Source organism: Leopardus geoffroyi, chromosome X (assembly GCF_018350155.1).
Source record: "Leopardus geoffroyi isolate Oge1 chromosome X, O.geoffroyi_Oge1_pat1.0, whole genome shotgun sequence".
NCBI classification, from domain to species: Eukaryota; Metazoa; Chordata; class Mammalia; order Carnivora; family Felidae; genus Leopardus; species Leopardus geoffroyi.
In genome coordinates, this window is record NC_059343.1 from 20,005,724 (window position 1) to 20,148,548 (window position 142,825).

The 142,825-nt window shown below is 41.3% G+C and overlaps 2 protein-coding genes across 3 annotated transcripts; one reads left to right on the forward strand and one right to left on the reverse strand.

The window, feature by feature from the left end:
• Positions 1-21,916: 21,916 nt before the first annotated feature.
• On the reverse strand, positions 21,917-78,651 carry APOO (apolipoprotein O). 2 transcript variants are annotated; one of them, XM_045471048.1, is made up of 10 exons: positions 78,384-78,623; positions 56,351-56,458; positions 54,824-54,943; positions 51,758-51,812; positions 48,708-48,803; positions 41,848-41,939; positions 37,678-37,758; positions 36,174-37,077; positions 26,866-26,932; positions 21,917-22,171 (listed from the first exon to the last, which is right to left on the reverse strand). In XM_045471048.1, the coding sequence occupies exons 1-8, from the start codon at positions 78,390-78,392 to the stop codon at positions 37,066-37,068; spliced, it is 573 nt and encodes a 190-aa protein (XP_045327004.1). In that variant the 5' UTR covers positions 78,393-78,623; the 3' UTR covers positions 21,917-22,171; positions 26,866-26,932; positions 36,174-37,065. The 2 variants fall into 2 exon arrangements, with proteins under 2 accessions (XP_045327004.1, XP_045327003.1); XM_045471047.1 differs by lacking the exon at positions 36,174-37,077 and having other exon boundaries at positions 78,384-78,651.
• CXHXorf58 (chromosome X CXorf58 homolog) lies at positions 78,391-104,892 on the forward strand. Its single transcript, XM_045472624.1, has 10 exons — positions 78,391-78,454; positions 78,530-78,910; positions 81,801-81,942; positions 83,228-83,327; positions 85,385-85,479; positions 85,840-85,951; positions 92,122-92,253; positions 100,680-100,909; positions 103,084-103,246; positions 103,799-104,892. Exons 1-10 carry the CDS (start codon positions 78,391-78,393, stop codon positions 103,970-103,972), a joined length of 1,593 nt encoding a protein of 530 aa, XP_045328580.1. The 3' UTR covers positions 103,973-104,892.
• The last annotated feature ends 37,933 nt before the right edge of the window (positions 104,893-142,825 follow it).

A 142,825-nucleotide genomic window follows, 5' to 3' on the forward strand; every position in this document is an offset into this window, starting at 1 on the left:
TACGTGGCACTTCAACTTTGAAATAAATTTGTGTGCTGTTCGTTAACAAAAATGGCAAATTTACAAATCATGCTGCTGGGGAGAAAGCAGTAGCAATCTGTTCTTTCTCTTTGGCACAAAGGTTCTCAGCCTTGAGGAGCTTTCAAAACATACTGTTGCTTGGGTCCCATCCCCCACTCCACACCCGCCCCCAGCCCAGGATCTAAAATCATTGGTGTGAATACCCAAAAATTTTAAATTGCCCCAGGTGATTCAGATGTGTGGTTAAGGGCAAGAAGAACCACTGTCTCAGGGCTTCTTAGGAAGCAAGGCAGCTGCCCAGAGAAGGAAGGAAATTTCTGGAGGTAGGCAGAATCCACAGTCTTGATTCCATACCCTTTAGCTTAGCACCCTCCACTCCAGGAAGTGTCCTCAGAGTGTTTCTACTACAAGAAATCTGGGCTTCAAACAGCACCTCTTAACCTTCCTATTATTTCAGATGTTTGGGGGGAAAAACAGGTATAAAGGAAGACTTGCATGCTTACCAGCTGTCGCACTGGGTTTGCTCAACTCCACCACTCAGGCTGAGTTTGGACCAACAAAAATGTTCAAACTGAGACTTTTTGATATGATATGAGACCCTCTTAGAGTACGTTTTAGTTGAAGTACAGTTGACATACACTATTATATTAGTTGCAGGTGTACAACATAGTGATTCCACAATCCTATACATTATGAAATGCGCACCATAAGTGTAATTGCCATCCGTCACCAAAGTTATTACAATATTATTGACTATATTCCTTTGCTGTACTTTTCATCCTCATGACTTTTTTGTAACTAGAAGTTTATCCTCTTTATCTCCTTCGCCTGTGTGTGTCCGTGTTTCAACAACAATCAGAGTAAATTGGTGGCCGTGTGTAGCACAGCAGCGCTGAACACCAAATTTATGGCTAGGACCTCTGACCAAATGTGCACATAACCTTAGCCATAAAAATATTTATGTAGTGGTGCACATGCAAGGGCTTGGCTTTCTGTCCAGTTTTATTTTACCTAACACTGCAAGAGAACTAGGGGAAAAAAGTGATCGCTAACTCTGCTGAGAATTCATCCGAGTAATGGAGAATGAGGTTTAATGAGACAAGGCCGAAAAAAGTATAAAGAAGTGAAAATCAGCTTGAAAATGAAGGCACTCCAGAGTCTGATTTCAAAATGAAAGGCTCACTGCTGTGACTTTGCTGTAACTTCATTTTGATAATTTCGATTTGATATAAATTTGGCTCCACTCTTTTTTTCTCAAGTGGCTGACAATAACATTGCTGTTTCCCTGATGTACATTTCTGAACCTGCGAAGAGATTAACATATCCATACCTCCCGGTTAAAACCGAAAGAGGAAAACAGTATGGAGGTTTCTCGGAAAAAAAAAAAAAAAAGTAGAACTACCACATGATCCAGCAATCCCACTTCTGGGTATTTATCCAAAAGAACTCAAAGCAGGATCTTGAAGAGATGTGTGCACGCCTATGTTCACTGAAGCGTTATTCATAGTAACCAACACAGGGAAGCAACCCAAGTGTCGAGTGATGGATGAATGCACAACAAAATGTAGTAGATATATACAATGGAATATTATTCAGCCTTAACAAATGAAGGACATCCTGTCTGAGTTGGTACAGCATGCAACTCTTGATCCCAGGGTTGTGAGTTCAAGCCCCACGTAGGGGGTGGAGCCTACTTAAAAAAAAAAAAGACATCCTGTCATATACCAAAACATGGATAAACCGCATTATGCTAAGTGAAACAAGCCAGTTGCAAAAAGAAAAAAATACCGTATGATTTCATTTATGTGACGTATCTAAAATAGATCCATAGAAACAGAAAGTAGAAGGGTGGTTAGCAGGGGCTGGGGAGAAGAGAGAATGGGGAGTTGTCATTTACTGGGTTTCAGTTTCGGTTTTACAAGACGAAAAAGTTCTGGAGATCTTTTTCACAACGTGAATATATTTAATCCTACTGAAATGTACACTTAAAAATGGTAAAGATGGTAAATTTACATTTCGTGGGGTTTTTTTTTACCACACATTTAAAAAAAAATCTTGGTTTCAAGTATCAAAAATAGAATCCTGGCAACTTAAAGGAAGAACATTTTGGAAGACTGATCGCTCGTGGAACCTCTGGGAAGCCTGAAGATCCATAGTTAGCCCGTAAGAATGAGAAAGGCTGGGAATCCAGAAATTCAATGTTCCCTTTAAGTTGGAGAGTTTTCTGCGTTCCCTTGACCAGGAAGCATCGATAATAAATCTCAGGTTTGTAAATATCATGAAAAAAACATAAAAACAAAAAACTACAAAAGGAAGGCTGAGCTTAAGGAAGTTCAGGGTTTAAGCAGCAGGTGCGCTCTGTTCTAAATTAGGACAGGAACACTCACTCAGCTGCAGCCTCCGAAACAATGAAAGGCAGAAGACTCAACGGTACTGCTAAAAGACATTCCATTGTGATGTAAGTATTTTGATCTAAGTCTGAGTCTATTCTCCCTGCCTTAAAAAAAAAAAAAAAAAGTCTCTCTTTGGTGGGAACTAACAACACAATCTGATTCATATTGAAGTTTTTCCCAAAAGTCACACAAAGGGAAGTAATAGCACTGACTGTGAGAACTGAGGTGGAAATCAGATCTCAGCCCAACCAGAACGACCAATGGAGACAATAGACAATAAATGGGACTCTAACGAAATTCATTTCTCAGCTTAAGGCACTGGGCCCATGTTTCTCTTGCTCTATTCTTAGTGCTAAATCTAACTGTTTCCCTTCAAGGGAAACAGCTCTCTTCAGTTTGAAACAATAGATGTTCACACTGCATTCCCTATTTTCTGGGATCTCAGTGTTGCCTAAAATGTCATGACCAGCTTGCTTCCCCCGCGAGGTATGACCGAGACCTCCCCATCTGCAGGGAGTCACGGCTGTTTTCAGAACATGGGTGTGCAGAGCCAGGCAAAACAGCCCAAATCTAAATGATTTTTTTTTTTAACATTTATTTATTTTTGAGACAGAGAGAGAGACAGAGCATGAACGGGGGAGGGTCAGAGAGAGGGAGACACAGAATCCGAAACAGGCTCCGGGCTCTGAGCTGTCAGCACAGAGCCCGACGCGGGGCTCGAACTCACGGACCGCGAGATCATGACCTGACCCGAAGTCGGCCGCTTAACCGACTGAGCCACCCAGGCGCCCCAAAACAGCCCAAATGTCTACAGCGGGAGCAGTAGTGATAAAGGGAGGACAGGCTCAAAAGCTGTGCCTTACTCATCTTTTCATCTCCAGGGCTATGCTTGCCATTTACTGGCAAATGTTGTTGAATGAATAGCACACCTTTAGTATCTTTATACACAACACATCAAAAGGAGCTTAAAGTTTTTTTTTAAATTTACATCCAAATTAGTTAGCATATGGTGCAACAATGATTTCAGGAGTAGATTCCTTAATGCCCCTTATCCATTTAGCCCTTCCTCTGTCCCACAGCCCCTCCCGTAACCCTCTGTTTGTTCTCCATATTTGAGAGTCTCTTCTGTTTTGTCCCCGTCCATGTTTTTATATTATTCTTGCTTCCCTTCCCTTATGTTCATCTGTTTTGTCCCTTAAAGTCTTCATGTGAGTGAAGTCATGTATGATATTTGTCTTTCTCCGACTGGCTAATTTCACTTAGCAAAATACCCTCTAGTTCCATCCACGTGGTTGCAAATGAAAAGGAGCCTCAAGTTTTAAGGTTAAAGTGGTTCTAGTTCCATCCACGTAGTTGCAAATGAAAAGGAGCCTCAAGTTTTAAGGTTAAAGTGGTTCTTACATTACAACCCCTTAATAAATGCTAAAGGAACATGTGGTTCAGTGAACTGGATTTCCTAATGACCACGATAGGCCTAACTGCCTACCAAATGTCTATTCTCCAATTCTCTCTCAAATTAAAAGAATCCCAGTTTCTCAGCTGGTATATTGTTTCCAAGCTAAAAAACTACATTTGTCAGACTCCACTGTAGCAAGGTTAAGTAACAGTCCACGAGTAAGCTTAAGTAATGGGTGGAAGTTCTGGGAAGTCTTGAAAGGGCGGTGGCATGTGTGCTCTTTCTTCTTTTCTTCCATTCTGCGGCTTGGGAGTATGATGTGATGGCTGGAGTTCCAGCAGCCATATTAGACTATAAGGATGATGACCATATGCTAGGGATGGCGAAGTGGAGAGCACAGAGGGAGCCTGGGTCCCTTATGATCATGGAGCGTTCAAACCAGCCCTGGACTACAACCTTCTAAACTTCTTTTGTTTGAGAAATAAACTTGTGTATTTTTAGCCCTTAGTTTTAAGGTCTCTATTACTCGCAGCTGAACCCAATCCTAACCGACACAGCTGTCAGAGAATACAGAATTAGGGGAAAGGTCTCAGAAATATACGTCCCCTCTCCCCTTCTTCTCCTCAAGACATCACACTCGGCCTAGGGAGGGTACCAGTCTTCTACCTCATAAAGGCATCCCAGCTTAGGTTGTTTTTATGATATATCCCTATAAAACTGCAAAGGTGGTTTAACTTGCCTGGCAATCTCCCGGCGCAATCTCCCAGCTCCCGACTTCTCTCCCCTGCCCCTAAAAGCCAGCACACTGCTGTGGCACTCACCAAAGACTCCCCTTGGCCTATCTACCTCCCTCACTCCTGACCCTTTCTACGCCTGCCTTCTTCACACAGCAAAATTATCCAGTGCCCCCTCACAATCTGATTAAACTGACAGTAAGAGAGTGACTGACTAATGGTCTTAATCAGAGAAGAGTAGGCGAGCACACATTGCATGAGGATGTAATTCAGGAAGTATTTGTGACAAGTGGGGGGCAGTAAGAGTGGAACAGGGTGGTAAAACAACTTGTCCAGGCCACACAGGCAGTGAGGCGCAGACCCGGGACATGAATGATCCAGGCCTTCTAGCTTCTGGCTCAGCGCTCTTTCCCTCAGGCCAAGGGGCCGTATACCTGGGGGGCTCTATTTGAGAATTGGTGTTGCCGAGTCCATGGGCACCATAAGGAGCGTGTGGCCGAGATGTGCGCCTTAGGAGCTCTGCCACGTTGGAGTCTGATGACAGAGCCGAAGCCACAGGACTGGGAAGCATGTGGGGAGGATCACGGGCTGAACTTTCAACGCAAAGGCTCTCAATGGCACATGATAGGAAAGGGAAGTGGCTCACAATGCGTGCATTTGACCTCTTTTCCTATGTAGCTCTCGCACAGAAGTTTTCTGAGGAAGAGATGAAATTGTCTAGAAAGCATCTCTATCGCTTCTCCCAGGGCTGAGTTTGTGTAATGGGTCCCATGTAGTCTTGGTGATACTCAAAAATAACAGGTTATACAGAAATCTTTTTTTCCCAACGTGGTAAAGTTTACAGACCATAAAATTTACCATTTATCCATACGGTTCACGGTCATTAAATACATTCACACTGTTGTGCAACCATCACCATCAACTACCCACAGCTCTTTTCATCTTCCCAAACTGAAACTCAATCCTCATTAAAACCTAACCCTTCCTCTCCTCCCTGCTGGCCCCTGGCAACCACCTCTCTACTTTCTGCTTTCTATGAATCTGACCATTTGACTACTCTGCCTCATATAAGTAGACTCCTATAGTATTTGTCCTTTTGTGTCTGGCTTATTTTTCACATGGCATAATATCTTCAGGGTTCATCCGTGTTGTAGCATGCGTCAGAACTTGATTCCTTTATAAGGCTGAATAATGTTCCATTGTATGGATATATATAGGAATTGGGTTTTTTGTAAACGTTTATTTATTTTGAGAGAGAGTGGGCGGGGGGGTGGGGGGTGGGGGGAGGGTGCAGAGAGAAGGAGACAGAGAATCCCAAGCAGGCTCCAAGCTGCCAGCGCAGAGTCCAACACGGGGCTTGATCTCATGAACCGTGAGATCATGACCTGACCCGAAATCAAGAGTTGGACACTCAACAGACTGAGCCACCCAAGAGCCTCTAAGAATTGTTTTTTGTTACACACACACACACACACACACACACACACATACATAAACACAACTACTAAATACATCTGATATTGTACAACGGGTCTGAATTTTGAGTCTCTGGTTCGTGCAGGGATCACATAAGGAACTGTTAGCCTTGCCACACATCAGGTGCCACTGAAGACAGAGAACACATGGGCCTGTTCTCCAAGACAGCTCAGAGCTGACCCAGGATGCAGACACAAGTGGCTTTCACATAACATGCTGAATCTTATGTCAAAATAGGTGATGCAGATGAATTCTCTCCAGGAGGTGTCAGAATGACACAAAGGTTGACCATTTTTAATAAGCGATTATATTTATTTTTGAGAGACAGAGTGTGCACAAGCAGGGGAGGGGCAGGGAACGAGGGGGACAGAGGATCTGAAGCAGGCTCCGCGCTGACAGCAGCGAGCCCGATGGGGGCTCAAACCCACAAACAGTGAGATCATGACCCGAGCCGAAGTCAGACGCTCAACTGACTGAGCCACCAGGTACCCCCACAAAGGTTGACCTTTGACAAAGCCTTTAAAAGCAATGAAGACAGGGGTATCTGGGCTGGTGACCTCAACGGCAGGGCGAAAACTCTCACAGGTGCGGGTATTCCAGTTGTGACGGCTCCACAACAAACGATCCCCAAAGTCGGTGGCATAAAAAAAAAAAAAAAAAAGCATTTATTACACTTGTGGATTCAGTGAATCGTCACTTCCGGCATGGCACAACAGGGACAGGTCATCGTGTGACTCGGGAGACCCGAAGGCTGGCTCGGTCACATCTGACATTTGATGCTGGCCGCTTGCCCAGGCCGCAGCTGGAACTGTCAGAGGAACACCTACATGTGGCCTCTCCGGACAACCTGGGCTTCCTCGAAGCAGGGTGACTGGGTCCTGAGGGCCAGAGCGCAGCAGGGCAACCAGGTGGAAGGAAGCCACATCACCTTTTACGACCTGACCTCACAAGTCAAGCAGCCTTGCCTCTACTGCATCCACTTCGACAGGAGGAAGTCACTGAGGGCAGCCCACATTCAAAGGGAGGAGAATTAGACCCCACCTTTTGGCGGAGGGATGGAGGTTCCACAAGAACACGTGGGACCAGAAATACTGCCGTGGCCCTATTTGATCGAAGCAGGTTTGGCAGTACATGCCTGACGCTGGAGCCGCCTTGGCGCGTGGGGACTCCCTCTGGGACGATGGCTGGGTCCGGGAGTATAAACAGCTGCTATAGGAGTGTAAAGAGTGGTAACCTTGGTAACCACTCCAGCGCTTGCAATGACGAATCTCTGTAGTGATCAGGTGATAAGAACCACACAGCTATCTTTCACTCAGAACTGGTCAATTCAGACCTAAAGCCCTGGGGTTCAAACACTTGGGGTTCTTGAAAACAACGATGAGGAGGGGAAGAAAGAGAGAGAGGGACAGGAGCACACAGTACTGGATTGCCTACTAATTTGGATATGTAAGTGTTTGAGCAATTAACTTGATTACAGGGAAGTGACAAAGAGGCCATACCTAATACAACTTCCGTATGCTAATTTGTGGGCCTGTCTGCCCCTCCACCAGATTGGAAGCCCTCTCGAGGGCAGAACTCTTTTTTTTTTAAATATTTTTTTTTAATGTTTATTTATTTTTGAGAGACAGACAGAGACAGCATGAGAGGGGAGGACAGACAGAGAGGAAGACAGAGAATCCGAAGCGGGCTCCAGGCTCTGAGCTGTCAGCACAGAGCCCGACGTGGGGCTCGAACCCACAAACCGCGAGATCATGACCTGAGCCGAAGTCGGACACTCAACCGACCGAGCCACCCAGGTGCCCAAGGACAGGACTCTTCTTATCTGGTCTCACCAAAAGACTCAACAAGAAGCTTGGCCTTTGGAATCGCACCTTTGATTTAAATCTCAACTCGGCCACTTCCTAGTTGTGTGGCCTAAAATGTTATTTGATTGTGCGGGACTTGAGTGTCCTCATCTCAGAATTATTAAAAGGATTAAATAAGATTACTTTGCCCTGCACGTAGAAGGCATTCAATACACTTCCTTTCTTTTCCACTAAAAATGGTGAATGGCCAGGTACACTGGGACACCCCCCACCCCCGCCCCGCCCCGCCCCGCCTGCCCTTCCCCATTCAGCTTTTTAAGTTTCCAGAAGTCCTTCCTCTCTACCCACTCCTCCGATGCCAAAGGTTCCAGGGACTTTCCCTGAGCCCTGCAGGTCTGCTTTTCCCAGGGGCCAGCCCCAGGAGTTTCACTCCTTGCCTGTTCGCACCACAGTAGGAGGAGTTGGGGAGGCAGGAAGGGGTCAGAGACTTCAGGACAAAGACAGAAAGAGGAGTTGGCATGCCCTGGGGGGCAGGGAGGAGGCCCAGTTACTAGAGCAAATTAAATCCTTTTCAGTCTTTGATGAAATAAATACTGGCTGCATCTCACTAGGACCCACAACTTATGTGAGACGCTAGGGCCAGAGCAGTGAGGAGGAAGGAGGTCTCTAATCTTTGCAGACTTCTGGAATTTGTATTAGTCATTAGTCTATTGCACCTGGTGGGCGGGGGGGGGGGGGGGAAGATGGTGCAGACAAAAGACAGACAAACAAAACATAATATAGTGAGAATGTAACAAACAAAAGAAAACTACGCTGGCAGATCAAAACCCACCCGAGCAAAGATGGATTTCCATCGAGACCCGGGTGACAAGGAGCTAGCCTTGCAAAGGCCCAAGGTTGCCTGCCTCCAGCACTACTGGATCATTCTGTGTGTGTGGGGGGGGGGGTTTGGGGGGGGCTGTTCTGTGCTTTGGAGGAAGTTTAGCAGCATTACTGGCCTCTCCCCAGAAGATGCCTCCAGCACTCATGCTCCCAAATTGAGACAACCAAAAATGCCTCCAGACTTCATCGCTAAGTGTTGCCTGGGGGCAGAACCACCTGATTTGAGAACCTCTGGGCTAAGGCCTGGGCCTTCCTGGCAGAAGCAACAAGGCCCCCAGGCTGCCTGCCTTTGCCAGTTCCAGCTGTCCCTCCCCCTGGGGAGTCTGTCAACTGCAACAAGAGGCAGTAGATCTCAGAGGGGAAAGAGATAAACCAAGAAGCGAGGATGCTTTCCGGTCCAACACTTGGGCCGTTGGCTGCTCGCTTCCCCACTCACAGCCTGAACAGGCCAGACAGCCCCAGAATTCAGTCGGGTGGGCACCACTCCACTTCCCTGAAGACCACCCTGCTGTGCACCAAACTTAGAGAAGAGCCGGGCAGCCACATTCCTATCATTCAAGACCTGATTTTCAGTTGCTTTTAGTTGTTGCAGTTAATGAGAAAAAATACATGTGAACAGTTCTACCTCAAATTTTTATCCTCTAAACTCACCATCTCTAAATATCATCAGCTTCCTAGAACTAGGTTAATGAGATTAAAATCAGCCACAAAGAGGGGCACGTGGGTGGCTTGGTCAGTTGAGCATCTGACTCTTGACTTTGGCTCAGGTCGTGATCTCACGGGTTCGTGGGTTCGAGCCCCGCGTCGGGCTCCATCCTGACAGTGTGAAGCCTGGTTGGGAGTCTCTCTCTGCCCTCATCTCTCTCTCTCTCTCTCTCTCTCTCTCTCTCTCTCAAAATAAACTTAAAATAAGCCACAAAGAGAAACAACTGTGCCAATATCACGTGAACTCCCTAAGTATACTTTAAAGGCATTTTGAGAAATTCCCTCATCTTTGCAGAGACCATACAGCCCTGTATGGGACAGAACAGGACGTCAGGGCAGACAGAGTTGAGGTAATGGGTGCTGCTCTGCAACACAGGACACAAAGTCTTCTTTTTCCCCAATTTTTAAATTATGACAAATAATATGTAAAATTTACCCTCTTAACCATTTCCAACTGTACAGTTCAGTAGTGTTAAATATATTTACATTGCTATGCAAGAGATCTCCAGGACTTTTTCATTTTGCAAATCTGAAACTATACCCATGAAACAAGAACTCCCTTCCCTCCAGCTCCTGCCAACCATGCTTTCTATTTCGATGAATTTGACTACTTTACATAACCTGGTATCCATGGAAGCACACAGCACTTGTCTTTTCGTGACTGGCTTATTTCCCTGAGCATAATGTCCTCAAGGGGTTCATCCACGTTGCAGCAGCGTGTGATGGGTTTCCTAACTTTTTTTTTTTTTTTTTAAGTTTTGTTTGTTTTGGGTTTCCTTCCTTTCTCAAGCTGAGTAATCCACTGTATGGAGATCTCACATTTAGTTTATCCTTTCATCTGTCAATGGACGTTTGGGTTGCTTCTACTTCCTGGCTGCTACGAACATGGATGTTCCAGTACACATACAGTATTTATACCCTATTTGTTATACTAACATCCTCATTGAGATATAATTCACAAACCAATTCACCCAATGAAAGCATGTAATTCAATTGTTTTCCCTATATTCACAGAGCTGTGCGACCATCACAACTTTAGAACATTTTCATCAGCCCAAGGAGAAAACCATTAGCAGTCACACTCCCTCCAGGCTCGGCCCCCCGACGGCCGGTGTTATGTATCAACTTGGTTCTGCTGCGAAGATATTTCGTAGATGTGATTCAAGTCCATAATCAGCTGACTTTGATCGAAGTGGGCTCGGTCCAATTCGTTGAAAGGGGTGAGAGCAGAACTGAGGCTTCCCCTAAGAAATTCCACGTGTGGACTGTGGCTCCAGCTCATGCCCGAGTCCCACCATGCCCTTCCTGATGACTCACCCTATGGATTTGGGACTTGTCTAGCTAATTCCAACAATCCCCTAAGCCAGTTCCTCGCAGGAAACTTTTCAGTATCTATCTCCTACGTGTTCTGCTTCCCTAGGTGAACCCTGATGGATACACTCCACTCCACTCCACTCCTACCCTCCAGAATGCTCAGCAACCACTAATCTACTTGCTCTATGTATTCACCTTTTCTGGACGTTTCAAATGTATGGAATCATACAATTTGTGGTCTTACCATACAGTCTGTGACTGGCTTCTTCCACTTCGCATCATGTTTTCAGATGTAACATATACTAGTACTTCATACCTTTTTATGGCTGAGTAATATTCCACTGTATGAAAATACATTTTGTTTATCCATTCATCTCTTGATAAGACGTTTAGTTGTTTCTCCTGTTGGGCAGATATAAATAATGATGCTATGAACATTTGTGTACAAGTTTTTATGTGGACCGTATTTTCATTTCTCTTGGGTATATACCGAGGAGTGGAATTTCTGAGTCATAGGAGAACTCTATGTTTAACATTGTGAAGAACCGCGGGACCATTTCCTCCACATCCTCATCAACACTTGTTATTGTCTTTCCTATTATCGCCATCCCAGTAGACGTGAAGTGGTATCTCATTGTGGTTTTCGTTTGTACTGCTGTAATGCTAATGACATTGAAAATCTTTTCACGTTCTTTTATTGTCCACTTGCACATCTTCTTTGGGAATATGTCTGTTCAAATCCTTTGCCCACTTTTAATTGGGTTGGCTTTGTATTGTTGAGTTGTAAAGGTTCTTTCTATATATGTCTGGATAGAGTCTCTTATCAGATATATGACTTGCAATTATTTCCTGCACTCAAAGGGTTGTCTCTTAATTTTCTTGATATTACTATTTATATACAGCACAAGAGTTTTTAAATTTTGAGGTAGTCTAATTGATCTGTTCTGCCCCTTTGTGCTTTTGGTGTTGTAACTAACAAACCATTGCCAAACCCAACGTCACGATTTACTCTTTTACCGAGATTTGCTGCTGTGTCGTCTTCTGAGAGTTCCAGTTTTAGTTCTTACATTTAGGTCCGTGATCCCACACAGTTTCCTAAAAGTCTTACCTATTTGGTAGTGCTTTCCCAGGAAAATATTTATGGCACCGTCAAAAGACAATTACACTGTTGTGTTTAAAACCAAATGTGCAATGTGTACTCCTCAGCATTCTAATCTAGGCTGAGAACAATATTTGAGATGAGCCAGTACTCTCTCTGTAGGACAAAGAAATGCTTTCATAAGTACGTCACTTTTCAATGGAGTGCAGTTTATGACCTATTTACTTATGAACCAGCCCAAACAGCCTGCCTCCATAGCGTGAGCGAAGGAAGAAAGACTCTATTGTAAGAATCAGAAAAAATCCAATCACTAATTTGGTCTAAACAAGGGAGCTTAGAGCTTTCTGTGGCTTTCAAAAGCTACTTTCTCTTTGCTTGAAAAAGATGAATAAAAACTGTTTTTTAATGTCTTGTGACCTGGAAATATTTAATATAAATATAATAGTCCTTTTATTTATATTTTTCCTCTAAAGCTGAGGGGAAGATAGCATAACAGAGATGAAACAAATACCATCTCAACATGCTGTTTCAGGGGGTACCCAAGATTACCTTTGGAGGTAATCACTACATTTGGAGTATGTACAAATTACTACATTTGGAGGTTCACTAAAATGACTCATAGGACTCAGCATATAGTTGTATTAGGCTTACGTTTATTACAGCAAAGAGTACACAACAAGACCAGCAAGGGAAAAAGACACAGGCAGAGGTGGAGGACATCCATGCACAGGCTTCACGGGCTCTCTCCTTCCCTGCCTGGGAGGGGATACATTGAACATGTTCCTTTTCCCAGCAGAAAAAATGCAGCCACACCTGTGTAAGTAATGCTTCTACCTAAGGAAGACCATTAGACTCAGCACCCAACCTTTTTATTGGGGGCTGGTCATATAGACAGCCCTGGCCCAGCAACTACCAAAATTCCCAATTCCTAGAAGGACATCAGGTGTTTGTCATAAATCACATCATTTGCACAAACAATATATGTGTCAGGTCTGGTGCCCAGCTTTTTACCAGCCTTGGGAACTTATGAGAAACTGAGTTTCCTAAGTGCCAAGCATGTAAGCAAGCCTTTCTAAAGATGGCAGTCTTGTGCTTGCTATGTTAACTCTCTTCTTCACAGAGGCCGGGGCACTCATTCAAGCTCTAATTTAAAGTTTACTTAAGGAAACATTCGAATTGGTGTCTACTAATATTCAGGATTTATTATCATTTCAGTGAGTTGAAGTTTACCCTAAACATGAATTTTATTTAAAAATTTTTTTTTAATGTTTATTTATTTTTTGAGAGAGAAAGAGAGGCAGATTGCAAGTGGGGGCGGGGCAGAGAGAGAGGGAGAGACAGAATCGGAAGCAGGCTCCAGGCTTTAAGCTGTCAGCACAGAGTCCGACACGGGGCTCAAACTCACGAACTGTGAGATTTTGACCTGAACCGAAGTCGGACGCTCAACTGACTGAGCCACCCAGGTGCTCCCTTTTTTTTTTAATTTTTTTATCTTATCCATGAATTAAAAAAAAAAGTAAGTATATGACTATAGTAAATACTGTATAGCGGCATGTTTAAGCTACTAACAGATTTTTAAAGGTCAGTAGCACACCTTATTATGCAGATAGGTATTAATTTTAAATAAAACATATCTATTCATTAAAGCAGGGCCTGAAGGATCTCATCTGGTACTACTCTAAGGCAGATGTTTAAATTCCTATTTGTACTTTAAAGTAATAGGATATTAAATCTGCAAAAACATTAATAATGAGCTCGGGGGAGGGTGCCTGGGTGGCTCAGGCCATGATCTCATGGTTCACATACTTCTGCATGGAGCCTGCTTGGGATTCTCTCTCTCTCTCTCTCTCTCTCTCTCTCTCTGCTTCCTGCCTCTCTGTCAAAATAAATAAACTTAAAAAAAATAAAAGTAAAACCATCCATCCAAAACCAATGTCCCGTTTTAAGAAGCTTGTTTCCTCTGATTACTCTTCTTCCTTCTCTAAAAATGTTCGTGTACACAAAAAATGTAAAACCACTGCCTAGGTACAGTATGTTCACATTTTAGACAAATATCCTTGGGTGCTTTTTTGCATAAGATCAATATACGGAATTACTATCAGATAGTTAATCTGTACTTTATTTTTTTTTAATTTTTTTTTTAACATTTATTTATTTTTGAGACAGAGAGAGACAGAGCATGAACGGGGGAGGGTCAGAGAGAGGGAGACACAGAATCTGAAACAGGCTCCAGACTCTGAGCTTTCAGCACAGAGCCCGACGCAGGGCTCAAACCCACGGACCGTGAGATCATGACCTGAGCCGAAGCCAGCCGCCTAACCGACTGAGCCACCCAGGCGCCCCAGTTAATCTGTACTTTAAAATGAGGCTGCCCTGGGGCACCTGGGTGGCTCAGTCGGTTGAGCGTCTGATTTTGGCTCTGGTCATGATCTCGCAGTTTGTGAGGGTTTGTGAGTTCGAGCCCCGTGTTGGGCTCTGTGCTGATAGCTCGGAGCCTGGAGCCTGCTTCGGATTCTGTGTCTCCTTCTCTCTCTGCCCCTCCTCCGCTTGTGCTCTCTGTCTCTCAAAAATGAATAATTGTAAAAAAAAAATTTTTTTTTTAATGAGGCTGCCCTATAATTATTCTGATTGTTTAGTGTGCTTGTTTTGTCTTCGTAAACTGTATTACTTCTCCCTGCACACTATAACACAATACCTAGACCATGCACTCAATGGCTGCTTAATTTATCCAAAGGGGAAGAGTCACAGAGACTGAAGCCTTTAGAGAGTACAGAGCTCAACTTCCTCTGTTTTTAGATCCGGAAGTCAGAAACAGAGGGACACACACTCTAGGACAAATCCAGTGCTTATGGGTTCCCTCAAAGGCTTGAATAAAACCAAATCATAATGCAATTTTGAACTTTAAAGAAGACACTCAGCACACATTTTGCTATGATATGTCAGTACTTTAGGTCAGCACTGTGGGAACATGAAGAAAAGATACTTGTCTTGACCTCAGGGAGAGCAGTCTACTAGAGATCTAGTAGAACTGGTGTGAACTAACAAGGGCACAACATGCATGAGGATATATGAAATCTAGAAGGCGATCTGGGAGTTCAGAGAGAAAAGGTTTTCATGTCTGGAAATTTAGTTCTTTAGAAATGTAAGAGTGACGGTGAATTCAATAGGAGTAGAAACAACTTCAAAAGGTTTTGTCAATCTCAGAGCCTGCCTAGAAAGGAGTAACAAAAACAGAAGGTGTCCCAAAGGAAACACAGCAATCACACAAAGCCATCTATTACTAGTAGGTTAAGCATCTTTAGGTCAGTGGGGTCCACAGAGAGCCAGGAACACAAAGTGAGGAGCAGACATCACATTTGCCTGATAGGATAGAAAGGGGATGTAGAAAGGAGGACACATCCATCACCACCCTCACCAACATGAGGCAAGCGGGGTACACAAAACAGGGAAGGCCCCGGGAGCACTATGACCACCTCTGGTTCGAAAGAGCAGCAGGAAGTCTCACAGTACACTAAGTAGTCTGCTTTTCTTCACGGAAACAACATGACTTTGAATCCCAGGGAACATGCCCCCAAACATTCTTGAGTAGTGTTGTAATGGAGGGTTGCATGCCTGAAGAAGGGTTCAGAAAATAAATCAGAGAGATATGACCCACAAAATGCCACAGATAAAAGTGACACCATAACCTTCTAAAAATTTTGAAAATGGAGAGAAGTGTATCATACTGCGTTAATTACAGGAAGGGCCCCACTGAACACGCAGAACCAAAGTTTACAAAGTAAATATGAGATCCTAATGTTAACTTCCTTGCTTTTCTTGGAATTCTTTTTAAAATATTTTTGTTGGGGTGCCTGGATGGCTCAATTGGTTAAGCGTCCGACTTCAGCTCAGGTCATGATCTCGCAGTTTGTGAGTTCAAGCCCCACGTCGGGCTCTGTGCTGACAGCTCAGAGCCTGGAGCCTGCTTTGGAATCTGCGACTCCCTCTCTCTCTGCCCCTCTCCTGCTCATGCTCATGCTCTGTCTCTCAAAAAATAAAAAAACGTCAAAAAATTTTTTAAAACATATTTGTTACTTCTATTTGGGTCAATATTATACGGGCACAGAGTTTCAGGAGTCAAACGGTTCCACTAAGCATGTTGCAAAAACCAGGAGTCCCATTGTCTCTCTCTCCCTATCCTTTCGCTGTGTGCTAATGCCAACTTATAAATCCCTCTGTTCCAGTGAATAAAAATTAAAAATAAAATAAAATCCCTCTCTTACTGTCTTTCTGGGGTCTCAGGAGAAAGTCACATGTGGATTCAGACACTCATTAACTGAGGGCCATTTTCTCCTAATTTAGAAGAGATAGGGAAAATAAACCAGACAGCTGATACTGAAAAGCTGGTATTTTCCCTGTAGCGAACAAGGTGTTTAAAATCCGAGCGTTGCATCATCTAAACATTTGAAGGACTCGCTACGACTTCCCTTTCCAGTGTGGAGAGCCATCTCTGGATCCTGTTTCTCCATCTCTGCCTTTACTCTGTTGTCCACCTGTCCTCTACACTCCCAAGACAAGCCAGCGCTGAAGGGAGAGTCTTCCAACGTGTACCTGAGAAGAGAGAGCTCCCAGCTCCGCAGATGCGGAGTCTGCAGACTATTTCACAGGTTGGGGGCTGCCAGGAGAAGAGTCACTTCCTTAGCTCTTCTTTTGCTTTCCAGAGTCAGAGCTAAAGTGTAACAACAAAGCTCTAGAATTGATTAACAAGACAAAGGCCCTTAAATGTGAACTACAGGTCACTCATTCAGCGCTGCCAAAAGAACAAAACGTAAACCAGTGAAACACTTGCTCCACAGAGAAATTTCTTTAAAAACAAATTTTTTTAACATTTATTTTTGAGAGACAGAGAAGAAGTGGGAGAGGGGCAGAGAGAGAGGGAGACACAGAATCCAAGGCAGGTTCCAGGCTCTGGGCTGTCAGCAGAGAGACCGACATGAGGCTTGAACTCAGGAACTGTGAGATCAAGACCTGAGCTGAAGTCAGCCACTTAACTGACTGAGCCACCCAGGTGCCCCCACCCAGAAATTTCTTTGGCTATCATTTGCTAAACATAAATAAGGCTGAATTTTGGTCATGTCTAGAGTCTGCCCTAACTATACCTTTAGAACTATGTGCTTAGCCAATTGTGGACTTGAAATTTGAACCTATCAAAAGGGAAACAAAACATCAGACAGGAGGTGTCCAAGGTGAAAACCAAAACTGCAAGCAAGTTACTTTCAGCTGGTGGTGAATGAAACCATCATTTCTCTTTTTAAAAATCATTTTATATTTTTTCCATCATGATAGGTGTATTCTTTAATCTCCATCTTCTGTTTCACCCATCCCTCCACACCCCCTCCCCTCTGGTAACTATCAGTTTGTTCTCTAGAGTTAAGAGTCTGTTTCTTGGTTTGTCTCTTTTTTCTGGCTCGATTGTTTTGTTTCTTAAATTCCACGTGAGTGAAATCATATGGTATTTGTCTTTCTTTCTCTGACTGACTTATTTCGCTTACCATAATACTCTTTAGCTCCATCCATGTTGTTGCAAATGGCAAGATTTCATTCTTTTTTGTGGCTGAATAATATTCCACTGAATATATATACCACATATTCTTTATCCGTTCATCTACTGATGGACACTTGGGCTGCTTCCATACTGTGGCTATTGTAAATAATGCTGCTATAAACACAGGGGTGCATGTATCCCTCTGAATTAGTGTTTTTGTATTTTTGGGGTATACCCAGCAGTGTGATTACTGGATTGTAGGGTAGTTCTATTTTTATTTATTTTGAAGACACTCCATACGGTTTTCCGCAGTAGGTGCACCAGTTTGCATTCCCCCCAACAGTGCATGAGGGTTCCCCTTTCTCAACATCCTCACCAAGACTTGTTGTTTCTTGTGTTGTCGTTGGTTTTAGCCATCCTGACAGGTATGAGGTGATATCTCACTGTGGTTTTGATTTGTATTCCCCTGATGATGAACATCTTTTCATGTGTCTGTTAGCCATCTCTATGTTTCTTTGGGAAAATGTCTGTTCATTTCTTCTGCCCATTTTTAAATTGGATTATTTCTTTTTGGGATGTTGAGCTGTATCAGTTCTTTATATATTTTGAATACTGACCCTTTATAGGGTATGTCATTTACAAATATCTTCTCCCATTCTGTATGTTGCCTTTTAGTTTTGTTGATTGCTTCCTTTGCTGTGCAGAAGCTTTTTATTCTTTTTTTTAAATATTTTTTAATCTTTACTTATTTTTGAGAGAGAAAGAGAGAGAGCGAGCAGGGGAGGAACAGAGAGAGAGGGAGACACAGAATCCGAAGCAGGCTCCAGGCTCCGAGCTGTCAGCACAGAGCTGGACATGGGACCCGAACTCAGGAATGGCAAGATCATGACCTAGGCCAAAGACAGACGCTTAACCGACTGAGCCACCCAGGCGCCCCTTGTTTTTCTTTTTCAAGACTGCTTTGGCCATTTGGGGTCTTTTGTGGCTCCATACAAATTTTAGGATTATTTGTTCTAACTCTGTGAAAAATGCTGTTGGTATTTTGGTAGAGATTGCATTAAATGTGTAGATAGCTTTGGGTAGTGTAGACATGTTAACAATGTTTGTTCTTCTAACCCATGAGCATGGAATGTCTTTCCATTTCCTTGTGTCATCTTGAGTTTCTTTCATCGGTGTTTTATAGTTTTCAGAGTATAGGTCTTTGACCTGTTTTAAGTTTATTCCTAGACATTTTATTGTTTTTGGTGCAACTGTAAATGTTTTCTTAATTTCACTTTCTGCTGCTTCATTATTAGTGTACAGGAATGCAACAGATTTCTGTACGCTGATTTTGTACCTTGCGACTTTACCGAATTCATTTATCAGTTCTAGTAGTTTTTGGGTGGAGCCTTAAAGGTTTTCTATATATAGTATCATGTCTTCTGCAAAGAGTGAGAGTTTTACTTCTTCTTTACCAGTTTAGATTCCTCTTATTTCAAATATTTACCTTTAATTAAAATTAAGCTTTGGATGAGAATTTAGTCCCACAAATATATTGCTGGTCCCTCTGACAGAGGTTTTTGCATTAGACTGGATGGGTGCACTGGATTAAAAAGTCAAAACTTTTACACTCACATTAAATCATTCAGCTTATATAATAAGCATGAATACTGTTGGTCACAAGGAAAAGCGTTTCTCCACACATCAAACCTTTCCCAGAAAATGAGTGCAAAGTGCATTAATGTAGGACAAGGAGGAAAACATAATCTGTCTCTTTTGGGCTGAAATTAAGGATTCTGAACTTTATCTTTAAACGAATAAAAATCAGTAGTACTCACTACATGGCCTAATTTTAACTGTCGGTTTGCTATTTAACCACAAGCAAGTCACACTATTCCATCTGTATATGTGAACACAAACATTTTACCTACAGTTTGAATTTCCTTTAGGCCATATGAATATAATGTCGATGATCAATTAGGCAAGTACTTCACATTACACAGGCCCCCTCTGGGCTGGGATCTGGCAGTGTACTTAACAATGAAAGCTGTTAACCCAGTGGCCCAGGCACCTGCTACTGCACTGCCAAGGTAGGAGGTCCCTCAGCTGGCCTTGGTTCTTCCATCTACTACTGTTTTGATTTTGTCCAAAGGGGTACCACAGGTGGTAAGACTGATGAAGGCATTCTTTACCACCTCTGCTCCCTTTCCCCCCATTGAAACAATTGCTTTGCAATCTTGATTTATGACAAAGCAATCTCTGTTAGGACTCCAGCTACCACATCCTCACAGAACAGACCACACCACATTTGTCTCTTCAGGGGAACTTAAATCACTCTGTATGGTAGAGAACATTCCCTCTAAAGTCTCTAACGCTATTTAAATAGAATTGTGCCGATTAAGTTGCAGCTAAACTGGATTGAGATTCATAGTGTTTTTTAAAAATTTATTTATTTATTTTGAGAGAGAGAGACAGACAGCGTGAGTCAGAGAAGGGCAGAGAGAGAGGGAGACGAGAGAATACCAAGCAGGCTCCACACTGTCAGCTTGGAGCCCTATGTGGGGCTCGACCTCAAGAAAACGTGAGACCATGACCTGAGCCGAGACCGATGTAGCCACCCAGGCGCCCCTTGAGATTCATAGTTTTATCATAAGGGGAACCAGTCATAAGAAACAGAATACAAAGTGTAAATGCAAGTAGAAAGCATTACCTCAGGACAGAGAAAACCAGAGTATAAACGTACTGAGATCAGGAATAAGCCAAGAAGACACAAACACACACTTTGAAAAGTATAAAGAGCTAGAGAAATGCAAGATCTTACAATAAGCAAATTGTTTCTTCCCTACAGTTCAGGGTTCGTGGAAGGCATGAAAATATAAAAGGCAGATAGCACTGGATACAAATCACCCTGGAAGGAAAAGATCATAGCATAAATGGAAACTGAGTTACCCTGGTTGGAAAGTCATGAGCTTGCTGTCGTAAATGCAGGCTACAAACTACTCGGAGCCGGAGCCGGTGCTGTGACCCCCCACGTCCATCTCCCATCTTGCAAGAGTTAAGAGGTTTCAAAGCAGTGTTTCAATATCAACTAAAGTGTTCAAAATCAGAAGTAATACCTTACAGTTAGGAGGCACTCAAATACCTTTTGATTAATGATCTGTAGAGCATGCTGTGGTGTGAGCCATTTCTTCATCTTCTCTAGATCAAGCAATCCTAAGAATGAGGAAACTTGTGGAGTCTCTGCTTTCTGGGGGTGATATAAGAAGCCAAGCCAATGGGAAAAGCCTGAAATAATAATGGTATATTTATGAGTTATTAAATTTAGGCACAGCTTTAATATATTTGGATGGCTGGCACAGTAACACAAAAGTATTTTGGCAAAAAAAGGAAATAAAGATTTCTGGGTCACTACAGGGATTATTCTAGGGACAAATATGCTTCAGCTCATTAGTCCGGTAACAATGCTGGCAACATTCCTGCCATTTTGGCTCCATCAAATGTATTTAATATTAACATGAGCACGTTTTGTTTCTGTAGTGCTATCTTACCAAATGCTGTCAAATTTGGACGGTCACCAATTAGGAATTAAATTGACACTACAAGAATACAAAGACAACTTTTCATTTCCAATCTGACTGAAATTTGGAAATTGTTAATTCTCTTTCACATGCTCTTCCCCTGCTGTCCCATCAGCACTGAAAATAGAGTTCAGTGAGCTGCGCAGGCAGGGGCTCCAAAAGTGAGTACAAGGCCTATATACACAGAACCCACACACGCAACCACATACCATTCCTCCACCGACAGAGGACAGAGCCCACTTCGTTACGCCTCTTGCGCTGACATTCAAGAAGTGGAAGATCTGGATAAGCTGGGAGGCAAAGGAACACAACAAGGGGTCACGGTTACTGTTTCCTTTGTATGTGTTCTAATTACTGTCATGCCAACTATTACTTACAGGTTTTGTTCTCATACTGGCCATCGGAGCATCGTCTCTCAGCTCTAGAGCCACCCTGCTCGACTCGACAGTTGCGGGGCTTGGACTGTGAAGATTGCCAGCTGGTACTGCTCTGAGAGGAGTTAATGGTTTCCTTTTTTTTTTTTTAATTAAAAAAATTTTTTTAATGTTTATTTATTTTTGAGAGAGAGAGAGAGAAAGAGAGAGAGAGTGAGTGTATGAGTTGGGGAGGGGCTGAGAGACAGGGAGACACAGAATCTGAAGCAGGCTCCAGGCTCTGAACTGTCAGGACAGGGCCCGATGCAGGGCTTGAACTCGGGAACAGTGAGATCATGACCTAGGCCAAAGTCAGACCCTTAACTGACTGAGCCACCCAGGCACCCAAGTTAATGGTTTTCTTAAACACACACACACACACACACACACACACACACACACACACAGACCCCCATGTGCACACACACACACACACACACACACACAGACCCCCATGTGCACACACACACGTATACTCAGAAAGACACGACACAACATGCATATACACCAATATACACCACGCATACCACACACATGGGCACCAGATACACTTGAACTGTCAATCAATAATATAAAAAAAAAACGCAGAACAATTTCTTTAACTTGGAATTTTAATTACGTATATAAATAGCAACATGAGAGTGACGAGCTCTAAGGCTGGACATTATCTCTAGGTGAAAAGATTTCCAATTAGTCCACTTGGAGTATGGTATCACCCAAGATAACAAAGAAGTCTCGTTTAGTTTTTCCTGAAGAAGAAAGCCAATTTACTACATTCAGTACTGACTTCTCTGCCATTTTTTCTGTAGAAATACTGGTTTACCGCATGGAGTTTCCAATGTTTACCTATAACTAAAAGAAAAAGAAAACCATAAGTAAACTGCTAAAAAAAAAAAAGAGAAACTCTAAAACTTTGCTTTTTGAAAATTCATTAGGTTTAAATTGAGAAGCCATATCAAATATTTACATTACTCATTACCATCATATGACCGTGAGGATCATAATGAGCCAGAGAAAACTATAATTATTTCCATTTTACAGATGCATAAGCTACAAATCAGAAAGGTTTTGTGTTTCTTCCAAACTACATTCAGATTCTCCACTGGCTGTGTACCTGAGCACAATGAAACAGATGGATGGATAAATGAATAAAGATTAAATGCCTAAGTGGTACAGCACACACATCTCTCCCCTTCTGAAAAACCAAACGATTACATTTCCGCCCACGTGATGAAGGAGAGCATGATTCTATCACTGTTGGTCTGATGTATACCTTTCTTTACATCACCCCATTGTTCTCTTCTGGAGTGGAAGATACATCCTCCAAAGACACACCAAAGACCAAGCCAATTCTTCTCCAGATTGCTTCTTTTCCTAATATGTAATGAATCTACTTAGCAATTTTGGGTTTATAAATATTTTAGAGATATAAATATATCTTTTAGATATAAATATATCTTTTAATATAAAACCAAAAATTCTTAAGTTAAACACGTAACCCTCTAGCTTACCTTTTCTATCTCAGTTTATTCATGTGTTTTGGACTTGTCTAAGAATTCAATACATTTACTGCACTGTCAGAACTACAAACTGAGGTGCCTGGATGGCTCAGTCGGTTAAGCATCCGACTTCGACTCAGGTCATGATCTCAGTTTGTGAGTTTGAGAGCCCCACGTCAGGCTCGGACTCTGGAGTAGGCTTTGGATTCTGTGTCTCCCTCTCTCTCAGCCCCTCCCCTGCTCATGCTCTGTCTCTCTCTGTCTCTCTCTCTCTCTCTCAAAATTAGATAAACATTTTAAAAAATTTAAAAAAAAAAGAACTACAAACTGGAAACAACCTATATTGATAAGGATTCAATAGGCCATGGTAGTCCATACTAGGAAATTAGTAAGCAGCTAAGAGGAGGAATGAGAAAGAAAGATCTCTAAGTACTAAGAAAAATATGTACATAATATATTAAGCGAAACAAGGCAAGTTATCTCATTTGTTCAACACAGCTAAACACAGCACTGTCTATGAAGTATTCTTACCAAAAGTGAATGTAAATCTGATTAAGCCTTCAGATGTATCGTTTTATGGGAAATGCAGAGAAGAGCAGAACCAACAGATAAACAGAACGACATTAAATGGATGCACTCAGCCACAGCCAGGATGTGGGATCCTCTAAAGGATAAATAGGTCTGTTTCTCAAAAAATGAATGGCAAGGGGAAAATGAAGGAGAAGGAACTATTATAGTTTAAAGGGGACTTCAGGGACCTATCAGTCAAATGTAATGGGGAAATGTTGTTTGGATCCTGATTCAAACCAAACAAATGCAAAAAGATAATCGGAGAGATCTGCATACTACCTGAATATGAGATGATATTAACAAATTAGTGTTAATTTCTTTAGGTGTGATGATAAAATTGTGATGTGTTCCCTCATGGAGGTTTCAGTGTACTCGCAAAACAGTACAAGAAATATAAGCGCATTGTGTCAAAAAACCAAAAGCAGGTATGGATGTGCACACATCTACACACAGAGAAAAAAGTCTGGAACGGTATGCCAAACTATTAACAGAAATTATCTCTGGGAAAGGAACAGAGGTCAAGACAAAGTTTAAAAATATTTATCTAATTTCTTTACAACAAATATGCACCACTTTTATAATTGAAAACACCATCTCCAATAGAGATGTAAAAAAATAAAGAATGAAATCAAGGTTGTATGTGCAGTAAGCTGAACTATGGCCCAGAATATTTGGGAAAGATGAAATAGATATTTAGGTAGTTTCCCGGTATTTCAAGTCTCATTGTCCCTGCAGAGAAACATAATTGTATTCAATGTAAAGTCTCTGGAGGGCATAGGTGGCTTCCTGGCCATTCACACTCCAGTCTCTCTTCCAACGGCAGGTCCATCCGATGCACCTTCAGGGCCGCTCCCCAGAGAGGCTGATTCTAGGGTGGGGTGGGGCCTAGGCCTCTGCCTTTTAACAAGCTCCTGCAGTCATTTGTTCGTATAACAAAATTTGAGAAGTACGGCTTGGGGTTACTATATGAAGGACTGAGATGTGAAAGAGGATCTGGGTTTGTTCTTTGTGACCCCCTAAGGCAGAATCAGGACCATTGCATAAGAGTTACAAAAGGACATATTTTTGCTTAGTATAACAAACAGCTTCCTAAAAATCAGAACTGTCCAAAGATGGCTGCCCTGAGGGATGAGCTGCCTATCAGTGGAGATGAAAAGTTAGAACACGCAGGGCTACAGGGTATTTATGCTTGAGGCTGGCTGGGGGGCCAGATGACTTCTCTCAAATTCTAAGATCTTATGACTCTCTGTGTCTCCAAAACTATGCAGACAGCTTGAGAAAGAAAAACCTCAGGCTGAGGGCTTTTGTGGATTGTAAATAGCAGCCATGATTTATAATCAATGTAGCAGTGATTTTTTAAAAAAGATATAAAAGAAAATTCATATTCACTGCAGCCAGTTTTAAAATACAGAAAGTTAGGGGCACCTGGATGGCTCAGTCGGTTAAGTGCCGACTTTGGCTCAGGTCATAATCTCACGGTTTGTGGGTCCTAGCCCAGCATTGGGCTCTGTGCTGACAGCTCAGCACAGATTCTGCTTCAGATTCTGTGTCTCCCTCTCTGCTCCTCCCCAGCTTGTGCTCTGTCTCTTCCTCTCAAATATAAATAAAAACATTAAAAAATTTTTTAAATATAGAAAGTTATATAGAAGAAAATCTACAGGGGTGCCTGGGTGGCTCAGTCAGTTGAGAGTCCAATTCTTTTTTTTTTTTTTAAGATTTATTTATTTTTTTTCAACATTTATTTATTTTTGGGACAGAGAGAGACAGAGCATGAACGGGGGAGGGGCAGAGAGAGAGGGAGACACAGAATCAGAAACAGCCTCCAGGCTCTGAGCCATCAGCCCAGAGCCCGACGCGGGGCTCGAACTCACGGACCGCGAGATCGTGACCTGGCTGAAGTCGGACGCTTAACCGACTGCGCCACCCAGGCGCCCCATAAGATTTATTTATTTTTGAGACAGAGAGAGACAGAGCATGAACGGGGGAGGGTCAGAGAAAGGGAGACACAGAATCCGAAACAGGCTCCAGGCTCTGAGCTGTCAGCACAGAGCCTGACATGGGGCTCGAACTCACGGACCGCGAGATCATGACCTGAGCTGAAGTCGGCCGCTTAACCGACTGAGCCACCCAGGCGCCCCAAGAGTCCAATTCTTGATACTGGCTCAGGCTGTGATCACTGATCTCGCAGTTGTGAGATGAAGCCCTGCCTTGGGCACCTTACTGAGCGTGGAGCCTGCTTGGGATTCTCTATTTCCCTCTCTCTCTCTGCCCCTTCCCGGCTCACACACTCTGTCTCAAAATAAATAAACTTAAAAAAAAAAAGAAGAAAAGGTATAAAAAACATCCACAATTCTACCATCCCAAGATATATACTTAATTTTTTTGTTGTATTTCCTGGTCTTTATCCTTTCTAAAAGTGTATTATGCTATTTTTTTTTCCATTTAACAAGTTTCCATGCAATTAAATATTACTGAAACATAACAACATTCCTCTTTATGGATACACCAGAATGAAGTCCCTTTTGTTTTTTAAAAAAATTTTTTTAACATTTATTTATTTTTGAGAGAGAGAGAGACAGAGCGTGAGCAGGGGAGGGGCAGAGAGAGAGGGAGACACAGAATCCAAAGCAGGCTCCAGGCTCTGAGCTGTCAGCACAGAGCCCAACACGGGGCTTGAACTCACAAACTGCGAGATCATGACCTGAGCCGAAGTCGGATGCTTAACTGACTGAGCCACCCAGGCATCCCTGAAGTCACTTTTTATAGCTGAGTATTTAGACTATCTGCAAACTCAGTATGATCTTATCAGGAGATTGCAAGTGCTATCATATAATTTTTAATACATAAAAAAGTAATATTAATATAACTAATGTTCTGTACTTAGCTGGTACTCATGAGTAAATGCTGACCAAACGAATGAAAATAAACAGCAAATTGAGTATAAGACCAGAAGAAATCACACTGATTTTTCTGGCTTCATTTGGCATCCTAATTTTCTCCAGCTTCAGGTTACTCAATCTTTAAAGAAAAAATAATTATACCTATGATTTCCCAATGGCACTTATAATATTTCTATATAATCTTGAGTTTCTCTACAACCGTCATGCATTCAACAAATGTTTATTTAATGACTATTATATGAATACAAGGGTGCCTACCATAGTAAAGTGTTATTTGAGAAAACATAAAGCTAAGAAATAATGGCACTTTTCAACTGTTTGAAACAGTTTTGTAGTTTTGTAGCCAAATACCAACTGTCAAGTTCTAGCTTGCCCAAAAACCCAGATACTTCTCAGGAATGAACACATAAGTGAAGGCACCAAAGCCCACAATTAAAGACAGAAGAAAACAACACCCTGACCTTTATGTACCTATATGAAGTTGAAACCGCTATAATTGATTACATTAAATTATGGACAAGTCATTTCAGCTGGTGCTAACAATGCTGAAAAGAACTAGAGTTCCCTTGTTCTTTACCTGATTAAAATGGGCAGAGCCATGGAGCAGTCTACTTATTTCCAGGTGAATTCTTCACATTTCCTGGCTTATGAAACAAAAAATAAGAATATTAATACAGTTTAAAAAGAAACAATGAAACATTTCAAACAAGAGTGGAATGTCTCAAAGTGCTCATCTTCAGTATCTGGCTGAATACAACATGAAATATTATTATAAGGCAACATGACCCATTTCTGAGTTAACTGAAGGAATTGCTAGGGCTCCCTGAGGGCCCTGCTGTAATAAATCGCTATTAATCCTCAGCACAGAGAGTCAGCCAAATGGCTGATTCTATAAAATATCAAATCAAGAGTGAAACGAGTTCTTTACTACTTCATGCCACCATCATTGTTAAAGAATAAAATAAAATAAAATAAAATAAAATAAAATAAAAGAATAAAGCTATTCTTCTCTGTGTATCATCCACCATAGGGGTCAAATCACACAACATGTTTACTGAGAAAGAGGTTATAATTGGACCACACCCATTCTGCCTGGCCACCATCTGGGAACGTATAATTAGGTCACGTCAACCACCAGAAGTGATGGAGGAAAGTTTCTAGTAGGAAATGTTCATGTGCTAAATGTTTAAGGCTTTCCTTTCTTTCCTATATGTTTCCAACACTTTAACTGTGAAAATATGTTAATAAGAACTGATGTCCATCAAGGAGCAGAGCTCTCTTGAGATGGCAACCTGAAGACAGCAGGCTACAGGTGAGGAGGCGATGGGGCTGGGGTTCTGTGGTCTAGACTTGGTGCAGATTCTGATGGTAGCCTTCTTGTAGTTAGCCAGGAGAAAGGAGGAACACAGACCTAACCCCGTCATTTCAGAGCATGGCTTCTAGGCAACTCCAGGCTTACTGGAGTGGTTGAAAACTGGTCTCTAAGCACGGTGATCATACATCCTGGCTTGCCCAAGTCATACTAGTTTATACCCACTGTCCCAGCATAATTAACGGTACCCCCTTTCACTCTCAAGTGTATGATCCTGACTTGGATGATAAATTATACAGTTACCCTATATACAAATCACATCCACTTGACAATGGAGTTGTGGGAAACAAGGCCCTATGTATTGCTTGGTGGATCATCATACAAAAACCATGTCTACTTGTTGCTCCAAACAGAGCTCTATAGGACTCAGTACTGTGTACCTTACTCTATTCCTCAAGAGGCACGCTAACACACACACACACACACACACACACACACACACCCAGAGGCCTTCTTGCTGTTGCTCTTCCAATCTGCCAAGCTCTTTCCCAGGATGAGAACTTCATAAATGTATCCCTTGACCTAGACTGGTCTATCCCAATTTCTGCCTGGCTAAATGCTATTCATCCTTCAGATCAAGGCTTTCCCTTGTCACCTACCCTTCCATTTAGATGAGAACATTTTATTCACATTCATAGCACCCATGTGCTTCCAATAATTTGTATAATTCTTTCATTCATGTTTGAATCATTCATTAATATATAAGCTTCGTGGGGTCACAATATCCCTAGGACCTCCTAGCACACAGTATTCAAACATTTGTTGAATAAACAAATGAAATGCAGTAGAACCTAGCGATCTGATGAGGGTAAAAAAAAAAAGTTTGGGTATGTAATTAATGAAGAACAAAAAGAGACTTAAAAAAAAGAGGCTTATGAAGCTAACTACGATAACCATGTCCAGCAATTGGGTCTGTCATAAAAACCAAAGAGTTCTCTACCTAGTTAAATATATTTTAGGTCTGAATTACCTTAACCTAATGCTCGCCAAGTACTTGTAGTGATAGTCTTATACACTCTACTATCTATATTCACCAACATCTCAATCTCAAAAATCTAAGATGCTAAATACATAAGCTTTTTTATCTTTTGGACATTAAGAAAAGGAGCACATAAAATATTCTTCTAGTTGAGGAAAACAACTCTGTTGCTAGGAAATTTTTCTTGTTTGGTTACGTATCACTTACAGTGTAACAAAACATGACTAAAGAAATATTGAGGCCTTCCACCCTATCACAAATCAGACCTCTCTTGGCAGTAAGTGCCATGATCTCAGAAAAAAACAACATGCTGACTTCAAAAGACAGATTGTGATTTAGCACAAGCCAGAAATTAAATTTGTTTTTGCATTTTCAGACAGCTGTATTTGAAATATTTTATAACTCATTCTCCTTATGAGTTAATTTTAATACCTATCAGGTTTCAATATTTTTTAAAGTAATTAATACATTTTATTTAAGACAACATATCTAAAATACTATCATTTCATCACATAATCAACACAAAAATGAGATAGTTTACGATCTTTTTATTTGTACCATGTCTTCTAAATTTGCTGTGAATTTCTATTCACAGCATACGCCTCAATTCAGACCAGCTATATTTCAAGTACTCAATAGCTAGTGGCTGCCATATTGGACAATATAGGGCTAGAGGAATAAACTAAATAGCACTGTGATGGTTAGTTTTATGTGTCAACTTGGCTAGGCTACAGAAGAAAATTTTCTTACCACATCCATGAACATGGATGTTAATTTCTATTAGCAAAATCAAAACATTTATTTTAATCAAAACATGCATTGCTAATTAGTATGCACTGCCATGTGAAAAGAGATTTCCAGATAAACCTCGAGGGTACAGCAGCCCACTGAAATGTCTGAGCCCCTCGTCAGTTGATTATTTTGATCAATTACTTAACTTCCCCAAATGCTGTTTCCTCATTTGTAAAATGGGGATAATAACAGAACCTGCCTCACAGACTCTTTGTGCACAAAGAGTTTAGTACCCAGGGCCAAGCTCACAGCAAGTGCTCAATAATCATTACCTATCCTATGTAAAAGGTCACTTAGAGGAAATAAAAGGTAAGGATAAATGACCTGTTAAAGACTCCAGTGACATTCCAGTTCACTGGATATGGTACAGGCAAAATCATGCCTCCCCCTAACATGTCTGCATCCTAATCCTAGAAACTATGACTGCTACTTTCCACAGCAAAGGAGAATTAACATGGCATTGGGATTCAGGCTGCTAATCAGCTGACCTTTCAACGGGGAGATTATTTTGGATTATCACATGGGTTCCTATAGTCAAAGAAGGAGGCAGGAGACAGGGTCAGAGAAATGGAACGTGAAAAGGACTCAACTTGCACTTGGTTGGCTTTGAAAATGGAGGAGGAGAGCTGTGAGCCACAGAAAGCTGCAGCCTCTAGAAGCTAGGAACAGCCCTCAGTTGGCAGCCAGCAAAACAGATCTTGATCCTACAACCCCAAGGAACTGAAGTGAATTCTGTCAACAATCTGAATGAAGGAGGAGATGGATTCTCCCCTGGAGCCGCCAGACTTCTGACCTATGGAGTCTAAGATAATGTAAATTTGTATTACTTTGAGCCAATTTGTGGTCATTGGTTGTGGCAGGAATAGGAAACCAAAACACTGGTGGGGCGGGGGGGTCTCTTGGCTAATGCACATAAGCCCAATGGTTCCATTTTCCATCAAGAGATACTATCTTCTCAAGCAGAAGCAAAAATGTGCAGTGTCACATGACATCTATCATGGCTAGCATGTGCTAGAGTTATTTGATGGGTTTCTGACATGGATAAATTCATTTAGTCCTCAAAATGGCACCATGAAATACTACTCCCATTTCCCAGAGTGCCGCAGCTATTTCCCAAGGTTCCAAGGGAACCTTGTAAGAGGCAGGGCGGGGTGGGGCGGGGCGGAGCCTGGAGCACCCACTCCAGAGTCCACTCTCTTGGCCATCAGGCTATGCTGCATTCTGCCTTGTCCACCTTTCTGATACCAAAGTGTTACGCCTTTCAATAAAAGGAGATGCTCCCCACCACCCAGTATTTCCATCTTTTTATTTTGCTAAGTAATGAAGCTTAAAAAAAAAAAAGAAAAATCAGTGCCTGGTACTTTTGTTTCTTAGAATTTCTAATAGCAAAAGCTAAAGAAGGCACAAAATCAGAACAAATTTAGCTTTATGGAAAACCCACCATATTGCCCTTATTTTTATTTGTATTTTATTGTGTTGAGGACACTTAACATGAGATTTACTCTCCTGACAAATTTTTAAGTGTCTGATACGGTACTGTTGACTATAAGCACTATGTTGTAGAGCAGATCACTAGAACATATTCATTGTGGGTGACTGAGACGTTATAGCCGTTGAAGAGTAACGCCCCATTTCCCTTCCCCCCACCCCGGCCCCTGGCAACCACCATTCTGCTCTCTGGTCCTATGAGTCTATTTTAGATATTTCATATAAGTTGAATCATGCAGTATTTCTCCGTTAGTGATAGAAATATCCAAGAGGATCATTTTGAAACCACGTAACTTACTCAGAGCAAGACTTGAGTGTGCTTAGCAAGCTGAGGAATTTGGAATGGAGGAAGAGAAAGCAGGGCATATTTACTCAGGGTGGTGGCTGCTGCTTCCCTTTCATTTTCCTGCTGAGCCAGCAGGGGACTGAACACAACTATTAAAAGCCCAGCTTCAGAAGTTCTGCTCAGTTTTCACATTAGTAACAGGTTTATATTTCTTCATGTATTTTCCTGCCCTATAACGAATTATGAAGATTTTACTTTTTAGTTATTGTTGGCCTTTAACAGTCATTCTACAATTCCTTCATAGTAACTTGTTACATCTTTTTAGAAACCTAGTGAAAACTAAACATGCCATTTGCCGAGACACACTGCTGTGTTTGACTAATTAGAGAAGAACTCCAAAAGGGCCATCTGTGGGCCTGGGGCCTTGCACCCACGACTGGCTTCCATCTCGGACACTCAGATGTTGGGCTGATACTAATCTGAAAGGGTTTCATATTAGCAATGGACAATCAGTAAATAGTTGCAGGCTTTTATTAAGCTCCTAGATTCAAAGAGTGAAAACCACAATGGAAAAAAAGTCAATAAAACCAACTATATTAAGAACTTCTGATGCTCAAAAGACACCTGAACTGAAAAGACAAGCCTCAAACTAGGAGAAGACATCTGCAAACATGTGACCAAAAACATTAGCATCTAGGAAAAAAATAAAGAACCCTTATAAATCATTAAGAAAGGAACAAATCAGTCATACAATAAATGGCCAAAAGACATGAGTAGGTGTTTCAAGAAGAAGAAACCAATAATCGTGAAAAGATGCTCAACCTCATTAGTGATCAAGGAAATGTACATTAAAACTACAATCAGAAATTCTGAGGAGTGCCTGGGTGGCTCAGTCAGCTAAGCGTCTGACTCCTGATTTCAGGTCAAGTCATGATCTCACGGTTCGGTTCATGAGTTCTAGCCTTGCGCCAGGCGCTGTGCTGACAGTGCAGCCTGTTTGGGATTCTCGGTCTCACGGTCTCTCTGCCCCTCCTGCACTCACTCTCTCTCAAAAATAAACAAACAATGGGCTAAATGGGAGATGGGTATCAAGAAGGACACTTGTTGGGATGAGCACTGGGTGTTATATGTAAGTGATGAATCACTAAATTCTATCCCTGAAATCATTATTATGCTATACATTAACGAACTTGGATTTAAATTTAAAAAAGGAAAAAAGAAATAAAATAAACATTAAAAAAAAAGAAATTCTGAGATGATTTTGACATGCCAGATATCAAGGAAACCATCACAGACTACTTGGGGCTCATGTCAAAAGCGCTCAAAGCCAACTTCTACCAGCCAGAGGGACGATTTGAATTTTAATAAGGAATAAGAATTACAAAACATTCAAATCAAAAATGTATAAAGCAATAAATTTATGATGATATTAAAAAAATTAACTGGACACTGTATGTTAGCCAACTTGACAATAAATTATATTTTAAAAAAACCCAACTAACTGGTGACCTTCTGAGGATGAGTGGGAACCAATTCATTATTTTGAAAATTGGAAACATAACAAAAAATGTTATGGAAGACAGGAAGCATTTGTCCTGTCTTTCCTATAACTGGGTAACTAAATGGCAGATGAGGGAAGTGGTTCTTTATTTAAATATTCCAGCTAATATGTGAAAAATGACATGGCAGAGGTAGAATATAGCCATTTTCTAACCCCCGGTGAATCAAAGGGTCTCGGCATTGCTAACACCAAAATAGCAAAGCAAAAACTAGACTTATGTGCCTATGTAGACCTACAGCCTTGCCAACAGGTTCAAACACGAACCTCATCAAGCAATCATCTGGATCCAGCTGCCAATCTGCAGGAAATGCAGAGAAGACAGGAACATGGTCAACTGCACCTTATGTGTGACATCAGCAAAGCTTAAACCAATGGAAACTCTCTAGGTCCAATATGCCAAGTTATTTTAAGTTTACTTATTTTAGACAGAGAGAGAGAGAGAGAGAGCAAGTGGGGGAAGGACACAGAGAGAGAGGGAGAGAGAATCCCAAGCAGGCTCTCAACTGTTAACGCAGCAGAGCCCGATGTGGGGCTCAAACCCATGAACCATGAGATCAGGACCTAAGCCAAAGTCATATGCTTAACCAACTAAGCCACTCAGGCACCCCCTGCCAGGTTCTTTTAATAGATACGTTGTAAGGAAAATAAAAAGGTGGAAGGGGAACCTGTAGATTTAAAGTGATTTAAAAAGAGGGGGGGAAAAGACTTAAAAGGGTTTATATAAAGTCAGAAACACTAACAGGCAAAACTAAAGTGACAAGGTGATAAAACCACAAAGGAAGATAAGGAAGTTATTACTCTAAAAGGGTACTAGGTAATTTTGGATGGAGGGAGAGGACTGTAACTGGAGTGGGCTACATGGAGGGGGTTCTGGGGTGGTTGGTAAAGTTCTTTTTTGTTTGTTTGTTTGTTTTTACATGATGGTCACAAGGGTGTTTGCCTTATACTAACTCACTAAGCTGTAAGAAATGAATTGAGCACCTTGAATCTGGCACCTTAGACCACTTGGCCATCCTGAAACCCTATAAGAAATGAACTGAAAAGTTGTTGCAAGAACACACATTATTGGGGCAACCAGGGAAACCTGAATATGGACTGCATAACTAGGTAGTATTTATGTAAATATTTATGTACCTTTCCTCAGTGTGATAATGATATTGTGATTATATTAGTGAATCCTCATGTTATTTGGAAATACATGCTGAATTAGGTATGAGTGGCAAGTGCAATGATACCTACAACCAACTCTCAAATAGTTCAGAAAAAGAAAATACAGGCATGTGTGAGTGCCTACACACATGCAAAGTAAGAGGCAAAGCAAATGTAGCAAAATGCTAATTGCTAAATCTAAACCAAGGGTAGAGTCATTGTATACTATTTCTGCAAGTGTTCTGTAGTTTTGAAATTTTTTTAAATAAAATTGGAGAATAAAGCAACACACACACACACACACACACACACACACACACACACACACCCCAGAGTGAAGAACTATTTTAAAGCTACCACAGTGGCAACCGCTTTGTAAGACTACTTGGTATCATCTAGTAAAATGGATGTGCAGACCCTATGAACCAAGAAAGCTCTGAATAAACCGTGACACATGTACAAAAATGTTCAGAGCTGTGTGTGCAACAATATACTGAAAATCACCAGACTAGTCATCAACATAGGTATTTTCCCCCAAAGGAATATTCTACAGCAGTGAAAATGAATAAACTATAGCTATATATGGCCCGTATTAAGGGGACAAAACAAGTTACAAAAGAGTACATACAGTTAAGACTCCATCTAGATATACTCTTTATATTTATTTGTATGTATATTTGATACCTTTATATTTTAAAGGCAAAAAACAGACAAGTTCAACTACAGTGTCTTATGAAAAACAGGGAATGAAAAACAAAATTCTGGAGAGTAGTTCCCTCTGGGGAGGCAGGGCAGGACATGGAGGGCATGGAGAACTTGGAAGACATGGGCAATTTCCTATCTTTTAAAAGGTAGATGGATGGTTGGTATATATGTGGTCATTATACTGTTGGATTTTAAATTCTGTGTGCATGTCTGTAAACAGAGTTTACTTATTTTTCCAAAGATTTTTTTTAAGGTAATCTCTATACCCAATGTGGTGCTCGAACTCACCACCCCAAGATCAAGAGTTGCATGCTCAAATGAGCCAGCCAGGTGTCCCTGTAAAGAGAGTTTAAAATCCAACAGATACTGTCTATCTCAAAAAAAAAAAAACAAAAAAAAAAACCCAAAAACAAAAAACAACACCCTAGACCACACTAGGATGATAATATTATTTCTGGACACACCCGTCGTTTCTGCACAGTTCTGACAAAGAGTTTATTTTAGCTGAAGCGGATAAATTTCTCTTAACTGACCAAAGACAATGACAAAACTGAAAGACCACCTGATCTAAACTTTACTGGTCGAAGACTCAGTGCAAACACTTAGTATTAATTTCTAAAAGGCAAAAGGGATGTAGGAGAGCAGAAAAATACCACAGACTTATTTAGGGTCTTTGAGAGTAAGACAGCTCCATGGCAAATAATATAATGGAGAACTGGGCCATCCATCATTAATACCACTGAAGATTGCAGGGCCCTGTTTGAAACACAATGTCCACAAATTTCTTTGACTAGTTGAGTATCACAAGCACATCAGATTCTGTCTCTATCTCTCTCTGCCCCTCCCCTGCTCTCACTGTGTCTCTCTCAAAAATAAAATAAAAACATAAAAAAAAAAAAAAACAAAAAGAATCACAAGCACGTACATTTGTGAGATCACTACAGGGATAACTAAGCACAACCATGCATAAGACTACACCTAATTGAGACTGCTAATTTCAAGCCTAACTTGAAAACCAATTTCCAAATAAGCTAAGGAATAAACACACAAAAAACTCAATCATAAAGTGTGCCCCAGATCCCTTCAAAGAGACAGTCCCTGAGCCCCAAAGGATTCCTCTTCCAGAGTAGCTTAAATCTTTGCTCTCAGCAATAAAACAAAAACGACCAAAAGCCACAAAATCCAAGAAGGAGGGTGAAGAGCAATCAATGAAAAACAATGGCATTTCACTATCAAACAGTTCCTGAAATCTAAGTATATCAAATTTTGATTAGAGCCTTCTGTTCTTCATCTATAATTGGTGTTAAATGTTGAGTCAACATCAATTTTATTACCTTCTACTGAGAACAGACAACCATCAGGAAAATTAGGCTTTCAGAGTAAACAAATGCAAGAACATTACATTCTCAAGGACTCTGGAGAGGGCAAGGGCACAGAAGACCAGAGGTAAAAAGGCAGACCAGCCATGAGCTAATTACAATCTTTACTATCTCACTCCCCAAAGACTCGCATATAAATGTGAGTAGTGTTAACATCTAACGTTTTCAAATTACCATAAAATGCTGGCCTGTTTAACTTGCATTCCAGCCACAGTCCCGTTGTTTCTGCCCTGGGCTGGATTCTAGAGCAGAAAAAGCTCTTTCCAAGCTAGCGGCTCTGTGGGGATCCCCTCCTCGGCTTTCACATGCAGTGAGTCTAGGCTGCCAACGGGCACCTCAAGTGAGCACTCGGAGGCTCCCAGGAGACACGCCCCCCCCCCCCCCCCCCCCGCAAATGGCTTCAGTTCACGCGTATCTGCGCTAACACCACAGTGACCACTTGGAACGGAGGATGAGTTTCATTTTCCACCTTTCTTTCTAGGGCTGTGTATAGCTTACCTGACATTCTATTTCCTTTCCCATATAAAACTCAGTGTGGACTTAAGGAATTCTTTAAACAGGAAAGCAAGCTTCCAAAAAAAATATCAGAGGAATGAAAACAAAACTAAGAGTGTTTATTCTTTAAAGGGAATTGCCAAACGGCACTTGATATTAATACAGAACTTCCTCGCCAAAGCTAGCTTGAACAGGCTCAGTAGAGACTAATTCCTTTAGATACCACTAATACAAAAATAAGCCTTAAGATTTCATTGGAAGATGATTTATGTAAACAACGAGGAGGGCTTATAATTTATTCTATAATGTTACATCCAAGTTCCAGTTCAAAATTCTGGATTTCAATTTGGAGATAGTTCTTCATATTTTCAAAGAGTTTTTTTATTTGAGATGAGAGAAGTCAAAAAGAACATTCTTCAATCTATAACGTAGAAGGTATATTAACGTAAGAACCCTAGTTCTTCCTTCTTGCGCAATGCCTCCAAGTGCTTGGAGGAAACACCATGCCTTGTTCTATACCCGTTCTTCATTATCAGAGTAGAGTGTTCCAGCAAACATGGGCAACATTCAGTCAGCTATGTAGCTGCAAGAAGAGACGAAAGACGACACCTTACAATTACACAACCTCCTTCCTCTTCCGCTTATCCACCCATGAGTCAGCACAGAGAATTTGGTCTGTAGCTGGAGGCTGATCCCCACTACGCCACAGCTCATGCCCTGAACTGGGCCAAGAAGGCTAGGGGATGAAGGGATACAGTCCTGCTCAGGGAAAGGAGGGGGCCTATAACAAGTGAAATAGCAAGAGGAGGAGCCTTGTTTGGTTAGTTGTTTTTTGCCTGGGAGCACAGTATGTTCCCTTTGAATACAGTTTTGATAAAACTTTCAGATAATACGCTACACTTTGAGCACATTATAAATATGATAGAGTGGAAATTATGATCTAAGACTGCAGTGGAATGCATTTTATGGTCACCACTTATTCAGCCCTGCTGATAATAGCCGGATGCACGGAGATTTTTATTGCTCTCTGACAAAGGCCACCAAAAGAGAATCTGAGCTAGAAGCAAAATGAAAACAAACAGTAGAAGCAAGAGCAGGCACCAAGGTTATCAACAATTTTACAAAACCCTAGAAAACCATATATTTACACCAAAAGGAAGATAATGAAAAAGATCTTTCTTACCTTTTGAAAGTTCTCCTTCCACAAATCTTCTACGACTATGTATCCTCGTAAACCCCAGTCATATAATTTCTCCCCACTGACCTTGAAACAAAATATAAAAGATTCATTGCTATTCCATACATGACTGGTTAGAACCAGAATCTTCCATTTTCCTTTTTACTCTTTTCAAAACAGCTGTATTTAAGCATATGACGACCCCAGAAGTCTTTGGACATACACATTAAAACTGTGCAACATAAGCAAATAAAACGAGTAAGAATTGTAGCGTAAGAAGAAAACATAGTTTGGTTGTGCAGTTATTGTTTAAAATAATTTGCCATAAATTACAGGTGTATAAGGACAAAAATGTAGGAGGTCAGCTGCTGGTATATGAAATTCCTGAAAGTGAGACACAGAAAGAAGGCTTCTGCCTATCTCATCTAGTGCATCATGGCCAACCAAGTCACATTGGCCCAGCTGAAAATCACTCATTCATTGTAGGGGCTGAGGTAAAAAATAGGTGAGCCCAATGAAGATGTTCGTAGTTCTTCCAGGTCGCCCAAAACAAAAGGCTTCAAGTTTCTATAGGGATTTTGCCTCTTGATCCAAGATCCCTTCTACAACATCCTGAGAGGTAGGTCCCCGGGTCAGAAAATACTTTGGGGCCAAGGAACTCACTACTTAATATGATATTGTAATAGCATGGCACCACACTATCAGCGTGGAGTTCGACGTGGGGTTTGAACTCATGAACTGTGAGATCATGACCTGGGCCGAAACCGAGAGTCAGACACTCAAATGACTGAGACACTCAGATGCCCCTAGTATTGAGTTTTCTTTTTTGTTTTTAAATGTTTTTATTTATTTTTGAGACAGAGAGAGACAGAGCATGAGCAGGGGAGGGGCAGAGAGAGAGAGGGAGACACAGAATCCAAAGCAGGCTCCAGGCTCTGAGCTGTCAGCACAGAGCCCGATGCGGGGCTCAAACCCACAAACCGTGAGATTATGACCTGAGCCTAAGTCAGAGGCTTAACCAACTGAGCCACCCAGGAGCCCCTAGTATTGAGTTTTCTTTAAAAAATACTTCTAGTGGGGCACCTGGCTGGCTCAGTCAGTAGAGGGTGTGAATCTTGACCTCAGGGTTGTGAGTTCGAGCCCTATGTGGGGTGTGGAGCCTACTTAAAAAATATGCTTCTAGGAATTTGCATTCATTGGTCCTATATATGACATATGATGTTGATTACTCTTCCACGTGAAATTTCTTCTTCAAATTTCTGAAAGCAGTTATTATTCTCTTTCTAATTGTTATAATCATTGATCTACGTACAGCATTTTAGTTTACAAGGTACTTTCACATGAATTATCTCTATTCTAAATAATAACCCTGTGCAGTAAATAGGCAAAGATTTTAAGGAAATATTCAGAGGTCAAGTGACTTGTCTAACTAAGGTCACAGTGTTAGTAAATCCAGTGGTTTTACTAGCTGGTTTCTTATAACTTAGAGTCTTCTAGTTCTTCTAATTGTTCTTAAAATATATGATACTCTCAGACCCATTGAGCATTTACCATGTATATAACACAATTCTTGGTGTTTTAAATTTCTGAGAGGAAAACAAGATTTGCCATTTAAAAAGGGTTTTATTACAGTACTTCTACCCAAATGCTACTGAACAAAAAACATGAGCAATTAAGTGGCTGGTCCAAGGTCAGGGTATTCATACACAAACTTTAAACTGTGAAAGCGGAATTAAATGACATTAAAACAGTTACAGAAGATCTCTTTCAATCACTGGTATCTCTTTTTGTTTTATTATAGCGAAATATAAGTACAATTTACCATTTTAACCATTAAAAACCATCACCGTTACCCATTTCCAGAACTTTCTCATCACCTCAAACAGATCACTAATGTTTTATATCTAGTGAAAATAAAGTCAATGGTTTTGTTCTGGCTTACTCTAAGCACAAAATAAAAGACAAAACTCCTTCCCACTGACTTTAAAAATAAATTAGAATACAACTCATATTTTCATTCCACTATCTTGGTTGTGAATACAAAAGATCTTTTGCAACATATGCTGTGGCACCTAAGATAAAAAAGGCCTGTACTCAGGGGGAAGCCACATATGCTTCTCAACCAGCAGCCAAGCCTACTGTCCAGACCCTATCCATTTACTGTTGAAACCACAAGAGACTGAGATGATGTATGATTGTTTTTGTGACACAGGGCAGGCAGACATAATTCACTGTTCCTGAGCTGAAGCAGGCAGAGGGATGTTAACTGTCTGCCTCCAGGACTGCTATAAACAATGTCAAGCCCATGCTGTAACGATCTTACTGGGGGCACTTGGGTGGCGCAGGTCATGATCTCACGGTTCATGAGTTCAAGCCCTACATCGAGCTTGTTGCTGTCAGCACAGAGCCTGCTTTGGATCCTCTGTACCCCTCTCTCTGCCCCTCCCCGACGTGCACTCTCTCAAAAATAAAAACATTAAAAAAAAGAGAGATCTTATTGGCATCTGCTCCTAAAGCCACCAATTTCTCATAGCCGGAGGCACTGGCCTCCCACCTATAACTGCAGCACAATCCAGGAATCCAGACTCAGTCCTGTCATGAAGACTACTCCAGGACCTCAACGTCAGGTCAGTCTGGCTCAGAGCCCCGAGAGCCCAAATGTAATGACCGTACTGCTGCTCCTCCTGGGACTAAGTCTCCACGTGATAGGACACCTCTAGCAACTGGGTTCCCGTCTCCATATGCTGTCGAGGAGTTGAAAAACTACAGCCTGTCTTGTTCTTTCCAGTTTTCCAAGAGACTCTATGTCTAGAGTTCCACTAAGTCCAGACACTACCACCCTGAGGAAGTCCAATCTACATCGGTGGTTCTCAAACATCTCGGACATTCAAATCCCCTGGAGGGCTTGCTAAGACACAGGTTGCTGGCCCTAACACTCAGAGTGTCTGAGTCAGTCTGTCAGGGTTGGGGCCAAGAATGTACATTTCTTTTTTTTTTAAGTTTATTTTGGAGAGAGAGAGAGAGCAAGTGTGGAAGGTGCAGAGAGAGAGGGAGACCGAGGATCCGAAGCAGGCACCATGCTGATAGCACAGAGCCCGATGCAGGGCCTGAACTCACAAACCATGAGATCATGACCTGACCCAAAGATGGACGTTTAACCGACTGGGCCACCCAGGTGCCCCGGGAATGTGTATTTCTAACGAGCCAGGTGATCCTGATGCTGATGGTCTAGGAATCACACTTTGTGAGTGGCTAGTCTAGCTGTTATAGACTGAATTGTGTCCCTGAAAATTCATGCTGAAGTCCTAACCCACAATGTGACTGTATGTGGAGACAGGGCCTGTAATTAAGGTTAAATGAGGTAATAAGAGCAGGGCTCTAATCCAATATGAATGGTGTTATTATAAGACACATTATAAGACACACTGTGAAATGATGGCCATCTGCAAGCCAAGGAGAGAGGATCTAGGAGAAGCCAATCCTACCAACACCTTGATCTTGGACTTCCAGCCTCCAGAACAGTGAGAAAATAAATTTCTGTTGTTCAAGCCCCTCAGTCTATAGTATGTTGTTACGGGACCTTGAGAAGACTAAAACGTAGCTTTACCCATCTCGCCTGCCACTCTGTTCTCCTACTTGACAGGATGCCACCAAGCTGAGGCCTGAAGGGAAAGAAAGAAGCAGCCAACTGACAGCCCCGGGAAGGGCACTCCCAGCAGAAGGGAACTGCCTTGCTTGAAGCCTCCAGCAAGGCAAGGGAGGCTGGCACCAGGACCAGGAAGAGGGTGCGGGGGGCCAGAGCACAGGCTTATGCCTGCAGCTCCAAGGAGGATAGGCTGTGACCAGACACATCCAAATGGAGAATGACCCATAACTATCAGCTTTGGAGTCTGAGTCTTTAGACTTCCATGTAACTATGCCAAGAAAGGTTATCCTCATTTTCTTTGACTAATATTCAAATGAGTGTGCATTCTCTGAACACTGACGTGATTGGAAGGAGGGCCAGAACTGAGGCATGTAGTGGAGAAAAACATTTAAATTGGTGGTAGTTCATCTATGTGTGCAAAGAAATTTTAGCCTACTGCTATAAAAGCTGCAAAATAAGAAAATTAAGCAATAAACCCAAACAGACATAAGCAAGAATAAAGCACACCCCAGCTTACTGGGCCTACTTACCTGGACAAACACGATGGCTTGTTGTGGATAATAAAGAGAGGCAGCTAATCCCATGAACCCAGGGGGATACACCAACTTCTTTATTTTTGAACCTATTAAATAAAAAGTTGTAGATACCATCAGATGAGTCATTATCCTTACCATCACAATTTGTCCTGGATATCTAACACTGAATATGACTTTTCTTTGGTCCTCCATTAACAGAGAATGTGCCCCAAAATGTCATATGCACTGGAGAGAACCACACATTTTCATAGCTCTACTGAGATATAATTCACACAACTCACCCATTTAAAGTGTATATTCAATGGCTTGTGATGTATTCACAGAGGTGTGCAGCCCATCACTACAATCAATTCTAGAATATTTTCATCACCCCCAAAATAAACCCCATATCCATTAGCAGTCACTCTCCATATTCCCCCATTATCCCCATCCCTAGGGAAGCACTAATGTACTTTCTGTCTCTACATGTTTGCTTACTCTGGACATTTCACATAAATGCAGCTATAATATGTGGTCCTCTGTGAATGGCTTCCTTCATCTGCACAATGTTTTCAAGAAAACCACCGCTTCTAAGGAAGCAGAAACAAAGACTGATCTGAAAAGCAGCACACAGCACTTTGGTTTCTAAGGTTTATGTTCTTTTACAGTAAACTGGCTTCCTATTAAGTACCAAACACAAGTACTGCCTTCCTCTTCTTTCTAATGCTCCATGAAAATAACAGTAAAAGAATAAAATACAGATAATAAATCCACAACAGAAAGGAAATGTGTGGAGGGGCCACTGGGAGATAAGAAGTGTCATCTAATTTTCCAGAAATGGTGGGCGAACAGAAGCAAGAGGACACACGGCTGTGAAGTCCTGAGGACGCGCTGCAGTGAAGGGAGCAGAGTGTCCCCTGCAGCCCAGACATGGCAGGTCCTGTGAAGGATGGAGAAGGCAGCCAAGCATCAAGATGCGGGGTGGGGGGTTGGGAGAGATGGGGCAGGGAGATGGGGGGATTTCGGACGGACACAAAGGCGAGTCCTGTGCACAGCCTAGGTGACTCTCTCCTTCCTCCATGCCATCTTAGTGCAAAAGTGCCTGTGGCCAGTCTAACCAGGCAGACTTTCACAAAGGTGGAGAAGTATCTCTAAAGGAATGCCATGAGTTTCCTGCTGAGAACCAAGATAGCTCGTGTGCGTGCACATGACAGTTTGTGCCCAAGAGTAGAGCCCTCCTCATGTGGGCCCTGGGTGGAGGCACCCTCCATAGAGAGGCAATTCCCTTCCAGCTCACCCTGAGGTAGAACTTGCTGGCCAGCAAGCCTCATCTATACACTAAAAGTTCTTGTTTTTATTTTTTACATTTTTAAAAATTTATTTTTGAGAGAGAGAGCGAGCGAGCGAGCACAAGTTGGGGAGGGGCAGAGAGAGAGGAAGACACAGAATCCAAAGCAGGCTCCAGGCTCCGAGCTGTCAGCACAGAGCCCGATGTGGGGCTTGAACTCACAAACCGCGAGATCGTGACCTGAGCTGAAGTTGGACACTTAACCAACTGAGCCACCCAGGTACCCCTACACTAAAAGTTCTTAATAGCATTTCAATCACCTTGCTTTTAAACATGACTGTACAACCAAGGACCACCAGTCATTTGACGAAAGCCTGCAACATAAAAGAGGAGATCAAGACAAGCAAGAAGGGGGAAAAAATGACCTGGTAGGAAACAAAAGAACTTAAAAACCAAGCTAAACGTGTTATTAAGTATCACTGAATGAATTTGATAAATTCGACAAGCTACTCCATTAAAAGAAAAGAGTTCTATGAAAAAGGAACATTCAGAGAACAAGAAAGAGGTACTTGGAAATAACAAAAGTAAAAAAAAAATCAAAAGGAGTAAAATAAAATAATAAGATAATAAAAGAGATATTTAGGATTGTTTAAACAGCTCCACTGCTAATTAATGAGTTCAGGGAGGAAAAAGAATAAGAGTAAAGAGAAACTAATTTTCAGACTTGCAAGGATTTGGAAAGTTTCCCTCCAACAAGGGCTTTTTTGAAAGTGACTTGACCACGTAGTTCAACAACATGGCAAAGAAAACCAAGGAGAAGATGACATGGAACCCAAAAAAAGGGGGTCAAATCCAAGAAAGCAGGAAGCCACGTCCCAAGACCACAGCTGTGTTGAGCTTCAGTCCAGACTGCAAGAGGATGTATGAGAGAGGTCTTCAACTACCTCCATTTTGACCTCAGTCTGCACTTGCCTTTTTTTTTAAGATTTTGCTTTAAAGTTATCTCTACACCCAACTTGGGGCTTGAACTACAACCCTGAGATTAAGAGTCACATGCTCTACCAATGGAGCCAGCCAGGTGACCCTCAGCCTGCACTTTCTAATTGATTAAATTCCTCTTTCCAGCTTATCTCTTAATTCAGGCAAAAGACTCTGAGCAAAGCATCCTCTGATGGGAATATGGAAGCTACCCCCTTAAGCAATACGGACCCCCCTGAGCCAGCAAGACCCCATGTGACTGACCACAAGACACCACCTTGACCCTTACTGACTACCTGCACTTATCCACCGACCTTTGCTCCACATTTCCCTTACATAAACCTGGAAGCATTTTCAGCACTTTGGAGACAGTCTCTGAGACACTAGTCTGCTATCTTTCCGGTGTCAGCCTCACTTAAATAAATTCCTTTGTTTCACCACCGCTCATCTCTCTGCCTATGGATTTTGTCAGTGGAGAGTAACTGAACCTGGTGTGTTTATGACCCCTGAAGACAGGCACTCTTGCACCCTTGCGTCCCGGCTACGTGTAGAGCCCTGGGAAAAGGGGAACGGGCAGAATAGAAGCAGCATGCAGAACCGGGAGAAACCTGAGAATGAGGTTAAGAAAACTAGTGGAGAGTGAAACAGGAGAATTCTCTAGAAATGAACTTGGACCTAGAAAGTCTCTGCTGAGAGGCACAGGGTTTTTGACATGGGCCACGGAGAGATGCAAGCACAATGTATGTTACTGACACTTATGCAGTAAGAATAACCTAAGTGTTGCTTATTGGTTTGAAACTTTAATTTTTTTTTTTACGTTTATTTATTACTGAGAGAGAGACACAGAGCATGAGCAGGGGAGGGACAGAGAGAGGGGGGAGACACAGAATCCAAAGCAGGCTCCAGGCTCTGAGCTGTCAGCACAGAGCCCCCAACGCGGGGCTCGAACTCACAAACTGCCAGATCGTAACCTGAGCTGAAGTTGGTTGCCCAACCAACTAAGCCACCCAGGCGCCCCTATTGGTTTGAAACTTTAAAAAGACATGTCTCCAAAGATGGAACTAGGGTCACAGGAGACAAATGTTATTAATATAGACTCTTCTTGGATTGAAAGGACATAATAACTCTAGAAGAGAAAATGCTGTTATATCCCCGGTGTCCCACCTGTAAGCTTGAAGCTTTAAGTTCCCGAGCAGCTCACACAAATGGGGACCAGGTGAAGGGCAGCAAACCCGACATCCAGCCATTTCTCGGTCATCTAGGGAAAACTGGCACGTGGCAGCTCTTGAACCTCTAGCTCCTGATGGGAACCCACAATGAGCTGAGGGCCCCAGAAGTTCATGAAGGAAGCACGATCCCCTGCCTCCACCCTCGTCTCCGTGCCCAGAGCTCCCAGGAGGCCAGTGGTGTGGGCTGTAACTATCAGCACTGCCAGGGGAAAAGCAATGGCTGCCAAAGCCGAGGGTGCAGGGAGGAGCCACAGAAGGCAATGACAGTGGGCAATGACTGCCTGCCACCTGTGAGTGACCAGGCCAAGTCCACTTCCTCTGAACGATCAACCACTCACCTCTCTTCCGAGAGAGGTGCCTCTTGTCGCCGCCAGCCACGGCCATCCTCATCAGCTGAGGAGGACTACCTTAGCAGTTATGCTCAAGAAACCCTATGATATGACCCAGCAGTCCCTCTTCTGGGTATACACCTGAAGGAAATGAAATCAGGAGCCCAAAGAGGTATCTGGGCTCCCATGTTCACTGCAGCATTAGTCACAACAGCCAAGATGTGGAAACAATGTGTCAATGGAGGAGGAGGTAAAGAAACTGTGGTAACCATATGAATGGAATATTATTCAGCTTTAAAAAAAGAGACCCTGTCATTTGCAACAACTTGGATGAACCTGGATGACATTATACTATGTGAAATAAACCAAAAAGAGAAAGAACAAAAACTGCATGATCTCACTGATATATGGAATCTTAAAATGTCAAATGCAGGGGCACCTGGGTGGCTCAGTTGGTTGAGCGTCCGACATCAGCTCAGGTCATGATCTCACAGTTTGTGAGCTCGAGCCCCACATGGGGCTTGCCGCTGTCAGCAAAAAGCCTGCTTCAGATCCTACGTTCCCCTCTCTCCTTGTCCCTCCCCGGTTCACACCCTCACTCTCAAAAATACATAAAACATTAAAAAAAATTTTTTTAAGTCAAATGCATCGAAGCAGACAGCAGAAGGGCGGTTACTAGGAGCAGAAAGGTGGAGGAAATGGGGAGATGTTGGTCACAGGGTACAAAGTTGCAGTTACGTAGAAAGAATAAGTCTAAAGAGTAATGTACAGCATAATGACTATAGTTAATAATAGTGAACCTTGGAAATTAACTAACAGAGATTACAGGTGCTTTCATCTCAAGAAAAGGTAATTATGACAGAAGATATATTAATTAGCCTGAATGGAGTAATCATTTCACCATGTAAATTTATCAAAATGTCATGTTGTACACTTTGAACGTATATAATTTTTATTAAAAAATAAAATTTTTAAAGAGACAAAAAAAGAAAAGAAAAGAAAAGAAATCCCACCAGGAGGGCTCTTCTGGGCCCACCCTGCTGCTGCCAGAATAGGGGACCATCTACTCGAGGGGCCCCAAACCACCGACCATCCACTAAACATACCTACCATCCCGCTCATCTTACTGAGTGACCACCTGATGCTGCTCACGTCAGGCCCTTCTACCCCAGCACCCTGAGGAAAAGGCCCATTGTTGAGTACATGTGTGGGAATGTGTACGTGCACATGTACTTTTCTGAAAAAGAATTAGGGTGTTACATTATGTTAAACCTACTGAGCCCTCCCAGGAGAAGGAAAAGGAGAGAAGAACAAATAAACCAGCAAGCAAAAACAAAGGAATAGAACCCGCAGCAGTGGGTGCCCTTATGCTGCTGTTGTGCCCAGGAGAGTGTAGTCCGCAGTTCTCCTCGGGATGGTCATCCCAGTGGATGTGCAGGGGGATAAACGCTAGGGAGCACAGCAACACGCCGGGCGGAGGAGGCTTTATTTAGGGCCATGCTCTAACCATGTTTGGGGTGGGGGACTAATCTCACTTGATTCCACATTCCTGACTCCCTAACAGTAGCCAAGATTCCAGAACCCTGGCCTTGGGATCTTCATAATTTCCAAACACTGTCTAAATAAGACAGGAATGCTTTTTTGGACAGCTTTACAAAAAGGAGGGGAAAGAAGTTTGGGGGAAAAGAATTGGCTCAACTCTTTTTCAAGTCGATTAGTAAAAATGAACTCTAACTTTAGTTCTTACATATTCTGCACAAGATGGGAGGAAGGCATGGAAACTACAACAGGACTTCATTCCACAGGTTGTCTCTAGATTCTAAAATAACAGTCAAGGCATGTACAGAAAAACTTTTTAAATGGTTCTTTTTTCTTTAAGTGAGCTCCATGTCCAGCACAGACCCAACATGGGGCTTGAACTCAGGACCGTGAGATCAAGACCTGAGCTGAGATCAAGATTTGGACACTTAACCGACTGAGCCGCCCAAACACCCCCAGAAAAGCTTTTTAAAATAGGAGGAATGGGTACCAAAGCAGACACTGTAGTTAATCTTTTATGAGGGTCTGATCATAGGGTTCATAAACTCTCTATTTTGGAAATTCTGTAAAGTCTGAATTTTATAGTCAGTGAAACTTCAGTAGTTTATAACACATTCATCTCATTATAGTGAAGTACCTTATCATCCTTTATTTCCTATAAATGTTTTGCAATCCAGCAGTATGGTGTAGTGATATATTTCAGTTGACATTCGTTAGCTTTTAAATGTTTTTAAAGTTTTAAAACTTTTAATAGCATCACTGATAACCAAAACTATGATACATCAAGAAATTAACAAAATCACTGTTATATTTATACTGTGATTAATACCCATACCCAATAGTGAAATAAACAGAAACAGTTTCTCAGGTGTGACAGACTTCAGTTAACAAAAATTCACTCTTTGTGTAGCAAAGAAAGACAGTAATCTGATCAAGAAAATGTGCCTATAGGGGCGCCTGGGCGGCTCAGTCAGTTGAGCAGCTGACTTTGGCTCAGGTCATAATCTCACAGTTCGTGGGTTCCAGCCCCGGGTTGGGCTCTGTGCTGACAGCTCAGAACCTGGAGCCTGCTTCCGATTCTGTGTCTCCCTCTCTCTCTGCCCCTCTCCTGCTCACATTCTCTCTCTCTCTCTCCCTCAAAATTAAACACTAAAAAAAATAAAAAGAATAAAAAGAAAATGCGCCTATAAAGGATAATGATATTCTTTTTTTAACCAAGAGTATATAATTTCTTCCATTTCATATTTTTATAATTTCCATATATGCTTAAAATCAAATATACTGGAGAAAATAACCATATCAATTTTTTATATATATATATATATATATATATATATATATATATATATATTCAGGAACCAACTGAATTTTAAATTTACATATATATATATATATATATTTCAGGAACCAACTCATTATTCTGACAACTGGCAAATGAAAAGAAAGAACCAAATACCTCTTATCTACCCCTTATGAGCTGTTTAAAAAACACACACACAAAATTGCACCTACCTCTAGCCAAAAGAAGTCCAAGAATGCCAGCAAAACCAATAACACCAAGTCTTGGAAAAAATCCAGGAGGTGCATTTTGGAGATATTCATAGCTGTCTACAATAGAATCAGACCAGGAAACAGTTCCATAAATTGCCCATTAAAAAACAAAAAAATCTTACATATAACTAGTATATATAGTATCAAATGCTTCTCAAATAATGTGTTCTTTGCTTTATTTTAATATGCTTTTTTTTCAACACATTCTTTTTATGTGATATATAAACGTGATTTACTATTCACATGGCAAGTATTCAATTTTCAAACACTTCTGGTCTGATGACCTACTGACAATAACGAAATGTCCAATTACCTTCATATCCCTGGATGTAACAGATGTGAATCAACTATTCACAAGGGAAGAAATACTAATACAGGGATTCCTTGTTGTCCAAACACAGAAACAGAATAGACTTGGACAGATCTGTCGCTATCTTGAAGCTTTGCTTCAAGTTCTCTAAAAGTCAGGAACCAAATACATGAGACTCTCAGGGACTAATGTCTCCTTTGCCATGTGAATTCATTATCTGAACTCAAGTATAGAATACATTTGGACAATGAAGGAAACTTGTAGTGCAAGTATACGTGGGAAATAGTCAATGGTGATAGAAGAAACGAACACAAATAAATGCAATATGTGAGCCTGTGTGTCAGGCCTCAACACGCCTTATGGCTTCATTTGAAATGATGCTTCCTCTCCTGTCCACTGAGCCAGTCTCACCAAATAAGAGCCATCTGTATTCCTAACCTCCTCAGAAAAGCCTTTCTTATTATACTTATCACACCACGCCTCTCTCTCTCCTCTGATATCCCATCATAGTTTTTCTCTGTACCATCATCATTTGGTACGTAATCCTACGGCACCTTGTGTTTAATTATTCAGAGGTGTGTTTTATGTCTCCTCAAGGAGAACGTATGCTCCTGAATGGTGGATCGCTTAGACTTCTATGTTATATTCCCTCAATGCTAATAGTGGATGTTCATCCCAGAGATATTTACTAAAAGCACTGCTACGTGTTGATGGATACTGAATGAATTAGCAAATGGGTTTCAGAGAGGCTGTAACTTAAAAAGCCTTCATGTCTCTCTCTCAACCCCATCTAGAGCATTCCCTATCTGCTTCCAGTTTCCGGGACATGGAACAGTGAGTCACTCCTCCAAGCCTTGATCATGCTGTGCCCTCTGTGCGGAATGCTACCCAAGTTCCACCTGCACATCTTGGTGTGGCTAACTCTATTCCAAGATTCATCTCAGAAATTCTTCCCTGACTCTTCCCATCCCTCCAATCTCTACCAAACTAGTCTCCTTCCTCTGCCCCTTCAACAGTGCCCTGTGACTGTCTCTGTATTTGTGCCAGTGGTGAGTAATTGATGATATGTGCCTCAGTGGCTGTGACCACTGTCTTAAGTGGCCGTGATCTTCAATGCCTGCTGTGATGGTGACTTAGTAAATGTACACGGAACTGAACTAACCAGAATACTTGGTAATTTTCTCCCCCGAAAAAGAGCAGATACATGCCAGTTTTCCATTTCCTAGGTTATTTGGGAAATGCAGTGATCATTTTAAATACTACTCTACGGCTTGTGCTATTTGCATGGATTCCTGTCTGGCCTTTTATTTATTTTGCCTTTAACCTAATTTTCACTTTCCATCTTTTTGTCTGGGTCATCTGAAGCAATGTTCTACTCCCCCTCCCTTTTTTTTTTTTTTTTTTTTTTGCCTACCAGCACGGAGTTTTCAATTTGAGATGTGCACACGGAGCAGTTGATAGAAGGGCACCCAGATGGCCTTGGTGAGCTGAGGTGAAGTGGGTAAATCACAAAGAAACGGAAAAGGAGATAAGCTAAGAGACTGCAGTGAAGCCACAGCCCAGCTTCTGGTAACATGTCTTGGGTGCGACTGCCGGGAAATGGACAGATCGCCTTGGCAGACGACAACACAACTCATAATGGAATGTTTCTTCTGAAGAGCTTTTGTAGTAACCAGTCCAAGAGAAGGAAAACAAGACTTACACTGCCAATAATGCCTACTGCTATGAGTCACTGGGAAGTGACAGGTAACAATGGAAAGATCTCCTCAATCACAGGAGTTCTTTAGTTTCTTCAGATTAAAAATGAAGATAAGAAAAGCACACAACTATTAGGGTTATGAGGATTATACATTAATATTTTAAAGCACTTAGACTAGTTCCTGGCATGTAATAAAAACTAAATAAGTGTTTATAAAATTAATAAAATTAAGATGTCACTCATACATGATATTATTCATGGATGTTAGTAATCACATATCAGCACATCAACACTCTACAATGATCCTCTCAAGGAAATAAACCATATTCGTGCTTGTTTTATTCAGTCATAGAAACAAACACTTGTAAAAACATGAGTTTTTCTTTGCTGAGATGCCCAGTAAGGAGAATGAAATAAGATCAATGTCTGTTAATTCACTGGTTTCTGATGGACACTAGTCAGAATATAGACTATGAACCTAGTTTATAAGTGTATGGCATAAGCTGATGTGAAAAACAATCAAGGACAATAAAAACCCAATGAAAAAATATAAGAACACTACTTATGCAATAAGGCCTTCCCTAGGCACACCAGTCTAGTTCCTTCTTGCCTCTAAAGTTCTGTAACATGTATTAACAGCCATACACATGAGCTAACCTGATTCTGAAAACCTACTGATGAGTCAGTGTGGGTTAGTGTGAGTTAGGGCATTGCACTTGGAAACAGATGTAAAGAAAAAGTAAAATCCAGTGTATCTGAACTTGTTAGCCCAACGATCCTTGAAGAGATCCTGAAGAGACTTCCCAAATGTTTACGGGACACTAGTTCTCCGAAATCTGATGAAAACAATAGATCTTCTTTCCAGAAAAATCCACATAGCTCTAATATTCTGCATACAACTTTAAGGAATTCCAGATCTCTTGGAGCCCATCCATGGGATCCCAGTTAAAAAGTCCAATGTTAATGAAGAAACTGATTATGCCTAATTAAAAATCAACTTACCTAACCCCCACTGAACCAAGCTCTGCATCTTGGGTTTAGTTTGTGAGTACATTTCCTAAAGAGGTGAAAAGAAAATGAGTGAGAAGGATATGCTGATTACAGAGAAGCAACAAATATAATCGTCTTTACTGAATAAATTCTCGTGTTAATAACACTTTTTTTTTAAAGAGAAGCTTTCTTTTTTTTAAAAAAAAAAAAGGTTATTTATTTATTTTGAGAGAGAAAGAGAGAGAGCGAGCACAAGTAGGGGAGGAACAGAGAAAGAGGGTGAGAAAGAGAATCCCAAGCAGACTCTGCACTGTCAACATACAGCCTGATGTGGGGCTTGAACCTACAAACTGCAAGATCATGACCTGAGATGAAATCAAGAGTCAGACACTTATCTGACTGAGCCACCCTGCTGCCCCAATAACACTTTTTGAACAAAGGGATATAGTGTCCATCTGGGTATTTTTATGTTCTTTTTTTCTTTTGTAATTTCCCCTTCACCACAAATTGTTCAGAACAGTTTATTATTACCACAGGAAGGAGATTTCACGTAGAGTGATTTCAACAAACCCAGCCTTTTTATTCTTCTATTACATTCTGAGAGAACAGGCAAAAATCAATCCCCTTGATAATTAAAGTGGCAATTTTTTCCTGTGAGATTAAATTTGTCTTTCATATTAAGTCCATTTCCTGATACGCTATGATTTTAGAGTCTGTATGTGAAAACTGCCCATCTGGAGCAGGAATGACCAGTTTGAAGAGGACAAGGGAGTCTGTATCCATGTTTTGAGAGACACTCCAATCCTGGAGTAAATGAAGTATTAACATTCTCTTAATAACAATGACAACAACAACAACAACAACAACAACAACAACAACAACATGGCTTTGTACATGAACATCATATATCCTAAAGAAAACAAGGGACTAGCTAGAAGGTACCCCACCTTTAAAAAGTCTACAATAAAGACAGGAAAAGAGACACAGGGGTATCAGAAGGTATCAGAACCAGCTGCCACCTGGAAAAGGATTTGCTTTATTTAATTTGGTCCAAGCCAGAACAAGTTAACCTAATACTATTAAATGCCCTTAAACAGTAAGTGATGAACCACTGAATTCTACTCCTGAAACCAATACTGCACTGTATGTTAACTAGCTGGAATTTAAATAAAAATTTGAAGAAAAATAAATAAAATATATTTACAGATTAGTAGGAAAATTAACAAAAAACAATAAATACTGAATTCAGAGGAGGACATAAAGAACATGAAAAAGTTGAATACTGCTTCATTAAAACCAATTATTGGTATTTTATGCCCATAAAAAGAAAGAACAGCTATAGATACATATCCAGAGTGATGACCTATTTCTTTTGTTCGCATAATCTTTTCACCATTAAGGAAAATTAAATTCGTTCTTAAATAAAGGGACTAGAAATTGTTGGGCTGAAAAAGGAGCCAGGAATTAGAAATATATTTATTGAATAAGGCTTCATTCTGTATAAAAATAAAGCTACTGTAATCACAAAACAGTCTTTTTATATAGAAGTCATGCAAACAAACATGTTGATAACTATTCTATCATCTAGAGAGGTATTTTGCTGCACTGAGCATCATGCACAGGTGAAAAAGTAAAAAACAAAAGGCAATCTTAAGTTGAAAGGTTAAGAGACAAAGTACTTTTATAACCAAAAAAAAAAAAAAAAAAAAAAAAGAGCATGAAATAAGAGTAGTCCTGTGGGGCGCCTGGGTGGCTCAGTCGGTTGAGCGTCCAACCTCGGCTCAGGTCATGATCTCACAGTGTGAGTTCGAGCCCCGCATCGGGCTCTGTGCCGACAGCTCAGAGCCTGGAGCCTGCTTCGGATTCTGTGTCTCCCTCTCTCTCTGCCTCTCCCCTGTTCACGTTCTGTCTCTCCCTCTCTCTCCCTCTCTCTCTCTCCCTCTCTCTCTCTCGCTCTCTGTCAAAAATAAACATTAAAAAAAAAAGCTTTAAAAAAAGAGTAGTCATGTCTACATGATACAAAAATATTTGCACAAATTTGCTGACCTTATCTTAACCAGATGGTTTAAAAATCTTCTAGAACAAGAGAATAAAGTCTAAGCTTTTTACAACATGTTATGTAAAAGTCTTCAGATATTCATAACTCAATAATATGGTTATGATACTTAAGTATACTGGCTTAATTTATATTGGTGATAGAGTCTATGCTTACTATTTTCTTCTAAATTGGTGAAAAGAATTCAGCACTGGCACAGACAGTGGAATTACAAATTTTAAAACACGTTCTAGATGAAACTTCAGTTTGTAAATCTCAAGCAAAGTAAACCTAGACCATGTCACACACATCTAACACACTTTTTACTAATCTATTATCATTTTGAAATCCAGATCACGTATGACAAATACTTTAAGTATCAAAGCCCACAAAAGTGTTCTGTAGAGTGTAAACTTCCATTTCAGATGTTAAAAACTGCAAAAGTGCTTCCACGAACATAATAACAAGGGCCTGATCTAAAACCTGAGCAGTGATGGAAGCCAATCTGCATATGTAGCTCTTCGGTGGCTGGGGCAAACAGTTCAGTACTCAAATATGTAATCCCACACATTTTTGGTTATCTACCCTCTGATTATAGCATTCAAGATGTTGTGTAACCATTCCTGTTAAAATGGTACTCATTTGTAGAATCTCGAGGGGGAGAAAAACTTTCTAATTCTGATATAAATGTTTACACTATATCCTTTTCCTTCTACTAGAGTTCCAGCCCCAAATCTCCCTCTGGGAGACAATGATGTTTTCATAGCTGCGACCAAGAAGATAGTTACCAGCCCACTCTCTAGCCAAGGTGCTACACCCTGCCCGGTAGGAGGGAAATCCTCTCTGCAGCTATGGCAACAGCTGCCACCAGGAAGCTAGGGCTCTCTGTCCCCCTCAGAGATGGCACTGGTGAACGCTGTCAGTGAGGCATCCTAAGTTAGAGTCCTCTATTGTGCCTTTTTCCGAAAACACGCAGACAATATAGAGATTTCACTACTGACTCTAAACAATGAAGCGTCACTCCACTTTCAGAACAGCTGTACCTGACACCAACTTGTGTATGGCTCGCAATAATGTCGGATATGTGAGATGCTTTCTTCAAGTTGGGTCCTTGGCTCATCCACATATTTAGATGGACTCTCGGGAACGGAGTAGAGTGAAAGCTGCATATATTAAAAAACAAAACAAATAGAAACAAAAAGGTATATACAGCCATGAGAGAATGTAATCAGTTGGCAAATCGGTAACCATCATATTCCTTTTTTTCTTTTTAAAAAATTTTTTTCTTAAGTTTATTTATTTATTTTGAGAGAGAGAGAGAGAGAGAGAGAGAGAGAGAGAGAGAGAATGAGCACAAGCGGGGTAGAAGCAGAGGAGAGACAGAGAATCTCAAGCAGACTCTTCACTGTCAGCACAGAACCCAACGTGGGGCTTGAACCCACAAACCTTGAGATCATGACCTGAGCTGAAATCAAGAGTCAGACACTTAACCAAATGAGCCACCCAGGTGCCCTGGTAAACATCATGTTTCTAATAATTCACAGACTGCAGTGGCTCTAAGGGTTACATGAGCCCTGAAACTTCCTTCAGAGAATCTTCGCACTTATGAGTAAGGACAAGGCCAAGAAGACAGGACTATGAGGTATCCCTACCTTCCCCCCATTCTAGCGGTGGCAGACAAAGCAACCCCCTTCATCCATTTTACATACTGGCATTTGGGATTTCACCTTAGGTTCAGTTTGGAAAAACAATTCTATTACTCTAACATGGGGGGGGGGCGCTTAAAAATTGAGTTCAAGTGATCAGTCTGGTGCTAATCTAAGCAGGACAGTAAGTTTCTTCCCCACCCAGAAAAGAAACTGTACATAGTCACTAATGGTTGCCTTCTTCACCCTCAAAAAGTGCCAATGTTGCCAATGTCCCAAGGTCTGAGAAGAAGAGTGTAAAGGGCAAAAGATAAACTAATTAGCTTTAGGTAAATACCATTCAAGTAACCTGGGCCATGATTAGAGGTATATCTTTATGTGACTCTACACTAAGTCAACAGAAACCAAATACCCAAAATAATCAGTGGGAAGTAAAGACAAAAAAGAATATAAACAATGGAGAGAAGATTTCTTGTTTTATTTACCCAATATTTATTAAGCATTTATTTATGAGCCACTAATCTGGCCAAGAAGAAGAACGAACCCAGGTCTTTAATTTGTTAGAAAGGGAAAAATGCAAATGTTTTCTTGGCTTGCAAAGCAGTCTAGGATGAGGCAGATCACTTAGAGCCGAGTTGTGCTTACAATCTACTGGGACATAGCAGATTCCCCACAAAAAAAAAAAAAAAAAAAAAATAGGCAATATTCTTTAATTATGCCCTTAGCTAAGTACCATGAATTAAAGTTTATTTTTTGAAAAAGCTATACTTTAGTAGCTTCCCATGAAGAAAAGCTGTAAGGACATATATTTCCTCCTTTTACATGTCCTCTGAACTGTCATATCTCCTGACAGACCATTTGCATACTTCCTATGGTAACTAAAGCAGATGTTCAAAATATATCACAACATGAATGGCATGTTACCTCATTAACCTTCACGGAAGTTTTGTGAGGTGAATCCTTTTTAGGTGATGCATAGACTTTGAAGGTGAGCAGACTCAGGCTGGCTGGCCCCACAGACCTCTGAATTACCTGAAACACAGAAGCAGTCTTAAGCCTTCTATCAATGCAACAAACTGAATGTGCATAACATGAGCATTTTTGTAAACTCAGCAACTTCTGCCCCTGGAAGGCTTATTGAGCTTTATGAGAAATAGACGTATTCCTGAAGTTTGATGGAAGTCAGAAACTAAAAATGCGCACTCATGGACTTCAAATTTTAGCTCACTTTTACCTTAATTTCCAAGACAGTAGTTCCTAAGTTTTTCTACTTAGCCTGTCAAGTAAAATAAAAGACACACACACACACACACACACACACACACACACACACACGTGTGCACTTTAAAAAATAACAGAGAGGGGCGCCTGGGTAGCTTAGCCAATTAAGTGTCCGACTTCAGCTCAGGTCATGGCTCATGGTTTGTGGGTTCAAGCCCCACATCGGGCACTATGCTGACAGCTTGGAGCCTGGAGCCTGCTTTGGATTCTGTGTCCCCCTCTCTCTCTGCCCCTCCCCCGCCTCAAAAAAAAAAGAAACATAAAACATAAAAAAAATAACAGAGAAATGCTATGGAATGAATTTAAAATTATAAAATAGTTTCTCTCTCTCTATTTCTCTCACATACACGTACCCTCCACCAACAACAATGTAAGAGGTTTCTAGATTTCTTTATTTGAGAGACAGAGAGAGAGAGAGAGAGAGAGAGAGAAAGAGAGCGAGCTGGGGGAGAGGGGCAGAGGGAGAGAGACAGAATCCCAAGCAGGTTCCATGCTCTGCATACAGCCGGACGTGGGGCTCCATCCCATGACCCTAGGGTCATGGCCTGAACTGAAATCAAGAGTTGGACACTCAACTGAGTGAGACACCCAGGTGTCCGAACAATGGAAGAGGTTTCTAATGATCTTACCTAGTGATTCACTGAGCACAGCAAAGATTATTTCTGTAATTCTAATAAGTAAACTTTGACAAGCTTTCCCTTTCCATTCCCATTCAGATTCTCCCCTGATCTCAGTTCCCCAACTCAGTATCTTTTTGCACCTTGCTCTCCCTCACTGGGTCACTCACACCCGGGGCTTCAACGTGAAGCCAGTGACTCCCAGATTTGCAGTCCCAGCCCAGAGCTCCTTCCTGAGCTCCCAACCAGTTTATCCGATTATTCCTGGACATTTCTACTTTTTCACAAGCAGGTCCAAAATGGACTCGTCAGGATCTTGTCTGTGTCTCCAACTCCACACTTGGCCTGACGGGTGTCTGCTGTGGAATGAAGTCAGAAGGCTTTTTTCCCCCAGTAATAAACCCCTACATTTACACAGCACTTGACTATCTAGCATCTTTACCCCAGACTTGCCCCCTTCTTCTCCTACTTCCTCTCAGGCATGGTGTCACCACCTAACCCAACCACCCGATTGGAAACTATGAGGTCATCTTCACTACCACCAGCCCATCCAATTGGTCATTAAGTCCTGTTCATTCTGACTATTAAATGATCTCAATTCACTCTCTCCACTTTATCCCCTCTGGTACAATCTTCCCTTGGGCCCTCATTTTTTTTCTTGGATGGTTTTAGCTGCATTCTAACTACTCACCTAACCCTCTGACGACTCAAACCACTACAATACACAAGGATGATCTTTGTAAACTACAAACTGATTATCTTCTACTCTTATTTGAGATCCTTTGTTATTTATTATCTAGGACTTCTATGGGGCCAAACCAGGCCCATTATGATCCGAACCTTCTGTCACTTCATCTCTCTGCCACTCTGCCTTCTCCCGCAGCATACAAACTCCCTAGATTTCTCCCATGCTGTTGCCCAGCTTCCTGGGTTTAAACATGCTGGTTGCTCTACCTGGAATGTCTTATATTTGCTTTGTCTTTCTGCACAACTGCCTCACAGCAGGGAGATACATAGCTTTTTTTCTTTCTTTTCCCCTTATTTATCCATTTATTTATGTCTACCAAGTTCTCCCTACTAGATTAGAAGCCCTTTCACTGTGGTGCTGTGTCTTACTCTGTCTCCCTAGTGCCCGTGACTGTGCCTAGGACATAAGAAATGCTCAGTAACTGTTTACTGCCTGCATGAAAAGATGGAAGAGAGGTGGGAAAAAAAAGAGTGATTGACTTGTTCTCACTACATAGGCATGATTTAGCCACATGGAAATCATATTACTGAGATTTGCAGTGCCTGCAATGTGAAAGACTAGGCTATTCCATAATATTCACAAAACATATGATGCTAAAAAAATAACAAAAATGTCTGTTGAAATGTATGCCTGGAGTTATACACAAAAAGGGAAATTCTCATATTTCAGAAGCAAATAAAGAGCTAAGCGCTATTGAAAAGAGTGATTATGGGGCGACTGAGTGGCTCAGTTGGTCGAGCACCCTACTCTTGATTTCGTCTGAGGTCATGATCCCAGGGTGGTGGGATCAAGCCCTGTGTCCGTGCTGAGTATGGAGCCTGCTTGAGATTCATTCTCTGTCTCTCTCTCTCCCCCCTCTGCCCCCTCCCCTGCTCGCACTCTCACTCTCTCCAAAATGAAATTTTAAAAAAATAATAAAAAAGAATGGTTATGACTTTAACTGGTTTAAAAATAGTTAACATACCCTGAAGTAGTTAAGTATTCACCTTGAAAGGGCTTGATTTCAAGGCAATATTGCCACAAATTTCTTTTGCTTCCAGGGTAAAAGTCAGTGTGGTTGCTCCTGGCACCCCAGGAGAGTGCCTATTAGGCTGCTGATATCTGGAGGTGCCAACTCAGTGCTCTCTGCCCCCTGGGTCTGACAATGCTACTTTGAACTGGGGACTTTCCACTGAGCCAGCCAGCCCCACCCCAAACTTTGATTCCCTTCCTATCGGCAAGAGCTGGTGCCTCGCCCTTTCCCACTGCCCATCCAGCACTGGGGCCTCCAAGCATTTGGGGTTCATACTGTCCTCTACCTTCATCTTTGTTTGATGTAATGCCTCACGTTGACCTTTTTAATTCTAAATTCCAGCTTTCAGTCCTTAATCCTATCTACCTCTCACATATTTCATTTTTCACCCCATGGCCTTCTGTTGTTTTAATTCAGGTCTCTACCTTTACGTTCTTAGTGATTATTATCACTCCCTTTCATCTTTTCAATCTTATCGTGTTTACTTTTTAACATTTTATTGGACTCTTGATTACTCTGACTTTATTTTTCTCTCTCATCCACTTTTCTAGTTTTAATATTAAGCAAAGACTGGCTCTTTATTGCTCAAGTTGCTTTCTTCCTCTTCTCCCATCAGTCTTCCGCCCCCTCCATAACCACCTTCACTCCCACCCATCCCACAGCAAGAACTGTGGACACAAGGGTGGAGCACCCAAGCAAGGCCCCTCCAGCAGCTGCTCTTTCAGTTTCCCGGAGGGTCTCAACAAATAAAACAAAGAAAAAACAAACCTCACCCCAGGACACTTGGGAGATCTACAGATTAACACTCCCTAGGGCCACAATTCTCTTAGCAGAGAGCACATAATTTACTTCAGGGTTTCTCAATCTCAGCATTATTAACACTGGGGGCTAGATCATTCTTTGATGTGAGGGCTGTCTTGTGCACTATGGACTTCTCAACATCCCTGGCCTTTACCTACTGGATGCCAATAGCACCCCTCCCAGTCATGACTCAAAAATGTCTCCAGACACTAGGAGAGACACCTGGGGGGCATCCCACCTCGCACCCCCCACCACCACATTGAGAAGCACTGATTTGCTGGAACAAATATTATTTTCTGACATCTCTCACCATCCAGACTTCAAGAAAATCCGTGTGTTAAAAATCCAGGGCCTTGGGGGCACCTGGGTGGCTCAGTCAGTTAAGCGTCTGACTTCGGCTCAGGTCATGATCTCACGGTTTGTGGGTTCAAGCCTCCGTCGGGCTCTGTGCTCTCAGCTCAGAGCCTGGAGCCTGCTTCGGATTTCTGTGTCTCCCTCTCTCTGCCCCTCCCCCACTCACACTCTCTCAAAAATAAACAAACATTAAAAAAACATTTTTTTTAAGCCAAGGCCTCAGATATAATACACAGTGATAGATACAGAATAGTCTTGCCTGGGAGGTGAAGCATGGGGAGGGGATGGACTTACTGAGAAGGGGTACAAAGGAACATTCTGGGATGACAGAAATGATCCATACCTTGACTGGGGTTTGGGTCACAAAAGGTATATATACATTTGTTAAAACTCAAATTACTGTAAGATCCGTACAACTTAACATCTGTGCATCTCACTATATGTAAACTATATCTCAAAAAACCCACGTGCACCCAAACCGCACCACGTTTGTGCCAAAATGAGTGGGAACTGTGGGCCAAGGGCGATTCCTAAGGAAATCTGACCATGTTAAGGAACCAGGTGCCAGTGACCTTTGTGACACAAACCCACCTAGGGAGCCTTGATAACAGGTGCACAGGCAGATGAGCCTGATGCTCCTGTTAGTGAGAGACTACCCCATCTTGCCTTGTCCAGACCAGATGTTGTCACAAATGGGGATTCTGGAGGGGGGGCTGCCAGGTGGCTATCATAACTTGTTAGAGCTCATATTGAGTATTCAGGCCAACCCATTTGATGTAAGAATTTGAGAAGGGAAAGGCTGTTTCAGTGGGCAGAGATCACTCCAGGAAAGTATAAGAGCGAAAGAGGAGTCAAAGAAGAATCTTCTGTTCCCCAAGGGAGAAAAAGAACACTAATCTGGAAGTTAGGTGTCTTGAAGAAAGGTGTAATCAACTTCCAAGGTCTGGGTCATAATCACTAAAGCTCTGACTTTATCACCTTTTCTCCCACAGACACTACTTTTGGGTTGCCTCGTGTGAGACAGGAACACAAACGTATTCTCTCTCCATGATGGGTCTGGACCCATTATGGTACAACCAGACTGAAAATACCTCCTGAGAAGTGAGATCTTCCGTGGATCTTTTCTGACGAGGAGCTGGAACCTCTAGGCTGTGCCTACACCTGGCCTAAGCACCACTGTCCCAAGTGAGAGTCCTCGAGAATTTTGTTTGCAAGGTTCACTCTCTACTCAGGGCAGATAGCTTAGCTCAGAAAATGGGTACATATGCCCCTTCCAAGAGATCAGACATGCTCTAATTCAGATTAGATGACTTTGGCTTGATAGACTGAAGTCAAGCCCACTCTGTTAAGAGCTGCTTCTTCAATGAGTACTAAGCTAGAGCTACAGACTCACTAGATGCAATAGCTTCACTGCTTTAGATCCAACCTATCCTGTTAGATGGGGGTCTCAAAGTAAGGACTGCAATGTGTTGGCTTGTCTGAGGTTCTGAATACAGCTGTAAGAGACCCTCAGTCTTAGAGAAAACTAAAATTTGACTCAGATAAAGGTGAGCTAGTGACCCCTAGCTTTGCAAACCTCAGGGGGGTTTGGAGTTCCCTGGCTCATGCGGCTAAACCTTCTTTCTTTCTGATTCTATTCCCCAGCAAGATATCTTTTTTAATTTTATTTATTTATTTATTTATTTATTTATTTATTTTTAAAGTTTATTTATTTATTTTGAGAGAGGGAGAGCACATGAGGTAGGGAAAGGGAGAGGGGGTAGGGAGAGAATCCCAAGCAGGCTCCGCACTGTCAGCACAAAGCCCCGATGGAGGACTCAAACCCACAAACTGGTGACTGTCAAGAGTCAGACACTGAGCCACCCAGGTGCCCCTCCCCAGCAAGAGACCTTAAACTCTCCCTCATTAAGGTATATTCTCCAACTTAGACATTTGCGTTGTCTTTCAACATTTGGTTTTCCATAGCCCAGAGAGGGTCACTCATCAATGTAAACTGACCACTAGGATTGGCAGTTGGTTGGATGGGGCCCTAACAAAGAAGTGTTGTAAATGGGGTAGGGCCACCATTGCCTTACAGCCTTTCTGCTTCTTACTCTTTCCACTGAAGGTCATCAAAAACAGAGGAGAGCAAAACAAACCTGGTTGTGGAAGCAGAGGTACATGAGCTCTAACGATTAGAGGAGCTCAACGACGATCTTATTTCAAAAACAAGTATTTATTGCATACCTACTCCATGTAGGCACAGTGCTAAATATGCCACAACACTTAAGCAGTCACGGTCCTTGCCTTACGGAGTTTCCGGGAAGGTAATGAGTTTACTCAAAAAGACTAGGGTCACAATTTTAAAAATAAATTACAAAACAAAAAAAAAACCCTCAGGCCTAAGATTGAGTTTATCCTTCAGCTACAGCAGCAAAGGAGATTCTTGGACACAGTCAACCAAAATATGAAACTGGTGAGGTCATAAACACTCAGCTCATAATGGGTACCCAGAAAGCTAAACTGTCCTTGTTTTGCAAATAAAAGTGGACTACCCTGGACTCTGTAGCTCCAGGACCACTTTCTGATTGTGTCCCAGTAAAACTACCTTAAATTATTTTTTAACATTTTTAAATTTATTATTTTTGAGAAACAGAGAGAGACAGAGTGTGAGCGGGGAAGGGCAGAGAGAGAGGGAGACACAGAACCTGAAGTAGGCTCTAGGCTCTGAGCTGTCAGCACAGAGCCTGACGCGGGACTTGAACCCACAAACTGTGAGATCATGACCTGAGCCGAAGTCAGACACTTAACCGACCGAGCCACCCAGACGCCCCTAAAACTGCTTTAAAGACAAATAAAAACCTCAAGCTAAATAAGCCACTTTGAGAATTACTCAAGCGTGCTCATGAATGGTAGGGCTCACACCCTGACAACTTACTTTCTTTTTAAACTTTATGGAGAATCCAGTATATAGTCTCTCCCATTTTTGAGAAGTGTGATCCTTTATTCTTCCCAAATTACAGATCTATTATTTTATTAGGCTCTTCATTTAAAATATATACCAGTTTCCTTTTTTGATAAAATGTAAGCCTCGCTTTGCAGGCCTGTGTACACAAGAGACTTCAGAATCACTTGGGGAGTCTTTTTTTAGGAGTATAGATTCCAACACATTCCCTCCCTGCCCTGCCCCCCACCCAGTGTCTGATTCAGTAAACCTCTGGGGGGCTGAAGAATCTATTCCCACAATCAGCCAAGTTTAGGAAATCAGTATTTCACAAGCAGATGCTTGGGGAACAGTTATTAAACTTAAGTTTGTATAAACACTCAAACATACTTACCTTTAAAAACATTTGAAAGAATTAAATGAAAACTGTCCTAAACATAAAAAGAAACAGTGACTGGCCACCTACTGGAGAAGTTATGGAATTTATTTACATTGAAGAAAATGTTTCCCATCTTAAACACCACACAACCAATACCCTCCACCCCTAATTCTCATTCTACCACCCATCCTTCTCTTTCTTCATTGACAAATTTACTTTAAAAACAGTCTATGGTTAGGAGGCAAAATAGTGGATACCACTGGGGTGCCTGGCTGGCCCAGTCAGAAGGGCATGCGACTCGATCTCAGGGTCATGAGTTTGAGCCCCATGTTGGATATAGAGATTACTTAAATAAATAACTATTTTCAAAAAAAGAACAGTGGATACCCATAGCAAGATGGGGAGTGACCAGAAGGGCCATGAGGGCTTCTAGAGTACTAGGTATGCTAGTATGGTCAATTTGTAGAAATTCACTTGTGATCTGTGCACGTTTCTGTATGTAAGATTTCAATACAAAGTTAGAAAAATAGACTCTTACTTGCTTCCTCTACTCCATTCCCTCCTCCCTTTACTACTCAAGGTACCTGAAATTGTCCTTCCCAAGCCCACCAGTGGCCTCCCAGTTACGAAACTCCAATGGACATCTGGCATCCTGGATGCACCCCGAAACTGGTGACCCCTCCATCATCTTCATACTCTGTTCCTTCAGTTGCCAGGATTCTAATGTAGCTCCATTGTACATGCTTTGTAGGGCACTCCTTCCCTCTCCTTTTGGACCTTCTCTTCCTCTGCCCATTTCAAGGTTGGTCAGTCAGAGAAAAACCTTAACCCTCTCTCCTTCTCGCTCTAGAGCAATTTCATTTAAATCTAAGTATTTAACTTCCACCCTACAGCTACTGATGCCCAAATCTGTATTCCCAATCCCAGCCCCTCACTAAGCCTCAGGCGTGTGTGGGACTCCCCAAGAACATCTTCAGCAAGTGTTTCATTGCTACCTCATAATGAACTTCCTTTCTCCAAAATCCTGTTTTTCTCCGAGTTTCCCCACCTCATTTAATGGTCCTACAAGCCACACGAAGGATAACATCAAAGCAACTCTTTAATGAAACAATGAAAACAGACTTCAAAGACGGTAAGATGTGGTTGCTGCCTCCACAATCTAAAACAGTGGACAAATAATTATACCACTTGTGATGAGCATACTAACCGACAAAGGACAGGAGGAACACAGAGAAAAGAATAATGTACCACAACTGGAAATTCTGGAAAGCCACTGCAGAGAGAAGGCAGCCTAAATAATCAGAAAGTTTACACATTTCTTTCCTTCAGCAGCCACCCAACAGACTTAAGACTTACTGTGATTAGGACCAGCCTCTGTAAAAAGTAGTAACAAAAGAAATCAAAAGTTTGGAACCTGCGGATGATTTGACACACCACTATCTTTCCAGCTATACACATGAGTAGATATGATCTCTAAACAGAGCAAATACAGAACCATAAACCATGGCTGCTGCTTTAAAAATATAAAAAATGTTCTATATCAAGAAGTTCCCCTTTAATATCAAAGTCAGATGTGGTTTTGATAACATACTCAAAATAATTTGGCATCAAAAACTGCATAAATAGGGGCGCCTGGGTGGCGCAGTCGGTTAAGCGTCCGACTTCAGCCAGGTCACGATCTCGCGGTCCGTGAGTTCGAGCCCCGCGTCAGGCTCTGGGCTGATGGCTCAGAGCCTGGAGCCTGCTTCCGATTCTGTGTCTCCCTCTCTCTCTGCCCCTCCCCCGTTCATGCTCTGTCTCTCTCTGTCCCAAAAATAAACGTTGAAAAAAAAAAATTAAAAAAAAAAACTGCATAAATAGGGGTGACTGGAGTTCAGTCAGGTAAGCATCTGACTCTTGGTTTCGGCTCAGGTCATGATCTCACGGTTTGGGAGTTGGAGCCCCATGTCAGGCTCTGCGCTGGTGGCACAGAGCCTGCTTGGGATTCTCTCTCCTTCCCTCTCTGCCCCTCCCCTGCTCATGCTCTTTCTCTCTCTCAAAAATAAGTAAACTTTTAAAAACTGCATAAATAAACCCAGTGTTTTAATTATTACATTTCAGCTATTATATAACTCAGGGGTCATATAACCTGTACACCAAAATGTGCTTCTGCTTTCAAAGTTATTACACAAGACCATTTTTATACCAGTCACTGTGGAAAATAAGTGCACGTGGGGACATTTTTACAGTAAATGTCATTTAAAATTAGATATTCTCCTATTTATAGGAAATGAGGCATAATTATGTATTTTTCCTCCAAATGTTACACCAGCTCTTTGATCTTCGATCAACCTTTTCTGCAAGAATTTCCATCTGAAAACATTTTTCATTAAAAACAAAATGCTTTTAATCTGATTCTTTTCAGTTGTTTCAGAGATAAAAATCTGAAGTGGATTTTTTAAAAAAGGCCTATGAAAACTAACAATACTTTTGAGGAAATTCTTGTTTCAAAAAAAAAAAGAACATAAAATGAAAAATAAATTATGTGAAAGAATTTAGGGTAAAACAAAATGATGAAAACAATCAACAATTTTGCCCAAATCAGGCTATATTGCTGCCCTTAGTAATGTGTTGTAAACTGAATTACAAATAAAGAGAAATTAAATGAGTCTTTATTCGTGAAATCAAAAAAAAAAAAATGCCTTCTTGCCGTAATGAGCATTCTATAGTACCTGCTTTAATATAGCAATCCTTTCTCATCTGAAAGGTCACACACAAACTGATAATAGAGGCTTTCTTTCTCCGAGAAGGGGGTTAGAAGAATACAGACAATGGGATCCTGAAATTTATCTTTACTGTTTTGACTTGAAAAGGAACAGTTGGGGCGCCTGGATGGCTCAGTCCAGTTGAGTGTCCGACTCTCGATTTCAGCTCAGGTCACGATCTCACGGGTTTGTGGTATCGATCCCTGTTTGCGCTCTGTACTGACAGCACGGAGCCTGCTTGGGATTCTCACTATTCCTCTCTTTCTGCCCCTCCTCTGCTCATGCTCTCTCTCTCTCAAAAATAAATAAATAAACTTTAGAAAACTGCATAAATAAACCTGATGTTTTAAGTATTACACTTTTAGCTATTATAAGTTAGCGGTCATATAACCTATCCATTAAAATGTGCAACTGCTTCCAAAGTTATTACACAAGACCATTTTTATACCTGTCACCGTGGAAAATAAATGCATGTGGGGACATTTCCCATGCTGTCTCTCAAAATAAATAAACATCTTATTTAAAAAAAATTTTTTTAAGTTTATTTTGAGAAACAGAGCGCGCACACACAGGGTAGGCACAGAGAGAGAGAGATACAGAGAGAGAGAGAGACAGACAGAGAGAGACAGAGACAGAGAGAGACTTCCAAGCAGGCTCCTCACTGACACAGTGCAGAGCCAGATGTGGTGCTCAAACTCACGAACAGTGAGATCATGACCTGAGCCAAAATCAAGCGTCAGATGCTTAAACAACTGAGGCACCCAGGCACTCCTAAATAAACATTTAAAAAAATAAATAAAAGGAACAGTTATTCAGTATTAACTTATACACTATTTTTAAAAAATAGGTATTTTCTCACCCCCTATCCCTTAGGATGGCCACTATCAAAAAACAAGAAAGCAGCAAATGTTGGCAAGGATATAGAGTCAATGGATCCCTTGTGCACTCTGGGCGTGACTGTAAAATGGTACAACCACTCAGGAAAACAGTGTGGAGGTTCCTCACAAAAATTAAAAATAGAGTTACCATATGATCCAGCAATTCCATGTCTGGATATTTAACCCAAAAAAGTGAAAGCAGGGTCTCGAGGGTATATTTGCACACTTGGCATTCACAGCAGCATTATTCACAATAGCCAAAAAGTAGAAGCAACCTAACTGTCAAGGACATTATGCTAGATAAAATAAACCTGTCACCAAAGACAAATATTGTATGATTCATTTATACGAGGTATCTAAAGTAGTCAAATTCACAGAAACAAAAAGTAAAATGACGGTTACCAGGGGCTCGGGGAAGAGGAAATGGGGAATGGTTTAATGGATATAGACTTTCAGTTTCCTAAGATAAAAAAGTTCCGGAGATTATTATGTATCCATGTGAATATATTTAGCACTGCTGAACTGTATAGTTAAAAATGGTTAGGATGGTAGGGTTTTTGTTATGTGTGGGGTTTCTTTTTTACCACAATACCAAAAAATGAAAATAAAAAAACTGGTTAAGATGGTAAAAAAAAATAAATAAAAATAAAAATAAATAAATAAATAAATAAATCAGAAGCGCCTGGGTGGCTCAGTTTGGTTAAGGGTCCAACTTCGGCTCAGGTCATGACCTCACAGTTTGTAAGTTCGAGCCCTGCGTCAGGCTCTGTGCTGACAGTTCAGAGCCTGGAGCCTGCTTCAGATTCTGTGCCTCCCTCTCTCACTACCCCTCCCCCACTCTCTCTCTCTCTCTCTCTCTCTCTCTCTCTTTCAAAAATAAATACACATTAAATTTTTTTTTAATTACAGAAAATCAACGCAGCCAGAAAGAAAAATAAACAGTATGCCTCCTCAAAAATGTTTTCTCTTCAAAGTAGTAACTCTGACAGGTCAAATAGTGAGAATTTAGTGCAACTATTTATATAAGAAATTAATAAAGGGAATTTACTTTTGATATATGATCATACGGCTTACACTTCTAAATGTTTTCAGATCAAATTTTGAGCCTGAAGGAAAAGCAGCCTCTGTATATTTGAAATAAAAGCGAGAGAAGGAGATTAGAAAATGGCACTGTTTAAAGGGGAAGAGGGATTTGTCAGTTTTTTGAAAATGTGAAACTGAGGGAATGTGTAAGTATGCCCAGAAACAGATCTGAAAAGATGTGAACAGTGGTTAGCTGTACAAGTGGTGGGATTAAGGGTGATTCTTCAGTATTTTCTGTATTTCCTATAGTTTTCACAACATACATTGATTTATTTGGTATTATGCAAAGAACAAAAGTGGCTGTTCCTGAGTATATTCTAAAGAATTTGCCACAAAGGATGACGGTAACTCCAAATGAAGAGGGACAAAAATATTTTGATCCTTGAAGACATTTTTTTAATAAATCTATCGATCAGTGATGCCACGTTTTGGAAGAAATATATTGACAGGATAAATGAATCTGTCCTTCCAAAACAGCCACGTGGATGGGCATTTATTTGCATGTATAAATTTGGGAGCGTTTACACTTTCCCAACAACAGAAACCGCAATCATTTCAGTCTGTTTCATAGTAAACGGGTTAGGAAGCTAGTATTTTAAGAGTTCAGACTTGAACCTACAAAGAGAAAAACGGTTTTCCAACCATGACAAACACAGAACTATTTTATGAGAAACTCATTTCTGTAATTCTGTAGTAGAGTAACTGGTATCTCCCAGTTCTTCCTCATCCACTATAAACAAACTGGGATCTGAGGAGATAAGGCTGTCGTCTTCAAGATTAACATTATCTTGGCCTAACATAAAACCAACTTCTATTTTATCTTTGGAGGGTAGAATTCACCACAAAATTAGGTCAGCAAAGCAACTATGTTTCATTGGCAACTGTTTCATATTCTACTCTTTTAAAATAGTTATCGGTTTTTGTTAAATTCATGCAAAAATAATAAACTTGTCCGATAAATAGGAAGGAAACCTCAAGGCCAATGAGTGAGATCACTGTTCCTTCAGGCAGGTTTCGAGTCATCTGGTTGGGCTGTACTGGTTTCACAGACTTAGAACACACATGACATGTAATCTACCACGTTTCAAATTTATCTTGAACTTCCTCATTCAGACAGAAATTTACCACTGCTTACCTAAACCCCCATAGATATTTTCTCCCTCTCTCTCTCTCTCTCTCTCTCTCTCTCTCGGAAGGCACCCCAAGATGAATCTTTTCAATCCCGAGTTAAAGGGATACAGGTAAGAAAAAAATCAGAGGGAACAATTTATTTCAAGAATTGTCTTTCAAACGCTTCTATGTTTTAAAGTAACTAAAAAAAAATCTACACTTTCTAAGAGGAAGGGCTATTCTGTCAAAGCAAAGTCTATCTAAACCCAGGTTTCATTTCCTCAGAAACCACTGTGCGCACGGGGGACACCGGAACCCACTGACGACAACTGCCTTCAACCTCATCTCATTTATTCACGGCATTTTCGTCCTTAAGGGAAAAACTGCAAAACTGTTTTATGGGAAAAAAAAAAAAAAAAAAAGCTGCTGTGTTAGGCTCTATTCAGCTGATGATAATCCGGATTCATAATGAAAATCTCTGCAAAAACACGGAACAAAAACAAGAAAAGTCAATATTTGGACTATACACAGCAACTTCTAACAGTGCTCCCCAACGAGCCAAGTCCACAAACAGGCTCAGGGTCAATATTTGCCAAGTGAGGTAAGCCATCAACAGAGGATTCAGGAAGCTTGTTGGAGTCCTCGTATCATTTGGTGCTTACTTACTTGCCAGTTTAACCCGTGTCATAATACGACACGTGAATCAGCACCTCTAAGGGGAGACAAGATTCATTTCAGCAAGCACAAAGAAAAACATTCTGTTATTTCACAAGGACTGACGTCTGTGGGATGGGGGAGAAAAGAAAAAGAAACCTTTACTATTTTCATTTATCCTATTTAAAAAGACCGCTAAATGAATGAACAGACATATCTGAAAAAAGAAACCGATGGATATCCCTTCCCAACCAGAGCTATTAATACACACTTGTGAATCTATCTCTGGCTCCTCATTGTCACCCAACCAAACAAAGACATCCTTAAGTCGGAGCCAGTGCGGGCTTTGAATAAAACACACGGAGTTGCTTCAAAGAGTCAGAAAGAAGTAGGAAGACAAAGGGTGACTATTTAAAGAGCCTGTAAAACAGTATTCAAAATACAACTGTATTATAATGCTATTATCATAAAAACTCAGCTTAATATTCAAAGTTAGAGTCTCTTAGCATGTCAAAAACTCTCCAACCCTTGCTCTAAATTCTTGCTTCTACAACTATTTTAGTATACAACGAACACAAGTTTTAAAACCCGCTACGTTAAGAAGTTGGCACTGTTTTCTAATAGAACTGGCATGAAGCCACGCACAAATTAGGAAAAACTCATAGTAAAAAAACAAGTAACTTCCAAATTCTAAGACTGAACTTCAGACAGAAATGTCTTTCCCCCGAAAATATCTACATAAACCTTCATGTTGCATGCATGAACCATAAAATTCCACTTAAGCATTATTGGGGAAAATCAACTCTTTAATTCTTTCATTTCAAAAATCTTTTGGCACTTTCCTGTCATATTATAAATAAGTCAAGTGCCACGTTTTGGAAACAGATACGTTTCTTTGCTATAGAGATGTCTTATGCATCTAATTACTCGCAGTAATTTTAAACGTACCATATAAACAAATATCAAAGTTCATTTCTTAGCTTCTAAAAAGTTCCAGTGTAGCCTAGAAAAGACATAGGTCTTGAGCAGGTATACATAGAGATCCTCTAATCATAAATGTCTACAAATATGCATAGGCCTCACGGGGTAATAAATTCATTTATCATAAATGTCTAGTCCATTATCTACTGTTCTCTGTCTCTGCTCCCCATTCTTTTGAGGTACAATTCATCTACTTCTTCCTTCTCCTCTTCCAGTGTCAGCTGCACACAGGGGGCCATTAGCATTTTAGAAGGAAGAGTGCTAGAGTGTCCTGAGCAGGATTCAGTTCTAAATGAGAAGTGAATTTATCCAAGTTTCATCTACTTGTGACAGTCCTAAGTTCAGGATGCTAATCTGAAACTCTAGATCACTTCAGTAGACAGATGTGATACAGGAGGGGCTGAAAACAGCTTACGTTCTTACAGCGCTTCATTTACCATTCTTGTCACATGTGATCTTATTTGAACCCCCCAACAATCATGTGCAAAATGGAGGGGCATATTACTGTCCCTACGGTACCATGATAAGGGGACTCAGAAACTAAGAAACCTCATTCAAGTTGATTAGCCAGAAACCAGAAACAACGATAAATTAGAACCTGGGCCCGTGCTTTCTGACTGCATCAAGGGCTGGGTAGTTTTTCTTCTTTGTGATCTACCATGCGACATCTTTGAAGGGTAACAAACGGGAAAGAATCCAATTAATCTCGCACATAAATATGTATTTACGTGAGTAAATATGTATGCATTATTCACTATAATTTCTCAAGAAGACCTTTGGAGATGCTTAAATTGTAGGAGGGAATCTTTATTATCTTTCAAAATATGTGCCATTTAAAATAATATTCAAGTAAAATAAAGTTGCAGCATTTCTTTTATAATCTACAGGTGATTTTCCTTTTCCATTTAGTAGTAGTATTCTCCCCTCAGTTTTTTTTTTTTAATTTATTTATTTTTGAGAGAGTGGGGAGAGGGGCAGTGAGAGAAAGAGGGAAAGAATCCCAAGCAGACTCCGCACTGTGAGTGCAAAGCCCACTGTGTGGGCTGGGGGCTCGATCTCACAAAACATGAGATCCTGACCTGAGTGGAAATCAAGTCAGACGCTTAACCGAATGAACCACCCAGGTGCCCACTCCCCTCATTTTGTACTACTGATATACTATTCATGATAAGAAAACTAATTTCAGAAAATAAGATGGGCAATAGAGGCATTACATCAAGACCAAACAGCCACAAAGAGTATGTGAGGTAATAATGCCCTACAACTAAGGACACAGTCACCTCAGGCTGTTCTAAGCAGGGAGCTCTGAGGGCAGGTCACATTTTTGCCCTTCAGGAAGAAACTGCCACAGTTTTCAGGAGGCCAAATTCTCTCCCTCAAGGCGTCTGATGATTCCATCTCCAACCCTCGTCTCTCAACCAATGTCCATACCCTTGGATTCCATGTCAACTGGTCACTGCATAATAATGTCCACAGACACTTCAACGAGTCCAATTTCTTCAAAATCAAATGATCACCTCTCTCCCCCAAATCCACATCAGCCTTCTTCTACGTTCCCATCTCCCTGAATAGTTCTAACAGCCACTCAATTTTCCAAGCTAAAAGCCTGGGCAGCACCCTCAGATTCTCCTTTTCCCTCCTGTGCCACATCTAATCAACAACCAAAATTTGAAATTAAAAAATACTTTTGGAAAGCCCCAAGACTGTGCACCACCATAACACTACTGCAGCAGCCTCCTACAAGAAGCCAACTAAAAGTAACAGCTCACATTTATCAAGCCCTTACTTTATGCCAAGCACTGTGCTTGGGTCTGAGTTAACTTAATCCACACAAAAATGTGAGGCTGGTGCTAGTCTTAGCCTTGTTTTTTACAGATGAGGAGACAGCTACAGAGAACTTGAGTATCTTTCTTGCCCATAGTTAACACGGGGAAACCTGTCTTAACACAATGCGGAACTTTTACTTCTGTGTCCTTGGTTTTCTGCTCTGCTGGGAAGGCCCTTCCAGTTGCGTCCCTCTGCCCAGCTCCAGAGGTCAGAACAAGCATGTACTCCTCTACAAAGTCTCCTGATGCCCCCTGCTGGTGCTCATTCCTCTAAGTTAGTAGCTGTCAAGGTTGGCTACTCACCCTACAAAGTAGGTGACGACATCCCAGTCCTAGAGATCCTGATGGCATTGGTCTGGCTGCAGCCCAGGCAGCAGGACTTGCCCTCTAGATGATTCTAATGCGTAGCCAAAGTTGTGATCTACTGCTCTATATCTCCCCCAACCCTTTCACATCAGAGCACTTACTACACGACATCAGAATGGGCAGTTTCTGAGCCACTAACCTTAGTTTCACTCACCTGGTGGGGTTGGGGTGGGGATGGAGCTTTTTCAATCAGAGGTTCCAGGACCTCACTTAAAAAGTAAATCAGACCCTTGGCGCGCCTGGGTGGCTCAGTCAGTTAAGTGTCCAACTTCGGCTCAGGTCATGATCTCCCAGTTCTTGGGTTCAAGCGCTGCATCAGGGTCTGTGCTGACAGCTCAGAGCCTGGAGCCTGCTTCTGATTCTGTGTCTCCCCTTTTCTCTGCCCCTCTCCCGCTCGCATGCTCTCTCTCAAAAATAAATAAACATTAAAAAAATTTTTTTAAAAAAGGTAAATCAGACCCATGGACGCAGGGTCCTGTAAAATGTCTCTCAAATAATTCTTGTGTGCAGCCAAATCTGCAAATTGTCTCCTAGGTAAGAACTGGGAGTTTTCATTTGTACCCACCAGGGTGTAGCACGGTGCTCACCATAGCTGGACTATGATAAACATTTGGGTAATGAATGAAATCTAGTAACACAAATCTGGGCATGGGGTGTATATATTCAATTCCAGCAGCAGCACCCAGAAAAACTGCTTCCTCGAATAGAACTGGGCAGCTTTTCAAACGTGTTTTTTAATCCACCAGTGCCCCCTACTGACCTGAAGATGGATAACTAAATCAAAACAATGGTTACAGTTCAAATATTTTAATTGTATGTGCGCATAACTAGTCTCTCACAAACACGCACACACACACACACACACACACACACACACACACACAGTACTTTTTCCACCAACACCTATACTATCAATCCCTATTCCCTTCAGTCCTGGCTGACCCAAGCTGATAACTCTCAAACCCAGATCAATCCTGCCAGTTGCTAGTCTCCACTTCCAGGAAGCAATCATGATAGAGCTCGCGAAAGCAGCTCTCAGCAGAGCAATCAAAGCCTCTTACTGATCTTTTTTGTTCCTTGTTCACTGCCTCTTCCAAATCCCACCATATTCATAAAACCACTCACCTTTGGAAAACACAAGAAACCATTCATCTACCAATCTGCCTCACTTTATGCTATTCAAAGTATGATGGGGGAGCAGCAGCATCTATACCATCCAGAAATGTGTTAAAAAAGGGAGACTCTGAGGCCCCACCCCAGATCTACCAAATCAGAGTTGCACGTACAAATTTTGAGAGGCACTGGTTCTCACCTTCCTCAACTACTAAACCTGACATCGCCATTTTATGACAACTATTTTTCTAAGTGACTGCTTTGCTATCTTGAAATAAAATTCATCACCCACTACATGCATAAGTCGAAAAAAAGAGAGGCCAGTATCCTGATTTGATGGTATAATGGAGAACAAAAGGAAAAGATTTATAATAGGAATTATATTTCAGTATATAAATGCTCAACACAACTAAATTAAACATGTGCAGCACAATCCAAGTTCCCAAAATGTATCCCAATTGGGTGGTACTGTCCAGCTAAGAACCACTGGTCCACCATCACTCCCACCCTTTTCCTTCTACCTCATAGGAGGAAGGCAACACCTTTCCTCCTTTTTGAAGCTGAGGGATTCTCTTAGAAAAGCCTCCTCCCTGGGGCGCCTGGGTGGCTCAGTCAGTTAAGAGGTTAAGCGTCCAACTTCGGCTCAGGTCATGATCTTGCAGTTCGTGAATTCAAGCCCCCGGGTCAGGCTCTGTGCTGACAGCTCAGAGTCTGGAGCCCACTTCAGATTCTGTGTCTCCCTCTCTCTCTGTCCTTCCCCCGCTCATGCTCTCTCTCTCTCTCTCAAAAATAAACACTAAAAATTTTTTTTTAGTTTATATATATATATATATATATATATATATATATATATATATATATATATATAAAAAGGCTCCTCCCTACATTCCTCCCTAAGGCCATAAACACTGTCAAATCTTGAATAGTGGAACAACCACAAAAACAACTCTATAATCTTGACCTAACAGGCCTCTCCAGTTACCTACCATATTCCTCTCTCCTTCCCTTAAAGGAGAAAATCAAACTTATCAACCCCACCACCAATGTGTCCGTTTACTCATGTCTCAGTAACCAGCCCACGTTAATACAGCTTTCACTTCTATCAGTAAACCCACATGTATAAAGGTCATGGAAGCTTTCCAAATTGCCCAAATTAATGAGCACTTCTCCAAATTCATCTAACTTATCTCTCTGTAATGGACATTGTTGACTGCACATCTGAATTCCATTCCCCGCTGTGTTCATAAATTCATTTTTCTCCCCGGTGATTGAGATAAATTGACCCCATCCCCAGTTGATTTTGTTAGTCTCGGCCAATCAGAGCATGGCATTGCCCTGGCAATGGTTATCAGCTGAGGGGCAGACATGTGACTGAAGTTGGTCCAATCAGACTGAAGGAAGAGGGTAATCCAAGTGTGGGAGTTCTGTCCTCTCCCTTGCTCTAGTGAATGAGAAAACGTGTTACTACTGCCTGTTACGCTGCAATCATAAGGGAAATCAATGTTACTATGAAAAGCCAAGAAAAGGACCAGGTCCTTGATGACATTGTTGACCCACTGGAGTTCACCCATCCTCTAGACTTTGTGAGAGAATTCTCCTTACTATTTAAGCAAGTGGGTTTTCCCAACTGAAAGCATCCTAACATAGTCTGTCCATGAAACTTTTTTCCCTTGATTTTCTAAACGTCACCCTTTTGTACACCTACTTACCAGATTTCTAGTGTCCCCTCTTCCTCTGCCTATTCCTTACACTTAGGTGTCTGCCAAGGTTTGTTGTGACCTTTTCTACTCAGACTACATGTTTGACTAATTTAACCTGAGATATACTAGTACTTCCTACTTGGCTTTCAAACCTAAATGTAAATGTCTCTTCTGTGAAGCCTCCCCTGAAGTCCCCAGGGGTTCTATGCCCTTTTGTTGTGTCATACATCTCCTTGGCAGTCTGGTGAGCCCTATGGACCCCTACTCAAAATAATGCTTCTAACTGTATAAAATGCCAACTATACTTCAATAGTTAGAAAAACATTTTTAAAACTCAAAATCAGATATAGGAATATAGGCTTATTAGCTCATTAAATAAAAAGACTTAACAGTGAGTCTTATAACTACTATAATATTGAAGTCGTGATGATCACAAATGATTGATACCTTGAGATCTGCAATAACTGTGCTATGAAAATGTCTATGATATGTATTGGTCCTGTGACTTCCACTGATGATGAGTATTGCTAATACTAGTGTGCTTTATTGCTGTACTAGCTTATTAAATTAATCGCTCCCAATGAACCACACCTCCTCATAGCCAGACTCTTGAGTAATGTCCCCATATTGACTCTGGGCTTGGCCATGTGACTTGTTTTGACATCAGCACATGTGATGCAAGCAGGTAAGTGTTTGCACAATCAGACTTGCCCTCTTAGGACCTAGTGACCATGTGAGGAAGCCCAAGGTAGGCACAATGGAGGCACCAAGCCCTCACACATGACAATAAGGCCACCTTACAGTCTAGCCACCAGCCGAATTCAGCCAATGGGGGATGCCAGCAGAACTGCCCAGGCAGACCCACTGACCGTGAGACATAACAAATCATTATACTTTTAAGGCACTGGTTTGCATTGGCTTGTTACCTAACAAAAGCTAACTGATACAGTTACATACACTTGTAACTGAAGGAAATGCTACATTTCAGTTGGCAATTGGTGAAAATGAAGTTTTTTCACATCAGGGTTTAAGGACTTCCCTGAATTCTATCTACAGACCCTTGGAGGGGCTGAAGACCACAGGTTAAGAACACTTGGTGCAGAGGGGAACCCCCGAGGCAAAGGAGATCCTGCTCTCCTTTCTACTACCACAGTACATTGTTGATACCCATATAAACGGATCACAGCACATCTTTTGTTGTTGCAACACTAAAACTGAGCTGAACTCCTTGCACACAATAGGTGTTCAACACAAATTTATCAAATGAATGTAAACTGCTTATGGGATCTGTCCCGTAACTAAACTGTGAGCTGCCTGAAAACAAACTAAAAGCAAACACTTAGATGGCACTTCTATATGCCAAAGGCTCTTCCAAGTGCTTTAAACATACTTATTTACTCCTTATAACAGCCCTATGAAGTATATGCTATTCCTCCAACTTTACAGACAGGAAAACAGGCACAGAAAGGTTAAGGGATGTGCCCAAGGTCACCCAGCTGGAAAGTGGCAATGCCAAGACTGGAAGGCTGAATCCATGTTCTGATTTTATAGCGTGTCCTAATGTGCCCTAAGCACATTGCAGGAGCACAATAAAACTTCTAAATGAGTAGTACAATTTTGAGATTTCATTAGCACTATTTTACAGGTGCTGTGCTTCTTGAAGACTCAATGTTGTACACTAACTTCTGGGAGCTTATGATTTGTTTTCACGATAGAAAACATCATTTTTTTTTTTTTTAAATAGAATGATGGCTTCAAGTTTAAAATGCAGATTTTTGAAACAAAGTCTTCACTCTGAAAGGCGATCTCTTTCAAAGGAAATGAACTCGTAAAATGTAAAACAATGGGGTCGACTTGTCTGTACCAAATAATGTTCACTTGAGAGGGGAACAAAGTTGCAGCTTACCACCCTTCCAGCCATTCCCACATTGCCATACCAGCTTCCCCAAATCCTGCAGCAGCTTCTCCGAAGGTGACCCTCCCCCATTCACACGTCAGGTTCTGAAACCAGATCCTGCCAGGCAACCGAAGCCGAACCCTGCAGTGCCCTGAGCTGGCCTCTCCTTACACACGAACCCGAGGGCACCATCGGGGGTGTGTGTGATTATTTTGGGGGGGACTTTAACTTTTCAAAGTGTTTTATTCACGAGAGCAAGACCCACAGGGCCCACCCACCCATCCCGGGATCTCACGCCTCCGCCCAGCAACCTTTCGCTCCTAGGTGACCGGTGAAAGAACAGCTGGGTCGGGACGCAGCTGGCCCAGAGGCGAGAAAAGCCTCAGGGCGAGCCGGGCCTGGCCCCCGGAGAGGCCCACGAGAGCGCGGGCAGGGCTCCACAAGGCCGGGAGGGGGCGGTGACAGTTGTGACCCGGCTCCACGCTCTCACCTTGAACATGTTGCTGGCAGAGGTGGCTCCCGCGGGGTCACCCCGGCCTCGGCCCCGCCCACTACAGAGAGGTCGCTACGGCGGCCGGGTAGGGCCCTGATTCCTCTGACCGCAAGCGGGCCGCGGTTCGGGTGACTGCCGTACAGCCAATTCGATCCCGCGAAGGCTTAGTTCGGAAGCCTGGTCTGGTAGCGGCGTCGCCGAGCTGCAGCGCGTCGCTCCTCAGACTGCCTGGGAACGCAAGCCCCGCCTCCAGGAGGCTCCGCCCCTGCGCCAGCCGTTGCTAGGCGGCAGGAAAGCGCCAGCTCCGTGTGGGCGACACGCGGGGGCGCGAGGAGGGAGGTGCCGGGCCCCGCGCCGCGCTGGGAATCGGCCTTCGCTGCCGCGATTGGGCGCCCAGCGACTTGGGCTGGGAATCCTCTGCTCCGAGGACGCCGGGCGGGGGCGCTCGACGGGTATCGAGCTGCTTCGAAAGTCTCATGGCCGGAAGTCGCCGACCTCTGGGGCCTGGATTTATCTCACAAAAGGTTTTCAGATTTTTTTTTTTTTTTTTTTTTTTACCGTGGGGTGGAAGTTCCTAAGGTTTTAAATTTAATATAATTTGCCATGTCCTTTACTCTCGAAAGGCCCTGACTTTTTTCCCTTTAAAATACTTAAGCGTATACCCGTCCCTGGGAATCACATGTCCCTTCATACTACTAGAAATAGGTAATAATGAGAATACTTATCTTATTAACAAGAATAGCAGAAACTAACGTAGTGTTTACTATGTGCTCAGCTCTAATCTAAGCTCCTTACACATATTCATCTAATCTTTCCAACACCCAGGTAGATGAGTATGATTATTAGTCCCAGTTTAGTAGATTAGGAAACCGAGGCACAGAGAAGTAATTTGTACAAGGCCACACCGAAAAAGCGGGAACCCGGAATCCAAACCTAGGTAGTCTGCCTTTAAAACCTGTGATCTCGCCTAAATAATTGTCATAGTGTCTTATAATGAGGGTTTCATATTTCAATCTGTATTATGCTTCCTCACCCCATAGAAAGTGTAAATTCATCCAGGCAGGCATCTGGAAGATTTTTGTGGTTTGTGTGGTGGCATGTCGCTGCCTTCCAGCCCAAGACCAAAGACAAGTGTTCAACCACTTGTAGTTGTACAAGTTGAGTATATCTCTGATTGCTGCGAGGAAAACTCACAACTTGGCACAACGGGGCATCTCACTAAGGGGGTGCTAGAAAGATGTATAATAAAATTTGGGCTTTGGTTGGGTCATGTGGGAGCGAATTCAAGGAAGCCCGGCTTTGCTCTGGTTTGGGTGTTGTTAGGAAGCCAGGGTAACACCAAAGCCCAGCTGTGAGTGTCAGGCCAACTCCCAGATGTTATGGGCTGATTTTCTCTTGATCCAGACATTTGTATATTCCAAGCCATCCCCATCCATATCCCCAAGGACAAATATTGAAAAGACTCTGAAGGCTCTGTATCAGTAATGGAATGTCACGTGTATATAAAAGTGTGAAGTATAGTGATAAATTAGGGTAAGAGTTCTTAATTCAGGGGGTGTATGAACTTAGATGGGGAAAAAATTACAACTTTATTTTCACTCATCTGTAGCTGAACTTTAGCATTTCTTTCAATTATAGTGTAGGCAGTAAAGCACAGTAGTATCAGCAGTACTGGCGACTTTCTCCCCAGTAGAAAGCACAGATATTTTCATATAATGGTACAGTCGTAGCAGACATCTTGACATAGCATTTCTGCTCATTATCTCTTGACGAGTACAGTAGTTTTGAGAACTCTCATTTAATGCATAAAGAGGACAAATTCCTATAGTTTTGATTTTGAAAATGTTTTCACAGTGATTTCAATATAATTGTGGAGTCCTTTGTGATCGTACGTGTTTTATGTTATGAATTTATAAAACATAATTCTTAGGGGTGCCTGGGTGGCTTAGTCAATTAAGCAACTGACTCTTGATTTCAGCTCAGGTCATAATTTCATGGCTCGTGAGTTCGAGCCCCATGCACGGAGACTGCTAGGGATTCTCTCTCTCTCTCTCTTTCTCTCTCTCTCTTTCTGCTCCTCCACGTGTGCACACACTCTTTCTCTCTCAAAACAAATAAACTTAAAAAAAATAACATAATTCTTAGAAGGAGTCTGTCCAGGGGCGACTGGTTGGCACAGTTAGTTAAGCATCTGACTCTTGATTTTGACTTAGGTCATGATGTCAGAGTCATGGGATGGAGCCTGCTTGAAATTCTCTCTCTCTCCCTCTGCCCCTCTCCCCAACTCATGCTCTGTCTCTCTCTCTACAAAAAAAAAAAAAAAAAAAAAAAAAAGAGTCTGTCCATACGGGTCCATGGCACCAGAAGAAAGGATAAAGAGTCCCTGCTTTAGTAGAAGAGACTAAGCAGTGACTTCGAATTTCGGAACTGCATTCAAATTGGAATAATGTGTCAAAGGATGGAAAACCAAAGGTGGAATCATTTAGTGTACACCCTCTCACTTTACCATGGAGGGAGCTCAGCTACAGAGAGGTTAAGGAACTTGCCCAAAGTCTCACTGCTATTTCATGATAAAACCAGGACAGAAAGTTCTCAGGCAAGCATGTAAAAACCCTGCACTCTCGGTAGACACGGAAGATTCCATAGTTAGCAAGATGCCTCCGGCCCTCAACAAGCTTATTGGGGTGACCGCCAATAAAACAAATTATGATGCAATATGAGAAGTACTGTAAAAGAAAAACGTGTATGGTATTATGGGACCTTGGAGACAGGGTGAGCAGTTGTATGAAAAAGAGAGGGTGGAAAACTTCAGAGAAGAGGCATCAATTAGCTGGCGTCCTGGAGCCTGAGTTGATGTTTGCTGGTGGTGGAGACGTCACTGCAGGGAAAGGAAATGGCATGATCAGTGGTACAGGTGTGTAAAACATTGACTAATTTTGGGGACAAGTTCTTGTTCTCACAGTCTAGAGAGGAATGCTGATGAAAGTTGGTATTTTGATGTTTGAGAGATTGGACACTAGACAGAAAAGTCTGGAACACCATTCTAAGGAGTGTGGACTTCAGTGTGGAGGAAATGAAGTGTCCCTGAAAGATTTTAAGTTAGGGAGTGAGAAGGCTAGATTATTGCTCTACGGGATTAACTCAGCTGCAGTGTGGAGGAACCCAGAAGGACACACAGACTGGAGACTGAAGGCCAGTTAGAAGGCTATGGATAGATCCACTTGTCTTTTCCATATACCTCAGAATATTTTTAGTACATAAAGCATGCAAACTGTAAGCAACATTAAGATCCATGTTGCCTTCCTTTGTAAAGTGTTCTGTTATTAGCCCAACAACCATATGGCAGTTCAGTTTTGTCCAAACAGTGCAATAACATAGGTTATGACCTCAAATGCCGAATCTGTGTACTTTCAGAGTACTTCGTCAGGAAAATGAAGCACTGGAAGTGCTTCTCAAAGGCATCAGTTACTGATGTTCTGAAACCAGATAAGCCATGCTCAGGAAAAGACCACAAAGTGCATTTGTCAAATACTGTAAAGGAAACGGCAATACAACAGTAAGTAGCTGTCTTTCGCCCTTTATCATTTTCCACCACGGGTCAGTTTCCATACGGTATTTACCCAGCTAACATCAAACACTTCTTGTTTTATAAATTAGAGGGGTTTTTTTGTCTGTTTTAAAATTACTTTTGAATTGAATAGTAATTATAATAATTAGGGTATTTCATAATTTGCAAAGCATGCTAATACACATTTCTTTGATCCTGACAACTGTGAAGCAGTCTTATTATTACATTTTATAAGTGAGGAAGCAGCCACTGGGAGAAGGTAAGTGATTTGCATAAGGTTAACTAGCTAATGAATGGCATCAGCTAGGATTTAAAGCTTTGTTTCCATACTCCAGGCCTTTTCAACCCTGCGTCTTGTAGTCTGCATTCGCCAGCTAATGGTGACTTTATTTATTTTTTTTTTTAATTTTTTTTTTAACGTTTATTTATTTTTGAGACAGAGAGAGACAGCATGAACAGGGGAGGGTCAGAGAGAGGGAGACACAGAACTGGAAGCAGGCTCCAGGCTCTGAGCCATCAGCCCAGAGCCTGATGCGGGGCTCGAACTCACGGACTGTGAGATCGTGACCTGAGCTGAAGTCGGACGCTTAACCGACTGAGCCACCCAGGCGCCCTAATGGTGACTTTATATAAGAGTACTTACTTCTCTTTACATGAAGCCTTGTGAGGGGTAATGATGGGATGGGGGGGTGGGGGTTGGGAAAGGGTGGTCCCTACAATTCGCTAGTGCTGACACATGATCAAAAGTAAAATAATTCTTTTACCTGACCTGACGGGGTGAGCCTGGTTCAAGCAAAGATCAAAGAAGGGAGTTTCTCTTTTTGGGGCATGGTTGTCTGTTCCCAGAAGAAAATTGGACCTACCGTAACTTCGAGTATTCTGCATGCTATTTTCATTGACTTGGACTAGTCGTACAGTGTTTTAAAGAACTAACTGTAATGGAATCATTTTAGGTCACGGATGTTTCAAGAAAGCAGATTTGTCCCTTCACACGTTTTTATTTATAATATATATACTTTTGCTGATACAGTTTTAGCTGGGACTTTTTTTTTTGATCTCAAGGGAAATATTCTCAAATATTTTATATCCTCATTCTGACTAGATTCTGCAAATGACCAGTTCCAATTACCACATCGAAATGTCCCTCATAGGTCAGTCTTAGGGTGGGGGATGGGATGGTACAGGGGGAAGAAGCAGAAATTCAGAGTTCCCCAAGATTTTAGGAAAATGGAAACTACTTCACTCATCTTAACCTCTTTTTGTTCCCTCTCAGAACTAATAAAGATATTTCAGCCCAAAGGATACAGAGAGCTTGGTTATCTCATATGGACAAAACAATATTTCAACTCCTAAAGCACACGATTCGTGCAGCAGTATGTATTTTGCTTTTTGTTTTCTCTGGAAGATTTAATTACTTACAAGCTAAAAGGTGTGTGAAGTAAAGATAGAACATGTAACCTTTTTTTGATGTCCTATTTGAACCTAATAATAACGCATGCGGTTCTAGGGTTGCCCTAAATGAATATTTCTGGATTTATTTGTAAATGACGTGCATATTATTTCCTTTTCTGAAACCAAAATAAGATCTTTAAAAAATTTCGATTTCTTATTTGAAGATGTGGGCCACTGATCATCAACAAGAAAAATCTCTGAATTAAAAGTGCCCTTACCTTCCAGCCAGCAATCTCACTTCTAGGAATGCATTCTACAACACATGTACAGTTTCATCGCAGTATTGTTTGTAACAGCAGAGAAAGTAAACCATAGAGTGTTCACCTATGGGATGCTAGTTAAATAAGCCTTGGTGCTTTCGTAGTGTTAAACCTCGCAGCCTCGCATGTGATTCTGCAATACAAACAAAGGCAGCTAAGATAGCTCATTAGTGAAAAAAGGCAAGTGCAGGGCAGTGTGAGTAATATGGTCCTATTTACGTACAAAACAGAAACAAAAGCAAAAACAAAAACACCCCAAAGGTGGGCATGCCCCACCTCCACTCTCCAAAAGAACAACTCTGGCAACACCAGCGGAGTATTAAGCTTTCCTTCATACAGTACCAAGTATTCTAAGCATATCACCCCTGATTACAGTAGTCTGTAATTAGTGACAGTCACATTAAGGGAGTTTTAGCAGCTCTGAGCAGCTTGTACACTTCTTCACCATCTGAGCCACAGACCCATTTCTGATGCCAGTAAGCAGAATACCTCAGGGAAAACCCACTCAGGTAAGTGGGTGCTGGTTCAGGTCCATTACCCGTTCATTGTCTTCATGTATGGCACTGGCATTTAATTATCATAATACTGGTTTTGGTATAACTTTAGATGCTTAGGGTAACAGAAAAAAGGAAATTAATTCTTTTTTTAAAAAATCTGTTGTCCTGACACTTCAAGATCCTACCTTACATTAATAATGATTTGTCATTATAAAAGGCCTTTGGTGTACTTTTTTATGTGATTGTCATAGGCATAAAGGTTGGCCGGGTCATATGGGGGCAGGGGGTGGGGGCTTTAGAGTCAAAGAGATCTATGTTTGCATCCTGGCTTGTCCATTTATTACCCGCGTGCCTTTGAATAAATTACAGACACCCCCAGAGTTTCAGCCTGCTCATTGGAAAGCTGAGAACAATAATGTTTGAATAATATTGCTGAGGTGTAAAGATTAAATGAGGTTATGTATATAAGGCGTTAACAGAGCATGTGGTATATAAAAGGTGCTTAAAAGCTAGTGACATTACAGTTATTTTCCTCATTTTACAGTGATTCATTCAATATCAAATATTTGTTAACCACCTGCTGTATTCCAAGGACTGTATTAAATGCTAAGAACACATGATAGGGGCGCCTGGGTGGCGCAGTCGGTTAAGCGTCCGACTTCAGCCAGGTCACGATCTCACGGTCCGTGAGTTCGAGCCCCGCGTCAGGCTCTGGGCTGATGGCTCAGAGCCTGGAGCCTGTTTCCGATTCTGTGTCTCCCTCTCTCTCTGACCCTCTCCCGTTCATGCTCTGTCTCTCTCTGTCCCCAAAAAAATAAACGTTGAAAAAAAAATTAAAAAATAAATAAATAAATAAATAAAAAGAACACATGATAGAGTAAAAAGACAGTATCCCGTACCTTCACGCCCCTTACAGTCTAGTGGAAGACACAGATTAGTTTATAGTTAATTAGAGTACATTGTGAAAAGTGTTGTCAGAGGGAAAGAACAGTGCCTGGGATCTCAAGGAGGGACACCTACTCAAACTTGGAGGCTAAAAGGATGAAGTAACTGACTCAAGGCTACACAGGTAATAAACGGAGGAGCCAAGACTAGAACCTGGGACTTTAGAACATCAAGTCTGGTATACTGTTCACTTCACCATGCCACCTCTGTTATTTTCAGTAAATTACGTCTGGGCAGGGTACCATTTTCCATTGATAGCATCATCATCTATTTCAGGAACTTCGTGTGACACATCAAATACTGAAGGAAGTGAGCCCCTTAGAGGCTGAGCTTGTGAAAGATCCTAGCATGAAGTGTAAAGTTAGATTCAGGTAATATTTCTATACTGATTTATTTCAAGAAGCACTTAGTTAAAATGAAGAAACCTTAGAAATTTATTTTCTTAAGTCCTCATAAGTTCTCAGGGTATAATTACAGAGTAAATGTGTTCTTCTTATTTTCATTTATTGTGTGGAGAAACAGAGACATGACTCTTGGGCCACAAGTTGCCTTGAGAGTGGCTCCTTTTCCACGATGTGTCCAATCTGACACACGAATGAGAATAGTTGTGAGCCCACACACCAAAGTGTGACTCTTTCACCTCTGTAATCCATTTTGTTACCTGTTATGGAGGAGAAGTAACTCAGCCCCAAGCCTGATGCCACATGACTAATTTTGGGTCTTTATTTCAGATTTAGTGGTGAAACATTTCCACCTGTCATCGTATTTAAAATTTTTCTTCATACCGAAGGACATGGTTACAACTATTTCAGTGGAAAAAAATTCTTAAAGCCATCGAGTGAGGTGATGTTTCTTTCACAATGTACATTTTATGTTGCTTCAGCTTCTTAACATCTATGTAGTATCTAAATTGCACTTGAAATGTACAGACTAAGTTATTTCACCATTAAACAGCCCAGCAGGCAGGTAATATTTTTTTAAGCATTATGTTTCAAGAGTGTCTCTGTTTATCAGCTAAAAAATATTTGGAATGAATTCCTTATATAAGGCTCTAAAAATACTCATCACTTTTCTTTGTATTAAAATTTTGGGGGCTCCTACGTGGCTCAGTCACTTAAGCGTCTGACTTCAGCTCAGGTCATGATCTCACGGTTCATGGGTTCGAGCCCTACAATGCCCTGAGTTCTGGGTATATATAACAGTATATACACAGTAATTCTATCTATAGCATAGGAATCATCTGAGAATCTTGTTAAAATGTAGTTTCTGAGGTGCCTGGGTGGCTCAGTTGGTTAAGCGTCTGACTTCAGCTCAGGTCATGATCCCACAGTTTGTGAGTTTGAGCCCCACATCAGGCTCTCTGCTGTCAGCACAGAGCCTGCTTTGAGTCCCCTGTCCCCCTCGTTCTCCACCTCTCCCCCACTTCTTCTCTCCCCCCCCCCCCAAATAAATAAATAAACTTAAAAAATGTAATTTCTGATTCATTAGCTCTGGGACAGGATGTGTGATTCTGCATTTCTAACCAGTTCCTACGTGCTGCCACTACTGCTGGCCCACAGACCCTACTTTTAATAACAAGGATCTACAGTGTAGGTTTTGCTCCTTTGGCCTTTATACACGACAATGATTGAGAAAAACATGTGCATTCTTATACTTAGCCTTTTTTTTTTTTAATTTTTTTTTTCAACGTTTATTTTTTTTGCGACAGAGAGAGACAGAGCATGAACGGGGGAGGGGCAGAGAGAGAGGGAGACACAGAATCGGAAACAGGCTCCAGGCTCTGAGCCATCAGCCCAGAGCCCGACGCAGGGCTCGAACTCCCGGACCGCGAGATCGTGACCTGGCTGAAGTCGGATGCTTAACCGACTGCGCCACCCAGGCGCCCCTTATACTTAGCCTTTTATAAACCGTACATCAAAGGTTATTTTCCTGTAGCCTTCTGGAAATAGTTTACATGAAAAGTATGGTCCATCTGAAATCATCAGTAATGGAATGTGTTCAGGATAGAAGACCATACAGCCTGGGAGTTTTCTTTTTTTTTTTTTTTTTAAATATATTTATGCATTTATTTTGAGGAAGCGGGGGCAGAGAGGGAGGGAGAGAATCCCAAGCAGGCTCTGCACTGTCAACATAGAGCCGTATGCGGGCCTCAAACCCACAAACTGTGAGATCATGACCTGAGCCGAAATCAAGAGTCAGACGCTCAACCAACTGAGCCACCCAGGTGCCCCTGGGAGTTTCTGATCAGATTCAGGATGTACGGCATTTATTCTCTGAAGAATATTAGAAAATAAAAAGAGACTGCTTTTCTCTGTGTTCTCAGGCAATATCAGAGAAAATTTAATTCAGTTTCAGAATGTATCAAATGGACTGTGTGTTTTCATATGGAATATGGTGTTCCGAAAACAATATTTGTTCATTTATTTAGAATAACTTCAAATGCAAAAGTTGATATTTATCCTACATCTTGAGGAATAAAGTCGTGCTACATTTATGTACAGAATGAGCTTGTTGTTGTTCCTATAAAATATCATCAATTCTTGGTTTTCTGAGGTTACATAATGAGACTTTTCCAGGAACTGAAATTCTCTTGGATCTGCCCTTGGTGGCCCCTACTGTCCACAAGCTGGAGCAAATGAAAAACTTAGAGGTCGTGACTGGAAAGCACTGTGTGTATATTAAAACTCATTAAAATGCTGTATAATAAATTCATTTTTTATTTAAATTACAAAGTAACTGTTGGGAAAAAAAGGAAATAGCACAGAGATTTTTTTAAAAAGAAAACCACCTCATGCCTTTTCTCTCTGTGCTGTGACTTTCACTTTCCTGGGGTGATCACTGTTAATAGTTTACTGTGTCTCCTTCTTTTTTTCCATAAAAAATACTCACACAAATATATTTTAAAAAATGTTTGATCTTATTATAAAAATGTGATAGCACTATTTAGTTTGAGTTTTTCACTAAATATTCTAAGGGGATTTAAATGATCAGAACACAAGAGAACAGTTTAGAATTCCTTTTTCCCTTTAGTTCAACTTTGTAACAAACTCTGCTAACACTTGGATACATGGTTGATAGAAAACCTGTAGAAGTAGAATTTTTCTCACTATAAGTCTACTCAGGTCCTTTGAATGTAGAAATTGTGTGTTTAGCAAACTGATCCAACTTTTCTAAGTTCACTTTCTCTTGTTTTAAAGATTTTATTTTATTATTATTTTTTTTAAATGTTTATTTATTTTTGAGAGAGAGGGAGAGAGCGGGGGAGGGGCAGAGAGAGAGGGAGACACAGAATCCAAAGCAGGCTCTGGGCTCTGAGCTCTCAGCACAGAGCCTGATGCAGGGCTCGAACTCACTCACCGTGAGATCATGACCTGAGCCCAAGTCAGATACTCAAATGACTGAGCCACCCAGGTGCCCCTTAAGATTTTATTTTGGAGTAATCTCTATACCCAACATGGGGTTCGAACCCACGACCCCAAGATCAAGAGTCACATGCTCTACCAACTCAGCCAGCCAGGTGCCCCCACTTACTTCTTAATATGAAGTAAACAAGTCAGTTTTAGCTCAGACGTGTAATCTAAGTTCACTTATGAAGAAGGGGAGTTTCACAGAGTTTTGTTATTGTTCTGTCTTTTCCCTAGTTGTTATTTCCATTTCTAGTTTCATTTCCTTACCATTTCCCGATGGTATTTCTCACGTATTCACACACACACACACACACACACACACACACACAAGTAAAAACAAGTGAAAGGATGTAGAATAGCCTAAACCACTTTAGACAAGGACAAAGATTTACATTAGCTGATTTCAAGACTTAAAAAGCTAAAATGATCCTGACAGTGTCGTGATGGCATAAAGAGACACATAGATCAATGAGATAGGATAGAGAATTCAGAAATACACCCGCTCATAGATGATCAATTGATTTTCATCAAAGGTGCCAAGTCAGTTCAAATGGTGCTAGAACAATCAGATAGCCACGTGTACCAAAAAGAGATCTCATTTCAGTTACCTACTTCGATGATCTATTTTCAGAGCAATGCTTATTTTCAGAGGGTTGTCACTATAGTTCATCCTCCCAACTATATTTAGAATATTCTAAAGCCTTGCTACTCAGAGTGTGATCTACAGACCCGCAGCACCGGCATCCCCTGGAACTTATTAGCAATGCAGAATGTCAGCCCCCACCCCAGACCCACTGAATCAACACCTGGATTTTAACAAGACCCCACCCCCCAGATGACCCTACGTACAATGGAGTTTGACAAGCACTAAAGTTGCCCGCTGCACACACCATGGCCTGGAATGCCTCTGAGTAATTGCCCGTTCTCACACATTAATATCCAGCAACCATTAGTTTCAACTGAAGATCCCCGTTCTTTTTGAGGATTGGGCATTTAGGTAAAAAGGAAAAACATTATTATTAATATTAGCTGCCCTTATTGAGCACTATCAAGTACTATATTAAATATTTCGTGTGCATTATCATTGCATTCTCATAAACTCTAGAATGTACAGCCTGTTGTTATCCTTAGTTTTAAAAGACTAAGTAACTTGCCAAAGGTCCCACATCTAGAAAGCAAAGGAACCGTTATCAAGACCCAGTAATCCTGACTCCAGAGCCTGCGTTCTTAACCAATCTTGAGTCAGGAGGCCTGCTAAATGTGTTCTCTTCCACGGCCCCCTGATAACTCTGGTGAGGTGCATGTTACTCCCATTCTGACTGCAAGGAAGCTGGAACTTGGAGGGGCTTGTCAGGGGCAGAGCTGAGGCTTGCATACTCTCAGTCTGTCCGCTGCCCTGTGCGCACTTTGAGGTTGAAACAACACCAGCGGTTGTGGTGGTTTTATTAATTCTGAGCCTGTATATCACTGTACTGCTCCAAACCAGAAACAGGGTTCCCGTGCAGGGATGCCAGCTTTTGCTAGTTTCGAGAGTGTCAATTTCCAGGCAGGCGGGGAAGTGACTTCTGATAGCAGAGTAACTTGACAAGTGCAGGTGTGGATCTGGGCCAGTGGCAGGGCTGTGGGGGCTTCTGAGCCACAGTGATGCCAGGTATCAGGGGAGGTGTCACATTTAGAGATGCCCCTCTTGGGCCTTTTGAGTCACCCACTAAGAATGGAACCTGCCTCTTGAATTCTAGTCTGATTGGCTGCTGTCCTGGGCTTCTTGCCCAGTTTCCGCCCTTCCCCTTCACCTGGGTCTGGGCTCTTCTCTCCCATCCCTTCCTACCCAGAAGTACTTTCCCGAATCCGGCCTTACGCGGCAGATGCCTGAGAAAGAACATCCTGGCCGTCGGAGGGCAAACTTTTTTCAAACCCCTGTGGCAAGTGGGCAGTGAGCCTGCCCTGCGCTGCCAGGCATAGAGTTTTTTTGGCTGGATACTGGGCTGGGCCCGACACAGCTGAGCCACACAGCTGAGGCGCTGTGCAAATAAGGAAACCAGGGCTGGGAGGGATTGTGGGTGGTGGCTGAGTGGAGTAGAGTGGGGAAGAACTGACAAGAAATACCCTTACTAAGTAACTTGAGCTAAAGTAAAATATAGTTATATCTAAAGAAATCCTCAGAGCAGAAATTATATGGCTTTCAGACTTGTTCACTGTACAATTTATTTGCTTTTACCTCTAGTATCACTGTGAGGATGGTTAATGAGAACCCACAGGAAATTAATTGCAAGAAAGCATAATGGAGATACGTGCCAATACTGCCTTCTCTTTAGAGGCATAGTGTATAAAGAAACTAATGAAATGGAAAACAAAGATGATCTGCCTCAAGGAAGGTTCCATCACATAAGCTGTTTCTGTCCCTTGCAGGTAGCGCATTAGGAATAAAACTACAACCATTTGAATATTCTTTCCTTTTCCATACGTGTCTGTGTTTTAAGCTTTGGAATTAGAAAAACTTAAAAAGGAATATTCTCAATAACAAAAGTGAAAATTGAAATGGGAAATACATTCAGGCTTATTGTTACATTGTATGTTAAGTAAAAAAGAACAGAGATTCAAATTTCGATCTCGTCTCAGCCAGCCTCCTATCAGCCTTATAACACGGAGTTCCCATGCTCTCACAAATATACATTCTGAGATACAAAGGAAAAGAGAGACTAATCTGGAATCTAAAGATATTTAGATTTTCATCTACACCAGTCTCCCTTCTCATAAGTATATGCTTTGTGGCCAGAAGCACAGATATGTAATATAAATATGTGTTAGAAGAGTCAGCACATACTTATGGGGGGTGGGAACAAGGGTGGGGAGTACTTAAGTCTCTACTCACAGTCTATGTATAGCGCTTAGCAAAGGATGGGTGTATGTGGAAGGGTACGGTGCAAATAGGGCCGGATGGGATCTGGTCCTCCGCACTTACTGTCATTCCTGTACCTCTGCCCTCTCAGGTGCTTTCCTTAAGTATAAAATGCTGACACTTCGGACCGAAAAAAAACTGCTTTGCTACTCTCTGGCCCCTGAGAATGAAGTGTGAAACAGAGGGAAGTCTAAGCAATCTGAAACGTCCCTGTTTCCATTTGGGGGTGAGGGATTAGCTAACACATGAAAGAGAGGCACCCGGTGACACCTTTCAGAGCTGTTCCCAGGGCGACCTATGTAACAACCAAGGACGTTTTCTTTGCCCTGACAGCATGAGTGACGTTAGAGATTTGTTTTGTTTTGTTTTGTTTTGTTTTTTTAAGGGAAAAGAATGGGGTTTTTTTTTGAGGGGGAAAAACAGATTAAAAAAAAAAAAAACGTGTTTCTCTGAGAATTGTAAACTCATTACTGCTCCACCTACGTTTTAAAACTATGTAGACATGGTTATGGAAACAAATTTTAAGTGGTTTAAAAATTCCTCTACAGTCTTTTCTTTGTAAATACAGTATTTTTATTGACCAGCAAGCTGCCAGAAGGAAGGAACAACATTTGATGTGTTTGTCAGAAACAACATGTGAATCGTGCACTGGTAATTACTGCTATTATACTACTGTTTTAAAAGTCTATTTTCTATTCTCTTTATAGGCAGTGGCTGATGCTTGCAAAATAATGGGGAAAAGGAGATTTTGTCATCAAGTTATGGAAGAGGAACGTTTTTTCCAGAAGTTCAAAATAACTGATGAAATTGATATTGTGACCCTGCAAGATTACATGCAAGTAAGGAATTGAGATTTAGATATTAGAAACAACAATTAAAAAAAGCCTCTGGCCTTGTACTCCAAGAAGAAAGGATCATACATGTTTTTCACTGTAACAAGATACACACAATATAAAATTTACCATTTTATCATTTTATTGTTGATTTATTTTGAAAGAGAGAGTGAGCGCGTGTGAGCGAGCGAGGGCAGTTGGGGCAGGGAGAGAGGGAAAGAGAGAGAATTGCAAGCAGGTTCTACACTGTCATTGCAGAGCCCGACGTGGGGCTTGAACTCACAAACTGTGAGATCATGACCTGAGCCAAAATCAAGAGTTGAATGCTTAACCAACTGAGCCACCCAGGCACCCCCAAAATTTACCATTTTAAATGGTACAGTTCACTGGCATTAAGTGCATTCATGATGTTGTGCAAACACCACCCCCATCTAGTTCCAGAACCTTTTTGTCACCCCAAAGGGAAAGTTCGTATCTATTAAGCTGTCACTCCCCATTCTTCCATCATTCCAGCCCTTATCAACCACGGATCTGCTTTCTGTCTCCCTGTCTCTGCTTTACCTATTCTGGGTAGTTTCTATTAATGGAATCATATAATATTTGGCTTTTTACATTTGGGGAGTGATAGCTACTGAATGTGGCCTTTCTTTTGGGGGTGATGGAAATGTTTTGTGGTTAGATAGTAGTGATACAATGTTTATTTAGACTGAATTGTATACTTTAAAATGGTTAAAATGGTGAATTTTAGATTACGTGAATTTTATCTCAGTAAAAAAGTCAAAAACTCAAATACATGGTGCTAAAATAGTGCAAGATGGAGATTTGGCCTGGTAATGAAGGGTCTGATTATTGTTTGGATGTTGTGTGCTGCTAGTAACAGAATGTTCCCAGCCACAAGAGGCTTAGACAACAAAGGACGTTTATTGTCCCATGTCCAAAGTGCACAGGTAGGTGGGTCCTGGGCTAGCTAATGAAGCAGCCCCAGGACGTCAGGGCTCTGGGTCAGCTCATTCCAGTGCTCTTCTCTTCCTTCACATGGTAACAAGATGCCTATCACGTTCTCAACCTCCTTCAAAGGCAGGAACAAGGGGACTCCTAAGCGTAATTCTCCTTTCTATCTCAAGAAGAAAAATCTTTGCCAGAAGCCCCCAGCAGACTTCCCCTCGGGTTCCTTTGGTCAGAACTGGATCACATGCTCCCCCTAAACTAATCACTGATAAAGGGACGTGGGACCGTTTTCCATGATTGACTTAGAACAATCATGGTTCATATGCTGGGGCCCTCCTTCCTGGAACATATTACTGTTCCATACTTGGAAGAAAAAAACAAAACAAAACAGGGCTCTGGAGGCAAGGGAGAAGTGGGAAATGCTTGACGGGCAGGCAATCAACAATGTGTCACAGCCTCAGTCTGGGGCTGAGCAGGTGCTGCGCCCCAGGCAGAGACTCTGTGGCAGGAAGAAACGCAGGGCCTGAAAGCAGGTCTGTGGGGCTGGAGAAGAGAGAGCAGAGGGTTTGGCATGTCGGTGGCCCGGAGGGCTGGTAAGAGAGCTTCAGGCAGGCCTTTGGACCATAGTGAGGTGTTTTTCTTTTCTTTCATCCTGTGTCCAACTAGAAGCTGGTACAGTGTGTTAAGATATGAGGTAATCTAATCTAGTAAGTGAAGAGACCCATGTGGCTGCAGTGTAGAGGATGGATTTGAGGACAGACAGCAAGAGCTTTCTCCTAGTTTGGATGCTTCTGCTGTACTTCAGGAGAGATGGTGGTCTCTTGGTTGAGGGCTGTGAGGCTAGAGACACAAGAGATAGTTAGAGAATCAAATGAGTGGAGCCTTGGTGACAGGGAGGCAAGCTAAGGGAGGGTGTCCGGCATGGCTCCTCGGTTTCTGGTTTGCATAACAGGTTGGACAGCAGTGCTAAATCAGTGAACGTAAACTAGATACCTAAGTAATAATAATAGCAAACGCTATGTAATACCAACTCCTTTTGTTCTCATAACAATCCTAAGAGGTAGGTACTATTATTACCGCCATTTTACAAGTCCTAAAGAAACAAGGGATCCCAAAATTCTGGCTCATAATAATAACTATTCACTCACTTGTGTCAGTGTGACACATGAAATTACTGCCGTGCCTTAGAGACTCCCAGTTGTGTTTTCTTTCCTTTAGAGCCTTAACCTGGAAAATGAGAGAATTGAACCGGGAAATAAGTAGCGCTTGGGGATGCCGACTGTCTTTGCTAAGGACATGGGTCACGTACTTGCAGACTGTGGCTAAGCCAAGGATTGGTGTCATAGAAAGAAGTCCCCAGATAGACATATTGGGAGAGAGAGACATGATGATTGCTGACATTTATTGAGCCCTTTATGGACACAGCACTGTTTTTAGCTCTTCATTTGCCTATTATCTCCTTCAATCTTCAAATTTGTGAATTTTGTGACCCTTTAACAGATGAGAAACATGGAGTTTAACAAGATTTTTAAAAATCTGCCCAAGGTCACATAGCTAAGTTTAGAGCAGGTCATTGATGGTTCTGAGGTGTCTACCCATTTTACTGCTCCACTCTCAGCAAGTAAAACAGTGCTCACTTCACACGGTAGTGCGGGGCCCTAAAAATGACCATGCACGGGTGCCTGGCTGATTGGTTGGTGGAGCATGCAACTCTTAATCTCGGGGTTGTATGTTCGAGCCCCACATCGGGTGTAGAAATTTCTTAATAATAAAATCTTAAAAAAAAAAAAAAAAAGATCGTGCAAGCTGAAACTGTGCAAAGCAAATTTAATAATCAATGGGAAAAATCATGATTGTGCCGTGCCTTTAAAAAAAATCTTGTCAATGGGCCACCCGGGTGGCTCAGTTGGTTAAGCGTCTGACTTCGGCTCAGGTCATGATCTCACAGTATGTGGGTTTGAGCCCCTCGTCGGGCTCTATTGACAGCTCGGAGCCTGGAGCCTGCTTCAGATTCTGTGTCTCCCTCTCTCTCTGCCCCTCCCCTGCTGTTGCTCTCTCTCTCTCTCTCAAAAATAAACATTAAAAAAAATTTTTTTTAAATCTTATCAAAATATTAAAAACTCTCTTGCTATCTGTTATATAGGAAAATGGAAAAAAAGCAAAACATTTATCACCCTATAATTTTTAACATTAGGAACATTGAGGATCAAGAGTGTTTCATTTCTTTGTAAAAAACATATAAACTATAAATATACTAAAAACCATTGCATTATATACTTTAAATAAGTGAATTGTATGGGATGTGAATCCCAATAAAGCTTTAAAAAACAGTTTATCAGGAGTGGTTTCAACTGCACTTGCCTCTTCTTCTCGTGTAACTTACAATACGTAGTGAGCATCTTTTCTATGCCTTGGTGAATTGTCCTACTCCTTCCTAAGTTTAGATTACCTACCAACATTTTATCCTTTGCACTTTATTTTTAAAAATTTTTATGTTTGTTTCTTTATTTTGAGAAAGAGAGAGAGCGGGGTAGGGGTAGAGAGAGAGAATCCCAAGCAGGCTCCACACTGTTAGCGCAGAACCTGGCATGGGGCTCGATCACGACCTGAGCTGCAATCAAGAGTCAGACGCTCAACCGACTGAGCCACCCAGGTGCCCCTGTCCTTTGCACTTTAAAAAAATTGTTCTAACATTTATTCATTTTTGAGAGACACAGAGAGACAGAGCGTGAATGGGGGAAGGGCAGAGAGAGAGGGAGACACAGAATCTGAAGCAGGCTCCAGGCTCTGAGCTGTCAGCACAGAGCCCGGCGTGGGGCACGAACCCATGAACCATGAGATCATGACCTGAGATGAAGTCGGACGCCTAACCGACTGAGCCACCCGGGCACCCCTATGCTTTAAATGTTGTGAAATCTCAGAGTTCTTGTAATGTGAAGTATCTTTTTTGTCAGCGTCACTTCCTCTGGGCCAGCTTCATCCTTGTTGTCACAACCACTTTCCTCATTTATGCTGGTAAATTCACCTTCACCAAGTTCCTCTAGCTGCCCAGCCACAAGCTCTTGAATGACGGCAATGTCAGTATCCCCTTGGTCACCTATTTCTTGTAGAATTCCATTTACATTTCCAACATTATCACTTTGTGTTTCTCTGTTGGCCTGTTCTTTTGATTATCTTTTATTTTTGTTTTATTATATATATATTTTTTGGTAAATGTCACATGGGTTTATCACCGGGAGAGAAAGAGGTGATACAACTACATACTTTGCTGTGTCTGTGTGAACTGAACAAAACAGATCCTCGGTGACCAATCAGTGACACATTTTGGAAGAAGCGACCTGATTTGTCACTAATCACTACACACATCTGTTATTTATGTAGTGACCTATGGACTGAAGAGCTCTCAGCAAAGTTTGCATTTTATACAATTACTAACTTACACTATGGAAACTGAAATTGAAAGTGTTGTTGGAGGACTGGGCTTATTCAATCAAATGGTAGTAATTAAAATTTGTACCTGCCTAAATAATCAAAAGAAAGACTGCTTGTGTGTGTGTGTGTGTGTGTGTGTGTGTGTGTGAGAGAGAGAGAGAGAGAGAGAGAGAGAGAGAGAGAGATACCCTAAATGCCTAGCTGATATTCTATTTCCCAGCATTGTAGATCCTTTGGCCCTATTCCATTTATTTACTTATTTATTTGTTTGTTTAAAGTTTTTTTTTAAGTTTTAAATTTATTTTTGAGAAGAGTGTGGGTACACAAGTTGGGGAGGGACAGAGAGAGAGGGGGACAGAGGATCTGAAGCAGGCTCCACTGACAGCAGAGAGTCTGATGTGGGGCTCGAACCCACGAACCGCGAGATCATGACTTGAGCCAAAGTTGGACACCTAACCGACTGAGCCACCTGGGCTCCCCTGGCCCTATTTTTCTTTCCTTCTTTCTTTTTCTTTCTTTCTTTCTTTCTTTGACAGAAAAGTACCCTTTTATTGAGAGGTAAGACTAGTGTATTTACAATATTCCATTGTTAGATCATATAAAATGACTCTGAGACTTTTTGAAGCAGCAGTATTCCAGGAATTACAATTTATAAGGGGAAAAGAAAAACATTGCAAGAATGTTTGTGTAACAGAAAATACATTTGAACAGTGCCAGGTACACTTAAGGCTAGGTAGTATTAGACCTTTTCCTCCATCTGTATAGCAGTAATCAAAGTACATTTTTGTCACAAAGAAGGCTCATTTTGGAAAGGAAGAAACAATACAATGTACAGTGATTTCTGTCAGAAGACTAATATGTTTAAAAATAGAGCCTCATCAGTGGTTCTGAATAAGAAATAGCGCTGCCAAGCAGTCCCAAACTCAAATTTGAGATTAACTGTTGGCTCTTTGAAAACTGAAAACTGCTCCAGCCCCTCAATCTTACTAAGGACTGGGAAATTATCAAATCCTTTACACAACTTCTAATAATGCTTATGAAATAAGATTTTGAAAAAGTTATCTGTTATGGTGCAAAGAACATTTTGGTAGAAATTCATGTCTACAAAGGAGCTAAATAATACAAATGTTCATTACATTAACAGATACTGTTCTTGTTCTAAAAAGGTAGAATTATCTAGCCACTGAAAATAATATGGATCAGTCAAAAATATGTAGAAGAGTCCTACAGGGCAACTTGTATAAGTCGATCCCCAAAATATGTATATATCTGACACTCTCCAAATGAGGATATTACTTTTTTGAAGAACATTAGACACAACACTAGGTCTTTTATTATTCCATGAACTATTGAGGTAGGAGTCTCATTTTGTCAATATCATCTAGTTTCACTGATTATGTCATAAGTCAAATGCCAGTACCAAAAGACAGTAATCCACAAGACTGAACTATTAAACTGTGGACCAAGTCTTTCCTTCTTTTGACAAGCAAAAATGGGAGTTCTTTGTGCATTGTGCATACAAAAATAATGCAATCTATGATATATTTTGTAGACATGTTTGTAAATAAAAATCACAGGTTTAAATTATAATTTTGAGCATTAAAAAGCTTTGCAACTGTTAAAAAAAAAAGGTAAATAGTGCAGTCATTAGTGGTAAAACAGATAGTACTATGGCTGTTGAAATGTGTTCTTACATCTACCAGAAAAGCTGCCAGCTTGGAAAACTACCAAGAAACAACTACTGTTTCTTACTGCCAGTCAAGCATCAATAGTAGAAAAAACAACACATTTTTTTAGTGTCATGTTTTTAAGAAACTATAGCCCATTTAATTACTGTAAACTAACTTTAGCATGTGAATTCAGATATTTTCTCCATGAACTCAAGACAAAGCATCTTATGAAGCATTCATCATGTGTATTGATTTTTATGTTATGAAAAGGCTAAAAATAAAGGAAAACTCGGCCTTACATGAAAAGCCCTTAACAAATACCTATAAGTTTAACCTTTTAACATATTACATCTTAAAGTAAACATTACCAATAGTTATTTGATTTATGAAAAGCAAAATAGTAAAACCACTGCTAAAATAAAAAGAAAGAAAGAAAGAAAGAAAGAAAGAAAGAAAGAAGAAAGAAAGAAAGAAAGAAAGAAAGAAAAAGAAAGAAAGGAAAACACCATGACATGGAAAAATCCATTAGGTTTGCATCATTTAGTATCTTAAATAAAAGACTATTCAATGTAACAGACTACTTCATGGTCAAGAACTCTTTTTGTTAGATGCTTACATATAATGTAGGATACAGATAATCAGGTCAGACTCTCAAGACACATGAGTAGTTCTGAGTGTTCGTTTATGAAGAATAAATGACCTTTGTGTATTCCAACAGTGAATATCTAGTTCAGATTTTCATCTGGCTTTAAAATATTAGGAATCAGAAGAACCACCAATGTTTTATTTTAGCCATATGTTTATACATTAAAAAAAGGTGATTCATCCATCAAAACTGGGTTTTCCTTGGGTTTAATACATTAAAATGACATAATCCAAGCTAACTCATGCATCACTTTCAGAGACACAGTGCAACTAGAAATATTTTTGCCATTCCAGTGGATATTTCTAAAAAGCAAATGCCTGTGCGTGTTCCTGCACCCTCAAAATAAAAAGGAAAGAAACAGGCACTGCAGTTCTCCAAGGACGGCTGTGTTTCACACATTGTGGATAAACAATAAAAATCGCCTTCAAGAGTTTCAATAAGTATTGTAACATTGATTTCATCTCCTTTAGTTTGCTTGCTGACTTCTCAGATCACTTGATTAGAAGCCTGTTCTCAGTTCTTCTTTGTTAACTGCTATTGGTACTTTGTAGACTGTACATTTTAAACTTCTGTAAAGAACATTACAAGCTATTTCATGTCATTTCATTTTGTGCTGAATATTCCTCAAAGGATTTATAAATAATACAATATTTTAAATGAGTCTTCAGTTCACTTGTTGTTATACCATATTGTTGCTACCAACTTTATCTACAAATGATCTAATTCCAGGTAAATTCAAAAGGGATCCAAGGACTGGCACTCTTCTAATAAAGCCAGTGACCACAGGAAAGAAGCCCATTTCCAATAGCCAGTAGTGCTTTGTCAAAAAAGAGAATCATGGGGCGCCTGGGTGGCTCAGTCGGTTGGGCGTCCGACTTCGGCTCAGGTCATGATCTCGAGGTCTATGAGTTCAAGCCCCGCTTCAGGCTCTGTGCTGACAGCTCAGAGCCTGGAGCCTGCTTTTGCTTCTGTGTCTCCCTCTCTCTCTGCCCCTAACCCACTCGCATTCTGTCTCTGTCTCTCTCAAAAATAAATAAACATGAAAAAAAAATTAAAAAAAAAAAAAAGGATCATTCCAAAGAACAGGAAAAACACTCCAAATCTTGTTAATCCCATTCCAACGTTCTGGGTGTCCGTTAGGGAGACCATGGCTGCCGTGGTAAGGGCAGTGGCTAGAGCATCTCCCCTATTTTTATTTCTTAAATGAACATTTTATAAGGTTGAATTGATTATATATATTTGAATTTTAACCTTCCTAATTTGATATTTTAAATTCAAAAAATAAATAGCAGTGGGATTTCTACAAATACTATAAATGGAAATAGTGAAATTCTCCCCTTAGTACCAGAGATGAACTCATTGTTTCTGAAAAGGCTTATGCAAATGTCCTTTCAACCTAAGCATGTTAGGAACAAGTACCACCAGGTATGCAGATCATATATTTGCCATTAAAATGTTTATGCGTTAAATAAAGATTTAGTGAGTGTGGTACTGTGGACATGATACTGCGTGACAAGGACCCTGCGCACTTCCGGTGGGGAGCTAAGTACACAGATAACTAAAACATCAAGTAGTCGGTAAGAAGCCATAGAAGAACATTGCTGATAAAGTTCAGAGATGGGATCAGGGAATGCTTTTTGATGAAGTGACATTGGACACGTGAACCTTGAGAAATGTGTCTAAAAACATTCTAGAGTACCCACAACCAATCATTCTTACCTGTTGTTTCCATATAGTACTCCAGTCTTCTGGATGAGACTCCTGCATCCTATGGTGGCAGAAATAACTACTGGCGAAAATTAAACCTCAAAAACATCCCCAGGACGATGATAATATATGACATAGTTCATTATGCAGAATCTGGAATAATCTCACACCGTCTACAAAAAGAAATGAAGTATCTGTTACAGAAGCCACAAACGGAAGAGATGCGTAAGCACCAGCTACGGATTGTTTCTGAAGTTAGGTAAAAGTGACATTTTACCTGGGTTGCGATACTAGGGGCATTTCTGAAAATGTTCACTTTCTGCCAAATAGCTCATGACAGATAATAATAGGGCATATGGGAAAAACGGGGTTGGGGCAGATTGCTCCAAACTTCTGCATCTTTGTAAACAGAACACTAACAAAAAGGACAATTGGAACCTGGGGAGATAACTTGCACCAGCAGACAGGCAGCTCAGGATGGCTGGAGGCCAGCACAGAAAATATAAAACATGTAGAACGATCGAGTGGAAATTCTGGCATCTCTTTAATGAGAGCAGGTAGTGGGCACGGTGCTAGCGCAGATGGAAGTGTGGCCCTGGGCTAGTGTGGTTGCCTTGTAAGCGGACACGAGAGGCCGGGCAACCTGCCAATAACCGAAACCCCCTCAAGGTGGGGAGTATGGTGGAGCGCCGTAAGGGTGGATCGTGGGCTGAGGGGTTCCACTCTGGGGAGAGAGCCCTAGATGCACGTGCTAATTCTCGTTTTCATAAATACAGCCAAAAGGGCTCCCGTTGTCTGTGGCACACAAGGCTGAGGACCTTCTTTCCTTTTCTGCCGAAGGTTATAATTCTCGTCTTGCTATCCCGGCTCTCCTTGCTGAGGACAAATTGCATATAAATTACAGTCACATTATTCCCTTCTTTAGCAATAACATGTGAGCCAATTCACATTATAGAAACTCATGTTGTAGCAAAATAGACTGTATTATGATCTGAAACAGTATGGACAGAATACGACTGCTCTCATTATATTCCTTTTTTCTTTCCATTACAAGTTTCACCTAGCCCATCTTATTTACAAGTGAAGAGCTTTCTTTCTTGAGAAAAAGAAAGAGGTAATCAGATTGAAGAGGATGTATTGGTAGTCAATTTCCAGAGTCATACTTGAAAGGAAAAAAATACTCGGTTAGTACATGAAGAAGACACTGGTGACCCAGCATCAGGCAAATGCGCTGGATTTTTTCAGGGCTAGAGATGAGTGGTGCTGCCCCAATAATATAATTTAGCCAATATATTTTATGATCAAGGGTATACATTTGCCAGACAGATGGCCTGGTGTAGGGGGCAGTCTGTCATCATGAAATAGACTTTCTCTAATTCATCCATATAAGCACTGAATATAGAACTTAACCCTATTACCACCAAGGCCAAATAAATGATGTAATTTTCTCTGCCACCATGTATAACCGTCGGCTCCTTGCTATTTGAACCCTTGCCATTGATTGTCTAAGATGAGTCACTGGAAGAGCCAAATTAAGTAGCCAAATTCTAAATCAATTAAAGAGGTAAAAGTATTTTCTTACAGGTTTCTATGAATGCAGTATTAGTTTGGGATCTCCTGGGAGATCAAAGATTTGAGTATGAGTAGTTTATCTGGGAGGTGATCCCCAGAACCATCCATGGAAGGGAAACAGGGAGGGGCAGGCTGCCGAAACAGTGTGTGTCAGCAAACAGGTTATCTCTGCGGGTAAGTGGAGTTTAATCCCTCCCGGGAATGTCCAAGCCATTGTAGAACACGTGACTCAACTTATCCTGTGGGGGCAAGGGAGCTGGGATATGTATACGCCAATGTGCAGCAGTCATTGGCTAAGGACTGCTTAGGAGGTGAGGTAGTAATTCTCGGGCACTTTCTCCACACATGGGCTCTTGTTTTCGCAAGCAAGCCCTCGGGCTGAGTGAGGCCAATGCTGTCAGTTGGAAGCTGGGCCTATGTGCTTTGCAGTGGTAAGGCGTAGGGCGTGGCACCACCTGTATCTGATCCCAGCACTGATAAAAACAGCTTGTTTTCGGCCATTATGAAATTTACTCGTTTTTTGGTGTTAGTATATGGTGTGTTAAAAAAGATTCAAGTGGCTACTACATGGTATTTTCCAGGAAAACGGATTTTAGATTGATACCATGTTTTATCATTTTCACCGTCATTGTGGTCCACATCCTCATATATACAGCTTCATAGGTGACAGATAAGGAACTGTGCTGTGGAATTTAAGCAGAAATGATAACTTTGGCCTAAAAAATTACATGCAGTACTGCTCCAAAAACTGAGGTCTATGATACGTTTGCTGGAAGATGCTTTAAAAAAATAGGGAACTTGCTTTACATTTCAATGTTATTTTGTGCATTTTTTTCTGTCTATAATACAAATCTTTTCTAGATGCCCTTCATCCTTTCCAACTATCCAACCTTTGTATGGGCCCTACCAACAGCAGAGTCAAATTCAACATCTGGGTCGTCGATCTAAGCAAGCTCAAATGAAAGTTGAAAAAATGAAAAAAGCTTACAAGATGGCTAAAGAAAAAAATGCTTCTGTGGGGACTGTAAGTTGAACTTGTACTGAATTCATTGTTTTGTACACTATTCAAACTGTAAGTAATTCTACTTCTATAAGTAGAATTTTCCTTATCTCCAAGGTGAAGGTTGAAATGCCTTTGGTATCTACTTAGATAGTCTAAAGCTATGTTCCTCTTGGTGCCCCATGTTTTAAAAATTCTTCAACAATAGAGCTAACCTGATAAATATTGGCTGTTTGGGCTCCGCATCAGTATGAGGTGGTGAACGACAACAGCAGCAATGAAAAACTGTCGTCTCTGTACGTTGACGCTGTCAATTCAGCACGATGCTAATGGTGATTTTGTCAAAACAAAATCCATTTCTATCTAAACTTACAAAAGCGGTATGTGTAAAGTCGCCCTCAGTATATTCCTACATTGTAGGAATATTGACAACCAGCACGTATTGATGTGTTACTTTGTAATTCTTAAAGAATCTGCTCTAAGTTTTTTACGAGGAGGCTAAGTATAAACAGTCACTATAAAAACAAAGTAGTAAAAACCAGTTTTTTTCCGTCTTTTATTTATAATTCTACCTAGGAACCACAGACAGATACATCACGTACAAAGCAAAAAAAGACAGTCATCTTCTCCTCCCCATCTTCTGACATCATGAAAGTTGAACCCATGTCAGATGAGGAATTGAAAAAAGAAGAAAAGGAATTATTTGCCTGGTGTCAAGGCTTGTGTATTAACAGTTCTCCATCATATTAATGCACAGCTAACTGATAGAAACCCAAATCATTTAACAATGTGCTTGTCTTGCTAATATGAGTATTAAAGGACAATGAAATGTCCACAAGCCCTCAGGATGCTCTCTTAACCAAATAAATGTGTGACCGATTCTTAAGCCCTTTTTGTATTACTAGAAGTACAAATATTTTTTACTGACAAAATTTTAATGAATAAATTATTTCTAGTAGATGCCCTCGAACTAGCTGTATACAGTTTGAGTCAAGAAATGATGTGCAAATTAGTCCCTGGAATTTTTATTCAATTTTGATTTTCCTTCATTTTTGAAAAGCATCTGAACAGGTCATGCTTAGCATAAATATCAGAATTCACAGAAGAAAAGGTTGCTCTTGAGTCAGCTTCCAGTTCCTTTTTTTTTTAAACTGGCATGTTGTCTTCACAGAGCACCTTGTGATAGACCTATTCTAAATTATAATAAAAAAAATAATGAATTTTTTGCTACAGTAGGCATGACATAGCATACCTAATCATTATCCAGGATCCTAAGGACCTGGGGCAGAACGTTGTGCATGCTTTCAAGTTGTATGTGAATATTTTTCAAATATTAAAATTGTTTTGAGGAATATTCATCAATTTCCTTTTGAATTGATCATTTTATTCCTCATATAGTATAAATTATTGATACTTCTTGTGATCTAGGCTATTGGATTATATCAAACCTTACCAGCAGCTATGATAATTAAACAAAGTGTATTCTTTATTGAACTATAAAAATACAATTTTTTATTTGGTTTGCAATTTAAAATGTGAAGATCGACTGCTGATTTAACTCAGGCAAAGCAGCCTATAAATGGATCTCATTTGCTTTTAAAACATCCTCTCTTTTTTAAAAAAAATTTTAAATGTTTATTCTTGAGACAGAGACAGAGACAGAGCATGAGCGTGGGAGGGACAGAGAGGGAGGGAGACACAGAATCCAAAGCAGGCTCCAGGCTCCGAGCTGTCAGCACAGAGCCCGACGAGGAGCTCGAACTCACAAACTGCGAGATCATGACCTGAGCCGAAGTCAGATGCTTAACGGAATGAACCACCCAGGTGCCCCATAAACATTCTCTCTCTCTTTTTTTAAATGTTCATTTATTTATTTTGAGAGAGAGAGCACGAGATGAGGATCAGCAGAGAGAGAGAATACCAAGCAGGCTCCGTGCTGTCGGCACAAAGCCTGATGTGGGGCTCAAAGTCACAAACCGTAAGATCATGATCTGAGCCAAAATCAACAGTCGGACACCTAACGGACTAAGCCATCCAGGTACCCCTGTTAAAACGTTCCCTTAAATGATAAGGAATATTGGAGTAAATGCATATGATTCCCACTAGAATATATTTAATATAAACATGTACTCTTCACTATAATATATTATCATTTGATATCCAAAATTAGGATGGACAATCCCCTTGTTTTCAGACCTTGTACTGGACACTGGTTGAATAGAAAACACGTATTTGTCCTCATGAGTCATATGTACTGTCATTCATTAAATTGGGAGGCAGTCCCTCATTCAATCAAATGTATATCCGGTTCAGTCTATCCATAGTATGTGTAACAACAAAACTAAGGAAGATTTGAGATAACAAGATGAAAGAAGAAGACAAAGGAAGGACAGAGTCTTTACATTTCAGGGCACCCACTTCTCATATTTCATTGGCTCTGACTTTGTCCCACTGCAATGCCTCGCTACAAGGGAGACTGGGAAATGTCTAACTAAAATTCTATTGTTATAAAAGAAAAGGATAATGGATATTAAGGCATAAGTAGCATCAGCTGCCAGACAGAGATCATGTCTTCTATTGATTATCTTAACTCACATTAAACAGTGTAACCACATCACAGAAAATCTTTTTAAAGGTAGAATTACACATGATCTCATCACTATAACAACTGTTTTCATTTGCTTTTATCTTTCTAATCTAAATACACACATATTTGGGGGCACCTGGGTGGCTCAGTAGATTAAGTGTGTGACTCTTGGTTTCAGCTCAGGTCATGATCTCACAGTTTGTGGGTTCGAGCTACACATAGGGCTCTGTGCTGGTGGTGAGGAGCCTGCTTGGGACTCTCTCTCTCACTCTCTCTCTCTTTCTCAAAATAAATGAATAACTTAAAGAATAAATACACACATATGTTCACATGGTGGTAATCATAAGTAACTTACAGATTTAAAATTTTTACTTAATGTTATATCTAAACATAGTGCATTTAAAAAATAATTTTTAATGGCCACATGGTAGCCCATTGGGTTGATGTGGCATAATGTACTTAACCATACCCATATCATTGGATATTTCAGTGATTCTAATTTTTCACTGTTGTTGGTGATTAACACTAGAGTGAATATGTTCATACAATCTTTTTACTTTTGGTTATCTTTCTGTTACTTATTTTTAACCTAATTGCCCTGTAATCAGAGAACATAATTTGATACCAATTCTGGGAAACTTACTGACTTTATAGCCAAGTACATGGTCAGTTTTCATTCATGTTTCTTGCACTCTTAAGAAAAAAGTGCAGGGGCTCCTGGGTGGCTCCGTCGGTTGAGCATCTGACTTCGGCTCAGGTCATGATCTCACGGTTTGTGAGTTTGAGCCCCGCGTCGGGCTCTGTGCTGACAGCTCAGAGCTGGAGCCTGCTTCGGATTCTGTGTCTCCCCGTCTCTTGGCCCCTCCCCTGCTCATGCTCTGTCTCTCTGTGTCTCTCAATAATAAATATATGTTAAAAAATAAAAAAAAGAAAAAAGTGCACATTTTCTGTAGTTGGATACAAGTTTCTATTTGTGTCCTTTTGATTGAGCTTGTTAATTGTATTATTTACATTTTCTATATACTACTAATTTTTGGTCTGCATGACAACAATTAGTGAGCAAGGTATATATAGTGTTTTCTCCTCATAATTCTGTCAATTTCTGCTTTATGTTACTTAAAGATATCATCGGATACATCTATAATTTCAGAATGAGTGTCTCTTCCTGGCAAGTTGAACATTATCTTTATGTAGTTACTATCTTTATTCCTAATAACACATTTGCTTTGAGGACAATTTTGCCCAATATGGACAGTCACCCCAGCTTTCTTCTGCTTAGTGTCTACCTGGAATATCATTTTCCATCTTTTTGTATTTTCAACCTTTTTATGTGTCAGGGCCTGGCTAGACGCTCACCAATTCCATTTCTTCTTCCTGGGAAAACACAAGACCACATTGCCCAGCTCTCTGCAGTTATGTTGGGACCACTGAGGCATGTGGGCAGAAGAGATCTATGCCACTTCTAGGCTTGGCCCCTAAAATGTCATGCATAGACTTATATGTGCTCTCTCATATAAGGCAAGGCAAAGGCAAAGAACTCCAAGATGGCAGAACTAGGATCAACAGATCCCAGATTCCTATGTCACTGATTGAAGGAATGACAGCCAGAGCAGCAGCCTGGCCTAATGAACTATGCTGTGAGCAAAAATGAAACCTTGTTGTGTTAAGCCCCAGTGATCTTAGGGGTTGTTTATTCCAGGTAATATTAATTAAAAAAAAATGTTTTTAAGGGCCCCTGGGTGGCTCAGTTGGTTAAGCGTCCGACTTCACCTCTGGTCGTGATTTCACAGTTCGTGGGTTCAAGCCTGGCGTTGGGCACTGTGCTGACAGCTCAGAGCCTGGAGCCTGCTTCAGATTCTGCGTCTCCCTCTCTCTCTGCCCCTCCCCTGCTCATGCTCTCTCTCTCTCTCTCTCTCAAAAAAAATAAAGACACATTAAAAACATTTTAATTTTTTAAGAGTTTATTTATGTATTTTGAGAGTGACAGAGACAGCGTGAGCTGGGGAGGGGCAGAGAAAAAAATCCCAAGCAGGCTCTGCACTGCCGGTGCAGAGCCCGATGCCGGGTTTGACCTCACAATCTGTGAGGTCATGACCTGAGCCGAAACCAAGAGTCGGACACTTACCCGACTGGGCCACCCAGGTGCCCCATTAATTATTTCTGATATACCAATGTCTTTGTATTTTAAGTTCTCTAGGATATAGCAAATATCTGGATTGTTTTGTTTTGTTTCATTTTAGTCCAATCTGAGGATATCTTTCTTTTCAGTGGTGAGTTTAGATCATTTACACTTTTTTGTGGTTTTAATTAATTGTCGGTATGTGGAATTCTGTTTGCCAATTTACTTTGTAATCTCTATCCTGCTTTTTCTATATCTTCCCCCCTTCTTATTTTCTCTTAGATTATTCTTTTGATTCCACATTTCCCCTCTATTGTTTTGGAAGTTAGACACTCTTTTTCTCTTGTTAGCGATTATTGTTAAATTTCAGTACGTGTACTGAAAATCTAAGTCAACAGCTCCGCCCTCCGTCCCAAACTATCCAGGGGCCTTAGGATGGCTAATCACCATCCTTTTGTCTTAAAAGTTATTGTTACTCAATATTTTAGCACCATCTTATTAACTTCCAAATCAGACATTATCGTTGTTGTACAAATCTCAGACTTTCCTCCTGGGATCATGTTTTTCTTTATCCTAATGTATACTTTTAAAAGTTCCCTTAATGAGCCTCTTTTGGTGATAACTCTCAGGTTTGGGTTTTCTGAAAAATGCCTTCATTTCACCCTATTCTTAAATACATAATTTAAGTAGGTCTCAAATTCTACCTAGACAATGGTTTTCTCTCAGCAAACCAGTCTAGTTGTTGCTGCCAGACTAGTTATTGTTCCTTTTAGATGATCTCTCCTTCCTCTCTGACAAGCTTAAAAATTTTCTGTTTGTACCTTGTGCTCTTCAGTTATGCTGCAGATTGATTCTTCTGCATTCTCTCTCTTCTACCTCCATTTTGTCTTACTTTACTGTCCTTTGAGACAGAGGTCCTTTATGCAGAAGTCTCCATTCCAATTCACTACCTTCCCTGAGTCCAGTATCTTGTCTCCCACACACATGAGGTCATTAAAACCCAAGACTTTAGGTTCCTGAGAGTGGCGAATGTGTTTGTAGTCATCAGTCATGACCACAGTTAGTTTGGAGCTCCCTCTGTTTTTTTCACTCCTGAGGATTTTCCTTCTTACGAGCCCAACAATACATGTTAAAAGATGTTTTTTCTGGGGGCGCCTGGGTAGCTCGGTCGGTTAAGCATCTGACTTTGGCTCAAGTCCTCATCTCACAATTCAGGAGTTCGAGCCCCGTGTCGGGCTCTGTGCTGGCAGCTTGGAGCCTGGAGACTGCTTTGGATTCTGTGTCTCTGTCTCTCTCTACCCCTCCTCTGCTCGTGCTCTGTCTCTCAAAAATAAATAAACGTTAAAAAAGAAAAGTTGACCTTTAAAAAAAAAATGGGTTTTTTTTTCTGTATTTTTTTTGACTTTCTATGGTTTTTGCAGTGGAATGGTTCAGAATATTTAGTCCACCATTTTCTCATTAGTGAAAGTCCACATCGTCGCTTCATTCTGTTGAATTCTATCCTCAGGATAAACTCTTGAGAGTGGCACTACTTACCGCATCAGAGATTTTAAACATTCTTATAGCTGTTCATACGCATTGTCGGATGGCTTTCCAGCCATTCTCTTTGTGAGTGGTGACCACTATATTTGTTTGTTTATCCACTTCACGGAGGCAGAGTGGTATCAAAGAAGATGGGCTTTAAATCAACCAAATTTGGCTCTCCCTCTCCTCATCCCATCTTTATCTATCCATCCACTAGTCACACGTATAGAGATTAGAGAAATTCTTTCCTTAAAAGTTTGCTTGTGGTTTGAGATGCGAGAGAATTACGAAAGAAGGCATCATTTGAGAAGGAGAGAATGAAGATGCATGTAGAAGAACTTCTGGTTAAAAATGCTGGCTTTACTATCTATCTCAGTTTCAGCTCCACCCTACAACCCCAATAAAATAACAGTAAAGAGATTTTTTAAGGCGTAAACCTTCAATAATAATAGAGAGAAGAGCGACAAAATTTTGTCAGTTGGAAAACTTACAAGTGGTAGTTGACATAGCAGGCCTGAGAAACTATATCTTAAACTGACCTTGAGGAAAGCTAAGAAACAAAGCACTTTATACCATGGGACCCCCCCCCAAGACTCAGGAATTGGCAGTAACAAACTAGTTACCTTTGGAAGTGAAGGGTGAAGGAAAAGGATTTGGCTGAAAATCTGTGTAAGCAATTAGAACTCCAAGTCCCTGTTATGGGTTAAAATGTGTCCCGTCCTCTCCCCCAGAAAAGATACTTTGAAGTCCTAACCCTCATTACCTCAGAATGTGACCTTACTTGGAAAGAGAGGTGTGACAGATGTCATTAGTGAAGATGAGGTCATACTACAGTAGGGTGGGCCCCTCATCCATTAGGACTGGTGTCTTCAACAGAATCAGTTAAAGTAGGAATTGAAATGGTTGCCTCTAAGGATCAGGAAATGGTGGAAAGAGAGGCAGAGTCTAGTAGATTTTACAATTATCATTGTAGAGCTGTTTGACATTTAAAACTCTCTGCAAGTATGCATTTGATTTTAAAAACCAAAAAAAAAAAAAAATTAACACAAGAAAGCAGAATTGTTGGGACGAAGACATGAGTGTGCCAGAGTAGGTCATGCTTAGCTGGCTCAAGCTGGTTGTGAAACTTCTGGAAATTTCATAAGCCACTTGTTAAATACAGCCATTATTAAAAATGACATTGTATAAACTTACAATGAAGTAAACTATCGTATTAAAGGCACAGTTAGTTATTCAAAACTCATCACTTCCTAATTATTTTACTACATTTTACTATGACCCTCTAATCTCAATGTCGTTTGTATGTATTGCATCTGTCTGGTAGAAATGCCAAAACAGCGTGCTATTGGACATCTCTTGTCCCTTCTGTGTTGTGCTCTCATGTTGGCTGCTGATTTCTTAAACTTTTTAGTTAAGTATAACACATTTGTAGGAAACCGTATAAAACAAATACACAGTTTAATGAATTACTGTAAGGCAACAGAACTTTGTAAGTGCCATCCATGTCGGCAAAAGCACCATGGCTGACCACCCCAGCAGCTCCCCACTTGCTCCCCATCTCCTGCGAGTAGTCACAATTCTGACTCTGATGGTAATCATGTCATTGCTTTATAGTTTCGTCACGTAAACATGCATCCACAAATGACAAACACTACGCTTTTGTTTCGCCTATTATTTTTATATGGCTTTTACCTCTTTTTAATCTGTGGGTCCCCCATCCACCTCTTTTCCCCCCTTACAGTTTATTGACAAACTGGATTGTTTATCTGTAGCATCTCCCATGATCTGAATTTTGCTGATTGAATTCTTCTGGGATAGCTTAACATGTTCTTCTGCCCTCTGTGTTTCCGGTGACTTGGTAGGTGTATCTAGACGCTTGCTCTTTATTATTAACAACAATGACAACCAAAATACTAATTCAGCAACTATGTACTGAACATTTATTAAATGTCTGAATGGGGCACTCTGAAAATATTTTTATTTTTTAAGTAATTTTTTAAAGACTTTCATTATTTCAGGCAACTGACAGAATCTTCTTGAGGGACAAATTGTTACAGTTCGCGCTGCAACGTTAGCTTGGTTGCCAAATCAGAAGGCATCTCCAAAAGCGGTAGGCCTTGGGGCGCCTGGGTGGCGCAGTCGGTTAAGCGTCCGACTTCAGCCAGGTCACGATCTCGCGGTCCGTGAGTTTGAGCCCCGCGTCGGGCTCTGGGCTGATGGCTCAGAGCCTGGAGCCTGTTTCCAATTCTGTGTCTCCCTCTCTCTCTGCCCCTCGCCCGTTCATGCTCTGTCTGTCTCTGTCCCAAAAATAAATAAACGTTGAAAAAAAAAATTAAAAAAAAAAAGCGGTAGGCCTTATGTGCAAAACATATATTAACTAACAAAGGGAATCTTGGTAATAGTATAGAATTCGTGCAGCAATGCCTCCCCGAAGAAATTATTAACTGTTGAACCGCTTGTACAGAAACCTCTGTCTGTTTTCAAGGCTGATTTTAGCGCTAGTACATTTACCAGGCACTGCTGCCGATGATTGCAAATTTCATAGGAACTATTTGTAGGGACTCAGCAATAAAGAATTTTTAAAAAGAAAAGGAGGAGGGGCACCTGGGTGGCTCAGTTGGTTGAGTGTCTGACTGCGGCTCAGATCATGATCTCACAGTTCGTGGGTTCAAGCCCCGCGTCGGGCTCTGTGCTGACAGCCTGGAGCCTGCTTCAGACTCTGTGTCTCCTTCTCCCACTGTTCCTCCCCCGCTCACACTCTGTCTCTCTCTCAAAAATAAATAAAGATTTTTTTTTAATTACAAAAAAAGAAGAGGAGGAAATTTCATTACATATTTCTAAATAATCAGAATCTTAAGTTTAAAAAAGGACACCAAATAATAAGATTTTATAACTTGCTGCTCTCTACAACTTTTTCCTATGATAAAGCAATAGTAGTCTCTTTAACTAATGCTAATTACTTCTAGAATAATACAACTTGAAGAAACGTTGATTTGCTTAAAATCAAACATCAAGGCTTCCTGCTTATGAACAGTACTTGAGTAAAGTATTTTAACTGTAGTTTAATTTAAAATAGATTTCTGGCTTATTTTCGTAGTTTCCTAGTGAGTATCTTATATATACATATACATCTACATATACATATACATATATAATGTTTATAAAATTAATGAGGCTTTAGGAACACAAGCTTATTTCACTTGTACTATTAAATCTTTGCTTGCAAATAAGCTAAGATGTTCAGATTTGTGGAGCAAGAAGATAGGAAAGAGTGAAGATTGCCCAAAACCTCAAATTTTTCAACCCTACTCTATCATTTTACAGTATTATCTTCAGCTATGATTCATAGAAATGACATTAAGTTTAAAATATTCATGTGTATCATTTTTTAAAGTTCTCCAAGAGGAAGTCATTTCCTTCTGTATTTTTGGAAAAGTGAATATTCATTTCTGCCTCATAATATTAAATTATGACAATCCTTGGCATGCAAATTAACCTGTCAAATTATATTCTCCAAAATTCTCTAACACGTGCAGAGATATGCAAACTTCTGACAGTGAAAATATTGAGATATGATAGTTATGGACCAGACTGAAAAAATAAATGGCACAAATTACACCATTCCATCATGGAATATTAAGAAAGAATCAAACACAACCTGAGCTTATTTGGGATCAATAATTATTATGGGTTTCTATAAATAAAAGGCCTCCAGTGTTCAAAGATGTTGGATCAGCATTTCCGGAAGTCCATGACTAGTGCCATGATACTATCTGTCCCGGTGAGGTTTATTATGACATCATCTCTGGAGAAACTTTAAATATTAATCCTTAGGTTATTCTCAGCATGCAATCCATTACTTTTTTTTTCTCATTGAGAATGCTTTCTCATTTAGCACAAGTAAGTTAATGTAATTCTTGTAACATACTAAAGACAGTAGGATCAGAGCATAATAATCAGGTTATATCAGTTTCAAGTAAGAAAAAATGCTCTATGCAGAGACCATGCATCGCCAGTCTCTTTTTGCCTTGCCCAATTATTTCTGAAAGCATGGCATCAAATGAATATTATTTTTGACAAAAATGTTAGGGTGTCACTCCTAGGAATATATCTCTACAGCTTCAACAGTTTCGGAATAAATGAAATCATGGTGCTCATATTTTCCTCCTAAAAAAATACAACTCTTCCCCTGGAAGGTAATTTTTCTCTCTGTCTCCAAAATGCGATTCCCCTACCCAGCTGGGGCAGGTGCTGTAGACATGCTGCCCATGTCCCTCTGCCTTTACTACTTTGGTACACACAGCCTAACTGCCAGCTTACCAGCCCCTGGCTGCCTTTCTTTTCTGATTCATAAAATTCTGTATACATATTTAATGGCCTCGCTCTTAAGTTTAAACCTGGGAAATTGTGATTTTGTAAATTGTCAGCATAGACAGCCACAAAAAGTAGACAAGAGTGGATTGAAAGACAAATGCAAAACCTGGAAAATAAATAAATATTGGGAGCAACGGTAAAACTGGTGTGGTTGGGGGTAAGCAGACCAACATTTGTTCAGGGTATTTTCCCACTGGAGCCCACTGCTTCTGGTTTTTACGCAGCAAGCCACAAAGTGCCAATTTATACCCCTCCGGAGGGGCTCTCCCTCAGTGCTTGAAATGAGTCGGTGTGTAAATATCCCAGCTCTTTCTGTCTTCGGTGGAGTAACTGAGGTGTGTGTGTGTGTGTGTGTGTGTGTGTGTGTGTGTGTGATACTGGTTCTCAGAACCTCCCCAGCACATTAAATTCTAGTCACCCTTAGTGGTAACAAACTTAACGCATACTATTGGCTGTCTTGTCTTCCTTGTCTTACTTCTTTAGTAACTTCCTCATTCTCCTACTGAGATTTTCGTTTGTGTGTTTTTGCACCTTCCAAATAAACTACTTGCACTGGAATCCTTAGAGTCAGCTTCTGGGGAAAATGGACCTAAGGCTCACCAGCTATTACTGCTTTGGCTCATTCTTTCCTCAGTATTTGAATTCAGTTGTCATTTCCTGAGTTTATAAGGCAGTGAAGAGAGCAAATGTCAACTTAGTTAGGAAATGACTCTTCAGCTCCTTCTGACCATCCTATCTTCTTTTTACTCTGTGTCAAAAATAGTCACTTTAATTCCTTTGCTCCTCCAAGGTATAGATATCTACAATTGAATTTGGCTACCTAGAGAGAAAAAAAATGGAGTCTCTGGTGTCTCTATAGTCATATCAAGGTCGCAATCAGCACTTGGTGGTTTCACAAGTGTCCTCCAGATTTAAAATTCTATGAGTCTTAGCACCAATTCTATAGCAACTATTCTTGAAAATTGAAAAGGAGGGAATACTTCCCAACTCATTTCGAGGACAATAGAGTACCCAAACCAGACAAAATCAGTACAAAAAAGAAAACTACAGAACAGTATCGCTCATGAACTTAGACACAAAAATCTTCAAAAAAAATTAGCAAATCAAATCCAGCCATGTATAAAAAGAAGAATGCACCATGACCAAGTAGAGTTTATGTAAAGGTTCAGTGTTCACAAATCAATTAGTGTAATCTATCATATCAACATGCTAAAGTAGAATAATTACATGATGATATAATTGATGCATAGAAAGCATTTAACAAAATTAAACACTCATTCATAATAAACACTCTGAGCAGATTAGGAAATAAGGGAACTTCCTCAATTTCATAAAGAGCATTCTAAAAAACCCCAATTCTATAGCTAACCTCATACTTAATGGTAAAAGACTTTCCTCTTAAGATCAGGAATACGGCAAGAATGTCTACTTTCACCATTTCTTAAAAATGTTTATTCACTTTGGAGAGACGGGGGAGTGGAGGGGCAGCGAGAGAGGGGGAGACACAGAATCCAAAGCAGGCTCCAGGCTCTGAGCTGTCAGCACAGAGCCTGATGCGGGGCTGGAACTCATGAACCATGAGATCGTGACCTGAGCTGAAGTCAGACGCTCAACCAACTGAGTCAGCCAGGTGCCCCTAACCACTCTTTTTTTTTTTTTTTAAACAGTTTTTATTTATATTCCGGTTAGTTAACATACAGTGTAATGTTAGTTTCAGGTGTACAATACAGTGATTCAACATTTCCCGACATTCAAGTGCCCTCCTTAATGCCCATCAGCCATTTATTCCATCCCCTGACCTGTCTTCCCTTGGTAACCATCGGCTTGTTCTCTATAGTTAAGAACCTGTTTCTTGGTTTGCTTCTCTCTCTGTTTTTTTCCCCTTTGCTCATTTGTTTCTTTTTTTAAGTTTATTTATTTATTTTGAGAGAGAGAGAACAAGAGCAGGGGAAGGGCAGAGAGAGAGGGAGAGACAGAGAATCCCAAGCAGGCTCCACACTGTCAGCACAGAGCCCGATGCGAGACTGAAACGCATGGACTGTGAGATCGTGACCTGAGCCAAAGTCAGGTGCTTAAATGACTGAGCCACCCTGGTGCCTCCGTTTGTTTTGTTTCTTAAATTCCACATATGAGTGAAATCATATGATATTCATCTTTCTCTGAATGACTTATTTCACTTAGCAATATACTCTGTAGCTCCATCCATGTCATTGCAAATGGCAAGATTTCGTTCTTTTCTATGGCTGAATAATATTTCATTGTGTGTGTATGTGTGTGCATATATATATATATATATATATATATATATATATATACATATGTATATATACCACATCTTCCTTATCCACTTATCAATTAATGGACACTTAAGTTGCTTCCATATATTGGCTATTGTAAATAATGCTTTACATTATCCCTTTAAATTAGTGTTTTTGTATTCTTTGGGTTAATACCCAGCATTGCAATTGCTGGATCATAGGATAGTTCTATTTTTAACTTTTTAGGAGCCTCCATACTGTTTTCCACAGTGGCTGCACCAGTTTGCATTTACTCAAGCGTTCCTTTTTCTCCACATCTTTGCCATCACCTGGTGTTTCTTGTGTTATTGATTTTAGCCATTCTGGCAGGTGTAAGTGATTCTCATTGTGGTTTTGATATGCACTTCCCTGATGGTAAGTGAGGTTGAGCATCTTTTCATGCGTCTGTTAGCTATCTGTGTGTCTTTTTGGGAAAAACGCCTATTCATGTCTTCTGCCCATTTTTTAAATTGGATTATTTGTTTTTTGGGTGTCGAGTTGTATAAGTTCTCTATACATTTGGGATACTAACCACTCATCAGACACATCATTTGCAAATAATCTTCTCCCATTCCGTAGATGCCTTTAGGTTTGTTGATTGTTTCCTTTGCTGTGCAGAAGCTTTTTACTTTGATGTAGTCCCAATGGTTTATTTTTGCTTTTGTTTCCCTTGCCTCAGGAGACATATCTAGAAAAATGTTGCTACAGCTGATGTCAGAGAAGTTGCTGCCTGTGTTCTCCTCCAGGATTTTTGTAGTTTCAGGTCTCACATTTAGGTCTTTCATCTATTTTGAATCTATTTTTGTGAATGGTGTAAAAAAGTGGTCCAGTTTCTTTCTTTTGCATGTTGCTGTTCAGTTTTCCCAACACCAGTCTATTTGTTGAATAGACTGTCCTTTTTCCATTGGATACTCTTTCTTCCTTTGTCAAAGATCAATTGACTATATAATTGTGGGCTTTCCATTCTGTCCTTTTGATCTATGTGTCTATTTTTGTGCCAGTACCATGCTGGTTTATTTTATTTTATTTTATTTTACTTATTTTTTTTTTTTGAGAGAGGGAGAGAGAATGGGGGAGGGACAGAGAGAGAGAGAGAGAGAGAGAGAGAGAGAGAGAATCCCAAGCAGGCTCCACGCTGTCAGCATGGAGCACATGTGGGGCTTGATCCCATGGACCATGAGATCACGACTTGAGCTGAAATCAAGAGTCAGACATTTCACTGACTGGGCCTCCCAGGCCCCCCAGTACCATACTGTTTTGATAATTACAGCTTTGTAATATGACTTGAAGTTCAGAATTGTGACGCCTCTAGCTTTGCTTTTCTTTTGCAATATTGTTATGTCTGTTTGGAGTCTTTTGGTTCCATACACATTTTAGAATTGTTTGTTCTACTTCTGTGAAAAATGCTGTTGTTATTTTGATAGAGATTGCATTAAATGCGTCAATTGCTTTGGGTAGTATAGACATTTTAACAATATTTGTTCTTCCAACCCATGAACATGAAATATTTTACCATTTCTTTGTGTCCTTTTCAATTTCTTTCATCAGTGTTTTATGGTTTTCAGAGTCCAGGTCTCTCATCCCTTTGGTTAGGCTTATTCCCAGGTATCTTAGTATTGTTGGTGAAATTGTACATGGGATTGTCTTTCTTATTTTCTCTTGCCGCTGCTTCATTATTGGTGTACAGAAATGCAACAGATTTCGGTACAGTGATTTTATATCCTGCGACTTGACTGAACTTATCAGTTCTAGCAGTTGTTTTTATGCACTCTTTAGGGTTTTCTATATATAGTATCATGTCATCTACAAATAGCGAAAGTTTTACTTCTTCCTTACTGATTTGGATGCCTTTTGTTTCTTTTTGTTGTCTGACTGCTGTGGCTGGGACTTCCAGCACTATGTTGAATAGAAGTAGTGAGAGTAGACATCCTTGTCTTATTCCTGACCTTAGGGGAAAAGCTCTCAGTTTTTCCCCATTAAGGATGGGTTCGCTGTGGGTTTTTCATGGATGGCCTTTATTATGTTGAGGTATGTTCCCTCTAAACCTACTTTGCTGAGGGTTTTTATCATGAATGGATCACTTTCACTACTCTTATTAAGCATAGTACTGGGAGTCCCAGCCAGTGCTTTACTGAAAAAAAAGAAAAGGAAAGAAATAAGATCAAAAAGAAAGATTGAAACTGGGCTGTTTGAGATGGCATTATTGTCTACATATACAATCCGAAGGACTCTTACACAACACTTGTACTAATGAGTTCAGCGAGACTGCAGAGTACAAGACAGACAAAAATCCATCTATTCTTTTTAAAAAAAAATCCATCTATTCCTGTAAACTAGCAATAAACATGTGCAAACTGAGAATTAAAACAGGGGCACCTGAGTGGCTCAGTCAGTTGGGTGTCTGACTCTTGATTTTGGCTTGGATCGTGATCTCAAGGTTCATGGGTTAGATGGCACAAAAACAGACACATAGACCAATGGAATAGAATAGAAACCCCAGAACTAGACCCACAAATGTATGGCCAACTAATCTTTGACAAAGCAGGAAAGAACATCCAATGGAAAAAAGACAGCCTCTTTAACAAATGGTGCTGGGAGAACTGGACAGCAACATGCAGAAGGTTGAAACTAGACCACTTTCTGACACCATTCACAAAAATAAACTCAAAATGGATCAAGGACCTGAATGTGAGACAGGAAACCATCAAAACCCTAGAGGAGAAAGCAGGAAAAGACCTCTCTGACCTCAGCCGTAGCAATCTCTTACTTGACACATCCCCAAAGGTAAGGGAATTAAAAGCAAAAATGAATTACTGGGACCTTATGAAGATAAAAAGCTTCTGCACAGCAAAGGAAACAACCAACAAAACTAAAAGGCAACCAACGGAATGGGAGAAGATATTTGCAAATGACATATCAGACAAAGGGCTAGTCTCCAAAATCTATAAAGAGCTCACCAAACTCCACACCCGAAAAACAAATAACCCAGTGAAGAGATGGGCAGGAAACATGAATAGACACTTCTCTAAAGAAGACATCCGGATGGCCAACAGGCACATGAAAAGATGCTCAACGTCGGTCCTCATCAGGGAAACACAAATCAAAACCACACTCAGATATCACCTCACGCCAGTCAGAGTGGCCAAAATGAACACATCAGGAGACTATAGACGCTGGAGAGGATGTGGAGAAACAGGAACCCTCTTGCACTGTTGGTGGGAATGCAAATTGGTGCAGCCGCTCTGGAAAGCAGTGTGGAGGTTCCTCAGAAAATTAAAAATAGACCTACCCTATGACCCAGCAATAGCACTGCTAGGAATTTACCCAAGGGATACAGGAGTACTGATGCATAGGGGCACTTGTACCCCAATGTTTCTAGCAGCATTCTCAACAATAGCCAAATGATGGAAAGAGCCTAAATGTCCATCAACTGATGAATGGATAAAGAAATTGTGGTTTATATACACAATGGAGTACTACAGGGCAATGAGAAAGAACGAAATATGGCCCTTTGTAGCAACGTGGATGGAACTGGAGAGTGTGATGCTAAGTGAAATAAGCCATACAGAGAAAGACAGATTCCATATGTTTTCACTCTTACGTGGATCCTGAGAAACTTAACAGAAACCCATGGAGGAGGGGAAGGAAAAAAAAAAGAGGTTAGAGTGGGAGAGAGCCAAAGCATAAGAGACTCTTAAAAACTGAGAACAAACTGAGGGTTGATGGGGGGTGGGAGGGAGGGGAGGGTGGGTGATGGGTGTTGAGGAGGGCACCTTTTGGGATGAGCACTGGGTGTTGTATGGAAACCAATTTGACAATAAATTTCATATATTGAAAAAAAATAAAAAATAAAAATAAAAAATAAAAAATAACTGAGAACAAACTGAGGGTTGATGGGGGGTGGAATGGAGGGGAAAGTGGGTGCTGGGCATGGAGGAGGGCACCTTTTGGGATGAGCACTGGGTGTTGTATGGAAACCAATTTGACAATAAATTTCATAAATTGAAAAATAATTAAAAAAAAAAGGTTCATGGGTTCGAGCCCCGCATCAGGTCCCTTGCTGATGGTGCAGAGCCTGCTTGGGATTTTCTCTCTCTCCTTCTCTCTGTCCCTTCCCCACTCATTTTCTCTCTCTCTCTCTGTCTCTTTCTCTCAAAATAAATATATATTGTTTAAAATCACGACCCCCTCAAAAAAAAAAAAAAAAACACTCGAACTAGGTAGGAATCTAAAAAAGAAAAAAAAAAAAACATGTAAAGGATCTGTATGCTGAAAGGTTTTAAATGTTGCTGAAACCAAAGATTTAAATAAATGGAGCGACATACCGTATTCATGAATTGGCAGACAATATAGTAAGATGTCGGTTCTCTCCCAACTGATACACAGGTCTAACACAATTCCTATCAAAATCCCAGCAAGACTTTTTTTTTTTTTTTTTTTTTTTTTTACTAGCAAAAGCCAACTAGAAAACAAAATTTTATTTTATTTTATTTTATTATTTTTTTTTTTATTTTTATTTTTTTATTTTTTATAATATATGAAATTTATTGTCCAAATTGGTTTCCATAAAACACCCAGTGCTCATCCCAAAAGGTGCCCTCCTCAATACCCATCACCCCCCCTCTCCTCCCTCCCACCCCCCATCAACCCTCAGTTTGTTCTCAGTTTTTAACAGTCTCTTATGCTTTGGCTCTCTCCCACTCTAACCTCTTTTTTTTTTTTTTTTTTTTTTCCTTTTTTTCCTCCCCCCCCCCCCACGGGTTCCTGTTACGTTTCTCAGGGTCCACATAAGAGTGAAACCATATGGTATCTGTCTTTCTGTGTATGGCTTATTTCACTTAGCATCACACTCTCCAGTTCCATCCACGTTGCTACAAAAGGCCATATTTCATTTTTTCTCATTGCCACGTAGTATTCCATTGTGTATATAAACCACAATTTCTTTATCCATTCATCAGTTGATGGACATTTAGGCTCTTTCCATAATTTGGCTATTGTTGAGAGTGCTGCTATGAACATTGGGGTACAAGTGCCCCTATGCATCAGTACTCCTGTATCCCTTGGATAAATTCCCAGCAGTGCTATCCAGCAAGACTTTTTAATAGATATAGACCAGCTCACTCTAAAAGTTATGCGGAAAGGCAAAGGAACTTGAATAGCTAAAACAATTTTGAAAAAGAGAAATAAAGTGGGAGCAATCGCTCTATCAGATGTTGATAGGCTCTATAGCCACAGTACTCACGACAGTGTGATGTTGGTGGAGGAGAGACACGTAAATCTGTGGAACAGAATAGAACCCAGAAATAGACCGAAAAAATCCACCAAAATTGGTTTTTGACAAACAGGAATAAGGAATTCAATGGAGGAAGAATAGTCTTTTCAACAAATGGTGCTTAAACAAGTGGACATCCATAACGGGGGTGGGGAAGAACATTAACTTGGACCTCACACCAGCGTTTCTCTTATTTGGAGCTTGTCTCATTCTCGTTAATTTTTCATATGCCATTAATAGTGCTTCCAGTAATCTTTTAAGAAGGGACATGACTCCTTAAATGTCCAAAAATGTTTGCCTTTGCCCATGAAGAATAGCTGGAACAGGGGCTGACTTACAAAGTCACATCACTTTTTTGACAAAACTCCATGTTTTCTCTCCTTTGGTTTCAGACTTGAAGATCCATCCTGGTGAAATTAATAATAATAGTATTTTGGTCAGACTGAGATGAGAGATCAACGATGATAACGGACAAAGCAGTATTGAAAGGACTTTTTAAATTTAAGTTTTATGTTTTCTCACCTTTTATTTATTTCCTCCTTGACTTTACTAAAACGGTTCACATTTTAGCCAAATGTTGAAGGGCAGTGACTGAAGAAATTTAATTCTGTGAGTAAAAGGTGAATAGTTTTCAAAGAGGAGAAACATAACAGCCTTTTAATCCCTATTTTTCTGCTTCTGATAACTAATAAATGGTGGGTGCCTAGTCAAGCATGACTGTGATTACAATCTTCACATAGAAAATTGGGCCAGGGAAAAATATTCTCAATACATAATACACAATATACAAATTTTAATTTAAAAAATTCAACCGCTTTGTTGAAGTGTAATGGACATACAGTAAATTGCATGTAGTGAAAGGACACAATTCGGTAAGTTTCAACATACGTGCATAGCCATAAAACGATCACCACAATCAAAATAGTGAACATATCCTCCAGCATCCACGTAATTGTCCTTGTGCTCCTTTAGTCCCTCCCTTCTGCCTTTCCCAGCCCCCACCTCCAAGCAGCCTCTCATGTGCTTTCTGTCAGTATAAATGAGTTTGCATTTTCTAGAGTTCTGTATAAATGGAATCAAATAGCAAGTGCTCTTTTTTGGTCTGGCTTCTTTCACTCAACAGAACTTTGAGATTCATCTTGTCGTTGCACGTATCAATGGTTCATCTGAGTAGTATTCCATTGTTTGGATAGACCACATTTTATTTATCTGTTCATCAGCTGATGGACATTTGGATAGTTTTTACTTTTTGACTCTAAGGAGTAATGCTGCTCTGAATATTTGTGTCCAACCTTAACTCCCTACCTCTGGAAACCACTGATCTCTCTCGTCTTTATAGTTTTGCCTTTTTCCAGAATGCCGTGTAAATAGAATCACACAGTCTGCAGCTTTCTGAGCCTTGCTTCTTTCGCTTACCATAACGTATTTGACGTTCTTCCACATTGTTGCATGCTTCAGTAACTCATTCCTTTTTAATGATGAATATTATTCCATCTTACTGATGTACCACAGTGTGTGTACCCACTCACTCGTTGAAGGATATCTGGGTTGTATCCAGTTTTTTACTATTCTGAATAAAGCTCCCATACACATTAGCGTGCGGCCTTTTGTCTAAACACGTTTTCATTTCTCTTGGATAAATAGGAGTGGGATTGCTGAGTGGTGTGGCAAGTTGTATTAGTTTCCTGTTGCTGCTACAACAAATTACCACAAACTTAGTGGCTTCGAGCAACACAAATTTATTCTCTTACAGTTCTGGAGGTCAGAAGTCCAGCATGGAATCTTAAGTGGCTAAAATCAAGGTGTCATTAGGGCTGATTCCTTCAGGGCTCTGCACGAAGACTCCTTTCCCTTGCCTTTTTCAGCTTCTAGTGGCCACTTGCATTTCTTTTTTAGGTGGAATACAGCAGGATGAATGGAGACCCTTCTATCTTCACAGCTTATCACTCCAATCTCTGCTTCCATCATCACGTCACTTCCTCTTACCCTGACTCCTTGTATCCCTCTTATAAGAACCATCGTGATTACATCAGTCCCACCAGATGATCCAAGATAATCTCCTCGGTTCAGTATCCTTGACTGAATCACACCCGCAGCTTGTTCTTTTTACCATGTAAAGGGCCTTTAACAAATGCCAGGGATTAGATGTGGGTATATCTGGGTGGCTATGATTTAGCCTATGTGTGTTTAACTTTGTAAGAAATTGCCCAGCTGGTTTCCAAAGGGGCTGTAACATTTTGCATTTCCCATCAGCAACATATGAAAGTTCTAGTTGCCCTACATCCTTGCTTTTTCCTTGATATTATCAGTTTTTTAATCTTAGCCATTATAGAGGGAATGGGGTGGTGTTTCATTATAGTTTTAATTTCCGTTTCCCTAATGACTAATGATGTCAAGCAACTTTCCTGGTATTTTTTGTCATCCATACATCTTATTTAGTGAAGTTATCTCTTACAACTTTTTAAATGTTTATTTATTTATTTTGAGAGAGAGGGAGAGAGCTTGTGTGCATACGGAAGAGCGCAAGTGGGGGAGGGGAACAGAGAAAGGGAGAGAGAGAGAATCCCAAGGAGGCTCTGCACTGACAGTGAAGAGCCCCACTCAGGGCTCGATCCCATAAACCCGTGAGATCATGAGCTGAGCCAAAATCCAGAGTCTGATGCTTAACTGCCTGAGCCACCCAGGCGCCCCTGTTACAATTTGTTTTTTTACTGTTTTTCAGTTGGGTTGTTTGGGTTCATATTATTGAGTTTTGAGAGTTCATCATGTATTCTGCTTACAATATTTTTATCAGATATGTGTTTTGCAAAGATTTTTCTTAGGCTGTGATTTGCCTTTTACCTTTTCTTATTTTTTCTTTTCCTTTTCTTAATAACTGTTTTTGCAAGAGCAAAATTTTGATGAAGCCCTATTTATCAGTTTTTCATGGACTGTCCTTATAGTGTCAGAGATGACATCTTTGTCCAACCCAAGTCACAAAGATTTTCTTCTGTTTTCTTGTAAAAGTTTTATTGTCTTACATATCACATAAAGGGTTAGTATCCAAAATTTATAAAGAACTTACCACACTCAACACCCAAAAAACATATCATCCAGTGAAGAAAGGGGCAAAAGACATGAATAGACACTTCTCCAAAGAAGACATCCAGATGGCCAAAAGACACATGAAAAAATGCTCAACATCACTCACTATCAGAGAAATACAAATTAAAACCACAATGAGAATACCACCTCCCACCTGTCAGAATGGCTAACATGAACAACTCAGGCAACAACAGATGTTGGTGAGGATGCGGAGAAAGAGGATCTCTTTTGCATTGTTGGTGGCAATGAAAGCTGGTGCAGCCACTCTGGAAAACAGTACTGAGGTTCCTCCAAAAATTAAAAATGGAACTACCCTACGACCAATTGCTCTACTACATATTTGTCCAAAGGATACAGGAGTGCTGTTTTGAAGGGGCACATGCACCTTGATGTTTATAGCAGCACTATCAACAATAGCCAAAGTATGGAAAGAGCCCAAATGTCCATCAGTGGATGAATGGATAAAGAAGATGTGACATATATACACAGTGGACTATTACTCAGCAATCAAAAAAAAAAAATGAAATCTTGCCGTTTGCAATGACATGGATGGAACTAGAGGGTATTAAGCTAAGCGAAATTAGAGAAAGACAAATATCATATGACTTCACTCATATGAGGACTTTAAGATACAAAACAGATGAACATAAGGGAAGAGAAGCAAGAATAATGTAAAAACAGGGAGGGGGACAAAACAGAAGAGACTCTTAAATACAGAAAACAAACAGGGTTGCTGGAGGGGGTGTGGGAGGGGGGTGGGCTAAATGGGTAAGGGACATTAAGGAATCTACTCCTGAAATCATTGTTGCACCATATGCTAACCAACTTGGATGTAAATAAATAAATAATAAATACAATAAGTAAATAAGTAAATAAATAAATAAATAAGTACGTAAATAAAAGTTTTATCGTCTTGGGTTTTACATGTAGGTCTGTGATCTATACTTAGTTCATCTGTGCACGTGATGTGAGGTGCCAAGTGAAGTTCTCGTTTGTTTGTTTTGCATATGAAAGTCCAGTGGTTCCAACAACATCTGTTGAAGACATTATCTTTCTAGAAATTGCACCTTCACATTGGTCAAAAATCAGTTTGGCCATATATGTGTGTGTTTATTTCTGGACTCTCTGTTTTATTCCACATCCCCATGGGTCTACCTTTACCACACTGTCTTGATTACTCCCGCTTTATATCACAGCTTGAAATCAGGCACTGTGAGTCTTCCAACTTTGTTCTTTTCCAAAACTGTTCTCACTCTTCTAGTTCCTTTGCTTTACCATATAAAACTTAGAGGCAGCTTCACAATTTCTACAAAAAGTCTTTCTGGGATGGAATCTACCTATCAATTTGGGAAGAATTGACAGTGTGTTATCTGTTATTGCATAACAAACGAGCCCCAAAGTAAGCAGTCTACAACAGAAAATATTTATGATCTCACAGATTCTGTGGGTCAGGAATCTGGAAGTAGCTTAGCTGGGTGCCTCTGCCTTAAGGCCTTTCACAGCGTTGTGATCAAGTTGTCAGCCAGGGCCGAGGTGAAGGCTCAACTAGGGGAAGTTCTGCTTCCAAACTCACTCACATGGTTGTTGGGAAGATTCAGTTCCTTGAAGGCTATTGACTGGAATCCTACCTCAGTTCCTTGACCTGTGGGCCTCTCTGTAGAGCAGAGCAGCTGACGACATGGCACCTAGCCTTCTTCAGAGCAAGAGAGTGAGAGAGTGCTCAAGACCAAAGCCATAGACCCTTTACAATCTCATTTAGGAAACAACATCATTTTTGCCAACTTTTTTTTTAGTAGAAGTGCATGACTAGATATAGCTTACCTTCCGGGGAAGGGAGTTGTGCAAGGGCATGAATGCCAGAAGGTAGGGACCTTTACGGGCCATCTTTTAAAAAGATTTTTTTTAATGTTTATTTATTTTTGAGAGTGAGAGAGAGAGCGCACCAACGGAGGTGGGGGGGGGGGACGGTGGTGGGTACAGAGAGAGAGGGAGACACAGAATCCAAGCAGGCTCCAGGCTCTGAGCTGTCAGTACAGAGCCCAATGTGGGGCTCAAACCCATGAACCGTGAGATCATGACCTGAGCCAAAGTCAGACGCTTAACTGACCAAGCCACCCAGGCACCCCCCATTATGGGCCATCTCAAAGGCTGCCTACCACAGACATTCTAACAATGAGTCTTACAATGTATGAAGACATTATTTGTCTAGGTCTTCTTTGATTTTTTTCATTGATGTTTTGAAATTTCAGCATGCATATCTTGCACGTATTTTGTAAGAATGTGACCTGAGGGGGCGCCTGGGTAGCTGTGTCAGTTAAGCGTCCAGCTCTTGATTTCTGCTCAGGTCCTGATCTCACAGTTTGTGTGATTGAGCCCCAGATTGGGCTCTATGCCGACAGCGTGGAGCCTGGTTGGGATTCTCTCCCTCCCTCTCTCTGTCCCTCCCCCGCTCATGTGCTCGGACATGCTCTCTCTCTTTTTATCTCAAAATAAATAAACATTAAAAAGAATCATACCTAAGGATTTCATGTTTCTGGTACTTTTGTAACTAGCACTATTTAAAATTTTTATGTTATATTATGTTATTTTTGAGAGAGAGAGAGAGTGCTCGAGTGGGGAGGGGCAGAGAGATAGGGGGACTGAGGATTTAAAATGGGCTCTATGCAGACAGCAGAGAGCCTGACTCAGGGCTTGAACTCATGAACCCTGAGATCAGGGCCCAAGCCAAAAGCAGACACTTAACTGACTGAGCCACCCAGGTGCCCTACACTATTTAAAATTTTGAATTTCAAAGAATTTCAAATTGTTCATTGCTAGCATACAGAAATGCAGTTGATTTTTGTATACAAAAATGACCTCATGTCCTATGGCCTTGGTAAAGCCACTTTTTAGTACTAGTAGTTTTTTGGTAAACTCCTTGGATTTTTCTACATAGGCAAGTTGTTTGTCAATAGAAAGTTTCATTTCTTTTCTGATATGTGTGCCTTTTCTTTTTCTTGCCTTTTTTTAGTAGCTAGGACTCCCGGTCCAATGTCGAATATTGTTCACTGTTCCTTCTTACGTCTCAGGTGTTCTTCCCAGAATCATTTTTATCCTTCTGGAAGATGGGGCGCCTGGGTGGCTCAGTTGCTTGAGCGTCTGACTCTTAGTTTTGGCTCAGGTCATGCTCTCACAGTCGTGGAATTGAGCCCTGCGACGGGCTCTGAGCTGGGGTTGGAGCCTGCTTAAGATTCTCTCTCACTCTCTCTGTCCCCCATCCCGGTACGTGCTCTTTCTAAAATAAAAAGTTCTTTTAATGACATATTTTTGTGTCTGAAAATACCTTTAGTTCACCCTCACTCATAAGAGTTTATTTGCTGGGTTTAGCATTCTAGCTTGATACTCCTCTTGCCACTTCAAAGATACCATTCCTTTGTCTCCCGGCTACTGTTACTGGAAAGTCTTCTGCTTGTCTTTGTTATCCTGCAGGTTTATTAATATGTACTTAAATATGGGTTTATTTTAATTACCCTCCTTGGAATTCTTGGGTTTCTACATCTGAAGATTGGTGTCTTTCATAATTTTTGAAACCTTATCTCTTTGTATGTTGCCTTTTCCTCAATTATTGTTTTTCTCTCCTTCTAGAACTCTACTTGGAACATACATTGAACCTTATCTATACTCTATTTCTCTTCACTCCTAATACTGTTTTCTATCATTCTGACTTTTTGCCCTGTATTGGTAATTTATTTAGATCGATCTTCTAATTCTTTAATTTTCCTTTTAGTCCTGTCTGCTACTTATAGCATCCTTTGAGTTTCTACCTTAAATTATTACTTTTTATCGTATAAACTCCTATTAGATGTTCTTTCAAACATGTTGAAACAGACAGATGTTCTGTCCAGTGTTCATACTCCCTGCATCCTTATTCCAGCAACCCTATCTTTAATCCCTTATACACAATTAACGTCGTTGTTTTATACTCTGTATTTGAATATCCCACTGTCTATAGTTTGGTGTTTGTGTCTGCGTGCCTGATTCTGTTTGATGTTTGATGCTGATGTTTGATGTTTATGCGGACCCTTGGGGGGTTAGTGATTTTTTTTTAATTCTGAGTTTGTAACTTTATGGTAATTCTTTGAAGTCTGTAAATGTATTCCTCCAAAGAAAAATTTCTGTTTTCTTCTGGCAGTTTTCTATGGGTACTACCAAGGTCCACTTTGAACTCTGCTTTTGGCACAGGGTTCATTTTGGGTCACAGAGATTCCGGTTTGGACCTGGCCCATGCCTGTGTCAATTTGCTTGTATTTGGATGTTCCCATAGACTTTGCTTCTTACGGCTCTATCTGCAGGGTGGGCTTTTTCCAGTTGAACTTCTTGAGGCTGATGCTCTTGGGCTCTCCTGCCTTTATGAGAGGTTCTCCAAGCTGACCTCTCACACTGCTTGGGCTCTGTGATTTGTCGACTATCCCCCACAGTGATAGCTTGTCAGAACCTGGCTCTAGACTACCATGAATCAGCAGATGCTTCCAGAGAAAATATGATCTGTAGGTCTTGTGGATTTGTGCTTTCCTATCATTTCTGCCCCACCCCCCTCCCAGGAATTCCTTTACTTTCCCACCACTACTCTACAGACTGAAATATTAAAACTCCTTTCTTTGGCATTTACTGTTTTATGAACTAGCAGGAAGTTTCTCCAAACATCTAGCCAGCATATTGTTGCAAACACAAGTCCTACTGTTAAAATATTAGTGTTTTCCTTTGCAGAAAATTTTCCTATGCAGATGTATGATTTGTATAATAAGAAAACACCATGCATAGTGCTTTCTAACCTGTTGTTATTTAGCAACATATTTTGAACAACTGTTTATGTAAATAAATGTGTCACTGATGCTCTGGGTGCAGGAAACAGACTCTGAGACAGAGACTTGAGTGCAGGAAGTTTATTAAGGAGTATTTTTAAGATCAACGCCACCAGGGAAGGAGTTAAGTCGGTTCGGGGGGACGTTAGGCAATGATGCAGTTATCAGTCCCAAGGCTTCAGCTCTGAATCTGGAAGGGGCCCTGCAGCCTTATCCCAAACTGAAGAAAGAAGGCTGGGCCTTCTTACTCCTGTGGAGTTTGATGTGGGCTGTCCCTGGGAAGGCAAGGCAGCCAACTTCTACTGCATGCAATTCCTAGAGACACCAGACAGATGACGATTGTCAGCCTGCAGCACTCTCAGAATCTGGAAGTCCCCAAGGGGGATCTGGGGAAGAACATCATAATGTCCACCCCAGCGAGGGACACTTGGGGCTCTAAATAACAGAAAATCCAACCAACTCTTGCTTAACAAATAGCTACTTAATCTCACTTAATATAAAGTCTGCAGTAGATGATTTTTGGCATCAACATCATCTTTCTCTTTCATTAGGAAAGCAAAAAAACTTTCTCAAAGCCCGTAGTAGACTTCTCCTTACATTTCATTGACCAGAAACGTATCACATGGTCACGCCAGGTAAGAGGGAAGCTGGGAAGGTGGGGACTGAATTTTCATGATTTTGTGCCTGGAGCAGTGAACATTGCTCCCGTGAATAGTATCTGAGTTCTGTTAGTATAGAAAAGATACAAAGGAATTTACACATGCATCTAACATAGCCTGCCACAAATAGACCTCTACAAAATTATTTTGAATGATATATGGATATAACTTACTGAAGCAGGCCCATTTTTCTGGAGGTTTTGATCATTGCCAATATTCTGCTATTATCCACTGCGCTGTGATAAACATCCAAGTGTGCCCATATCCTCAATTATTTGCTCAAGATGAAATGCCAAATATGTGACTTCTGGGTCAAGAGAATGTACCTTTTTAAGATACAGATTACCATGACATACCAGGGAAAGTTCTACTAATGTATGTTTCCAGGAGCAGTGATTGAAGAGGCCTAGTTCCCCTAGATCCTTGCTGACCCTTGATATCAACATTCTTATTAATTTCCATCAGACTTGCATTCTTTGAAAAGTACCTGGTTTTAATCAGCATTTTGATTACTTTGTATTCATCACATTTATTCATTTTTTGAATTATGGCCCAAAAATAGGGTTTGTATGGTTTCAGCATGTTGCAAATTATTGAGATACATTTAGTGTTTTGCTACTGTGCTGTAAAGGTTAATCACAGCAGTTCTGTAATTAACCTGAGCTGTTTGCTTAAATTAAAGCTCCTGCTTGACACGACTCCTGGTCAAAGCACGAAACAATGATGTAGAGTGTCTCTGTAACCATGAGTCCAAAGAGTTTCAGAGCAGTCTGACACAGCTCGTCGGCATTGTTTATTAATAACAATGAGATTGAAGACTTGCACCTGGTCTTGGAGTGATCCTCCCCAGCCCCCACCCCAGGGCTCTGCTTGTTCTGCAGCCAGAATGTGCCTCGGTGACCAGCATAGAATACACAACGTCAGCAGATACTTCATTTTAGTCTGCCTGGGTCTGAAGGGTTCTGTGCACACGTCAGTGGTTCCCAATCCAGGAGACATCTGGCCTGGCCCTTACAGAAAGGGGACGTTAGGAACCTGCACCTGGCTGCGGCAGACCCCTACTGTGAGCCATAGGCTGTGATGTATATTCTGACGTTCAGGCTTTTGCCATAGCATGTCTTTTCCCTGTAATAAACTGTACCTTTGTCGGCTTTGTCATTTTGGGACCTGCGCGTATTCTTCAGCAGTTGAACCCCGGTTAAGTGCCACTGTTAGTGCACATGTATATTCAAGTTTTGTAAGTGTCCCATGGGCACTAGGAAAAAAGTCATATTGTCTAGTACATATACATGTCTTTTTTCCAGGAAGCTTTTAAATAAGACATTGATTTTTATCAGTAAGTGAGTGAATCTCTGTCCTTCATATTTTGATTGTATACATTTCATGCCATTTTGCTTAGTTTTTTGTCTCAAATTCTACTAATTTAAGTATTTTGATCCTTTGTTTTCCTTTATTTGTATCTGCTTCTCATATTTTTTCCCATTCTCTTACACTGATCTTTTTTGGGCAGTTGTGTGATTTTTTAAATTAACATAGAACTGATTTTTAAAAATCCAGTGTGGGAAATTTTATTTTTAAATATAAAAGTAGGTTCCATTGATATTTATCATTATAATGAATATATTTAGTGTATTACGTTTCATCTTCTTCTATGCTGTTTTTAAATGCTTCTTTGCCATTTCCTTTGTTTTATGATTTGTTTCTCTCTCGTGAGTATTTTCTTTGTTTTTATCTACTTCATTGCTTTGGAAGGCACATACACTCCTTTTAGGACTGGTAGGTATGGGCTTTAAGCATTCTGTGGGTCTGGGGAAGAACACATACAAGATGTTTTTTTAATTTTTTTTTTCACGTTTTATTTTTATTTTTGAGACAGAGAGACACAGAGCATGAACAAGGGAGGGGCAGAGAGAGAGGGAGACACAGAATCGGAAACAGGCTCCAGGCTCTGAGCTGTCAGCACAGAGCCCGATGCGGGGCTCGAACTCACGGACCGTGAGATCATGACCTGAGCCGAAGTCGGACGCTTAACCGACCGAGCCACCCAGGCACCCCCACATAGAAGATGTTTTGATGGCAATAAATCTATCAGAGACACGAAGACATGGCAAAAGGACTCAAAGTACCCCCTGCCCAGTTGGGATAATTAGAGCATCAGTAAACATAATTGCAGTGGTTTGAAACACATGACATAAGGGTAAATCTGTGAGTCCATATTACCAAAAAAAAAAAAAAAAAAAAACCCTTACCATCTACCCTTAAAAAAAGACAAAAACTTTATTGTTTTCCTTTAGAGGAGTTTATGGCACCAGCTGTATTTGGAAAACTGCTAAATAAAATATTGACATGGGACAACAGTTTGAAAAAGCATTCTGTGGCCTATATTTCTTTTTTTTTTTAATTTTTTTTTTCAACGTTTATTTATTTTTGGGACAGAGAGAGACAGAGCATGAACGGGGGAGGGGCAGAGAGAGAGGGAGACACAGAATCGGAAACAGGCTCCAGGCTCTGAGCCATCAGCCCAGAGCCCGACGCCGGGCTCGAACTCACGGACTGCGAGATCATGACCTGGCTGAAGTCGGACGCTTAACCGACTGCACCACCCAGGCGCCCCTGTGGCCTATATTTCTTAAATTATCAGTATTTTTTAAGCGAAATGGCAGTGTGTGCTTAGGGGATGAGTAGAGGGGGAGGGAGAGGGAAAGGGAATCTTAAGCAGGCTCCGCACCCAGCACAGAGGTCCACATCACCCCCGTGACATCACGACCTGAACCGAAATGAAGACTTGGACATTTAACTGACTGAGCCCCCCAGGTGCCCCAAAATGGTCATCTTTTCATTCCTCCTGATTTGGCCAAGTTGAGCTCACTCTTACTCTCCTCCCTCTTCTCTTTGTTACTAAAATCTTAGATTTTGATACAGAGTAATCATTTAGACTTTTAAAAATTGTCATTTTCACACAATTTTCTCAGTTTTGAACTATTTTTTAATCTCTTGTTATTATGGTGTGTATTAAATTTTTTCAGGAAGTGGGTGTTGATGATACACATTTGAACCCTGGCAGTAGGGAAGAGCAGTTCATAGCAGAGGCGCAGACGCCCCGACTGCCTGGGCCCCATCCTAGCTCTTAGATAAGTTACCTAAACTCTCAGCTCTCTCCTCTGTAAAATGACGGGGGTTGGTGGAGTCAATGAGTCAATATACACAAAGCACTTAGAAAAGTGCCTGCCAGCGTGTGCTTAGTATTTGCCAGCCATTACTGCGAAAGACCATTTGGCCGCGCGTAGGAATCCTCCGGTATAACCCTGTTCTCTAAAAACCCTAGCTGTTGGTCCATTTTCTTCTGAAGACTGATGTTGCAGAGAAGCCTGACATCAAACTGACTTTGTTGCCTTCTAGCCTAGCGGTGGAGAGCTCTGGATGCGTGACTCCGGGCAAGTTACTTGACCTCTGCAGTCCTTGCCCGCATCGTGTGTAAAGCGGGGCAAGTCCTAGGCCTCCCCGCCTTGGGCCCTTTGCACTTGCTGGCCAAGCCATCCTTCCTCCCTTCCATCGGCTCGTTTTCCCTCACTCCGACCTTTTCGTTCTGCCAGGGCTTCATAACCGTAGCGGCCTCAGCCTCTGGCCAGTCATCTCACTCCGGCCTCTCGGCCTCCGCCACCGACCCGAGGGCACGCACGCGGCAGAGAGACAACCGACCGAGCGGTTCCGCGGCGAGACCGGAAGACACATTCTCGTCCAGGGTGACTGGGCCGCGGGGAGCCCAGAGGCGCCCGTCTGCTCCGGCAAGGGCTGGAGGACAGCGGAGGCGGCTGGAGCGCTCAGGGCTCCCGCCAGACTCGCTCAGGGTTCCCGAGGCCAGTCGACGTCAAGGCGGGCACCGCGCGCGGCTTGGTTGGAAGCCGTGAGGTTTAGGGGAGAGAATTCAGTAGAGCCGCGAGTAGCGTGCAGAACACGGGCTGAGCCCTCAGCGAACGACGGTTTCCTCCCGCCTCAGTGGTTGTGGGGCTTTTTGTAGTTCCAAGTTGTGGTTACAGATTGTTGCCAACTGTGTCTGTGCGTGGGTAGGTGATTTTCCCCGAAGTGCGGGGAGCTCTTTCAGTCTGCACAGAGAGAGAGAGAGATCTTCCCCAAGCTTAGGAAAACCTTGGTTCCCCGACGAGCTTTCGTTACTGCGAGCTTTCGTTACTGCGTCTCTTGGCTAGGAGCGGTGAGCACCTGTCTGTGGGCGATGGTCTGTGTTCCCCGTCTCTACCATCTCTCCCCACCTCCGAACGTTGAGTTCCCGGGGGCGGGGACGTGGGTGCCGGTAGTGATCTCCGGAGGGCTTCCTCCCAGCCTCCTGGGCCCTGAGGCCCTGGAAGGGCCTACGAGGCACCGGCCGCCCCCGGCCCGGCCGCTTAGGGAATGGGTTTCTGCCCCTCGCCCGCCCACTGTCCTTCTGGCAGCGGCACACGACTTCTCAGCGACACACTTGAGCGGTCAGCGCGAGGAGCCACCGACCGCGCGCGGGCGATCCCAGGAACCCCCGCTGCTCAGCCCAGAGGCCCGGCCCAGGGGCTTGCTGGAAATGCAGAGCCTCGGGGAGGTCCTGGCCCCGCTGCGGCGGAACAGCACGTTCACGACGCCCCCGGTGGTGGGGGCTGGGGGGGGGGGTGCGGGGTGGGGGTTGTGTGCGCCTTAAAGTTGCAGAGGCTGTGCTCCAGAGCACGAGACTCGGTAACCCTTTTATTCATAATCCGTTTGTTTTCTGGCTACTCACGGGGTCTTTCTTTACGGGGAAAACCTCCCAACTCCTCACCGGACCAGATCATGGCAGGCTCTGACTACTTCTTACTGCATTTTCATGTGAAGTTTCATGACCATAAACTGGGGACTCCGTTGCCCATCGCCTGAGTCTTACGTGCACAATTCACACTTCATTGGAACCTTAATTTTACTCCGTCACATTCCTGCCGTGTCCTCGGCTCCCTTCACCTCCCAGAGAACCCCAAACTTGCCAGAGTTGTGTCCGCAGCTTCTGTTTTGTTCGTTCTTCTCTCCATAAGAGCTCCCTGATCTCAATACTCTCCCCTGAGCTTCCACTCACGAACTTTGATGCACTTTGGATCAATATTGCCCACTCAACAATAACAATATTAATGGGTTTTTTTTTTTTTTACAATATTAATGTTTAACATTGGTTACCACACACCGTTGACATCATTCATCTCTTTTATTGTCACCAGAACTCCCTGAGGTGGGCTGAAATATTCTCATTTTTCAGAGGAGGAAGCTCAGGCTGGAGCAGTCGGTGGGAATTGGAATCTTTCTCATTCTCTTCAGGACACTTAGCATTCTCATGGCAAAATATTATTTGTACTATGATGGGTAAAGATTCAGCGTACTGTTTTGCCTACCTCTTTGAATATTTCCATAAGGAAAAGGGACACGGAGTCAAAACGATTAAGTACTATCTGTCATGGCAGATGGTTGGCCGATGTATCTCTCCAGTCCTGGACTTCCTTCTCCGTTTCATCTAGATTGGCATATCTGGTGACATTTTTGACTTCTTCACTCTTGAACACCTCACAAACTTCTGAGACCTGATGGGCCGGGACCTGCACTCCTGCTACCCCTTCCCCAACCGCTCTCCTGTCTTTCCCACCAGAGCTAAGAGCATCATCACACGCCCTGTGTTCAAGAGGGACCCAGGAGTCGTTTGGGCGCCATCTCTTCTCCGTTACCTCGTATGACCAATTCACTGCCAGGTTCTGCCAGCTGTAATCTCCAGAGCGTGTCCGAATGCCATTCTCTTCTCTGCCTGCAGTGTCAGCCACCACCGTCGTCCAAGTTGCCATCACCCTTTACACGGCCCTGCCTGCTTCGGTGAGCTTTCCGATTTTATGCTGCCCCCTTTCTAGGGACCAGAGGACCTCTGAAAACATAAATCACATCTGCCACCTACTTAGAGCCCTTCGATGATTTCCCTTTTCCCTTGGAGTAAAATACAGACTTCTCACCCAGCCTCGGTGGCCTTGTGCGATGTGGCCCTCGTATTTGTCCGCCACACCTTGCACCACATTCCCCACCTTCCTCTCCTCAGCCAGGTGCCCCGGTCCCCTTTCAGTCTCTCTGCTGCCCCACATGCTTTTCTGTTGCAAGGCTACAGACCCCTGCCCATTTTCTATTGTTTCGTTCTCTCTTAATCATCCTTTGTATCTCCAGCTATCTACTCCTTCTTTTTTTTTTATCTACTCCTTCTTTAGAGAGACACTCCCTAACCCCCCAATCAGAACTAGCTTCTCCCAGGCAATCTTCATAGTGCTAGTTTTTAGTTGTGGCAACCACCATAATTTGCAGTTATATGTTAATTTGTGTTCAAATGCTGCCCATCCCACTCTGATGACAAAGAACGTGAGGGTCTTTGGGTCCAGTACCTGGATGTAACTGGCACCTAGTAGGTGCTCACGAAGCGTGTGGTGAAGAACGGAACGTCTCTGTCATTTTCACCTGCATTCTGAGAAAGTATCTCAAGGATGTTTTTCACGTCAGCCTTTCTATTCCTTACTGACTGTATATGGCTTTTAATTTTGTTGATAACTTACGAATTTTCTTACAGTCTTCTTTGAGTCAACTACCTTGTCAACTTTTGCTCTTCGTCTACCTATGACCTTTTGCTTCTCACACACAGAAGTTATGGTTATTTGCGATCTTTTGAAGAGGCCAAATAGTTTGATTTTTTCTTCTGTCTCTGAAAGCCAATAATTTTCCACAAGTATTTCCTTTATTTGAGTCTTCCAACTGTTTCTTTTATCCCATTGTCTTTGGTTGTAGATCTAAGACCCTTCCAGACTTAGTGTGTCAATAGAATGTGCGGGTTGCCTTTAGTCCCCGCTTGTATGTGTTCGGGTAGAGTTTCCAACCCCTTGATATCTGCAGCTGCAAAGCGGGTTAGTTGATGGGCATGGCCTCCTGTCCACGTTCCAGCTTCTAACAGGCCTTCCCTTTTTGTACCTCCTTGTTCTCCTGTGGTTATCACCTTCCTCTTATTGTCTCCGTCTGTGGTACTGGAACCCAATGACAGTAAGCAAAACGGTTCTTCCTATGTCTGTGGTCACCTACAGTGAGTGAGTAATGGAGGAGGATACGTTTTATGCCACGGCCAGTCTGCCCTTACTTCCTACCTAGTTGATTAACCAGGTTGTTCTGTTTCGGGGTGCCTGGCTCAGTCGGTGGGGCGTCCAACTTTGGCTCAGGTCATGATCTCGAGGTTCCTGAGTTCAAGCCCCGCGTTGAGCTCTGTGCTGACAGCTCGGAGCCCAGAACCTGCTTCAGATTCTGTGTGTGTGTGTGTGTGTGTGTGTGTGTCTTCCCCTCCCCCGCTCACACTCTGACTCTTTCAAAAACAGATGAACGTTAAAAAAATAAATAACAAAAAAATTCCCCAAGGTTGTTCTGTTTCAATGTAAAAATGTAAAAATGCAGTGGGTAGACTGGAGGTTGTGGGGGACTGGGGGACAAGAGGGGACAGAGAGGATGGGGACTCGAGGTGGGCAGAGGACACAGAGGGGTTTCCAGACAAGGGGCAAAACTCAAGAACAAGACTTCCTGCCTGACAGTATAGTTCCTTGGGATCAAGAGCTATGAATGTGCAGTCTTCGGGCGAGTAAAGGCCCCAATTTCTGCGTCAGGACACAATAGGTGTAGCAAGAACAATGTACCTTTTTGTTTGTTTGTTTTAATCTATCCCCAGTTGCTCTCTTTCATGAAAGGAAGCCCGAGTGCTCCATTCGGTGAAGTATGTGTCCCTTTTTCTCAAACTCTATTTGCCTTACAATTATTTTCAAGGCCGTTCACAATTTTATATTATGTTGTCTGTCAAACTCTCATTATTTTAATGGATTTTTATTATTTTTCTATGAGGACATGGGATGTTTTAGTGGAAAGCTGTGAGGAGTTTACTGGTGGACTGTAGATCCAATTTTTCTCTTCTCCTCCTTCAACAAAGAAATCTGCAGATCTACAGAATATTCATGAATATAATTTTTTTTTTTTGCTTCACATCTGCTCCCATAGCTCTGTCAGTAAGGAATTCATCATTCCCAAAGCATTCCATATGCTTTTCCACTCTGCATTTACCCGTGCAATTTCCCCTGGCACAAATCCTCTTCAGTTTTTGGCCTCTAGCAACTCAAGAACAGGATGTTTCGATCCTCCGCTTGTTTTGAGCCCGAGGACACCGTGACTCCATGTTTGTTAGTACAAACATTCTAATCAGAATCGCGCCAACATTGAAGAAATTTTATGAAGAACATCTTTTCCCAAGCAATCTCAAATCACTTTAATTCCTTAATATCAATTTTCTACCTAATGCAGATAAAACATTTCTAGTGTTTTTTATTTGCTTTTATGTTAATGAAATTATTTTCATCTGGAAAATTCTTATTCATAAAAATGTCACTGTGATTTGTTTGAAAACTTGTCTAAATCAAAATTTTTACATTTTAACCTCTTTCAAGTGAGTTTATTTCTGTGACAATTAGGTCTGCCAGTTTCCCATGTTGTGAATTTTGTGGGCCTAAATTTTGTCAAGAAAATGTGAGTTTTGGGGCGCCTGGGTGGCTCAGTCGGTTGAGCGTCCCACTTCAGCTCAGGTCATGATCTCACAGTTTGTGGGTTCGAGGCTCACGTCGGGCTCTGTGCTGACAGCTCGGAACCTGGAGCCTGCTTCGGATTATGTGTCTCCCTCTCTCTCTGCCCCTCCCCCACTCGCTCTCTCTCTCTCTCTCTCTCTCCCTCTCAAAAATAAACATTAAAAAAAATTTTTTAAGAAAATGTGAGTTTTTTAAGTTTCTGTATTTATTTTGAGAGAGAGAGAGAGAGAGAGAGAGAATGGGTGCAAGCTGGGGAAGGACAGAGAGGGAGAGAGAGAATCCCAAGCAGGCTGTGAGTGTGGAGACCTAAGAGGGGCTCCCAACTCTCCTACCGGAGATCATGACCTGAGCCAAAGTCAAGAGTCAGGATGCTTCACCCACTGAGCCACCCGGGCGCCCTAAGAAAATGTGGTTCTTCCAAGTGTTTTGAATCGCTCACAAATGTAGCAGGTAGTACTGACCCCCCCCACCCCAGGCCCCCTTGGCACCCACCCTTCAGTACACAGGAACGGTGGTTGGCTTCTGAGTGCAAACACCTGCGACCCCCCACCTGCGGGCGTTCTTGGAGCCCGACACCCCAGCCAGGCCAGAAGTGCTGGGGAGCTGATGTGCCCCGGGGACAATCCTCAGCCAATGACAGAGGTAAGTTGGAGGGTAAACACCCCAGCTTCCATGTCCTCTGGGGGGATAACTCTTAGCTATGTTCTACATGGTTTTTCTTAGTTCCCTGGGGTGTGGGGGGCAGGGCGGGGGGGCGGTATAGAAGCCAGTTACCTCTGGTCGAAAGCTGCTTGATGATGTACCCTTTACTGGCTCATCCTCACCTGTCTTAATTCCCCCACCCTACTGATGCTTTCTGAAATGACCTCTTAATTACTTATACTCTGATTCTCCTCTAGAAGTCAGCTTCCAGGGACCCCAACTTAAGGCTACAAATGTAATTGTATAAAGTTTTGTTATTGACAGTTTTATTGTGTTATTTTTATGGGGTCTAAATCTTCCATGGTCAGTGTTGTAAAAAAAAAACGTTTTTAACATGTATTTATTTTCAAGAGACAGAGTGCGAGCGGGGGAGGGGCAGAGAGAGGCACAGAGAGAGAGGGAGACACGGCATCGGAAGCAGGCTCTAGGCTCCAGGCTCTGAGCTGTCGGCGCAGGGCTCGAACCCACTAACTGTGAGAGCATGACCTAAGGTGAAGTCACACGCTTAACCCACTGAGCCAGCCAGGCACCCAGTCAGGGTTTTTTAAATTCTCAGAGTCAAACATTTTGTTACTGAGTTAAAATGAGTCTTCAGCCATTTTTTTGTTCATTCACAGCAACTATTGTAGGCGCTGTTTTATGTTTATTCCTACCAGTACTAGAATCCACTTGAAGACTGATAGATTTGATTTGGGTGCATGCCTGGGTCAGAACCTCCTGCCTCATGTGACCTCCTGTACTTTTTTTTGCACATCCTTTCTTGAGAACCCTTTTTTATATTCCCACCTAGAGAAATCTTAATCTCCATAATGAAGTAGAAATGCCAGTTCCTCCATAAACCTTTTCCTGATTCTCATCAATAGTAATTGTAATTTTGAGCTCCGATAGCAGCCTGCTTTTTCCTCTCTTTAGCACCTTTTCTTGCCTTAAGTGATTTTTAATTATTTCCCCATCAGACTGAGAGCAGAGCGGATTTTGTTTTCACTCCCACCTAACTCCACTCCTACCGGCACACACTGCAGGTATTCAGCAAAAGTCTGAATGTATGTTTCCATGACAGAGAAACCTCTCATACTCCAGATCTAAGAATGCTATTTGTTAACTTTTGAATGGGTTTTTAAAAATCTGTAATGTATACCATGCCTCTCACTAACTTTATCAGCTGCTATCTCTCAGATACATTCAATTCTTAATCATTTTGCTCCATCAGTACAATTCCCATCTCTTTTCTCTAAATTCTGTTTTGCTTTTCACATTTAATGAAATTTGATTGTACGGTTTTTTAAATTGCCCCAGTAATTAAAGATACCTAGTCATCATTTGGAATAATATGCTCAAGTGTGGCAAGGCATAGTTGATGAGGAATTCTTCCAAATCCATAATAAAATCTCAAAATGCCAGTGAAAAAAATGACATTGAAAAAGGTCATAGGACATACATAGCAAATAGATGTGAAAAATTACTCAACAATCACAATAATCAAAGAAGCTGAAATTAAGCTACAGTGTTCACCTATTACATTGCTTAAAGTACAAGGTGTCAAGGTGTAATAAAGAAACTCATATTCACTGCTGATGTGGGTATAATATTGTACAACTTTCCTGGAGCTTATTCTAGTAATATTTGCCAGGGACTTTAAATGGTTCATTTTAAAACTTCATCTTTATGAAATTATATTAAGGAAATAATCCTAAATTTGGACAGTGTGTGCATGTGTGTGTGTGTGTGTAAAGAAGTTTAAAAATGTAGTTACGTCTCACAACAGAGGCATGTTTAGATCAATTATGGTATAACTATATTATGGAACACTAAATCACTAAAAATATTAATTTCAAAGAAATTTCAATGACTGGTGAAATTATTTCTAATACAGTTTTACATGAAATACGGGATACAAAACTATAATTGTACTGATTTCCATTAACACTCTGATCCCTTAGGGATAGTTTTCTATTGGCTCCTTATCTTCCTGGGTCACACTTTCCTGTTTCTTTGCATGTCCCATAATTTTTTGTTGGAAACTTGACATTTTAGATAATGTATCGTAGCAACTCTGGATTGTGTGTGGTGTTTTTGCTATTTTTTGGTTTGTAGTGTGTTTTGTGATTTGCCTCGACGAATTCTGTGGTCTTTTCCCCACCCTTTCCCCTCCCCTACGGTGTATGGCCATTGATTTATGTGTGCTCAGTTTGGGTTTTTAAATTTTTTATTTTTAAGCCTGGATTCCCAGGCACCGCCCGAGTTTGCATAGTTTAGTGGTCAGCCAGCAGTTAAGCAGAAGCTACACTTCAACACCTTGAGCCAGTAAGGCTCCCATCTTTTGCTAATCAATTTGTGTGTGGCCTGGGGAATGCACTCAAACTCTGAGTAGTTTCCAACCCTATTCCAGCTTTTGTTTTGGGTTTGCAAGGTTTCACATCCATTCGGGGACCAGTAGCTCGCTAGGGCCCTCTTCAGTCTCCCGTTAGGTGCACACAGCCTTGTCCGTGAACACAGCCTTCTCTGGACCACCAGGGATAAAGTAGGCTGTCTCATTCCCAAGGTCTGTTAAATTTCTGGCTGGTCTCTCTGCCACTCTTCAAAACCAATCCCTACTGAGACCCCAGGCTAGCTGCAGAGTTGGCAACAATGACATGGGATTGTCCATACCAAATAAAGGCAGGCCCCTCTGAGGGCCTGGTAGAACCTCTGTGCCACATGGCTGGGGGAAGGGGAGCTGAGATGGGAACAGCCCCTGGCTGAAACATCCAGACTCCCACTGTTCTTAGAGGTTCAGCACATCTTGAATAAATGCTTCTCTGATTTGTTGTATGCCTTTGGTCAATTTCCAGAGTCTACATTTTTTGGACAAGTTTGCTTAACTTTACCATTGCTTTTAAGGGAGAGGATCGGCTGAGCTCCTTAACTGGCCACTCTGGAAGTCCTGCTCTGTAAACCACACAAGTTGTACAAATTATACAAATTCATCCTTCTCCTTGAGGGAGAAAGTGGGACCCTCCTTGGGACATGAAATCCCCAGGGTAATGTCACCTTGGCAAAGTGTCTTCAGCCTGGAAACTAACGGGATCTGCAGGAGAAAGTCCAACTGTGCAGACCAGAGCACCTGGATTAGTGGTCCTCCGTACTTGTTTTCTTCCACTTATTCCTTAGCATTCAAGGATCATCTACATTCCAAGAAAAAAAAAAGCTCTATGGTCAACATTTGATTTACATTAAGCTAAACAAAATCGGAGTCAACATCAGGACTTCTCCAGAGCCTTTTAATATGCTGTTTGTTGAGATTCTCTAGGAAAGAAAATAGGTAGTGTTTTCTCAACACTGCGACCAATGAACTTCCCCCCCCCCCCCCCCCACTTCAAGGGATTGCCAATCTTCAAAATACCCTTCGGTGTGTTTTACTTGAAATTTTCTGCCTGGATAAGAAATACGGAGATGTTAGGGGAAGAAGTATGTTCACAACTATGACAGCTGGATGCATCAACCTTCTAGACATGGGAATGGTGGTAGT

Bases quoted from the DNA above. Each gene is read 5' to 3' on its own strand.
- CXHXorf58 (XM_045472624.1), top strand. From the start codon at position 78,391: ATGTTGCTGGCAGAGGTGGCTCCCGCGGGGTCACCCCGGCCTCGGCCC. The intron at 78,911-81,800 runs GTTTTCAGATTT...GTGTACTTTCAG, and splicing joins CTGGATTTATCTCACAAAAG to AGTACTTCGTCAGGAAAATG. The intron at 85,952-92,121 runs GTGATGTTTCTT...TTCTCTTTATAG, and splicing joins TCTTAAAGCCATCGAGTGAG to GCAGTGGCTGATGCTTGCAA.
- APOO (XM_045471047.1), bottom strand. The intron at 51,813-54,823 runs GTACAGCTGTTC...TCACCTCTTTAG, and splicing joins CATACACAAGTTGGTGTCAG to GAAATGTACTCACAAACTAA. The intron at 41,940-48,707 runs GTAGGTGCAATT...TTTATTTAATAG, and splicing joins TGGACTTCTTTTGGCTAGAG to GTTCAAAAATAAAGAAGTTG.